The following is a 141,104-nucleotide window of genomic DNA, read 5'->3' on the forward strand; positions in this document are numbered from 1 at the left end:
ATACAAGGAAATAAATTTTAGATGTAACTCTTTCCTACAAATTCTAGAATACTTAGGTGATAATTTAATCCCATTTGATAATTTACACTTTCTACTAATGACAACCTCCCTTCCTTTTTAAAGGTCAAAATATGTTCCTACATCCACTTGTCCAATGGAATGTAGTTGGAAAATATCCTATAAATACCATATCAAACCATAAATTACTCAACTACATTAAAAAAATGTAATTCTTGATTTTTTTTCATTTTTATATTGTCAAAATCATCATTTTCCAAAGTAATAAAAATATAATATTATTGAACCATTGCCCATCTTGTCAATATCATAATTACTACATTTCAATATAACATAAACATAGCATTAGTGAACTCTTGTCAATATCATAATTACTACATTTCAATATAACATAAACATAGCATTAGTGAACTATCATTTATCATACAAAGGAAAAAGTATAGCAAAAGAGGGATGTAACATAAGTCCTCACTTATTACCAAGTCCATAAATGAACACATGGGTTGTTCTATCATTCCACCAAACAATAAATCCTCAGTCACCTAAGGGTTAACACCATGAAGATGCTTCATTACTAGGTTCCTCCAACCTCCTTCAAATTATCCCATATTTCAATGTTATTTCTCCATCTATCATAGTTAGAAGTGATGCAAGAGCATCCTGGGTTGCCTTGCTATCTTGCTCATCTTTGTTCATTATGCTTGTTACTATCGAGTTCCAATGGTTGCCAAGCTATAGTTGCTACCAATTTTAGTGTTGGTCAAGTTGTTTAGTGTTGACTAAGTAATTTAGTGTTGGCCAAGTTTTTCAATATTGGCTGAGATGTTCAGTGTTGATTGAGTTCTTTGGTGGTTGAGTGAACCTAATGTTTGTTGATGCTCAGTTTCTTTTTTGACAGAGTTTGGTTGTGGTTGGTTCCTTGTGTGAGTTGACTTATGTATTTAATTTGGGTTGTGAATTTAATGTAAGGATCTTGTCTTGGGATGTGTGTAGACCATTTTGAGGTTGGCCTTCTATTTATGTAATGATCTATAATCTTCTATAAGTTATTTTTGCAAGTATAAATAGGGGTGTCTAGGCTTAGGTTAGGCATGTAGAGAGAGTCTAGATAGAGGGCGAAGTCAAGGGGGATAGAAGAGTTAGAATAAAGTATCTGTGAAAAATTCTAAGTTTGGAATTTCATAAATCTTGTTGGTCGTAACTTGGAAGGCCTCATAGTCAGTCATGTATGTAGACAATTTGATTAATTAATAAAGTGTTTGATGTTCCTTCTCTCCTTGGTATTATTTTCAGTGTTGTTTGTTTTTCATTATGTTTACTCTATAGGGTGATTGGACTATTAGGTGTGCCCTTGGCCCTAATTTTCTATTCATACCTATGTCAATAAGGCCCCACATAACTCCTTTCTCCCCTATCTTTATTGAAAAAGGACATATTTACCCACAATATAAGATTCAAAGTCATAAACAAACACCAAATAAATTATAAGAAAAAAAATCACCAAAATTGAAGCCAAAATAATAAGTGGTCGTGATGAATAGGTAATGAGGTGTTGCCTTAATTGTTCATACTTTCATTATTAGTAATTATATGTACATCAATAGGAAATGAATCATTCAACCCCTGCATACATTATTGACTAAAAGAAACACCTTGGTTGACAAAAAAATCTGCCACTACATTCCCTTCCATTAGGATGTGGGTGATGCAGCACTCGTAAAAAGTTTGGAAATTACAAAAGCAATAAAATATTATATTGTAGATTGTCCAACTAGGACAACATGGTTCCCTTTATGAAAATTGATAACATTCAACAAATCTCCCTCAATCCAAACTCTCCTACACCCCTCGGACACAAGTACTTCACAAGTTTCATACCAATGTAGGGAACTCTCACTTCAACAAAGTTATCATTTTTATTTTTCCATTAAAAAATTTCAACACATCAAACCTAGAAACTATGCAAACATATTTATCACATTTAATTTCCTTGTTTAAAATATAATTGTGCATTAATTACAATCATTGCTTTCAATTATTATTAAATTAGTTCTTAATGAGTTTAGATTTGGAAAAAATTATTATCCCCTTATGTATATTTTACATTATGTTTTACTTTTTAAAGGAAATTTATTTTTTCCGCCATTAAGAATAAAAAATAGGCAAGAGCCTACAACACATCGGCAAATTGTGAGCCTCTCATCAAGGAGGTCTTGGGTCTGAATAATACTTGAGATTAACACATAATAATACTCAAGATTAACACATAACAATAATTACCTTAATAATAATAAAATGAATAATAAATAATCTAGGCTTTGGTAGATTATCTATCAAAAAAAAAGATAAGAATTTAAAAAAATAGAAAAGTAATGATATAATAATAATCTAGACTTCATAATTTATTTTAACTTAAATATTTAATAGTCAATTTAATAGTTATTTATTTATTGTTCAATATAGAACACTCTCAATTTTGTTTTTATTGAATCAAGGAAGAAATTTTATATAGATATAGCTAACCACTTTAGATGAGCAGAAGAATAATTGGTAACAATACCAACAATCTAATATAAGGAGCATCGAATAAGAAGAGTAAAAACAACATGAATATATATGAAAATAAAATATATATTTTTCAACAATAAGTATAAAGAAAAGAATCAAAATAATACAAAATAGAAAATTAATGATGCAATATTATTTTAATCTTTATAATTTATTTTGAATTAAAAATTTAATAATAAAATAATTTTATAAAATAATATAATAGAATAGTTTAGTTTTAGATTTTTAAAATAAACATTTCTAATTTCAAAAATAAGAATAAATATAAGAACCAAGTATTAATCACATCTATCAAAAGGGCAATAGGAGGGAAGGCAAGAGGGTACAATAGCATATAAACTCATAAAAATGATGCAAGTTAGTCATCACATAAACTCATAGAAATGATGTCAATTAGTGACCGCATAGGTATGAAGTAAAGGTGGGTTCATACTGATCCCTCCATGGCTTGAAAGATCACAAGATAATTACAAGTGTATTCCAAAAGTAGGAGCACTTTTGGATTATTATTACAAAGTTTTGGAAGTTTGTTGGATTAGGATCACTAAAACTTTTCACCTTTAAAACAACTTGACTGCATTCACCACATTATTCATCTCATATCTAGATTATGCATAACATATAACTCCAAATGATGTAATAAACCTAACTATGTATCACATCCATCAACATGAAAATGTAAACACATAACACAAAGATTTTTGTTACCCAAAAACCCTCCAAGGTGAAGGTAAAACTGGGGTGGTGATGACAACCACAAATATTCATTACTACAGAAACAAAGTTATCCTGTTAGGACATTAAATTTGATCACTTCTAATAATTTACCCTATGAGGGGTCTATCTTGTTACCTAGGAGCTTTACAAAGATTGCTAGGTCTACCTTGATTAAAGGATTTAACACTTATAATGAAGTAAGGACTATGTTAAGAGATTTACATAAGTCTCTTAGGACCACTCTGTTAAGAGGTTCACCTTGATTCACTTGCCAAAACGATTCAATACCAGATCCTTCGATTTGCACTAACAATGATGATTATGGATCTCCTATTTCCAATCTTTGATTTGATCTTCTATCTAATATATCTTTACTATGTTCTTCACTACTTCACAAGGTCGCTAAACTTTGTTACTTCACAACTTTGCTTACAGTTTCCAAAACCTAACTTCTTCACATTCATAATACTTTTCTTCCTTTCTCTTCACTTGAATGCACATTATATAAAATAAGGTTTGGATCTTCCTTTATAAAGACATTTGTAGAGTCTTCTAGAATATGATCAATGATCTATATGTCTCCATTTTTGCCTCTTCATCTGATTGGTTATCGCATATTCATAGGGATTGATGATCCACATCAAAATGTGTAACAGCCACTATAAAAAACTCTATGATCATTAAATTTTGTTTATGTGTTAGCTCAAAATGATTTACCTCAAAGTTTATCACCATTTCAAACACTTTTGTTCACACTATGTTACTTGACACATAATATCTCTGATGCTTTGTCATAATTGTTCTTCCTACTAATACTCGGCCTCAACTAACTCAACTCCTTCTATATGACTCAGCATCTATATGCCCTATTTACTCAACAATTATTAAACTTAGCTTATATAGGAATACTTAGCGACCAAAGACTTGCTCAGCTCAACATATACATGATTATTTACAATTCTTTACATGACTCAGCCTATATAGAGTGACTTGGTTGCAGTGATGACCAACCAACTCTACCTTGTATATGACTAAGTGTTTGACACTAATAGACAACAAAAATTAGAGAGATCAACAATCTCCCCCTTTGACATTAGTGGAAAAAACACTTTCTCATGATTACATCATTATAGTACAATTCAAAAATGATTGTACTCCCCCTATGCCTATGACTTGGTCCTTATAAGACTTACAACAAAACTTTCTTTTGCATTATACTCATATATACAATACATATTTTACATGACTCAAATAGTCTAATGTTGCTTGGCATACCTTTGTGATAACTTTTGTTCTATTGTTATTCATTTAATCTCTACATCTTTGATTGTATCATTTTTATCCAATTCTATTCATCTTATCCCCCTTGAGTTCTTCATTCATTTCTTTCTTATCCCCCTTGATTTTGTCACTTATGCCTACTGTTGGGGTTGGGAGGATGGAATAAAACCATATTTGTCAATGGATAGTTTATGAGTTGGGATAATCATGGAAAGAGCATGATCCCATGTGGTTCTTATTGATTCCAAAACTTGTATTTTGATTTCCAAATTTCCAACGAAGTCAATTAAGCTATCAATAGTAGAAGGATTATGATTTTTTTGAACTAGATCCTTTGTTGAAGCCAACTCTCCCTACATGACCTCCAAGTGAGGTATCAACATTAATTATATGGAGATAAGTTTGGCCCTCATTTTGTTATCTATTGTGTGTAGCTTAGATAACATCCCTTATGCAAATATTAATCTATTATAGTGCATGGAACTTGATCTAGCTGATTGAGAGATAGAGCTTCCTGATGTCTTTAAATCAACCTAAATCTTGTGAATGTTTGCTTGAAATTCATTTGTGAATTTGTATGCATCACAAAGAATATTGTACAAATCTTGTATTTTCTTCACAAGTTCTTCCAGATTTTGTACAAGTGTCAACAATTCAACCTTCCTTAAAGCAATTACAATAAAAACTTTTTCTAGTACCTTCATCTCAAACTTTTTCTCTAACTAGGCCATGAATTTCTCATTTTCTCCTATATCCTTAATGTTGACTTTCTCTACAATTTGCACTAAGAAATAATAGGGGCTTGTTCATAAATGTTTTGGATATCAAAACCATCAACAACTATATCTTTGATATCATGCAACACTATCCTTTGTTGTTGCTCCCTTCTCATCTCCTCTTGTCTTTTCTTTCTTGCCAAAATGTCTTGTAACATTACAGTTTGTTCAAATGTGATATTCTTCAAATCCTAATCAAGCAATTCAATAGTTTCATCCAAGATAACAGTTGTACCTGTAGAACTACTCTTCTTCTTCTTTCCTTTTCCCTTTTTAGGAGTTTTGTTTCGTAGTATAGTTAGGGCTAGAGTAGGTGAAGGGGTTTCACCACTCAGTCTAGTTTTGTGTCTCAATGCCAGAGACAACACTAGTAGCACTTGATGTGATTTGATCTATAGGGGCTTGCACCTATTGTACAAATGTAGGATCTAACATTTCTAAGGGTGGAGTGTGAGCTTGTACACTCAAATATTTCTTCTTATCATCTTCTTTTTCCTTCTCCTTTTCCTCTTGTAATATCTCTTTATTTCCCTCATCTAGAGGTCTTGAGACTTGTGCTTGTACCTAATCTATAGTAGATTGATCTACATCTGATTATTTTTCTTGCTTGGTTTTCTCATCTGAAGCCTTAGTTGCTTCCTTGTCCTTTTCTGGCTCCTCGATACTTGTTTGACTATCAACAAGAGGATTAACAATAGAAGCTCGTGTCTCTCCTATTTTGGGATAATCTTTTATTTTTTGCATCACATGAGTTTCAAGTGTGGTAGAATGAATAAAGGATACATTACCTTATTCTTGTAAGCTTGGTACACATATGTCATCTTCATCACTTTGTATATCTTCAATAGTTACTTCATTCTTTTAACTCTCCTATAAACCTCTTTTACCTTTCCCATTCTTATTAGTATCTTTTGTAGTTAGTCCAAAAATGACCTTCCACAGTAATTCATTTTGTTGTACAAAAGATTCAACTTTATTTTGTAATATCATGAATTCTCTATTTATAGGAACAAATATATTCCTGTATGTCTCCAAAAATGTTGTCTTCTACTTAGTTGTTAGCTCAAGCATGATTTTTTCTTTTCAATTATTGTTGCATGTTTGCACTTGGTATCAATTCTACTATAAAATTTAATAGGAATCTTGTTTCCTATCTCTATAGGTGTCAATTTGAACTTAGCCATCATCTCTAATATAGCTTCCTCTACCTTAGATTTATCAACAACACTTAATGTTCCATACTTTATAAATTTGAAACTTGTTAAGCCTATAGAGTTTTTGATGTTGTCACATACCTTGTCAATAGTGTTAGACTTTATATGCATAACAACTCAGCAGTGACCTGATTCATCATATTCAGTCCTCTCTACATCTTCTTCTTTGGTATCTTCTTGTGTTATCACTTTTCTTCTCTTTGTTTGACCTTTGGTGGCTAGCAATTTTATCTTTAGTCTACTTGTGCCACTTGAACCTTCACTTGGTTTAGTAATCTTTACAATAACCTTTTTTAATGGTGGTTCGATACTCCCTACTGTTGCTTTCTTGGTTCTAAGTCTTAGTGATGCAGGAGGAGAGAGGGGCTTAGATGTTACCTTCTTTACATTCTTCCTCATCGTAGGCACTATGACTTTGACTATTTTGGCCTTCTTTATTGGTGGGGTGATGTACGATATAAAAATATGCTTGAATAGGGTTTAGAATAATGCACATGAAAGAGACCCTAAACCCATATTTTTATACATACATATGAATTGTAAGGAGATTAGATGTAAATCTGGAAATGCTAATATTGAAATAAAGAAATAAAAGCACTTACCTCTGAAGAAGAATCTACTGAAAACCTTGTCAAATAGCCTCAAAAACTATAGATTTTTGCGTTCCTAAATTGAAACTGTGAGATCTACAAAACCCATAAATCTTTTTCTTTTCTTAGCCAGGTTGACCTTGACCTAAATATGGGGTAAGATCTTACCCCTTTATATTTGATCTTGACTTGCACTGCTCCAATGAAAATTATTTTTGCGGATCTCTAAAGTTTGATGAAAAGGGTACTCAAATCTGCACCAATATTCATTGTCCCTCACCTATATTTGCAAGAAAAAAGGGTTTTATTGTTTAGATGAGGGGTTTGCCTTGGTCAAACCTTAGTTTGGAATCAAACTTAATAGTGAAATTGAAATAGAGAATGCTAGCAAGTAGTAGAAATAAATCTAACAACAAAGCTATGATATTCAATAGATATGCAATTGTATTTGAAATGTAAACAAGTATATTGATATGAAAGCTTGGACTCAATAATGTAAATTAAAACCTCCATGATTGTATGTTTTAAATCCACCTTGAGGAAGAATGAATAGATCTTGAAGATGAACAAAGGATCTTGAAGGAAGATCACATCACCGTGATGCATAGATCTACGATTTGAATGATGAGTCTTAAATGCTTGAACCAAATCCCTTCAAAGGCTTGAGTGCGTGAGTCCTTGATCTTCAATGGAGAACTTGAATACTTGAATAGGTAATTGCTTGATCATTTGATTTGCTTGCTTGAATTCAATGGAAGGTGAATGCTTAATCATGACAAGTAGATATTTCACGTGAAAAGTGGATATGAAAATGAGAGAAGAAGGCTTCCTTTTATACTATTCTAGGGCATAAACTTCTAGAGAGACCTACATAGGAGAATCAAATTCCAATTAAGCCTTAACCCCTATAATTAGACCTAGATTTAATGCAATTTAAGGGTTTATCATTCTAAAACTTAAAATAGCTGACTTGGAAGCAGGAAAATAAACTTTTGAACCTCTCCCCAACATTTGGAAAAATTTCCAATGAAAATGGGGACCTGGGTCAAGGTTGAGGTCAACTTTGACCTAGGTTAGGGTTGAGGTTTTCCTTGACATAAATCAAGCTCAAGGTCAAACTTGACACAGGGGTTTAGGACCCCTAGAAAATGAGCCACAAGGGAGAAACAGTGCCCAAGGAGGCCCAAATAAAGCCTTAGATAGGCACAGAAGATGAGAAGGAGGTAGAAAATAGGGGACAACTTGATGAAGGCCCAAAACAACCCCTAAGTAGGGCTAAACATTCTTAACATGGAAGTGCTTCCATTTTAAGATGATACATGTGACAAGTGTTAGGGATTTTCCATGTTTCTCTACACTTTCTTCCTCTTCCTCTACATCACCTTTACTATCTTGATCCTCTCCAAGACCTTGTATAATCATATAATGACCTTTTCCTTTTATTTGTGTACCTAGTTTTCCTTCTAGGTCTTCAATCACTTTCTTCCTCTTCTTGTTAGTAGAATCAATTGTAATGTCAATTGTTATTGTTTCTTTTGTTTCTTCATACTTTCCATTTTCATATTAGGGTTTCAAAATTTTCTTTCTAGACAACTCAGTACAACTGATAATCAACACTTGATCAATCTTCAAATTTAAATATGCTTTCAATTGCCTTAAAAATTGCTTCATAGATTTCTTAAATAACTCAAGCTCTGAAATCTAAATGTAAGGCATATAAAATGCTTTCAATTTTTTGATATATACCTTCATTCATTCAAATTAGGGTTCTCATAAATGTTGAGTGCTCAGTTAGGTGGAATCCAGCTGTCTTGGTCATCATTACACTTTTAACTCAATCTCCATTATGCAACTCAGTCAATACCATTTAAGTCTACTTATACATCAGTTTGGTCATTATGGGTACTCAGTCTATAATACAATGCTTAGTCAATACAGATGATATTAATGATGCTCAACATCCAATAATGAAAATGATTCCATTATATCATTCTTTCAATACATCTATTCTAATGCATCTTGTCCTATGTAGATATGAACTTTGGCACAATTTATGTTAGGAACTTATGTAAGATAAGTCATTAAGTTTGTAGTTCATTACATACCTTTCTTGATCAGTTTAAGACAGTGTGATCACCTTCTCCATTAGATTGGGTGATCTTAACTTCATTTGTTCCACTGCTTCCAACTTCTACCTTTGTCTTCTAGTGATTCATCTCCTTCTTTGTTTGTTCAACATCCACTTTGCCTTTTCTCTTGTTGTGTTTATTGTTTAGTGTTGGTGTTCAGGTCTTGATATTCTTGCTCACATGTCCAACCTTGTGACAACTAAAACAAACTACATTTCCAATCAAACATTTCTTGTAATTGCCTCTAAAATGTGTTCTTATGCAATTTTCATGAAATATGGCCATACCTCCACAATAATGACAGCTATACCATGTACTGTAGTCCTAATTATAAGAGTTACCTTTCTTCGGTGCATTATCTTGGTTTTTGGTTGTCCAGTTAAACTTTGTTGTGATCTACATTCATGTGTTTTATGTCCATACTTTTCACAATGGTAGCAATATCCTTCAAATCTAGATGCAGCAGGTGTATTGGTTACCTTTGATCTACATTCATGTGCTTGATGATCTTGCTTCTTGTAATTAAAACAATTACTAGTAAACTTAGGTTTAGGGTTTTGCTTACCATTCTTACTTCTACAAATGTTTGATGTGTGTCCACGTTTACCACAATGGTAGCATGTAGGTTTTCCTTTTGAGTTTACATTCCTTTGCTCTCTGCTCTTGGATGACTCTCCTTCTTTTGTAGATGAATGGTGCTTGATATTCCCTAATCCAAAGGTGTCACTAGATGACCTTAGTGATCTCATTAGTTCTTCAAAATATCTTATTACTTCACTAGGCTTGTTCAATCTTTCCACTAGTTCCTTCTAAGATCTTAGCTCGTTCCTCAATTGATCACTTTGTCATCTCATATTTTCTATCTCCATGTCTTTCTTGTTTAGTTCTTGATTTGCAAGTATCAATTGAGTCTTCATATCTAGTTGAGTGTTTGCAAGCTTTTTTACATCAGATGACCTTTCTTCAAGTATAATATACATTTGTTTTTCATCTTCTTCAACTACTACTTTATCTTCTTCATCTTTCTTCTTTTATTCGGTCACTTCACATAGCCTTACTAACTGGATTTAATGTTCTCTTTTCAATCCTCTGACTTCTTCATTTAGAATATTGTTCTTTTCCAATAGATCTACAATAGGTGCATTACTTTCATAGGAATTTCCATTTTCAAGCAATCCGTGGGTATTAACTTCTTGATAAAGTGTGTGATTCTGTTGAAATAGATGTATCCTTTCTTTCCCTTAAGTATTTATTTACTTCCTCTCTTGTTGTTTCAAGTTGCTGCAGTATTAGCTAGATTTCAATGATTTGATTGTCAATAATCTTCCCCAATTTGTAAGCCTCCATCTCCAAGATCTCAACTCTAAAGTTGTTAGACTTCTTTCAAGAGAACTATGATCTGATACCAATTGTTAGAAGTTTATTGGGAAATTGAGATACTAAGAGGGGGGGTGAGTGAATCGGGATCACTAAAACTTTTCACAGTTAAAACAACCTGACTGCATTCACCACATTATCCATCTCATATCTAGATTATGCATAATACATAACTTCAAATGTTGTAATAAATATAACTATGTATCACATCCATCAACATGAAAATGTAAACACATAACAGAAAGATTTTGGTTACCCAGAAACCCTCCAAGGTGAAGGTAAAACTGGGGTGGGGATGACACCCACAAATCTTCACTACTTCAGTAATAAAGTTAGCCTTTTAGGACTACAAATTTGATCACTTCTATTGATCTACCCTATGAGGGGTCTACCCTATTAGGATATTTACAAAAAAAATTAGGTCTACCTTGATTAAAGTATTTAATGCTTACAATGAAGTAAGAAATCTATTAAGAGATTTACATAGGCATGTTAGGACCACTCTATTAAAAGATTTACCTTGATTCACTTGCCAAAATGATTCAATATTTGATCCTTTGGTCTACACTTACAATGTTGATTACACATCTCCTCTTCCAACCTCTAGTCTAATCTCTTATTTGATATATCTTTACTCTACTCTTCATTACTTTACTAGATTGCTAAACTTTGTTACTTCATGACTTTGCTTGCTACTTCCCAAACCTAACTCCTTCGCATTTACAATACTCTACTTCCTTTCTCTTTACTCACACACACACTATATAAAATAGGGTTTGGATCTTCCCTTATAAAGACATTTGTAGAGACTTCTAGAATAAGATCAATGATCTAGATGTCTTACTTTTTGCCTCTTCATTTGATTGGTTGTATTATCTTCATAGGAATCAATGGTCCATGCCAAAGCACATAACAACCACTATAACAAACTCTATGATCATTAAAAGTTGTTAATATGTTAGCTCAAAATGATTTACCTCAAAGTTTGTACTATTTTAGGCACTTTTGTTCACATTGTGTTACTCGACACATACTATCTTTGATGCTTGTTCGTAACTATTCTTCCTACTGATACTTGACCTCAACTAACTTAGCTCCTTATGTATGACTCGACATCTATATGCTATGTTTACTCAAAATTTACTAAACTTGTCTTATAAGAACATTCGGCAACCAAAGACTTGCTCGGCTCCTATAGAGTTTGACATATACATGATTATTTACAAGTCTTTACATGACTCGGCCTATATAGAGTGACTCAGTTGTAGTGATGACCGACCAACTTTTCCTTGTATATGACTAAGTGTTTGACACTGATAGACAACAAAACTTAGAGAGATCGACACAAAGTACATATTTTTAAGTGTTATGGGAGAATGGCTTCCCATTATGCACATAAACATAAATTTCCTCTTATGTTTTATGCATGTACGTTTGCCTAGAGAAAGAGATTGGATTAAGTGATATGTAGTAGAAGATAGAATTAGTACTTGGGAAAATGATTCTAAAGTTAGTTTGTAATGCCTTGAAGTCATTGGTGAGGGCAATGAGAAAGATACAAAGAAGGTGGAACTCCAGTCCTCTCCTTCATATATATATATATGGGTAAAAGCACAAACTTATGTCACCTTTTATAAAGAAACGTGATATCAGAATGTGACAGTTCAACATTAATGACAAAAAAATGATATTTGTGTTTAAAATATGAAGATGATGTAAACTAATGAAATGTGTACAATTGTATGAATTTTATGCCTATAATTTTTATAATTTTTTTGACTAAGAATTTGTTCATTTTATTTTATGTTGAAGTCCCTCTTTTAACTATAAAAAATATAGGATGTAGTTCCCGTCAAACAAGTATGTGCAAATCATCTTTTTTTGTTCTGATTTGAAAATGTTTTATAGATGACATGTATAGCTAGTGAACAAAAAAAGAAATAATTATTTTTGATGTATATTTTCTTTGTTATAAGTACTCAAGTTCGACCTTGTCAGAATCTAACAGTTTTTTCCTCCCGTCAAAACTTCCCTATCAAATCTATACCTTCTTGAAAAAAATTTACATATTCATGAAGAGGATTCTCTCCTCTAGTGATAAATATTATTATTATTTTTTTTTTATATGATTTACTATTTTTTTTCATTTTTTGAGAGAGCATCTTCTGAAATGTTGAAATATTGACTTATAATATTTTGAGATTAAAACATATTATAACTAATCAAAACACTCAAAAATTTATATAATGATGATATTGAATCTGAGATCTATAAAAGGGTATTTTTAGTTTTTGAAAAAAATTGAGTTTTGATAGAGAAATGAGATTTGACCAAAATAGGTTTTTGTATCACAAACAGTGACACAGATCTGTGCTTTTACCCATATATATATATATATATATATATATATATATATATATATATATATATATATATATATATATATATATATATATATATATATTCCTTCTCTTGCTCTTGAGGGGTAGCTAATTTTGATATTCCTAATTAGGCACGGTATTATAAATTGATAATGAGTCTCTAGCAACTATTATTTTGGATTTTTTTCCTTTCTCTAATGCAAATATATATATATATATATATATATATATATATATATTCCTTCTCTTGCTCTTGAGGGGTAGCTAATTTTGATATTCCTAATTAGGCACGGTATTATAAATTGATAATGAGTCTCTAGCAACTATTATTTTGGATTTTTTTCCTTTCTCTAATGCAAGATTATTTTTCATTACATTAGGAATTAAATAGGATTAGGGGATAGTAATATGATCATGTCTAATTTTTTTTGAGCTCACTAACTTTTTTATAAGTAGGGTAGATGGTTTTATGGTGGCTTGGGTTGTGATGTTACATATCGGTTCAGAGAAGGGTAGAAAAAGACTATTGGCATCTTGTACAAGGACTGGAATTCTTGGCTATAGAAGTACAATTCGTGTGGATTTATTTTTTCTTTGTAATTTTATTGTGCAATGTCGAAGGACCTCTACCCGACTTCATCTTTTCAGTGCCCCGAGTTGAGTTGTAAGATTGTAATGTTTCATAATCTATGGCTTTGACCTCTTGCTTATTTTAAAAAAAAACAAGTTAATATAAAATAAAAATTAATGATAATAATATGTTGTCTTCATCATTCATTTAAACTTATTTTAATAATAATAATATATAATAATATAATACACTAATTTACTTTTCTTTTATAAAGAATTTAAAGAACGCGCAAAATAGTATTAACGTATAAAAACAAGCAATGCTAGTGATTTGTATTTGTGTTTAGTTTAATTAAGTGGACTAGTTAAATAAAAATTTAATACTTATAGACCGATTCTTTTTTAAAAAAATTAATAGTTATAAGAGAAATATTGAATTAATTGTAATGATAAAATTAAACATTATTTAATCAATATTTCATTCATATTTAATATTTGATAAATATTTTCATATTTTTACATATGAAACTTTTAGATTAATTTTTATAAAGATTAAAAAGTTATCATTTTGAAAAAAGTATAGAATTAAAAATAATTTCTAATTTATAGAGTTACTATTATAACTTAGTTTTATTTTAGTGTATTAACTATTAGAAATTATTTAATTTGTTTAATATATTTTATATTTATATATGTGCACTCTAAAATATGGCCATAGTGCAAATTTGTTTCTATAAGGCTTCAAATATATGCACTAATCAAGATAAAGTAAATTAATTTTAATGATTTTAAAACTTACAATTTTAGCATATAAACATTAGAAATATTTAAAAAAAAATTGAAATACAAAATATTAATCACTAACTAAGGTGATTGCACCTAGGGAAAATACAATAATATTAACATATAAAATTTTAATTAAGTCGATAGGCTTATTCCTAGAAGACTGCTTGTCTGAATGTTCTAACTTCTCGACATTGTCAAACACTTGAGAAAATGAAAATACTACCATAAAATCATGAAAAGTGAGTGCAGGATTGTTGTTAGCAGTGCACACATAAATTTTGTGTTTTTATGATTTCATTTGCGCATGTGTTATAGAGAATTCCTTTGGCAAACCAACCGTTAGTGCAATCATAAATACCAAACAAGTTTGTATTGCCAAAAGTGATAAGATACGATGAAGCAAATGCTTTAGGGCCTATTTGGATCATGGATTTGAGCAGGAATTACAATTCAAAATTCTTTAAAAAAAGTAATCCACTATTTGGGTCGCAAAACAAGAATTGAAATTCAAGCAAATGTGGATTTGGTATCCCCATTTGACCCCCAAAACAAGAATTTTGTATCCCTCCAAAATACTTGTTATTTGGGATTCCCATTTTAAATCCCTTTTTTTTCAAAACATTCATCACCAGAATAGTTAAATGGTTATTCCCCATCTTTGATGTGGTGAAATCAACCATGGACTCCAACAATGTTGTGCAGTACTTTGTTTCTCTTGTCACAACAGGTCTTTTACAGGCTTGTAATGCCCTCTTCATGGCCATAATGATGAGTGAATCACGAGTTATGTTGGGCTCCTTCAACGCTCGGGAGAGCTTGTTGGAGGAGAAGGGAATCCCGACTACCACACCGCAGGAAAGGAGACACATCTTCTACTTATTGGCAAAATTCATAGAGACTTTGGTTCTGCATTGCATATTCTTCTCTAGCAAAAAAAAGCTAATGTAACCACAGTAATTGAAAAGTTGATTATATATAGCATAAGATTCGTGGTTGGATGACAATTCATCTGGCATGTCGTGTGAAAGAGAGTCCATCTTTTCAAGCTTGGGAATGCTTTCCATTTCCTGCACCAAGTGTATCAGAAATACCACCCCAACTCTTTCATTCCCTACTTCTATCTGATCATGATTAGCTGAGATGAGTTCCCACACATATAGCTATAATCCCTTACCCCAAATCATTAATGTCAGATGGTAAATACAATCTCCCAATGTTGTAGAATGGTAATGCCACAAAGAAAATATTAAGGACACTCCAAATTAAGGCATTCATCATATAAATTTTCCATACCAGTTCGCTCTCCAGTCATAGAACATACAGTAAGGAAAGCACACAAACTCAAAATTCTTAATTTGAACCAGATAGTCCCAATGTAAATCTAGAAATTGTAATCTAGATTTCAAGTTCCTAAATCCCAAATCAAGGGTTTCAGATTCCCATTCCCAATTGTATTCCAACAACCAAACAAACCCTTAACAAATGAATTGAAGTGGAGTAATCATAAAAGTGAAAAGTAATATTAGCATACATTCCATCCTGATGCTAAGATCAAGAATGTTGAGGGGACCACAAACTTCCTGTGAAATATCATGCCATTAAAAGTACGTAGTGATGTCCCAATATTTTAGCACCATACAAGTCACTAATGAAATTTTCCTTTAAATCCCACCATGCTTCATAAAGTGGTTTCTCTAAATCCTCATCATTGAGTCATTGTTAGTCATGAGTGAAACAACATAAATATGAGAAATCATCATTACAAACAATGTAGTTATTGTATAGTTACAGTTGAGAGTTTAAATTTTTTTAGAAGACTGATACAAATGATGCAAGAATATTTGCATTTTTATTGGAAGAAGTATCCGGAACTATGGGCATCACATGGTTCAATTATAATTGTTGGATAATTAAAAGATATATAAATTTAACCTAGTAGTTTTTGACAGCTTTATATATCATTTACAGTTTTTTTATGTTTACCTTGGCACTAAGATAAATCTGTTTCATAAATTAACTTCATTTGTAGAAACAACTTCCACGTATTTTAGTTATAAACATTGAATAATCAATAGGTAGATTGGGCAATGATTCAAACAGATTATCCATGGATAATTTTTTTTTCATTTGTTATAGTTCTCTTGTGTCACTCAATTTTCTTATGGATTATTATTGGACAAGAATTCACATTGATTCACAATCATGTATTAAAATTATGGAATGGGGGAGTAATATAAATTGTAAAATTAATTTATAATGAATATTATAAATGGTAAAGTATACAACAAAATAGAAGCTTTGATTTTTCCACTCATACATAATTTCTATAAAAAAAATCCACTTATGTATAATATTCAAAAAAACAAATAAAACTTTACAACAATGATGAAGCACTTATCATCTAATGTCTCATCTAGTTATCTAAATATTGTTACATATAATTTGAGTTGAGTAGAAAGATTTTCAATAGAATACCCTTCTTATATCATTGTATTTATTCATTTATTTTATAAAAATTATTTTAAAAAATCTTATTAGATTAATTTTGTCAATAAGATATTTATTATTGATAAATTATTTTAATTCAAATTTTTTTTTTAAAAAGTAATTAAATTCACATGCATTCTAAAATTCATTAAATTTATAAAAATGTGTCAATATACAATGTAATTCAAACATAGCAAGTCTATAGTTTGATGTTCATATAATATTTAATCAAGAATTTATTAATATTTGATAATTTAAAATTGTTAGAGTAATAAAGTATTTTCTGATTAATTAAATCATATTGATTTAAGTACTAAGTCATTTATTATCTTTAGTTTACTTAAGCTAAACTTTGGGCATATAATAATTAATTCTTTTATTAATTATTATCATGCAACCTAGGTTAGTTACCTGTTAGGGTTTTGATCTCCTTTTATAAGGATTGATCTCTTTGTAATTTATTTTTGATAATAGCAATCTCTCTTTTTGCTCATCAAGAATGTCTCGTCTATGGATCTAGGAATTCCAGCATCCATAGCTTTTGTTTCTCTCTTTTTGTGACAAGTATTTGCATGCAAGTGATTCTTAGGAGATGTGGGGTTGATCTTTTATCAACTTCAACATGGTATTAGAGCTCCAAATCTTCATGCCCCTATTCTGTTTATGAGAGGTTTGGCTTGGTTTTCAGATCTATGCTTTTTCTTTCAGAGGGTTTCATTTTTTAGAGCTATTTTATATTGAATCTGGGGGGCACTAATTTTTGGATCACTTTGAGACCAAACGGACATCACGGTTAGGCTCAAAATGCCCAAAATCCTCTATTTTCATATTAAATTTGTCCAATTTGGACACAGTTGGAATCTAAGGCAAAAAAATATTGCTTCCAGATTAGGCACATTTTTTTAGGTGGTGATTTTTGTTTTTTGCACGTAGATCAAGATTTTTTGACACAAAATTAAGATTTTTGGTACTGAAATTAAAATATTTTGGTGTGTAAATTGAGATTTTTAGCATGCATATCAAAATTTTTGGTATGCAAATCGAGACAGTTTTGGTATAAAACTAGCACTCTTCCTGAGGTAATTTTTGGTACTAGTGGACACATTTTCAAGATATTTGGCATGGATCCCAAGGTAATTAATTTTTTTGTCCTTCTAGTGATTTTTTTGACCTACGTATGTTTTTTGGCCATAACTTGCTCATCCGGACTCTATTTTTCACAAACAAAATATTTTCAAAAAGTTGGTTCTGAGCTTGTTCTAATGGTGCAATTTATTTGGACTTTTGATCTTGTTTGGTTGTCAGTTTATGTAATCAAAGTTAGAGGATCTATTTTACACTTTGAGAGACATATCTTAAGACATTCTATATACTATCAATAATTTATCAAATAGAAATAAACCAATTCAAACTTAGTGAATATAAGTTTTCTGATAAACAAAATTTTAAAAAAATCAACATAAACTAATTTTTCTAATACCATTTCCATTGTTGGTGTCAAGGATAATGTTCATTTCAAACAAGAAATGAACATGAAGAGAAACAATAACTAGATGCAAATTGGAAATAATTGGGATAAAATGTAAGTTTTCAACATTTAGTATGAATACTAATTAGAAGATCAAATTGTTTTTTTTGGAGGATTCCAGTAAAAATAGTTTTTGTTGACAAGTTTTCTATTGTGGTCTAGAATTCTTAGTAGTATCTAAGAGGGGTTGAAGTTGAGATGTTCTTCATAGGGTCTTTGATTTAGGATATGATAAAGATCAAGGAAAAACTAACTAAATAGGGGTGTTTTTTGATTTGTAAAAGGACACAAAATCTTTGTTTGGGTTTGATTCTTGGGGTTGTTGCTCTCCACTCCTTTTTATGTATCCACACTTATTGTCCCTTTGTGATAGGTTTGTTACAAATGGTTTATGCAAGGTGGTTTTCTAGTTTTGTAATATCTCTTATTCTAAAATATACTATATAAAATATCTACTTGTATCCAAGATAACTTCAAAAATCTTTGCATGTACGGTTCAGTGAGATACACTCTACGGGTGTTCCCCTAAAAAGAAATGAATCAAATTTATCACTCATAATTTCAACGCTATTGGGCAATTTTCCATCATTTGTATCATAAAGATGCCAATTGCAATGGTTTGGCGAACTCTTATTGATTATGTTTCTATTTCAATTTAAAAATATTTAATAATTTTTTTTGATAAAATATCATAAAGGTGTCTTAGTAAGTAATAATCACTTATCCATATTGATAAAAAAAATAGATATTATATTTGAATAAGATGTTGTAAAATTTTAAAAGCTTGATAAAATATTAGGTGGTAAGTATTCACACAAGTTACTATAAGAATTTTTGGAATAATTGCACAACTAGATCAATTTTATGTTGTATTGAACTTTATTTCCAACATCAACCTTTATATTAAATATTTTTATTTGTGTCATAGCAAATAGTCTATGTTCTTGAAGCTTTTTTGTCAATCATTTTCTCTAATTGAGCGATTTTGATTTAGAGTCTAAGTGATTTTAAATCATTCCAACACACATTACCAAAACATAATAAAAAATAGATGTTATATAATGCATAATACAAATAAAGTTTGTCTTCAATCTTTCATATATAACTCTTATTAGCAAATAGCTCAAACAAAACCTAGGTATCTTGGGTATAGTTTCGTAAATTCTATGAAGACATACTAAGAACCTCTATAATACACAAAGAACAAGGCATCTTAAGCCAAATTTTATAAATTTGAGATAAAACATATTTTGATTTATTTGTTCCATAAGTCTAGGTTGTCGATTTCATATCAGATGAATAATATGAAGAGAAAAAAGAGATAGAAAGGTGAAAAGATTGATAGCAATAAAAAATAGAGAGGGGAAAATTAGAAGAGAGTGTGCATATAAGGGAGATAAATATGAAGTCAAAGGCAATGAAGAAGGAAGTAGGAGGGAGAGAAATAGTAAGAGGAGAGAGGAGAGTAGAGAGCAAAGATATAAGAGATAGAATGACACAGATATATGAGGTTATAGATAATATACATAGATTAGATCAAAGAGAAATTGAGCAAATATATTATAGATAGTGAGAGGTGAATGGTTAAGAGAGGGGTAAGAAGAGATAGAGATAGGGAGGGGGAAATGAGTGTATGCATGTATAAGAAAGATATACAAGAAGGAATAGAGAGGTAGATAGAGAGAGTATGAATTATAAAGAGACATATGGATATAAAAATAGAGGTAGATAAAAATTCACAAATATACCACAACATAATCATTTGACATATGTTTTACTATTGGTATAATCACTTTGCCTATATACCTATGGAATCATTCAAAGTTGAGATTTAAAACTCAAGTATTGATCTTATTGATTCTAGGTCATTATTTGTCATGATTTTTGCTATTTCTATCAATTAAAGTATTCATCACACAAAATAGTGTGGTCTAGAGTGGGGGTTGAATTATTGATTTCAATAGATAGGTTTTCTATTTCATATAGGAAATAATAGTTAGTGGGATAGATAATTATAATGAGAGATAAGGAGAGAGTGAGGGGTTGCCTAGTGAGTACAATGAATAATATAAAGAAAAAGAGAGGTAGAGAGGTGAGAATATTGATAGAGATAAAAATATATAGGAAAAAATAGGGAGAGACAGTGTGTAGATTGATGGACCAAAATTCAATATCAAAGTGGAGGATGACTATAAAGGGAGAGATAAATAGGAGGGTAGTGGAAGGGATTGAGTTAGGAAGAGGAGATGAGGGATGTAAAGAGAAATAATGATAAAGATATATGAGGTGATAGATGGATATTGAATAGATAGATAGATAGAGTAGATCAAAGAGAGATAGAGAACTTAGGATATAGATACAAAGGAGCTAAAGCTAAAAAGAGGTAAGATGGAATAGGGATGTAGAGAGAGAAATGACTATCTATGTGCATGAATAAGAAAGGCATAAAGGTGGAGGTAGAGAAGTAGACATTGAGAGTTTATGAATAACTATTCAAGAATGTCATCAAAAGTATAAAATACTATCGGCTTAACCCTTGCACTATTCAAAGGAGAAAGCGATAGTAATAATTTTTGTCTCTAAATATAGATATCGTTATTAGTAATCTATCATATAAAAATTCCATTTTTAAGTTTAAACAAAAAATAAAAAACTTAGAAAAGTAATAAGAATCAGCTAACCATTAAACAATAAAATTCTTCTAAAATTCACAATAACAACCCAAATTGTTTTTTAATCTAAGATGACATGTAATATAATTTTTTAAACCTAAACCTCTATTTCAAAATTAGAGATTCTTTGCCACAAAAATATTGTCATAGATGAAAATGAATGAATTTGTTATATTTAGTCAATAGGCTTCTCCTATGAGGTTTCTTACAACCAGAAGTTGTCTAACATTGATAACAGTTGATGGAAAATGGTTTTTAGCTAAAATAAAATGGTTTTCAGATTATAGATGTCCCATGTGAAACCCTAGCATTTATTTTCTTATGTATTGTAATGCATAACATAAAAGTGAAATGGTGCAATTACTGCCATTCAATTTCAAACCTGCTTTGGATTTGAAAGCCCCTTTCACACACCATCTGTATTTAATGAGATTTGGTATAGATTTGGCATGTAAGTTGGATTGCAACTTGCAAAAGTTTAATTGTGCCATATCTTATTAATGACGTGAAGATCAAATCCATCTATTCAAATAATATATGTCATGGTGTAGAAAATACACCTCCCCTCCTTTCATTTTCTTTTATCCAATATCATTTAGAAATTGTGGATTTTCTGTTGCTAGAAAGAGTTTTTTATGCCATGGGAAGGCAATTGAAATAGGGCGTATGATAAATGAGTTTTTGGACTTTATTCATCAAGAAAATAAACTTCCATTATGAGCAAGGGTTGCTTTATATCATTGTTTTCTCTTCTATGGATCATGTACAGAGGGAAATCGATGGATTTGCAAAGGATCACTACATCTGAATGACTATCCTTGATGTCAGAAGTCATGCCACCAACAATATTTGTTAATGATGTACATATTAGTCAAGAAAGGATCAAAGATGATGAAGAGGAAGAGGAGTAGAACAATGTTGATTTTCTTTATCTTTCTCATGGCTTGGTCCCTATTCTAGGTCCATTTGGAGGCTCTTGCAGAACCATTTCATCTCTTCCATACTCATCTGTAGGCTCTTGCATAAGAAACCCTTCCCATGAATATCATGATGTTCCTCCTCTACCCTCAACATCAATTTATGGTCAGCCAATGCATTATCCCTATAGTTGCTTATGCTCCTATCTCTCCAATAAGATAAAGGTGAGAAAAATAGATGTGAATCACAACTAGTACATGAAATGGTTGGGCTTATATGTGACATTTCTCTACCTACAAATGGCTCAATATCTTTTTTTGTGCAAGACTAGTAGACATGTATGTCAAAATACATGATATAAAGTGTAGGAAATGCAATGCAAGTTTAAGTGCTATGACCACTTAAAATTCAATCACTTAATCCACTTTTATGTTATCTAATCTACTTGCATTCAAGATTCATAAATCAAGAAAGTAACAACACTGTAAAATTGTATTTGGTAACCCAAAAACCCTCCAAATAGAAGGTAAAACTAGTGTGGGGATGACACCCACAATGCTTCACTACTGCAATAATAAAGTTGGCCTATTAAGGCTTACAATTGATCATTTGTAGTGATCTACTTAGTTAAGAGTAAAAAGGATTGCTAGGTCCACCTTGTGAAAGGATTTATACAATATAATTAAGTACATGTATACACCTGTTAGGTTGAATCAGTGATTTGATCTCTGATATGCAACTATGATTGTATATGAAGATCCTTTGAATTAAAATGTTCACCTAACTATGATAGATGAGTCTTTATCTTTCCTAATGTTGCTTGTAGCCTTCTAAATATTATACTCTTCCATATTCGCTTGTAGACAATGTTCTTCAACTCATAGTATTACTTCTATATGTTATTTGGATTAAAAAATACCTTATATCCATCCAAATAATATCATCATAGATCAGCTACAACATAAATAGTTCCAAAAATAATTACCAAGTTAGCTCAGTGCCGTAACACGGGTCCAATGGCTTACTTGGGTGATACTAAAGACATTCATGCAACATTGTCACCTTGGCTAACTCTAGCACTTAGTTGATAGTGGATGCTTAGTTTATATTGATCACTTGGTAGATACTAATGACTTGGTTCACACTGCTCTGCTAGCTTAATTATCATCTTGGAACAAGAATACTTTGCTAACTTAGTTCACATTGGAGCTCGATAGATAATGTCAACTCAGTTGACACTACAACTTATGGGAACTATCAAATCAGTTGACACAACTTCATTCATACTAGGTTAACAATATTAGCTTGATTTATTCATGAGCTCGATTAACATTATTGTCTAGTATCTCGGTCACTACTGAAATCCAATAATGACAAAGTGTTTTGGCACTAATTGACAATATATCTTGCTATTAGATTAACAATCTCCCCCTTTGGCATTAGTGACGAAAGCCCTTATCATGCTCAAAATCTGAAAACAAAATTCCTTCAATCAAACTCCCCCTTTGAGTATGCTTTGTTCTATAGCTCAGTTTGCATTGAAGACTCTGCAACTCAATTTGAACTGAAAACTCTATTTTTGATTTTTTAAAATTGTTTTTGTATAACTTATGTTTACATATCTTTCTTTCGTACATAATTCCTTTATTCTATACATACTTTCCCTCTTTATATGCATATACTTTTCCCCTTTACATACTTTCCCCCTTGTTTTTGTTACAAATGCCAAAAAATTACAAGATTATGCCAAAATGAGAAAATCATGATGTACCTTCAAAATCAAAGACATAGTATTATCACAATTATCCTGAACCACCTTTAGAATGTGTAGATCAATCTGAAGCTCTGTTGATAACTCCAACATGTGATCTACCACTAAAAGGTTTGCATCCTTAACTAGTCTGTTTGCATGACCTATTCTTTTTTGCATAATGTCCATGTGGGGAAGCATCATACTCTGTATATCTACTAGGGTTGTCCTTATTATGGATTCTTCTCTTAGTAGCTTTGCTTGGAGATCTATCAAAAATCTAGATTTTGCAAAATGATTTGAACTAGAACTTAGGTTGAGTGTTAATTGACTGGCACTAGCCATCAAGTCCATATCAATCTTGACCATTTTATCTTTTATTTCCTTGGTAAAATTTGTTGTATCACTAAACTGTACAAACAAAGATACAAAATTATTCGCAACATTTTCTAATGCAGAAATAAAAGTAGACAATTCTACCTGATCTATGGATATTTTCTGTGCTACATTCTCTAGCACTTTATTCTCAAACTTCCTTTCAACTTTCTCAAGGAGTTTGTCCTGCCCATCTATATTCTCATTAAATCTATGTACAATATCAATCAATTGATTAATTATAGGGGATTTTTCATTTACCTCTATAGATAGAGTGTCCATAAATATTTCTTTGATGTCCTCTAAGACTTTTCTTTTATCTCATTCTACCCTTAGCATATGTTGTTTGGCCCTTTTCTTCCACAATTCTCCCAAAATATCCATTTGCTTAGCAAATAGATTGGATTGATCCCAATTTGGGATTACAATCTCTTCATCTAGATCTATGTCATCAACTATCTTCCCTTTGCCTTTGTTATTAACAGTTGATGGAGATGGGGTATTTTTTGCCTTTGTCAACTGAGTCCTTCTCCTGATGTAGCTCAGTTAGGTCTAAGGAGTAACTCGATTAGGACTAAAAACTTAGTTAGGCCTAAAGAGTGACTCCATTAGAACTAACACTTGGTTAAGTCTGAAACTTTCCTCTGTCCAAGTGCATCTGATATGTTGATATGGACTATCTTGTTTGGATGACTAGAATTGATGTAGAATATGAATTTGTTCACAACTCTACTGAACTCCTTACATGTTTATGTAGAGATGATTGAGTTACCCAATTCATTACCTTGGATGTCAATAACCTCACTATTTTCATTTGAATTTTTTAGAGATTTCCTCACCCATTGCTACTTCCTTTGATACCTAATCTCATCATCCTTTGCTTTCTTTTTGTCTTCAACTTTAGCTATATTCATTTAGTTTTTGCTAGATGACCAAGTTCCTTGCATACATAGCATATTTTGGTAGGATTCCTCTTTCTAAAACGAGTCTTCATGTAGTTAGCTCCAAAGTTTCCATACTCTCCACATAGATAACATATGCACCAACTATTGTAATCCCAACCAAATATTTCTTTAGCAAGTTGTTCAGTAGGATTCCAATTCTTGGTTTTGCACTCCAAGGATTTGTGACCTTCTTTGTTGCATGTGAAACATTTTCCTTCAAACTTAGTTTTCTATGTGCATTCATTAGCTCTATGACATTTTTTGTTATAATTGTAACATTTACCATTAAACTTTGACTTTTCATTACTCCAACATTTGTTTGATGTATGCCTTGAATTTCCACAATGATTTCATGTAGGTCTTTTATTGTTTTGAGCTCCTTATTGAGATTATTCTCCTTGTTCGTTATATCCCAATCCTTCTTTACCTTTGTGTCTATTTTGAGATAGCTCTGCTAATTGATCCATGTTATCTTGTGATCTCATCATTCTTTCATTGGTTTCTTTTTCTTCTCTAAGATCATTTATGAGTCTTTCATTTTTTGGTCTTAGATTGATGACTTCTTTATTTGTATTATTCAACTAATTTACCATATCTGCCTAATGTAGTAAAAGCTGGTGGATTTTATTGTCTTTTTCTTCTAACCCTATTTTGAGTAATCTTTTGTCTTCTTCTGACATATTTTTATCATTTTCAACTTGGTTCTTTTGTTCCATGACTTCACATATCCTGACTGAATGAATCTCTTATTCTCTTTTCAATTTTTTGACTTCTTCTTGTAGAATAAGGTTCCTTCCAAGTAGATCTCCTATAGTTGCATCTGCTTTGTCTAAACTTCTTTCTCTACAAATGTCTTCAATTCTTTCTTCCATGTAGAGATTTTCATTCATTTGTGCTGCTAATTCTTGTCCTCTTTTCAGGGATTGAGATTCTTTAGTTTCTTGATTTGTTCCATGGCCACATGTAGATCCAACTTTTTAATTTCAATGGCTCTCTAGCTTTTTTACCTCCATTATCTCTGATCCTTACTCTCAAGCTGCTAAACTTCTAATGAGAGAACACTACTCTAATACCAATTGTTGGAAATGTAATGCAAGCTAGGTGACTGGGGGGTGGGGGGGTGATTAGGAACTACTTAAACTTCAATCACTTAATCCACTTTGTTATGTTATTTAATCTACTTGCATGCAATAAACATAAAGCAAGAAAGTAACAACACCATAACATTGTATTTGGTAACCCAAAATCCCTCCAAATAGAAGGTAAAACTAAGGTGTGGATGACACCCACAATCCTTCACTATTGTAGTTTTAAAGTTGGTCTATTAAGGCTTGCAATTGATCACTTATAGTAATCTACTTGCTTAAGATTAATGAGGATTGCTAGATCCACCTTGTGAAAGGATTTATACAATATAATTAAGTATGTACTCTATTAGGAGTTTCTACAAAGGACTATCAGGTCCACCTTGTTAAAGGATTTAGGACTGATGCACTTGTTAGGATGAATCAGTGATTTGATCTTTGATATGCAACTATGATTATTGATGAAGATCTTTTGAAGTAAACTAATCACTTGACTGTGATATATGAGTCTCTATCTTTCATAATGTTGCTTGTAGCCTTCTAAATATTCTTCTCTTCCATATTCCCTAGTAGGCAATGCTCTCAAACTCATAGTATTACTTCTATATGTTATTTGGATAAATGAAATACCTTATATCCATTCAAATTATGTATCATCATAAGTTAGCTACAACATAAATAGCTCCAAAAATAATTACCAAGTTAGCTTAGTGCTATAACACAAGTTTGATGGCTTGCTCAGGTTAGACTGAAGACACTCGAGCAACACTATCACCTTGGCTAACTCTGACACTCGATTGATACTGGAAGCTTGGTTCATACTGATCACTCAGTAGACACCGCTGACTTGGCTTACACTGCTTTGCCAAGTTGATTATCATCTTGGAACAAGAAAACTTTGTTGACTCAGTTCACACAAGAGCTCGATAGATATTGTCAACTTGATTGACACTACAACTAAGTGGGAACTGTCAACTCAGTTGACACTACAACTTAGTTGACACAACTTCATTCATACTAGGTTAGCATTGTTAGCTTGATTCATTCATGAGCTTGGTTAACATTGTTGTTTGGTATCTTAGTCACTACTGACTGCCCATAATGACTAAGCATTTTGGCACTAATTGAAAATATGTCTTACCATTAATTAACAATAAATAAAGCTTAAAATACATGACTATATTTTTTTATTATAAAATTAAAGAATCATTCAAAGTGCATTACACTTCCTATAAAACAACACAAAGAGCACTAGAGATAGAACAACCTTAGAGTGGGAGCTACAAAAAAACAACTTTATGTGAAAGAAGCTAGAGATGCATGTGAAGATGGAGAATGTGCCCACCTTCCAAGCTATTGTTACAATTGGTACCCATTTCCTTGTTTGTGCTAGAATTAGCTAGGAAATCTACAATATGGTTAGGGATTATGCTAAAGTGATAGGAATAATATCTTCAATCTCATGCTAGATCGACATGATTTGAGCAACAATCTAATGTAGCTTCCATCGATCAATAGAAAAGCTTCTTATACAATCAAAGGCATCAACAAGAATTTGGGAGTTAGATTCAATAATGACTTTATGGTATCCCTGGCACAACACCCACAAAGAAATCGAGAGAATAGAAAAACCCTTAGTCTCATTGTTTGTAGCTTTGCCCAAGTCCAACAAAACTCAATATAAAATAATCCTAGCGTTGTCCCTACAAACAAGACTAAAACCATAATCCCCAAGGTTATTGGTGGTAGTACCATTAGTGCCAATTTATATTCAACCAAGAGGAGTGCACTTGTGATTTCTATGATTCTTTGAGAATTATCATGTTTATCCTTCTTTCTACCATTACCAAGAGAGGGAGGATTGGAATGAGCCAAACCAATTTATGTGATCTTGCTTTTAGATGGTGTCCGAGACAACATCGGATGAAGATCTCATGTAAGATTCTATTATTTTTCTCAAGCCAAGTTTTCCACATATGAAATTCAGGCCTAACCTCCATCCAATATACATAGCTTTGGAATTATAGCTTAATGCCCAACTCTTTCTTGGTACTATGAACCATCCATTTACAAGAGAAACATTATATATTTGTAGCATCTTTTCTCTCTTTTACACGTGTGTTCTGGGGAGAGAGGGAACATCAATTCTAATAGTTGTGGCTTGCTTCCAAAACCATAGTCTCCACATGGCATGCATATTATGCATTGACCAAAATAATTGATACCTATACATTATTTTCTTTTTGCACTTTTATTATGTGTCAATGGTTTCATCCAAGTTGCACTATAATTTTCATATGAAGTACTGGACCATCAAAAATAGTATACCTTACAACAAAATGAAAAACTAAGAACCGAATCAATAGTTGCACTTGGTCTATTGTGCCCACTATTTCAATGACATATGCTAACCTTACTTTAGCTATTCACAATTTTAGTGACTACCTATAGGAATTCATAATATATTAAATTTATATTTAGATGCTCTTTTTTTGTTTCATAGGTTACTTGAAAATGGTGCCTATGAGATATAAGATAAAGTTTTGTGTCAAGACTTTAATAGTTTAATATTTTGGATTCTCTTTAAGGTAAACAATTATTATAAGGGGAGGTCAATATTGGTTACAAATTCTTAGTTTAGAACTCTGTGCAAACACAAACATGATATTTAGTTATTCTAAATTTGACATTTAAATAGAGTAATTCATAGTTAATTATAATTGATAATTTTAAAATTAAGATTATATTAGTATAGAATATCTATAATCATTGCTATTTTACATATTTTATGCTATCATATTTTTTTCATTGTTAGTAATTTTTATTAAAAAAATTATATTATAGTTTCTTAAATAATTATAAAATCAAGGTAGATTATAAATGTTTATCCTACTTAAGAAAGAATCTTGTAAAGAATAATACTCTATTTTCATAAGCATTATGTATTATAACTTTGTGAACACATTATCCTTTTCCAAGTTATATATTATAAGGAACAACACTATAATAGTTCTAAAAAATATAAAATTAAACTAGTTAAATCTTATAGTTTTATAGAAATATAATTATAGTTCAACTTGTTAATTTTTTTTTGACAAAATGAATTAATAAAAAAATTATTTCTTTCAAATTAAAATATATTCTATTATATATATATATATATATATATATATATATATATATATATATATATATATATATATATATATATATATATATATATATATATATATATATATATATATATATTTACTAATCATGGGATAAAAATGCTATTATCATCAAGGATAATTAATAATGACTCTCCATTTACTGTACCATCTTCCCCTTTGATACACTTGTACTTTATTGGGACATATAGGCTATCTCAATATCACACAACTGATCTACATTAACATGCATATAAATCTTATCAATAATCCTTTACTCTTATCCACAAAATTCTCATGCTTTAATATTGTTCCAATCTCATGTTCTATTTGGAATGAATGCAAGTTACAAATAATAAAGAAATGAAATATAGTATCTTTATCATCATGCTCATTGTTACATGCTAAGTGTGCTTGACTTGAAGTAATACTGGATGGGTGACCTCATGGGAAATTTTGGATTCCATTCATTCTAGTGATAGATGGGTTCTCATGAGTCACTACTCATGAAACATGGGGCAACGAGTTTGACTGAAAAGCTACTTAGTTGAATATTGATAAGAATATCATAATTTGACTTGTGATGGAAAAATTGTGCTACTTATCGATTGATGAAGTTAAGTGATTTTCTAATGAATGGTTAATAAGAAACAACAAGTTTGTTAAAAGTTTTACAAATATGGTTGTAAGAAAAGTGGACTTAACAATTTAGAGTTTCGTCAGCTTTCGTCAGCTTTCGTCATTTAAAATTAGTGAATTACTCACATCTACTGGCATACTACCTTGCCTAATCTCTTCAAAACAAGGGCAATCTCTATAAAAACCCTCGTACAAAAACAATTTAATCTCTTGGAGCTTGTATGCAAATGTGAAGAACATGAAATACCTCCTATTGCTTGCAAAATTAGAGCCTGAGCTTTTAAATCAACAATTATGTTGGAACCGCCATGAATCCCAATGTCTTTTGCCAACAGTAAGAATGTTAAAACAGTCCAGGGGTTTCGACGTGGCTGAAGATGGATGTGGAGGGCATCGAGTTCGATCTGGTGCCAAGGCTGAACCATTGTGAGTATGTCATTGGCTAGTATAATATCATGGTATACATTTTGAAATGATATATCGATTCATCTTGTTTGTATAAAATTTGTGATACTTTTGTACCCAATCTGATTCGATGCCAAGGATTCCACGGATTCCAAGTGTGGATCCCCTTTTACCTGTATATCTATAAGAGATCGGGGAACAAATCTCAACTATCTGGTGTCCAACTTCCATTATTTGGAGGTGGTTTGTTGAAGCTAAGAACAATGGGAAGGCTTTATTCAAACGTGGAGAGGCAAAATCATACGTTGAGCAGATTGTATACATATGATTGAAGAGAGTAAAAATTACATTCAAATAATTGTGATATAATCTTTTGATGCATTTTACTATTTGATCTTAATAAATGTTTTAAACTATTTATATAGTACCAAGTGGTTTCCATATATACATTTTTCTTTTTTCTTTTAGTTTGATTTTCACTATAATTTAAAAATAAAATAAATGTGAACAGTAATACTATAGAATGATAATGTATTTTAGTTATAAACATTGTTTTATTATTTTATTATTATTCATAGTTTCACATTAAAGGTTGAAGAAGAAAAATATATAGATTTCTACAATATTTGTAAAATTAGGTATAGGTATAGATTTCCTCTATCAAAATGTATAGGTTTCCTCTATATATAGGTTTTCATTTTTCTTATGTAAACAATAATAATATAGAGAGATCGTGTAGTTTATTATAAGTATTTATTATTATTATTATTTTCTTTGCCACTCTTATTGCACTTACCATATTTTATTCAATTTCTCCGAAAACTATATTTGTTTCCACTAATGACAAGTAAATATTATTCAATAGTTAAAATACTTCTAAAGTTTTGTTAATTAATTATTAATTATTTATGTTAATAAAATTATATGATTGGTTGAATAGCTTTTGTGTTATAGGAGCCCTTTTCTTGAGGTTCTCCATATTTCAATTTATTCCAATTTATTCGGCTAAACTTAAATATAAGACTCAATCAAAATTTTGAATGAATTAATACATTTGAGTCTACCCACGTAAGAATATTTGCATACATACCAATTTTTCTTTGGTTTACATATCACTATAAAAATAATATTTAAAAAAATGTAAAAATTATTTGCATATATCCCAATCAAAATTTGTACAAATTATGTAGATTAAATACAATTTATTTATGGAAAATCTTTATGTTTCTATACAAAAGTTTTAGTCTTTTAGATTTTTCACTTTAATTTAATGTAAAAATGAGCAAATTTAAAAAATACATTGCTTCAATTAATCTTAGTTTATAATTATATCAATAAATATTTATTTTATTGACAATAATTACATTTCATTAACTATAAGTACAATTAACTATAGCTACAACAACAAGTACATGTCACTACCGGCACTTGTTTCATTTTATTTAACATATATCAATTCCATTTTATACCTTTGTTATCTTATCTTGTACTTATTAGAGTAATTGAAATTTATCTTTTTTCTATTAGAATAGTTGTGCCATTTTTAATTTACTGATTATTAAACATTACAGTTTTGAAAATTATAATCCATAATTGAAAGATTTTTATAATCATGAGTAAGTTTAGTTTGTCCGGTTTATATACTCAATTATTTTGTACATTATTTTATTATATTTTGATTTTATTCCATGTTATTGTAATAAAAACTTTAATTTTTCCATCATTTTGTTGCATTACATATTTCTTTTGTCATACAGTGCACTTCTTTTTTTGACACTACAAGTGAAAAATGTAAATTAAAATACTTTTATTATGTAATTATTTAAACCCAAACAAATGTAAAAACACATATGCCTTCTTTCTTCAAGATTATATTATTTTCTATCTATTTTTGTTTGAAAAAATGTTACTTTTGTACTTACTTTCTTGTAGGTTTCATTTGTCTTTACATATACAACATTTTCTAATATGTTAAAATTAATTGTAATAATACAATTGACCTTATATATATATATAAAACATTTTCTAATATGTTAAAATTAATTGTAATAATACAATTGACCTTATATATATATAAATTAATGATAATTTGAAATCTTTTAATTTTACAATCTTTTGATTTTTCCTTCTCTAATAAAACCTATAAAGGATATCCCAAGTGTATTAAGCTTCATTTAAGCTTTCCAGCTTGTTTCTGGACGGAGGTTTGGACAGTTTCCTTTGTTGACGGAAACAGCCTATGTTTCACGTCACACCTTACCAGTTTCCTTTGTTGACGGAAACAACCTATGTTTCAGGTCACACCTTACCTACGAAAAATTTGAAACTATATTACAAAACAAGACAACACAAGAAGAACGATCTCCTTAAGGGGACTTAAGGTGATCTCAACACTTTCTTGGCGTCCAATCAAAACGTACCCACTTCATTGAATTCAGTGTGAAGCATGCGTATGTAGAATTTGACCCGTATAAATTCATTTCGAGGACTTCCAAATACCGTACTTCCTCCATCAGATCTCTGGTGTCTGCATCTTCCCAAAGTTCACTTTCATGGTTTGGGGCAGATTCCCCTCTGATGTTGAAATCAACATAATCAACTGTAACCTTTTTGGCACAATCTGAGTGAATGTGCATTTGTAGGACCAAGAATTGTCTTAAAGTTTCCCGAGAATCTCTTTTTTGACAAGGGAAAAGGGCTCGGATTGGTTCATCTTTCCTAGAGGTACAATAATTTCCACATTTCTACCATTTTGGTTTTTTTTTTATAGGAGATTTTTGGTTGTTATTTATTGCAGTTTGGGGAAGTCCTGAAAGTCTGCTACGAAGAGTATTTGGGTGCCTCTGATGCTTTGAAGGTCTGTCTGCAAAGATTTTCAGGTCAATTTTCTATTTCAATTACCTAATCTGTCGTTTTTCTCTTGCATCTATTTGTTGTCAGAAAACTTGTTATTCCCTCTGAATTATGTATGCATTAGCTGTGGAGGTAATTATAATTTTATTTAGGCCTACATCAGTGCGACGAATATGTGGTTGTGAGTGTTTTTATGAATGCGTCTCAGTTGCATGTCTTGGACAATATATGGTTATTATTATTTAGACCTGTATACAAGGAAGGAAAATGTGGGCGTACTATATTTTAGGAATCCAGCTCATTTATTGCTGTTGGATGACCGGGGTAGTGGTGCATCTGGCTCCGCGGTACCTTTTTTTATTAGCTTCTAATGTGGGTATGTGGGTTTTAGCAGTTTTGTAAGGTTGCTCAAGGAGCGGACATACTTGTAGAGTATGCGGCCGGGGGAATAGCATGAATTATGCTAACAATCTACACAGAAGAAGAAAAAACTTTCATCCTAAAAAACAAGAATGGAAAAAATAAATTAGAATGGATCATGGATCATGAGAGGCAGTTGCGAAGGGCTGTCGTGTAAAACGACGCTGTCTGCTATTCAATTTTTTGGTTAAACAGAATGAAGCATTGTTCTTCCCGCTGATGTGGGAGTTGAATACTTTTCGAGTAGACCGGGCTGTGCTGATCAACAATGACTTCCTTAGAGCATGCCCGCCATCGTAGCAGGGAATTCTGCCAGAAATTATTGTTTTTGGAAGGATATAGGCTCTTTGAATCTTATGACTGGCTCAGATATTATCTTTTCTAGCTTTTGTAGTGCAAAATTTTCCATGTAACCTTGTTGTTCACGGTATGTAGCGTTCACGCTATTTTGTCCAGCATTATAGGCATTTGTTCTTAAAAAATGAACAGGAGAATTTTGAAACTCTATTATAATAGACATTCTTTTATATCTTTTGGAATTTTTCTAGTTATATGTCATTTAGAATAGCAGGTCGACTCTCCAAATAATTGAAGTAATGAATTACTGCTAGCCCGCATGTTTCCTAGGAACGTCTCCTTTTAGGTCTATAGACGGACTTTGCCAGCTGGAGAAGTTTCTAGCAAGGTTATAGGACATAAGAAAGTTTTGCAGATTGCCCTGCGTTAGAGGGCTCCAAGGTTAGATAAAGGGAAAAGACAACTGATATGACCTACACAGCCATATTGGCTGATATTTCGAAGATCACATGGGAGTTGCTTGTGTGCATGACCCTAGATGCGCTGAAGGGAATGATAGGCAGCAGCAAAGCTAATCCATGTCATTGTATAAGCAATGCATCCATTTATGCTCTAAAACATCAAGAAGCAACTTATGCTGGGTGACATATATGAGTCCAATCTGATGGTAGTTGACTCAAAGAGCTGTGGCCTGGATAAAACTTCCTGACTGTCTACTTTTTTTGCTTTCTGTTGTTCCATAGATAAGATAGTTATGCTGGTCATGAAAAAAAAAAAAATAGCTTATTGAGTTTTTGCTTATTATTAATCTCTTTACTTCGTGTTGAGTTGTTTGGCTGGGATAGGAACTTACACACGAGCTCAATTTGAATATGCCGCAAGTAGTTTGAGATATTCTATTTTACATTTCACTTTTAATAAAATATGAATCTTTTATTTAGCCAATTAAGTCTAATAAAGTGTAGTTAAGGTTTTCGAATATTAGATTTTCGGCTAAATAGTATATAAAGACAGGCTCAAGATAGAAGAAACATATACAGTGATAAAATACTGTGCAGCTGAGTTATGAACAGTTTGTAGTAGTTTCCTTCTTAGTCTTTCTAAGAGAATGAAAAGCCAATTTGAATTATGTAATTATCTATGTATTTTTAGGCTTTTGTTGTTTTAAAGTTCAACTTCTGTGTGATTGATGCAATGTTAAAGTATTATTTTTGTTATATAACATTAGTTTTGTATCTACACTTTCACTGTATGAGAATTGGCTGTTGAAAGATTTCTGAGTAATTTTTTAGGGGAATGAATGAATGAAAGATTTTTAATGACATCCACGAGGCCATAAGCCTAAGGGACCGCATAGAACTCCTAGTCAATCTGGTGTGATTTCTCCAACCTGTCTCTTTTGTTGTGAATCTGCATAAGTAAAATGGCTCCCTTGAGGAGTCTTGGTCCTTCGAAAAGGTCTTTTATGCTGTTTACTTTTAACGTTTCTTTGTGTTGGCTGCGAATGTCTTCGTATGCCATACAATCCTTCAAATAGTGCCACTCTGTTTCCACAACACCCTCGTTGCAAAATCTACAAATTTTGTCCTCCCATTCTTCCTTAGGGACCTTCCATCTACCAGTTTCAAATCTCAAACGATGTGAACCAGATCTCAATTGAGCGATTAGGATTCTTGCCTTTCCTTTGATCTCTGCTCCTAAATATTCTTTGTTGTCATGTTCACATGTGGGGTTAAATTCTTTGACATAATAGGCTTTTTTTCTACCTAACTGATTTGCTCACATGGCAGATCTGAATTTTCCTGCCACCCACTTTTTTATTTTAGAATTGTTTTCCGGGCATTCTTGGTAGTCAATGTTCCACTTATTGAACCATTTATCGTTTTGTTTCTTCCATGTCTTCTTTCAACGAGCCAGTTCTCTGTCAACCACCCTACTAGGCCAGCGATGTGCATCCATTTTATTCACCTTCTTTAGATAGCTCAGCAATCTAACAATTGCCGAGTCCTCCATCGGGAACATGCCCGCCTCCGCTAAAATAATCTCATATGGGACTGTGGATTTGATTATGAGATTAGTTGTAATGAAGTATTTCTGAATCCTTTCAATTTGTCACCACTTATGATTTGATACACTGCTCCCCCATACCTCGCTGCCATATAAAATAACTGGTATCACAAGCGACCCATAGGGGGTTTTCTTAGTCTTCTAGTCCCATAACTTTGCTGTCCTACACCTGTTTTGAAGAAGATAAGATGCTTTCCATCCCCCTTGTATCCTTTTTGATCTGCATGTTTCCCAACTGAGCCGGTAATGAAAATCTATCCTCAGGTATTTGTATTCTTCTACAATTTCTAGTGTTTTGTCATTAAATATGAAAGTGCATTGTTGTTTTCTCTTCCTCAAGGAGAAGACCATGATCTTGGTCTTTGAATTGTTGACCTCCATCCCAACCTCAGTGCAAAAGGTTTCTAAGTTCTTCAAATGTTCTCTCAGCCCTTGTGCTGTTTTAGCAATGAGAATGAGGTCATCAGCATATAAAAGCAATCTGATCACATAATCAGCCAGTTGAATTCCCTCTCCATTGGTTTATTTTAGCCACTCTTCTAACTTGTCAATATAGAGGCCAAACAATGTAGGTGACAACGGGCATCCCTGTTTGACCCCTATGTCACTGCCAAAGCATTCTGACATGCCCTCTTTGGTTCTGATTTTTGCTTTAACCTGTTCGTAAAGCTTATAAACAGCAGCTCTATATTCTGTTGGAACCTCTAATTCTTCCATCCTATTCCTTAACTTATCCCTAGGGACAGTGTCGAAAGCCTTCTTAAAGTCAACAAAGCAGCAAAAAGCCTCGTTCCCTTGCTTATCCCACTTTTTTTCTATGAGGAACCTTAGGGTAATGCAGTGATCAATGGTGGAGTGTTTTGGTCTGAAACCTACCTGTCCCATAGCTCTTTTCCCTTCTTTTTTTGCCCATCCACTGATTCTCTGTTCTACCATACTCCCGTAGAGTTTGCTTAGTAGTGGGTTTATCATGATGGTGCGGTAGTTGGAGGGGTTGTTGACATTCCCGCTCTTATGGAGAGGAATAACAACACTGGTGGTCCACTCCGTGGGAAAGCAGCCTTGCGTGACCATGTTAAAAATGTTCTTGATGTGTGGAGTCAATAGATCTGTCCCCCACTTTAGAAATTCAGCTTGCAGCCCATCAATATCTTGAGCTTTTCCACTTGCTAATCTCTTTATCCCTAGAGTAATGTCTTCATCTGAAAAAAGTTCATCCGAAGGGATGCATGTGATTTTCTAAAGGAAAGTCATGATTGGTTTTGGAGGAAACTTGTGGGGATGCATGTGATTTTCAAGATGTAAGAACTCACTTATAGCAAGAACCCAAGATTAGGCCAATGAATAACATAAGAGCAAGAGAGAAACAAGTTGTATGTTTCCTATTGGCATTCTTGCAATCTGATTTTTTGCTATTATAAGAAATTATATAATTTTAAATTAAGAAAAAAGCTAATAAATGCAAGGATAAAATTGTGAAATTAATATACGAAAAATGACAACAAAGAGTTATTGTTTCTTTCCTAAAAAAAATCTAGAAAAAAAACTTCAAAAAAATTCATCAAAATCTTAATAGAAAAAATTCATTAGAATCTTTAAAAAAATCATTAAAAGACTAAAGAATAGGGTTAAATGCTTACCTTAGATGCTTGAATCTCTTTTGTGGAAGCTATCTGACACTCACAAATGATCCCCTTTGAGAAAAAACCACCCGCCTTTTGAAATGCCAATAAAGGGCCTTTTAGGGTCACTCTTTTTAATGTGAAGTCACTTTTGTGACTTTTTTGTGTGGATGTACCGGGTTGCACCTAAATGCAAATAGGATGTGCACCATTTATTGTGGATGCACAACTTGCGCACCCAAAATACATCCACAGTGTGTGGTACATCCTATGCACATTTGAGTGCATTGATGCATGCACATCCGCATCGGAATGTTCAATTGAAGGTTCAACATGGATTTTTGAGGCTAAGGTAGACCATTTTTATCTCTCTCTGTCGCATTAGAAAGTACAAAATTTACTCTCCAAATGCCTTTGGGTGTCTAATGTAGCAGTAAGGGAAATCACTCTCCAAATTCTTTTGTGCGTTCCCAAGTCCCCCCACGACCACCTTTGCGTTAGCATCTCACCACCAGGGGTTTCTACAAGCAAAAGTTGCAGCTGCAGCAATTGTGATAAAAAGAGGGTTTACTAGCCACTATAAAGGTCATTGTCACACACACACACACACCATATGCTTATTTATGAATGCATGTACATGATTTTGTACTTCTTTAGTATCATGCTACTCACTTTAATTGTCTTTATGATATTTTTGATATTCGTGTTGCAATTTTGCTATGTTCAAGTATTTGGTATTATAATTTATTAGTTCTTATACTATTATACATCATTTCATAACTATCATTTCAAGTACTATATGTATTGTTGTGATGTGGAGCGTAATCAGACTCAGAGGCTTATTCGGCATGGTTTCCCTCCAGATTATTTCTACAAGACAGGGTCAAGGGGCAGCACTCCTGCAGGGTCCTGGAGCAGCGCCCCAGGTGCGCTCCCTGTCTCAGTGCAGGGTGGGGTCGAGGGGCGGAGTACATTGCTGCTACAGAGGCAGCCGAGGATATGATATGGCTTCAATTCTTCCTAGAAGAATTGGGACACCCTCAGAAGGATAATTATTTGTTTACAGATAGTCAGAGTGCCATTCATCTTGTAAAGAATTCAGTTTTGCATTTAAAGACAAAACACATACAGTTGCGGCACCATTTTATTCCGTCAATTTTGGATGATGGATAGTTAAAGTTGGAGAAGATATATACAAATGACAATCCAACAGATATGTTTACGAAGGTAGTGACAAGGGAGAAGCTGAACTCCTCTTCAACTTCGGTTGGTCTTCTCAACTAAACAGAATAAAAAAACAACAGAGTCCAGGGTGGTTTGATATTCCAGTGGGAGTTACCGGTTAAGTAGTGCTATGACCAGTCTCCAAGTGGGAGGTTATTGTTGTGGAGCCTGATTAGTCTCCAAGTGGGAGATTGTTGTGATGTGGAGCCTAATTAGACTCAGAGGTTTATTTGGCGCGGTTTCCCTCTAGATTATTTCTATGGGGGTTTGGGGGCAGCGCCCCCAAGATGGGGTCAAGGGGCAATGCCCCTGCAGGGTCTTGCCCTAGGTGCGCTCCTTGTCGCAGTATAGGATGGGGTCGAGGGGCAAGGCCCTCGCGGGGGTTTTCGAAGGCAGTGCTCCCCAAGCCAAAAATGCCCGTATATTGTAAAAGGCGCCTGCTACTATTTTTCTATTATTCTAGCCCTAAATTTGTAAGCGGCAAAAAACTTGTATAAAAAAAGCTTAGGGTTAGGGATTTTCATAATGTGTGATGCGAAAATTGGTTCTTGCGATGGTATTGAGCTGTAAGGGATTATAGATTGTAATCATTGGACAATAATAATATTGGACTTGCTGTTGGTGGACATAGCCCAGGGATTGAGTGAACCACATTAAATCTTGGTATCTTGTGTTCTCTTATGTGCGATCTATTATTTTCTGATATTGGTTATATTTGCATGTAACTGTTATTTTTGTCTGAGGTTAATCCTAACATGTATAGTGTATTACAACACCCCCAACTTGTTGCCCTCCCCCCATTGGCCCTCCATCGTCCCCTAATTTGAAGCCTTTTTTCTTGAAAACCTATCACAAAGTCTCGACGTCCCAACTTTCCCCAATGCCCCTGTTACACTATTTATTTGTAGGTTTACAATAATGTTCATTTCATAATTGTTAAGGAAGTTAGCAGTTGAGTGTAGAATCGTTTGACTTCAACTTAAATATATATATATATATATATATATATATGTATGTATGTATGTATGTATGTATGTATGTATGTATGTATGTATTCTAACATTTATAGTGCAGTATTGAAATTTGTTTTATCGGTTAAAACTTAATACTACGTGGCACTATCTATTAATACTATGTGGCACTATTAATTCAGGCGACCAACACTAGATAATATTATGGTCACTACCGATTATATATGTATCGGCAGACCATTAAATAAGTTGAAGCGCCATCTTTGATTCTATATCGGGTGGTGTCTTATGCATATCGGGGTTAATAAGTTAGTTGTATATGACACTAGTTATCATTAACTTAATGAACCGGTATGAATGTTGAGACATGAATGTATAGAGTCATGACTCTACTACGTCATATATATATATATATATATATATATATATATAGAATCTCCATTCTGCAGAGCATATCAGTTACAACTGGCAATACTGATCTGAGAGAAGGTTATTACAGTCTACAACAAGTATATTAAGTTTGTCAACATGAAAACACCAATCCAATATATTTTAGAATACATATCAAATACTTAGATAAGTCTACACCAAACACGATCCACTAAACTATACATAGTATCAGAGCCTAATTGGTAGAGAGACTATCAAAGGTACTGCAAATATGTCAAATAATGTGAGAGTAGAGGACAGACTCGAAGGTGTTGTAAATTTCTTTTCATGGAAAATCCGGATTACCACAATTCTTGAAGAACTAGAATTAGAATCATTCATTGAATTTGATAATCCAATTCTTGAAGATGAAACTGAAAAAATCACTTGGAGAAGGCGAAACAATAAAGCCAAGAAAATCATAATAGTTTTCGTAAAGGATCACGTTCTTCCTTCCATTTCAAATCTAAAGAAAGCCTTTGAAGTATTCACTGCAATAAAAAATGAATTTGAAATAAACAGCTCAAGTAGATTGATCACTTTGAAGAATCAATTGATGAATACTAAAATGAATAAGGGAGAATCAATCTCATCTTATTTTGGAAGGATCTCTGAAATTAAGAATCACTTAAATTCCATCGGAAACAAAGTAGAAGATCAAGAACTCTCTATATTAGCACTCAGAGGACTACCACTATCATGGGAAGCATTTATTCAAGTTGTCAGTAGACCTTCAATCCCTTCTTTTGACCAACTAAAAACTAACTGTACATTAGAAGAGTCAAGATTAATCTTTAGAGGTATTGTATCAAATCAAGAGGGTGAAAATCAAGCTCTTTTCTCAGCTCCCTATCATCAAGGAAAGAGAAGAAAATTTAAAGGAAAGAAACATGACTATAAGAAAAAGCATAAGGTCAACAATGCTAATCACTCTAAAGTTAAATGCTTGAAATGTGAGAAATTCGAATATATCTTCAGCAAATGTCTTGAAAGGGAAAGAATTTTAGCCTCATTAGCCGAAAGTAAGAAAGATGAAAGTCTAGTTTTCTACTTTGCTTTGTCAAGTGAGATAAATTCTAATGAAAGTGTGTGGATAATAGATAGTGGCGCTTCTCGACATATAACAAGATTTAGAGACAAATTTGAAACACTTGAAAATTACAGATATGAAGGAGTTACTATTGGAGACAACTCCACTCATCCAGTTAGAGGCATTGGGACCTGTTCTATTCAATCAAGGACTGGAGTTACACTAAAGTTGAAAGATGTTCTATTTGTACCTGGAATAAAAAGAAACCTAGTCTCAATCTTTGGATTAACGGATGCAGGTTTTCAAGTTACTTTCAACAAAAACAAAGTCTTGTACTAGCCTAAAAACACAAGTCTTAAAAATGCTATCACTATCGAGACTAGAGATGGGACCTTATATAAACTATGTAATATTCAAAACCAAGCTCTTAATCATGAAATAACAAATTCTAATGAAATATGGCATAGGAGACTTGGACATATTGGTTTCAGTTCACTACCTAAGATAGGCAAACCTTTCCCTACTAGTGAACAAAAGTCTAAATCAATTTTGGAACTAATTCATTCTGATCTATGTGGGCCCATGCCAACTCTCTCCCTAGGAGGTTACTCTTACTACATAATCTTCATCGATGATTACTCTAGGAAGACTTGGATTTTCTTTCTAAAAGTTAAGGAATCAAATGAAGTGTTATCAAAATTCAAAGAATTCAAAGAATTGGTAGAAAATCAAGTGTCAAAGAAAACTAAGACTCTAAGATCTGACAATGGGGGACAATATACTTCTGAAAATTTCAAAGCTTTTTGTACATTTGTTGGGATTAAGAGGGAGTATACAATACCTTATAATCCTCAACAGAATGGTGTAGCAGAAAGAAAAAATAGAACTATTGTTGAGGCAACTAAAGCTATGCTTCATGATCAAAACTTATATTTTTCATTCTGGGCAGAAGCTACTAATGCTGTTGTATACACTCAAAACAGATGTCCACACTCTATCCTAGAAAATATAACACCTGAAGAAGTCTTCACAGGGAATAAACCTAACTTAAGTCATCTCAGGATCTTTGGTTGTCCTATATATATACATATACCTAAAGAAAGAAGAACTAAGTTAGAACCTTCAAGAAAGAAAGGAATTTTTGTTGGGTATAGTGAAAACTCAAAAAGGACACAGAGTCTATGTTCTTGAACAAAGATCAATAGAAATAAGTAGAGATTTCATATTTGAGGAAAACACTGCTCTAAAACTATCCATAAGCACAAATGATGAGCCTTCAACAGACTTAGATAAAAGTCCACAATTTGAAATTCAGAGGGAGAATATATCAGAAGAAATGAGTTTAGTACTAGATACAAAAAATAGAAACATCTCTAATACCAAAAAGAGACCATTGTGGGCAAGGAAAATGGTTGAAGAAAATAATATTGAACCAAATGAAATTACTAAGGAAGTCAAGAAAACCACAAACAAATCATATTATACTGCACTAGTAACTGAGCTCACTAAATCTGAACCTACATCTATTGAAGAAGCTCTAACTTGTCAAACATGGAAAGATGCTATGGTTGAAGAGTATCAATCAATACTTCAAAATGATGTCTGGGACATTGTACCTAGACCTCAAGCCAAATCTGTTGTTTCTTCTAAATGGTTATATAAAATCAAATATGTAGCGGATGAGAGCATTGAGAAACATATAGCGAGGTTTGTTGCCCTAGGTTTTTCATACAAAGTAGGTATTGATTATGAAGAAACTTTTGCCCCTGTTGCTCGTTTTACTTCAGTCAGAACAATTCTTGCCTTAGTAGCAGCAAAAGGATGGAAGGTGCATCAAATGAATGTGAAAACTACATTCTTAAATGGAGTCATAAATGAAGAAGTTTATATTGAACAGCCTGAAGGTTTCGTGATAAAAAATGAAAATCTTTATGTATGTAAACTAAAGAAAGCATTGTGTGGCCTGAAACAAGCCCCTCGAGCTTGGTATGAAAGAATTGACAATTATCTCATCAAATTAGGATACTCTAAAAATGAAGCTGATCCTAACATCTATTTCAAGATATCTAATGGAGACATGATTATATTGGTTCTTTATGTTGATGATCTCTTAATAATAGGTGAAGATCATTTGATTGCTAAATGCAAACAAGACCTTGCTGCTGAATTTGACATGAAAGACTTTGGTTTACTACATTATTTTTTGGGCCTAGAAGTATGTCAAAAGGAGGATTACATATTCTTAAACCAAGGAAAATATACTTAGGATATTTTGAAGAGATTTGGGATGATGGACAGCAAGCCACTTTCAATTCCAATGGAAACTAATATACACAAGCTAAAAGAGGAAGCATCACATTCAAAATCTATTGATCCTACCCTCTACAGACAAATTATTGGATCTCCCATGTTTTTGGTTAACACCAGACCTGACATCTGCTACACTACGAATGTTCTGAGTCACTTTATGTGTGAACCTAAGAAAATACATATGATGGCAGCTAAACATGTTTTGAGCTATCTATGTGGCACTATTGGTTTTGGACTAAAGTACAGAAATGTTGAAATCAAACTTGAAGGCTACACAGATTCTGATTGGGCTGGTTGTTCCTTAAATCAAAAGAGTACGACCAAATGTAGCTTTAGTCTCGGATCAGCAATGGTGTCATAGTTTAGTAGAAAACAACCTACAGTTGCCTTGAGTTCTACTAAAGCAGAATATATGGCAGCTTCCATGGGAGCACGTGAAGTAGTTTGGTTAAGGAAGCTATTATTTAGATTATTTGGGAAGAAATTAGATTCCACTGTGATCCATTGTGACAATCAGAGTTGCATCAAACTTTCAGCAAATCCAGTGTTCCACAATCGGTCAAAGCACATTGAGACTCCTTACCACTACATTAAAGACATGGTTGACAGGAATGTGATCAAGCTGATTTATGTAAACACAAATGATCAAAATGCTGACATTTTCACTAAAACTCTTGCAAGAGTGAAAATAGAGTATTTTAGATCTAAACTTGGTATGACAAATATGTAATTACATTTTTTGTAAATTTTATTCATGAATATTATATTAAATTATTGTTTGCAAACTTGTTAAATGAAAGATGACGATCTTTCATATTCTTTATTAAAGGTCTCTATTATAATAAGGTGACGATCTTATCAATAGATGATCAATCTTAAATACCAAAAGTATTGAAAGTTAGTGGTGTCATTGTTATATGTCGGATTTTGCCGGACACATTGATATCCATCATGATCATAGGTCGGGTTTTGTCTAGACATCATGAAAATTATTGGTGTCATTGTTATAAGCCGGATTCTGCCGGACACATTGATATCCATAATGATTATAGGCCGGATTTTGGCTGGACATCATGAAAATTATTGGTGTCATTGTTATATGTTGGATTTTGCCGAATACATTGATATCCATCATGATTATAGGCCGGATTTTGTTCAGACATCATGAAAATTATTGCTGTCATTGTTATATGCCGGATTTTGCCGGACACATTGATAGCCATCATGATTATAGGCCGAATTTTGTCTGGACATCATGAAAATTATTGGTGTCATTGTTATATGCCGGATTCTGCCGGACACATTGATATCCATCATGTTTATAGGCTGGATTTTGTCCGGACATCATGAAAATAATTTATTATGGTTATTCAGACCGGTTTTTTACTGGATATCATATTTCATCTGATATAATCAAGTCTACTCAATTGCATACAGAAGTTTCAATCCCTCATTGCTAAAGAGGGAGGGTTAAGGAAGTTAGTAGTTGAGTGTTGAATCGTCTGACTTAAACATTTATAGTGCAGTATTGAAATCTGTTTTATCTGTTAATACTACGTGGCACTATCTGTTAATACTACATGGCAGTATTAATTCAGGCAACCAACACTAGATAATATTATGGTCACTACCGATTATATATGTATCAGCAGACCATTAAATAAGTTGAAGCACCATCTTTGATTCTATATCGGGTGGTTTCTTATGCATATCGGGATTAATATGTTAGTTGTATATGACACCGGTTATCATTAACTTAATGAACCAGTATGAATGTTGAGAGATGAACGTATAGAGTCATGACTCTATTATGTCATGTATCAATATCTATATATATATATATATATATATATATATATATATATATATATATGTATATTAGTATAATTTCCATTCTGCAGATCGTATCAATTACAACTGGCAATACTGATCTGAGAGAAGGTTATTACAGTCTACAGCAAGTATATTAAGGTTGTCAACAGGAAGACCAGTCCAATATATTTCAGAATACATATCAAATACTTTGATAAGTCTACACCAAACACGATCCACTAAACTCTACAATAATATGATGACTGCAATTTGCATTTCTCAGTGTAAAGGCATGTTAGAGTTTGGTTCAACATCAATGTTTTAGCTATGCAGCAACTGTACAAGTTTTGTGGCAACATTTGGCTATATTTCCAAGCTCACTGGTTATAGGGATGTTAATGATATGAACCACAACAAAGTCCACTGCATATTTCTCACTGCTTTTTTTTTGCGATGTTCCCTTGCACATGCTACTAGGATACACATTTCATCTAGCATTGAGTTTTGCACTGCAGCGTGACCAAGACAAACCACTCCAAAGGCTGCAACTCACTATTTAAACAGTGGTCAATACAATATGAAGGAAGTTAGCATTAATCTTGGCTCTGAGTTATTTATTGTTCCAGTTTGCATATAAATTAGTGAGTTCAGAAGCAGAATAGGAGATTTGTATTTTATTATCATGCAAGAATTCTGTACCTTGCCCATAGTTGTGTCCATGCAATTTTGAAGGCCAAGGCCTCATGTTGTAAGTTGTAATTTATGGCTGTGAATCAATATATTCTATTTTTGTTCTTCAATATATCAGACATGTTTTGTTGATGGTGTTTCTATATTTGGCTGTATGTTTGAACTTTGAACAACTCATAATTGGACTCTTTGCCTATTCTTGCATTAGTTGGCTCAGATTGGAATATTCAATGTGGTTGCATTGGTGACACTGTCATTGGGAATAATTTTTCATATAGGAATAGATAGGTTGCTGATGATGATGGGCTTTTAAGATCTTAAGCCCATTCTCCTCTTCTCTACAAGCAATCTAACTTGGGTTCTATAACAAACACTAACCCTAGCCTTTTGATTTAAATTTAATAGTTTATATTTCTGGTGTGAGTAGTTCTTTTCTTATCCTTATTTGATTTGGTCACATGAGAAACTTACATGGTTGAATAAATCCTTTTCTGGGCTCCTTAATTGCTCTGTTGGGTATTGGTGCAACAAAATTATAGATGCCCTATAAGTGCTTAAATGGTTTTGTAAGGTTTGACAGACTTTAGTGCATTCATATTGTTAAAAGAAAGATGCCTTTCGTTTTGGTCGATTGGTTAAACATGTTTGTTTGGCTTAAATGGTGAAATACTAAAACCACTTTTTTCTGTATTCTAGTTTCTCCAGTTTGGCTCTGTTTGGGTTATTGGCATTCTTTTGAGGGTCTGGGGAGTATTGTCAATAATTTAACCACTGACCTGTACATACTAATATGTATAGCCTGATTACATATATTGCAGTGTAATATCTTGTGACTAGAACCTTCTGCACGAATATGGCCGTGCGAGCAATTAAGTTTGAGCATAGAAACGAATGATTTTTTCTCTAATAATATTGTTAATCATTATTCTGACTTTGAAAATGATTATGCTGTCTTTGCTTTCTAATCGTTCTTTAATACGCCTGATAGTTTCCTCATTTTCATTGAATTGTAGGAACTGAAAGGAAACAATCTTCTGTCAAAAATGAGACAGCAGCATGGTCCTAACTACTCGCGAAGGTCACATGGAGTTAAGCTACTGCGATATCATATGCATGACTGGATTATGATCATGGGTCTCTTGGTTTTTGGAATCATTCTGAATGTTATACATCCATTTTACCGCTTTGTTGGGAAAGATATGATGACAGATCTTAGGTATCCTTTGAAAAGCAATACTGTTCCTCTTTGGTCTGTCCCGGTATGCATTCAGATACCGAATCTTGAGTCAATTTTTTTTTAAGATTCCCTTTCCAAATGATCCGATTCCTTTTTATAATTTCAAATGCATATGGACTTACAAGCTGAGTGAAATGTTTACAACTTTACATAGAAAATGATGTTTTAATTAATATGCATTTAATGCTCTTTTCTATCTTTAAATAATATGTATGAGGTTGTCTAATGATTTCCTGACCAAAGGAGAATTCTCTAATACAATGAACAGGTATATGCAGTGTTACTACCAATTCTCATCTTTTTCATATACTATATTCGCAAGCAAAATCTTAATGATTTTCACCACGCAGTATTGGGTAATGTTTCTATTACATATATGTTCCTTTTCTTTGTAAACTTGACAGGTATTAATTGCTATTAATTTTAAAGCTTCTTTAGTTATCTTTTGCTATGGTTTAAGATGTAGGAGTTGTCAGAGGCTCTTTATGAATAAATTAAATGTTTAAATTTGTTCAGGTCTGCTCTTTTCTATATTCATAACTGGAGTCCTTACTGAGTCCATAAAAGACGCAGTTGGTCGACCTCGACCTGATTTCTTCTGGCGTTGCTTTCCTGATGGAATTGAAGTAAGAAGCCTTATAAATCTTTCTCCCTCAATTTATTATACAATTTGCAAAGATGATTAGCACCATGGTGCATCAGGTCCTTTGATTGTTTTCTTGAATTGATTATGCAAACTTACCTTTGATTGGGGCTTATGTCAGAAATATGACAACGTTACAACTAATGTGATTTGCCATGGCGATCCAGCAGTCATAAAGGAAGGACATAAGAGCTTTCCTAGTGGACATACATCATGTAAGTAGGGAGTGCTATACTTCTCACACTTTGCCTACCCCAGATCTCATTCACAGGAATGAGTACAAATCCACATTCTTTGAGTTTATAAACACTCAAGTGTACCTTAAATTCTTAAACATCAAATCAATTGATTATTGCTGAGATGGCTCATTTGCTATTTTTGAGAATTTTTTTAAAATGGTTTTTATAAAGATATTGCATTTTTTTTTTGGAGAATTCAATTCATTTTAGAATTTAGAAATTAATATTCTAGCTATTATTTGTTCTGTGTGCTTGCCTATAAATGTACATTGTAAAGGCATTCGCTTGCTGTCTTGTTTTGAATGTATATGACTTAATTCTCATGATGGTTCATGTACAGTCAGGAAATGTTTGTGAAATGATACTAGTTCAATTTTATAACCAAATGATTTGAACAAGGCTTTTGGATTTGCCTGCTTCCTTCCATTAAAAGACTCGTTGTTTGAGACTTACAAATTTTAAGCTTGTTTATTTTTGTACCATTCACCTGTTATAATGGTTACACATTTAGGTACAAGGTTTTGATTCTATTTCAGAAATATGGCATTTTGTTTTATTATTTTTTGCTCACTATATTTACACTCCTCTAGCTCCTGTTCTTTACACTGCAAAAAATTATGCTTGTCACTAATTGAGGTTTTGACTAATGTTCTGTTTCAGCCAGTAAGGAAACTGATAAATGCAACGCCTTTATTACTAACTGCTGTTAAAGAAGTTTTCCAATTACAAATATGCTCAATCCATGAATTAGAAAAATATTTTCCAAAACCTAGATGTATAATCTTATTATTTTTATTCAGCCATTAAGCTCATAGGCTGTGATCCAAGTTTCAGGTCTGATTCAATTTATAGCAGCAAATACATAGGCTGTCGAATGCCCAGAAATACAGGAACAGAAAGTATATGAAATCGACACATCAAATCAAGCCTGTGGATGGCATATTATAACAACTAACAATTTTCTCACATACCCGGAAACTGATTTTGGCTACAAGTGTGAAACAATATCTGGACCAGAAAACTAGGGTTTCAATAATGACTCCAATTCTCTAAAATCTTCACTACTTACTACAACAATTAATATCCTAGGTTGCATGGGTACGTGTACCCACACTCCTGGAATGCATACCCATGCACCCAAGTGGGAAAAGATGTACCCCAAGTACTGGGTACTCAGTGGAGAGTGTCATAGCTAGGAACCTTGATTAAGATTTCTCATTTTTGTTTCGGTTTTTTTATGTTATCAAGCTTAATTCAATATGTAATCAGTTTGAAACTTTGAGACAATTCTGATTAACAGTAAATTTTTATCACTGTTCGTGCAAAAGTTTATCATTTGCAATAAGTCATTGTCATATGATTTATGATCTTCTTGTTCTTAATTAAATTCTGCCTTCTCTGTTATGTATCTAAATGTTTATCATTTATTATAATTTATTATTACAAACATATTACAAATCTGAAACTGGAAACAATACATTACATCCACAAACTTTATTGTTGTTCTTGTTTTGAAAAACTGTTGTCATGACTCATATTCTCGGATTTTTTATAAATATTAAATTATAGTAAAAAAAAGTTTGGTGCAGCCAAGTAACCCCCATCCCCTATTTTGAAAAATTACCCATACCCGTACCAGTACCAATACCAGTACCCTAAGTAACCAGGTACCCCGTCCCCATGCAATCTTGCTGAGTGGATATATCTGTCTTTGTCGAACTTAGGCATTACCAATCATGTCAAGAAGCTGTCCAAACTCTAGGTGCTTAGCTCTCAAATTCACATGCCCCTCCTCAGGGTGGTACAACCAGCCAAGGAGAATATACAACCAGCATTGTTGGTGGAAATCCTTCGTCCTTGTAGTATTCATAATAAATCCTTCTTCAATATTAACTGAAAATGAAAAAATACAAATTGAAATCTATACAAAAAAAACCCCAGCATAGGTCTTGAGTGAAACCACCTGCAAATCCATCAGGAAAGATCTTTAACTTTTGCAGTGGATGTCCTTCGTGAAGGTTATTGTCCTCACAAAGCCCTTGGGAGACGTCCACCCAACCAACAATTTCTGTTCATCAATCCCTTAAAACATCAAATCTCAAAATTAGCGCCAAAATCTTCTCTCCAATTCCTATGTCTACCTTGGGAACTAAATGTTCCTTCCTGATGTGTCCCACATTGGACACCCCATTTTCAAGAAAACATTACATTACCTCTAAAATAGCTTCTTATGTCTCTTTAGTGTTCATTTAAGTCATGTTTCAATATTTTAATAATGCTAAGTTAAATATTTTTTTGAACTTGATAACAATAGCATTAATAAAATAAAATAATAAACTCTGATTGAAATTATCATCGAATCAACATTAAATGCAAATACTGACTATACCAAAGTGAAATCGGTGCCAACTGACCAAGTGGGTGCCATGGCACTTACTAAAATAGCAAAACATGTCAAATGCCCCAAAATGCTCCAAAAGTGTCAATAGGAATCTCCTGACGTTTTGAGCTCAAAAAAACCCCTAGAAATGCCAAGGAGATTGGACTGTAGAGTCTCCAAGATCTGAGGAGTTGCCTTACTAGACTATATTTGTGTATGGGAACTCAAGGAATAGGCTAACAATCACTAATCACCAACTGCTTAGCTAGGGGACATAAGAGCCATATGGATCATGGATTATGTAATTCACCACCTTCTGTCTCAATCTTTATTACTTCTGAAATTGCCTTGTTTTGTGAAATATGTAGGGGGAAATCCAAGATTCACCTCCCAATGTAGGCCCGATTAAACACAAAAGGAAGGGTGAATTAGTTGGACTTACTTCTCCCTTGCCTCCACCTTAAGAGAGTTTTAGGCAAGTAGATATGCAAATATAAATCTGAATTCAAGAAAATGAAATGTGTATTGAAATGGAGAAGGAAGGAAAACTCACCTTGTGAAATACAAATCTGTAAATGGGCTGTCAAACGATCTCTTAAATTGCTGATCCGTGGAATTTGGATTGAAAATGATGAGATCTACAAAACCCAGAAATCGTGTGACTGTTTGGCACAATCAACTTTTGTTAGTAGGGACAACTTTAGGCAGCAGGGAAGAAATATAACCTTGATCAGTAGTGTCTGATCTCGAAACAAATTTCAGATCTCTGAAGATTGACGAAAAGGGTATCCATTTCTGCAACCTGTTCTTCCTTCCAATATTTGCAACTTGCAAAATAAAGGGTTTTTGTTTGTTGTTGTTGAGGGAGGGGGTTGCCTCAGTCAAACCCCAATTTAAGAATTATCCTTGAAATGAGATAGAAAATAGAGAATGGTAGCATGTAGTGGAAGTAGATCCAACATGAAGTAATGTAAATCCATGAAATCCATGAATATGCTCTTGAGCATAGTTGGCATAATCGCCGAATAATCGGCGAGTTTCTACTAATCGTCGAGTTTTTGGGACTGGCGAGTTTTTCCCAAAGTTAATCGCAAGAAAAAATTGCCGAGTTTTTGTGAAAAAATCGCCGACTAATCACCGAGTTTTTGCAAAAAATCGGCGAGTTTTTCAGAAAAACTCTTTTAAATTTTTTTTTTTGTTTTTTCTTAAATTTAAATTTTTAAATTTTTTTTTTGTTAAAAACAAAAGGCAAAAAGCCTATATATATTATGTAAGATAGAGAGTTACAATATGCTAGTAGAGCTAGGAAGAGGAAAATGTGATTGTAATGATGTTTTTACTTCTAGTTTGACACAAATTATTTACTATTATGCTTCCCGCCATCAGCGTTCAGCATGAGAATGTGATTTTGTACCCACTATGCATTTATATATATCTAAACTCCTGCTTCTTTCTTTTGTGTTCTCTATAATGAACTCATTAGATGCATCTTCTCATTGAAATTTGCAAAAAAATGTATTTTGAATTAAATTTTAGCAGTTTTTTTAGGTTCCCGAGTTTTCCCGAGTTTTTTTTTTAAATGGCCGAGTTTTTCTCGATTAAACTTTTGGGGGGCTCGGTGAGTTTTTGGATTTGGCGAGTTTTCCAACTATGCTCTTGAGTATAAAAATGTGCATGAAATTTGTCTTAGGAATGAATGTAGATGTTGGAGAGACATAAATAAGATGCAATGAAGGATCTTGAATGTATGAAGGGAGATTTTGAATGTTGAAAATTCTATATCTTGTATAAACTCCTTCAATTGCTTGAATGCTTGAATCCTTGATCTTCAATGGAGAACTTGCTTGAATGCCTTGAATTCTCGAAGAGTGCTTGAGGGCTTGAGAATTTGAGAGCTTGAGCATGCAAATAATGGGATGCTTGGATGCTTGTGGATACAAAATGAGGCAAATGGATGGGTTTATAAAGAGTTCAAAATAAACTTTCTCCCACAAATTGACTGTAGTTAGAAGTTTGCATCCCGGATAACCCCAGTCTTGGGACTTGAGAAGGGGGACCCAAAATAGGTCCCAAAAAGGGATGCACTGTGTCCCTGATTGGACCAACAGGGATGCACTGCTTCCTTGATTGTGCTGGGACACACTGTCTAACCCTCAAGATTCCCTCCAGGTCCCAAAATAGGTCTTGATCTTGGGAAATTAGATACAGTTTTTTTATAAAAGTCTGTTACGGTGCGAAAAATAGATTCCAAGTGATTAGATGTAGGCAAGGGAGGACCCAAGTGGATAGATCCTACCTCGAGTTTTATGCCATGAGATGGGAATACCAAGGAGGATCATTAAATCCTACCTTGATTCTATCTAGGAGGGATGAGAAGAGATCGAATCACATTAAATGGGTGCTAAACCATCATTAAATTGAGGTGTTTCCAATTTAAGACGGTACATGAAGCAGTTCCACTTTCTATGCCATTGAAAGAAACATCTAAGTGCTTGCATCTTGTTTGGTTAAAAACTATCATCATTACGTCTTGTTCCCTATCTATAAAAAACCTTCATTTTGTGAAGAGTATATTTAGTGGAGAGTATAGGATCTTATTTGGAAGCTATCTATGCTGATTTTATGCTTTCTTAGAAGAGCATGAAAGGGATTAGGTGCATAATTGAATAACCTCCGTGTTATTGGGGTGTCAAAAATGTGATACATCTTAGTCAATACATGTGATGCAATGTCTCTTCTTGGAATATTCTTGATTTCTGCCCTAAAGCAACAATTCTAATGTAAGACGAGAATTACAATATATTGATAAGTATTATTTTTTCAAAACTGAAGATATTTCATTATAATATTCAACATATAATTCAAAGAGTAATTTAGAAGATGAAACTTATCTTTATTTTCTGCATTAACTCTTTTTCAGTCTTGGCAAAGCTCAATAAAACTCAGATCCATTAATCTTAGCATCATTAATTTTAGGATCAATGAATCATGGTATACAAATAATATAGATATACAAATAATGAGATAAGTATTTTGCTATATCTAGAGTATTGTCCTTATTACTTTTGTTGTCAATCTCTTATTTGAAATTCTTTATATATATTGTAAGAGTTATTTGCCCTTATATATATTGTAAGAGTTATTTGCCCTGATCTTTTCCTTCGAGAATGTTCGTGTAGAAAAAAGAGGGAGTGACATTTCATTAGAGGCAACCTTGAAAGAGAGGGAGCAAATAGAGGATATGATTCAGTCAACCTTCTGTGATCTAGGTCATATCGATTCAAAGGGAGTAAACTATGTTGAGATAAACTATGTTGAGATGGAGTCTTCAGTGATCAATAAATTGTAGCAGTCAAGACGATTGTGATTCATGAATATACCTCGTGACTGTGTGATTTTAATGAGTCTGCCCCCTGATATATGATGACGTTCTTATGTGATGCATAATATAGGATTAATCAAAAGATCTAACAAATACCTTTGCATGAACAAAGGAAATTTGAGTTGTGAGACATTAATGAAGCAAATAAGAATTCATTTGAACCATCTACGAGTGTCTCTTTGATGAATGAAACTCGACGTATGAGTTGTAGATTCATTCATGTGGCACAATCATACTCAATCAAGATATTGGCGTATTGTGGATGAGTTTGAGAAAATGGAAGGAAATGTTTGCTTCTACTGTTAAGCTAAATGAATGTTTGGACCTTCAATGGATAAAAGGAGCAAGTTGGAACTTAGAAAGGAGTTGTCATTTGATACAAAATTGTTCAATAATATAAGAATGAGTGGAAATTTTACATTGTGGGGGGAATAATAGTCAATGTTCCATTCCGACTTGAACCTTATTTAGAGGGGAGATGTTCCATTCTCAAATAATCTAAAAAGACAGTTTTTGAATCTTCATGTGCAGGTAAGTATTCTTATCTTTTACATTTATCTACTCTTTGTAGTCTCTCTCTTATTTGTAATTCTATACATACTATAAGGGTTATTTGTCTTGATCTTTTCCTTTATGTTTGGGGATATTCTTACATGAAAAGAAGGTTGGTACTTTACATATGCTACCTTATATCGTGCAGACTCAATCTAATGATAGTAGCTTAAAACACCCTGATGATCAAGATAGATAAAATGAGGCTCTTGAAGCAAACATCCTTGATGATTGAGATTATGAGATTCTTCTACATTAAGAGGGAGTATGAGACTTTTTCCAAAGCAATACTCCAATTTTTGTAATAATTAGGTAGTATTCAAGTTGGTGAAGAGTTGAGTGTATCATGCTTGAACCAAACACACCAAGATTCACCATCACTATATTCAACAATTGGTGGACTGTGAAAGCTTTTCTCTTCATTTCTACACTCTCCAAACCAATTTGTTAATTCAATGACAAAACATTTTGGTCTTATTTTTTCAAAATTTAGGACAAGCTTGGTGTTCTTAGTGGTTTAGTTTAACATAATAATAAATTGTATAGGCAAACTTGATTGTAATAAGTTTGTTGTAACTTTTATCAATTTTTAGTATGTAACTACTTTCAAAATAAATGTTAAAACATATTACATGATTAATAATTATTAAGTTAAACACGCATGTATATATGTAAATATAATAATGTTCACACACACACACACGCACACACATATATATATATATAAATATGTATGTATGTATGTATATTGGTCAACTTAATAACTATTAATCATGTGATGTGTCGATATTGAGTATTTACTAATCAAAATTGAGTATATACACTGCTGTGTGTATCAATTATATGTAATTGATAGTGATTATCGATCTATACATCTTCATCAAGGGTCCGTTTGGTTCCTCGAAGATGATAGGAATTGGCTTTTTCAAAATCTGGATTTGAAAATTTTTGCGTTTGTTTCAAAATTGGCAAAATGGAATTAGCATACTGGACTTCCAATTTTGCCTCAAAACCAGGTTTTACAACTTCCTACTAGCAAGTAGGAATTGAAAATCAAAACCTAGTTATGATTTTTAAGGAGTGTAAAAACAATAGATTCGACTACTTTTGAAATTTTCTTTCAACTCCAAGTTTACGCATAAAAATGTGTCTTCACACGCATCTTCCGAGTGAAACAAATGGTTCAAGTAAAACCCCAAAAATCGGAATGAAGATTTACAAAACCTTGATTTGGTTAAACCAAGGTTTGCAGAGATCTCGATTTTTACAATTCCATGAACCAAATGGACCCTAAAAGTATTGACTTGCATTATGGTCATCGACCTGGCATTCATCATCGATAATAATTGTTGACTATTCATTAAACATTACAGAAACAATAAGATCATGTTATGAATCAATATCAATGTTAAAGCATAGATTGTATGTGGGACACACGTTATGTAGAGACATTTTGCATCTTCAATAAAAGTATCGACTTGCATCATGGTCATCGATTTGGCATTCACCATCGATAATAATTGTTGACCCTTCATTAAACATTACAACAACAATAAGATTGTGTTATGAATCGGTATCAATATTAATGCACACACTGTATATGGGTCATGTCTTATGTAGAGACATGTCCCTAATTCATGTAGGGACATGCCTCTACAGGAGCCATGTCTCCTCATATATATATATATATATATATATATATATATATATATATATTGATCAGCGGTGTATCTTGGAACATACATAAAACAAATAGTGTAATTACAAGATACAACAACAAGATAAATCATACCTCCTCAAGTTGGCACAAAATTATCATGCTTACTCAGAGAAATCTGTTCTCTCATCATAGTTCTGCAATATTGTATTGATACCAGTATTGCAATCTTTGTTAACAAAAAATAAATCATGTTGAGCCATTATTCCAGTTACACTCAATATACAATTGAAATAAATTTCCTACAATCTAAATCTGATTAAAACTTAACATGGTATTAGAGCCAACCTACGAAAGATATATAACATATTCATAAGAGGTCATCTAAATTGGCTTTATAGTTCATTAAATATACAATTTAGTGAATGGTGTCAGAATTGAAGATTGACTTGAAGGAGCAACAAGCTTCGTGTCTTGGAAATTTAGAATAATGCTTGCCCTAAAAGAACACAAGTAAGAATAATTTCTGGAAAAATAAACTTCTATACGCAGTGAAGATAGTAAGAAACATCAATGGATGAAAAACAGTAACAAAGCCATGAAGATATTAGTTGATGCTGTAAATGATCATATAGTTCCAATTATATAAAAATTAGATATTGTACACCTAAGTCACAAGGTTCGAATTCGAATTCGAGTTCGTCGATCATAAAATTCGAATGAAATCCGGCAAGGGTAAAAGTTCGGGAAAAAATTCGACAGTAAAATTTAGTTATATATATTTACATATTTTTAAATATTACTAATATATCCACAGAGTTGTTAAAATAGTTGAACATTGTTAAATAGTTTAACTAAATAACTCAATATCAGTTTAAAATTAAATAATATTATATTAAATTACAGTATTATGTTAAAATTCATAAAATTCAGATGACATTCGGAAAGAGTTGAAATTCGCTGAAATTCAAATCAAAAGGATGAAATTCGGCGAATCCTGTGACTTAGTTGTACACTACATTTTCACAACCTTAGAAAATATGTATAAGATAAACAATACAAGTAGAGTTCTTACCTTGAAATAAATCAATCATGTCAAGGTGAACAAGGGAGAAACTACTACCTTATACTTCATGAGAATAACAGAGTTAAGAGATCAATTATCCACTATCAGCCACACAATTGACGATAAGGAATAAACAATGCTGGCTCTCACCAAACTTCCTACAGCTTGGGAATCATTTATACAAGGAATAAATGCTTGATTTGAACTTCCTAAGTTCATTCTAATGAAAATCAATTGCATTCAAGAAGAGTCGAGGCTTATTACTAGAGGAATTGGGTTAAACTCTCAAAATGGAGATATTGAAGTTCTAAACTCCCATGCTCATAAGAAAGAGAAGAAAGGTAACTTCAAGAGGAAGAAAGGAAAGGATTCAAGTGGAAAGCACTCATTCAAGAGAAAGAGGGACTCATTTAAAGTACAATGCTTTAGATGTGACAAATTTGGTCATCTTGTAATGAAGTGTCCACATAGGTCTAAACCTCAAGCTTCCATAGCTGAAGTTAATAGAGTTAGCTCGGATAAGGACTTTGAAAGACGCGTTTTATTTAGCCCTTTCAACTCAAGTAACTACCAGCCTAAATACTTGGGTTGTACACAGTGGAACATCTTGTCACATAACATGATTCAGAGAATACTTAGATAGTCTTGTGGAAGATTCAAATGAGAAGTCACCATTGGGGATAATTCTAACTATCTTGCAAAAGGAATCAGAATTTGCACTACACAATTAGAATCAGGCATCTCTCTCCGACTGACAAACGTATTATTTCTACCAAGTATCAAATGTAATCTGGTATCCATTTCAGACCTTGAAGACAAAGGATATTGGATTACCTTCATGGATGGTGAAGTTCTAGCTTGGTCCGAGAATTCAAACATTAAGAAAGCTCACACTATAGGGGGTTCAACACAAATGTTTATACAAACATTGCAATTCTCCTTTTGAAGCATTAATTCATGAATTCTCCAGTACATGTGAGAATTGGCATAGAAGATTAGGGCATCTTCACTTTTGTGTTCTACCTTCGATGGAGAAAATGGTAACAAGTTTACCTAAACTTAAACAAGAACATGAAGGAACTCACAAAGGGTGTGCTTTGGGAAAGAACACCAAAGGCTTCTTTCATACTAATGAAAATAGATCTAAAGATGTAGTAGAACTTGTTCATTCAGATTTATGTGGACCAATGATAGTAACCTCTTTAGGAGGTTTTTGGTAATATTTTATTGTAGATGACTTTTTTAGGAAAATGTAGATACATGTTTTTGAAATGTAAAGAGTTTGATGAAGTCATTATGAGGTTTAAGGAATTCAAGGCTCTAGTAGAAATTTGTTAGGTGAAAGAATCAAAATTCTAAGATTAGATAATGGGGGAAATACATCTCTGATAACTTCAAAGCCTTCTATAATAATGTGGGATTAAGAGGGAGCTTACTCTTCCTTACAACCCTCAACAAAATGGGGTAGCAAAAAGTAAGAATAGGACAATCATAGAAGCAGCTAAAGCCATGTTGCGTGACCAAAATCTTAATACCTCTCTTTGGGTTGAAGCTGTGTGTGTAAGATGCAGTGACTTGCAAAACAACACTTCAATAGAACATTGCATCATTAGGGTTAGTACAGCAAAATCAATTAAGAAATAACATAAAATCTCTAATTGCCCTATTGCTTTTTATCTAAGGAAGAGTAAATATGATCTTAATTGCCCTCAAGGTTAAGATCCTAATCAAGGACAATGCACTTCTAGAATGAGAGATTCATAATAAATGAGCTAATTCAATGCTATGATTCATTGATTCCATTATTGAAATTGAAATGTTATCTAATTATGAAGCAATTAAGCAAATGCGCAAAATTGAGCTAAAAATTCAACAATATAACAATGCATCTAAGAATGAAGGGCCATTTGAGCTTCAAATCCATTCCATTCGTAGAAATGCGGATCAAATGAGTGGTTAAGATTCAAAGTTAATGAGTGATTGAGATTCAATGTGGAGTGATTCATGTGATGTATGCTCATTGGTCCAGTTAACTTCTTGTCTCCTTGTCCCTTTTGTGATATGTATTTTAGAGGCATTTATTAATTCTCTTTATTTAATTAACTTAGCCAAGTGTATTTAATCTTTTGGTGTAATTTAATTGGCTAAGTAATTAATGTTTGCTTTTGGATTAACTGATGAGAATTGATTATTTGATTGATGAATAATTGATGATTTTTGATGAATTATGTCAGTAATTGAATCAACATAATTGAAGTTGATTTGAATGAATTATGTCAGTATTAGGGTCGACATAACATCAATTGATTTGAATGAATTATGTCAGTAGTAGGGTCGACATAATTGAAAGGATATCTTGATTTTATAGCAAATAAGGTTCCTAGTTGATCAATCCATTTTAGGGTGATTACAAAAGCTGCTAGTACTGCTGTCTATAATCAAAATATATGTCTTCACTTACATTTGGATAACAAAACCCTTGAAGAAGCATTCGCAAAAGTAAAACTTGATATGAGCCACTTGAGAATCTTTGGTTGGTAACGTTTACATTCGTGTACCCAAAGAAAAAAGATCCAAATTAGAACTCTCAAGGAAAAGGGAATATTTGTTGGCTATATTGAAACATCTAAAGCCTATAGGATTTACATCCCTAGATGAAAATTAAATGAACTAAGCAAATTTGTAACCTTTGAAGAAAATGGTGCATTCAAAAGATCCAAAGACACTCATGAAATGAACATCAAAGATCAAGAATATCCTCAAAATATGGAAGAAGATCACACTTATGAGATTCAAAGGGAGACACTTGAACAGATGGAAGACAATAATCAAAATGAACTTGTGGACTCTATTGATAAAAGCCTAGAAACACTACGGTAAATTGCAAAAGATCTCTATGGGCAAGAAAGATGATTCAAGAGGCTGAAAGTTATGTAGCTCCAAAAGAAACCTTTAGGGAAAGCAAAAAACTCATAGATACTCCATCTATGTCGCCCTTATGAGTGAAATTATCAATTCATAACCTTCTAATGTCAAGAAAGATCTTAAACATCAAGTTTGGAAAGATGCTATAATAAAAGAATCTAAATCTATTCTTAAGAACTATGTTTGGGACATTGTACCTAGACCAAAATATAAATCAATGGTTATATCTAAATGGCTCCTCAAAATCAAACATGCTGCAGACTAAAGTTTTGAAAAATATAAAGCAAGATTTGTTGCCATAGTTTTTTCTCAAAAAGAAGGAATTGATAATGAAGAATCTTTTGCTCTAGTTGCTCAATATAACTTCGTCAAGGTTGTGATTGCTATTGCTGCATCAAAGGGATGGAAGATTCATCAAATGGATGTGAAGACTACTTTTCTTAATGGTATAATAGAAGAGGAAGTCTACTTGGAGCAACCTGAAGGATTTATGATCCATGATAATGGTTGCCATCTTGCTAATTAACGAAGGCTCTACATGCTCTTAAACATGCTCCTCAAGCTTGGTATGAAAGGATAGACAACCATCTTTCAAGATTAGGGTTCTCCAAAAATAGCGTAGATTTGAACCTTCAAGGTAATAATGGTGACATGTTGATTCTCATGCTTTATGTTGATGAATTACTAATTACGAGAGGAGACCACTTCATCACCAAGTGTAAACAAGATCTAGCATTTGAATTTGACATGAAGGACTTGGGTCTTCTACACTGTTTTCTTGGTTTAGAAGCATGGCATCAAGATGATGGTATTAACCTAAATCAAGGAAAATACACTATTGATATTTTGAAAAGGTTCAGAATGATGGATTGCAAACCAATGTCTACATCCATGGAGACAAATTTATAGAAGTTAAAAGTAGTAGTAGTTAACTCAGAACTAACAAATTTCACTCTCTACCAATAGATGATCGGGGCCTTGATGTACTTTGTTAACTCCAGACTAGACATTTATTATGCAACACCTAGTTAGTTCATATGTAAACAAAGACAATTACACCTAGTTGCAGTAAAACACATTCTGAGATATTTGTGTGGCATTATTGGATATGGCTTAAGATATGATAATAATGACTTAAATCTACATGGATATGACTAAGATTGGCCAGGAAGCATAGTTGATCGTAAAAGCACCTCAAGATGTTGCTTTAGTTTAGGGTTAGCCATGATCTCTTGGTTTAGTAGGAAACAATCTTTAGTAACACAAAGTTCCACAGAAGTCAAATATATTGCAGCATCTATGGGAGCCCCAGAAGTCGTATGGTTAAGAAAACTTCTTGTAGTATTGTTTGGACAATCCTTGCCCCCCACTCTGATTCACTGTGATAACCAAAGTTGTATAAAGTTTTCATTAAATCCAGTATTCCATGACAGATGAAAGCATATTGAAATTCCTTGCCATTATGTTAGAGACACAGAGAGAAATGCTATCCAGTTGAGTTACATTACCACAAATGAACAAAAAACAAACTTTCTCACCAAGCTTCTCTTAGAACAAAGGTGGCCTTAGAGGTAAGCTTGGTATGATAAAAATGTAATATTATTTAAAATTGAGTTACAACAATATTAATATACTCTAAAGCTAGTTAATTTGTAAGGTCTTTTGTCATGTGTGTAATTCATGACTCAGTGGGCCTCTTAGTGAACATCAGTGAAAGTTGACAACTGTTCAATAATGAACACTTGTATTTTGATTGTTATTTTAAGGTATTGAAGTTACAATAACCAAATCTTACTATCATGATGGATATCACATGAATTGTTATTCATGGATATATCATGATAATTGATATCTCTTATGTTAATTGAGTGGTGAATATAGTGAGAATTGATATTTATGGATAACCACAATGAGCTATTTTACTGAGATATTTTGTGGTGGATATTATGTAATGTAATATTCGTGGATATGCCATGAGCAGATATCCTTATGGTAGGCATCATAAGGCATGATGTTGGTGAACATACCATAATGGATATTGTGAGTATGGTGAATATCACGTGACATGATATTCGTGGACATGTCATTACTTCCGACACTGTAAAGTAACATTATTTATGGTGGATATAATGAGACCTGATATCTATGGATAAGTCATAACTCTTGATATCATATTCAAATGATATTTCTGAAACTCTTGAGTGAATCTATTATATTTACATCTGGATAGTAATCATCTTTTCTAGCTAAGATGGAGTGATAATGATTGTAGCTTCACTCAAATTAGTCCAGTCGATAAAATCAAATGCATAGGTGAGCTATTGGTCTTGATAAATTGATATCTATCATTCTTCTATATTCTGATCAATATAAGTGTTAAAAATATTACATGATTAAAAATTATAAAGTTAAACACTCATGTATGTATTTATATATATATATATATATTTATAATAAAGTTCACATATTATATATATATGTGTGTGTGTGTGTGTGTGTCTATTGCTCAACTTAATAACTATTAGTCACTTGATGTGTTGATATTAAGTATTGATATATCAAAATTGAGTATATACATTGTTATGTGTATTAATTATATGTAATCGATAGTGATTATCGATCTGTGCATCTTCATTAAAATTATCGACCTGCATTATGGCCATTGACTTGGTATTCACCGTAGATAATAATTGTTGACTGTTCATTAAACATAACAACAATAAGATTGTGTTATGAATTAGTGTCAATGTTAAAGCACAAATTGTATATGGGACATGTCTCACGTAGAGACGTGTCCCAAAATGAACTATCTTCATGTAGGGACATGCCTCTATGAGAGGCGTGTTTCCTTATAACAATTTATATATTGATTAGTGACATATCACGAAACGTACAAGAAAACAAATAGTGCAATTACAAGGTACAACAACAAGATAAATTATACCTCCCCAAGTTAGCAGAAAATTATCATACCTACGCAGACAAATTGTTGCTCTCATCAGAGCTTTGCAATATTGTATTGATAGGAAGATTAGAATCTTTGTAAATCAAGAATAAATCATATTGAGCCATTATTCTAGTTACACTATCATTGGATTGAGATCACTACACAATTTGAAATACAATTAAAATTTTCCTACAATCTAAATCTGATTGAAACTTAACAATTTCGGCAAGCATTCATGATCTCAAGTCTTCAAGGAGCAAGAAGAATCATTCAATTTTTCAAGCATTGAAGGCATTCCAGCCCACCATATCCTTTATCGTAGCTAGGTTGTTATTTCCTTTTAGATTTTAAGGGATTCATGCTATTGCATCAACACTTGTGATCACATTTAAGGAGCATTTCATCATCAAAGAATAAGACACTTCTATTTTCAGATCTAGCCTCTCATGTACATTAGTACATTTTCCTTTCAAGCATATTTCATTTCTATTTTAAGGTTGATTACTAAACTGGGGTTTGATTGAGGAAAACCCCTTTCCATACAACATTTTCTCTCTTTTCTGTGTGTAGTAATAAGTGGTTGTAACATACCATTTTTCATATACTAGAAAAAGAAAGTAATTCTAGAGATAAATCTATCATTCATAACTAAATGACATAAGGCAGTTATATCCGTTACAACTGATTTCAATGTACAAGGAAAGTAAATAGCAGTTAAGAAACAATCCTTTTCTAGCTATATGAAAAGAAACTAATATAACTTCCATAATTACTTCTAGCATAATCATTTGATATTGCAATGATGATAACTAAATACACTTCAAGGGATACCATGGAAGTAAGATAAGAAAACATACACAAGTGTTGGTAGCTGATAATGTGTTGTGCAAGCCTCGACATTTGGTGAAGAGGAGAAGTATTAGCATAGGCTACTTCTAGCATAATCATTTGATACTGCAATGATGATAACTAAATACACTTCAAGGGATACCATGGAAGTAAGATAAGAAAACATACACAAGTGTTGGTAGCTGATAATGTGTTGTGCAAGCCTCGACAGTTGGTGAAGAGGAGAAGTATTAGCATAGGCTTAACCTCCCAACCACAGACCTTAACTTATCCCCACACAATCTCATATGAGAAAGGCCCTCCCTACCCTGGGGTTATGCTTGGAGCATTTTGGTGTTAGAGTGTCGGCTAAGCAACAGACAAGGCTGGGGATTTAGATGGGCAAATGATCACTTGCAGAAAGCATGCCTCTAATCTACCTTGGCCAAGGATTTAGGTGGGCAAATGAATAGCCTAATCACCATTGCTTGACTTGACAACTGAATATACTTTGGACAACAATGAGCTGACTTGGTCTAGGCAGTTTTAAATGTTCATACACTTCCGTTACCGATATTTAATTTGTTCTTGCAAGGATACCTCTCCTCTTCACCCATTTATGCTTGACTTTGCCGGTCTTGGGTGCATCTTGGGAGATTTTCTGGTATCTATGTACTTAGTTTATCAATCATAATTTATTTACACCAATCTGATTCTTATCTCAACTGGGATATGGATAATACCACTGTATAAGTTAGATATATGCCTTGTGAATTATAAATGAACCATCTCTATGTATAACATACATGATTATGCATTTTACAAGTATTTGCTCAACAATTACAATGGAGTCATTTCGAACCTAACTATATGGGTCTATACTAGCACCCGATATGCATGAATAAAAGAACTATAATACGATGGAAACAGTTTTGATGTTTTCCAGGATTCGATTTACTCCTGAGCCATAGTTACGATTAGTATGCTTATCAATGATCGTGGATACATATTACCATAGCATTCATTCAAATGATGGTTAAGACCAATTTTTGTAGACTGACCACACAACTTCAACATGTGAATGAGCCTCTTATACTGCTGACAATGACGCGACTGATATTGCAATTGTGGTATCGTGATATGAAATTGGAATGATATTAAGTCTCCAAAAGGAGTTGTAAAAATAAATATGGAAGAACTCTTGCTTAGAGCAATCATATGCGAAGAAAATGGATTCACCGAGAGCTTTTCCTTTGCAACTGGGAGTGTAATAATACCTCCCGCACGCTCCATCGGGTACAAGGAAGAAGTGTCGAGCAAGGCTAAATCATCGGTTACAAGAAACTCCTAAAATCATTTTAAAATTTAAAAAGAGTAAGGCTGATATAAAGGTGGCATTTGCTCAAAGACATGGAGCCAAGATAAAGACTTAAAGATTATATTTCTCAAGGTTAAATAACAAAATTATATATATATATATATATATATATATATTGGCATCATGCTATTTGATTTCACCTATAATTGTACACACACACACACACACACACACACACACACACACACACACATATACATACACACATGTAGGTGCAAATTATAGATGTTAGCAAAATAACACGATGTCATTATATATATATATATATATATATATATATATATATAGTTACATCTGACGACCACTACATGGTCTCAAAATAAAAAGAAGGTAATAGTTTCTCTTGTTTTAAGAATTGACCGGGTAGCTCATGACTGTCCAAGGTATATTCTGTTGCCTAGCCGTTAAATCCTTCACGAAGATAGTTAGAATCCATACTTGATGGTTTGATAATGGACTTAATTGGTGCCCCATTCCTTAAATCCCGTTTAGCAATGCTTCCCCCCTTTGGTTGCTCTTGCATCCAAACAATATTTCCACGATAATAACATATTTCTCAAATATAACCAAAAGTGTTTCATAATTATCATAATGGCTAACTACCAATACCATTGACAACTTATTTTTGTAACTTCAAAATAAAATAATAATTATTCTGAATTATCTTGTAACTAACAATTAACAAGTCATTTTTATGAGAATCAAACAATCAACCAAAACTATCCATTTTCCATGATCGTATCATTCAACTGATTTTAATTGACTAACTACCAGTCACATGAAATGTATTCGGTTACATGATTATTTTAAGAGACAAAAATTTGGGATGTAACAGCAGTGCCTATATGGAGAGAGATTTGGGTTGATTAGGAGGTTGGGTATAGTTTGCAACTAAATTTGTTGGAAAGTGCAAGAAATATGGTGAGTGAATCGCCACATTCTTGGGACTATGGTGACCAAGATGCCATTGTCCTCCATCTCAGCTTCAAATTTGGTCTATAGGTGTGTACATTCTCTCTTTTCTGTTGTTGATATTTGAATTAGCCTATTGATTCCCAATTATTCCTGCGCATATAGAGAAACTCATCTTTTATCCTCATTCACCCATAGATCTTGCATTTCTAAATCACATTGTACACATTCAACCATCCATTTATATTGAAGGAATGTTGCATTCACTCAATGTTTGAGCCTTTTTGAGCCTAGTGGATCATCTTCTTCCTATTATAAGGAAATAGGTAGGCATAAGTTTCCTAATTTGTTTAAAGATCCTAGTGAACATCTGTTTTCTTTTATTATAATGATAAAGTCCCTCCCTTGAGGATACTAAATAGATATACACTTACAACATTGAATAAAAGATTGTCCTTTTGAATAGACATGTATTTATCATTTCATAAGGAGTTGTTTAGTGTGATCAAGGTTTCTATTGAGACAACATTGAGGCCATTGTTTATGGGATCATGCCTAACAAGCTCACCACACTCAACTTGAACAAAAATTACAGTGTAACCTTGACAAGTTTTTGTTGGGCATGAAGGGAATCCAGTTTCTAGGTTAGATTATTGATAGGGATGGAGTGTGCTAGGATTGTCAAAGAGATTTGCGTCTTCCTTGGTTGAGTGCTTTTCTATCACAAGCTAGGAATCTCCCACAATGCATGATTCTTGAAGCAAGTGTCAAGGGAGGTGTTTAGGCAAAATTCATTTAGATTGGGGCATAATAACATGCTTTACTGAGTAAGGGAATCGGTTTTGCTTATTGCCAATTGTCATATACTTCAAAGTTTAAAGCCGTTTGAGATTGAGTAGATGCTTTTGTTTACATACATGGTGATATCCTCATTAATAGGCATATAGTTGTCTATAATAGTTAAAATTCATCCAACACAGTCCTTAGATATCCAATGCATTTTCTATAGCTCCTTGCCAAGTCAATCATCAACAAAGGATTATATTCCATTGTTAATGCCAAATAAAATCCCCATGAATTACTTTGAATGCACTTAATATCAAAACCATAGTTTAAAAGCTCTCCAAGAACTTTACAAAACTTTGCAAAATCTTGACTCTTTGAGTTAGCTGAGTCAAGTCAGTCAAACTCCCTTGCTGAGCTTGGCCAAGTCTTAGAGAGTACTCATCTGATTCCTATTCCAAGACTCTTTTAGGCTCGAACTCTCAAGTCTTGAGCTGAGACTCTTCTATCTGACACTTGACATAATAGTGACTCTTTTAAGAGTGAAATTTTGAATTATTTAGGTCCTTTATTGCTGTTATTCACCCATTCCAACCAATTAAGCATCAATATAGGAAGAGTATGATTTGAGAAAATAATTTGTATGAATTCAAAGTTGATCAGTTTATCAAACAAAAGCAACAAAGTTGGATGCAATGGAGTAAAACAAAGACACTTTTGAAAAAACAATTTATCATCATTTTGAAGTTGAATTACCTTCCAGTTCAAGGCCTGGAAATTTAAGTTACGTCGGAAGGGGAAAGACGAAGATGTAGGTTGTATTTTTTTTTCCATTTTGACATACTATCATATATAAAGTTAAACAGTTATAATGCTGTAATACATTTATTATTTATAATTTTGTTCTGTTACAATGTATTTTGACTTTGAAAATATATAATTTCAAATTTTGAGAATTTATGGATCATATGACATGGAATTTTTGAATATAACAATTTGGTAGTCAAAATAGACTTCTATGTTTGCTAAATGAATTAGTGTTTTAATTTTTTTTTGTATTTTTGAAGTTCATTTTGCTGAGTTTTTCATTGAGCCCGTGCCAAGTCTGAAGTCTTGAGTCAAAATTTTGGGCTGTCGAGTTGAATCTGAGTCTAAGCTTGAAATCTGTAATCAAGACAATCCACATCCGGGTTTTTCAAGCTATAATCAAAACAATTCACACCAAAGTGTGGGCATGACTCTGTTTATGATGTGGCTGATAAGTTCTCCAAGATGGTAATTTAGATCATACGTGCAATTTTATTTGACTTATCAAAAATATTTTAACTTATCTCAATGAGTTTTGCACGGTGATAAAACACAACACTTAATTGCTGAAACTTATTGCCTATGAATTGACGACAAGTGCAGTAAAAATCACACACGACAACATAATAAGATCAAACGTCAAACAAAAGCCCATTTTGTATTTTTTGAATTATATATTGTTGTTTGAGCCAACAAAAAACACACCTTACAAAGGTTTTGAAAGGGGATTTGCAAGGATTTAGATCAATTTTTAGTGGATTTGAAGCAAATTTAAAGTGGCTATTGAAGCAAAATCATTTGTAGGTAAGTTTTCAAATTTCTTTTTCTATTTAAAAAAAATCATTTTATCTTCTCTTTGTTACGTCTAGATTTACAAAAATTCTATAATAACATTTTATAAGCACTTCAAATTCTTGAGAGTGTAATGAACAAGATTTAACACCAATTTTTATCATTTTTTTCCTAAGTTGCTGGTTTGGATCCTGGTTCGAATGCAGGTTTGACATTCGGGTTCAGAATTCGCGCAAATTTGTTTTGGGCTGGGTTCGGATTTGTTTTGGGCTCGTTCGTACAAAATTTTATTTTTAATATATATATATGTAAAAATATGCTGCAACAAATAAGTTCATACACCACTATGCTAATATAAAACAATTTAGCAAAAAACACCACCATATGAATGTTTCGGTTCAAAAACTTTAAAACAGCAATGTCAACATTACTAATCAGTAATCAGCAATCAGCCATAGACTCATATGTGATCAAATATCAATGTATTATAAAAAATTATCAAATAATTCTTCATTAGTAGGCAGTTGCTGATTAGAAGCACAATTAGTGCCACTAGCATCAGCAGTGCCAGCCGTAGCCTTAGGATCAGCTCCATCATTACTATGTATCTCAAGATCACCATCTTCAATCGGAAGTGCATCAAAGTGGACTTCCAACTTTGGAGCCTCTTGTTCGACATCCCATTGTTTTGCTTCCCCCTTTTTGAAGGTATTCTTTTTGTGAGTTGTGAGCCTCAAGTTTGGATTCACAAACACCAAGTTATCTGCTTTCTTGGAGTTTAGTCGGTTGCGTTTTATTGAGTGAGGAGTATGTGCTCTAGTTCCTCTCAGATGATTATGAACTAGCAACCTATCAAAATTTGCAAATTTACCAACAACAAACTAGAAATTAGAGTTTTGATTATTTACCAACAAGAAACTAGAAATTAGAATCTTAAGATTAAAGAACTTACTTGTGATAAAGTTTTGATGGCAATGGGATGCAAGTGTTGGTATCTTTGTCCATAGAAGTACCACCATTTATGAGCATTCATTAGTAGGCAGTTGCTGATTAGAAGCACAATTAGTGCCACTAGCATCAGCAGTGCCAGCCGTAGCCTTAGGATCAGCTCCATCATTACTATGTATCTCAGGATCACCATCTTCAATCGGAAGTGCATCAAAGTGGACTTCCAACTTTGGAGCCTCTTGTTCGACATCCCATTGTTTTGCTTCCCCCTTTTTGAAGGTATTCTCTTTGTGAGTTGTGAGCCTCAAGTTTGGATTCACAAACACCAAGTTATTTGCTTTCTTGGAGTTTAGTCGGTTGCGTTTTATTGAGTGAGGAGTATGTGCTCTAGTTCCTCTCAGATGATTATGAACTAGCGACCTATCAAAATTTGCAAATTTACCAACAACAAACTAGAAATTAGAGTTTTGATTATTTACCAACAAGAAACTAGAAATTAGAATCTTAAGATTAAAGAACTTACTTGTGATAAAATTTTGATGGCAATGGGATGCAAGTGTTGGTATCTTTGTCCATAGAAGTACCACCATTTATGAGCATCAACATTGTTTTTGTCTTCAAGAGCTTCAAAAACCACAATCATCGGTGCTCACGAAACTCATAAATTCAGACCTCACTGGAGGTCGTAGGTGCTTAAGAAAGAGTTTTTGAAGGGCTGCCTTGTACCTTTGAGCAACTTCAGGATATTTGTATGGGGCAACCCTAGTGGTACTCCCCTTGAGGACTGATTGGCTATAGAACTTGGGGCTCAATCCAAAGGCAAGTAGATGCAAAGGGGCAGTCATTTTGTTCCATCTCTCTACCATGATTAATATAGCTCCTTAAAGAACATTTCATTAGGATCTTATTCTTTCTCATTTATAATATTTCTAATGTCCTCAACCATTGAGTCAATGCCATCATATACCTCACCAAAGCAAAGCCTATCCATGTCAGTGTATCGGATCGTGCTCAATATAGGTTCAATGATCTTCGAAAGGTACTTAGCACGATCCCACCAAGACTCATCTAGTATCAATCCCCTTATGGAAGCTACCTTGGCACTATTAGATGGTCTCCATATGCTCCAATTAGCATTGGTTACCATTCTAGTCAATGCAGCTTTAACCTTGCCAAGGTGTCTCGAAACAATAGTGTTGAAGGCAAAGCGGGTCTCAACAACCTATTTTAAAATCAAAATAATAATAGATTAAAAATTTGAAAAAATAGAAAGTTTACTAAAGTGACTAGATTTCTAAAACATGTTTAGATTTCAAACAATTAAACTTACCTTCAAGAGCTCCAATTGCGAGAAGTGTCTGAATATGGCTTGCATCATATGGTGGTTCATGACAAACATTTGGATCTCTTGTGCCTCTTCATACATTTTTTTATCCGCTCAATCTTAGTGCCAACTTTTTGCAGCATAAGGTTGAGTGAGTGCACAACACAGGATGTCCAAAAAATGTGTTCATACCACTCCTCAACTAATAAGCCGGCAGCCCTACAATTCTTCACACTGTTGGTTATTACTTGAACAACATTCTGAGGGCCAACTTGCTTGATAGCTTGGATGAGAATGTTTGCAATGAAAGGACCATCCTTTACTTCTCCTTCACAATCAACAACTTTCAGAAACATTGCACCTCTTGTAGACATTGCAATAACAATCACCAAAGGACAGTTCCTTGCATCTTTCCATCCATTCGATACTATTGTCACACCTGTTTTGACCTATGATTCCTTGATGGGCAGTATGACATTCTCTACACGGGCCACCTCATCATCCAATAAAGTGGTGCACATCTTCTCATAAGCAGGGCCCTTGAACCCGTTTGGAGCCTCATTATACTGCCCTCACCATGTATAGACGCATTTGGCTATGGCTTGATCAACAGTGTCCCTAGTTTCATTTTGGAATGACGATTCAAAGGGTCTCACTACTCTCTTGCTCATTGGGAGTGGTAGTTGAAGACATAGATGAGGTTTTTCCTTTCATTAGAGGCTTACCACTTTCCAACGGATGTGAACAATTTGCCCTCCCAACAACTTCCTTTGCTTGCTTTTGTTCTTGAATGTATTTGTTTACGATGTGATTTGGAAGGAAGGTTGTAGGTAGCACTCTATTTACTCTTGGCTTCCCAGTGCAAAATTTGATGCCTTTTTGAGGAATAAAGCACGAATGTGCTTTTACTCTACTATAAGAGCTACTAAATTTCTCTTTACAGTGGCTACAAATTCACACATAGCCTCCTCCACCTAGCATTGGTCAAATCATTTGCACATGTTTCCAAAGTGGGGAACATCTGTTGATTTTGAAGTGGGGATTATTGGCAACCAAAGCACTTACAACCATGATAGAATCTACAAACAAACAAAACAAGTTACAACTATGAAAAAAGATTCGAGAAAATAAACCAAAACAAATCATCATATGATTTTGTAAAAATGCAAAACAAACAACTTTCAGTAATACACAGGCTATAGTAGATCAAAATGCATCCACAATCACAAATTAAATTTTTAATTTTTAATATATATGCTTCATTTGTAGTTGTTTAGATTTTGAAATATTAAATACTAATATTAATATTCATATTGCCATCTCATATAATAATAAATGTGATAATATAATAGTAAATTTAAAAAAATTCAAAAAACTAATAGAAATACATAAAAAATCCTTAAAAACTATTAAATTAAAAAAAATACCTCAAATATACTGGCATTCGAACGCTAGCAAAGAGGAATGGTGTTTGAATGTTGGTGGTCGAATGGTGTTGGTGCTTGAATGGTGCTGGTGTTTGAACAACCTCCCTCGAAATGAGGGACACAATCAAAGCCACCTACAAGAAGAAAGACTCAATCGCTCAAAGCCAAAACAAAGTTGTAAGAAATCGCTCCAAGCCTAACAATCCAAACCGAAATGATTTTGTTTTGTAGTTGCACGCCAAAACGAAGTTGTAGTTGCACAAGCCCAACGTAAATGATACAACATAAAAATGGCGTAAATTGATATAAATATTAAAATGAAGCCTTTTAGGTTGAAACCAAGCCAAAAAAACACTATATTAAACCGTTGACAAGTCAACATTTATATGGCGTTTTCGATTTTTTTTTTTTTGAAGTCGAACACATTCCCCCTGGGCCCAGTTTTTGGTTTCAATTCGGTTAAAATTCATTTAAAGTTGACTAGGGTTCAAATATGCGAATCCATAGGGAATTTTCCAGTCAAATGATGAATTTGAAATGATTTCGAACTACATCTGAATGTGGATGAATCAAATGTTGAATTTCAAGAATTTCGAGTGAATACAGTAACTTAGTATTTTTCTCAAGAATCTCGTCTTTTCATAAAAAAATTGAGACCCTAACACATTTTTCTTGTTTTTAAGTTGTTTTTCAACTATGTTTAAAATAATTTAAAATAATTAAGTTAGTTCTCTTTTTTTTCAATTAAAATATAATGTATTAATTTGTGATTTCAATTTTTATGTGGAGGTTGAAATTTGATTGAAATGACAAATAGAGATTCTTCCACAATTGCGTTAGCTTCTGGGCTTGTGAGTGCCTTAATGTAATGTCCCCTTTTTTGGGACATTAGAAATGTTAAAGGCGTATTATATATAATATTAAAATTGACTTGGAGAGCGTGGACTCAAAATATAAAAGGTCAATTTAATGTTATAGAGTGGGCAAAAAGGACAAGGGGAGATAAGACGAAAAGCCAGGAGGGAAGTCGAAGAGTCACAACTATGGGAATAAAAGGAGAAGAGACTCTTTCATTTGGATATGCTTGGTTTATTATTCAGATTTTAGTTTCTCTCTTGCAAGAGTATTTGGAAAGCTTTAGCGTTCAGCTAGTATGAGCCGGCAGACAGTGGACGCAAACCCATTGTCCTTGGAGACACCACATTAGGTGTCTCGCATGTGTTAACAAGTTTTTTTCTTAAGTTTTCCAATTTGACTGTAAAGCTGCTGTATTTAGGATTGGATTTTTCAACGTTGGTTATTGTATTGCTGTTGTATAATGCAATAACATGTTTGAAAGAATTTAATGAGAGTTTATTGGTTTGATTCTGTTCGTATGTAATTTACTTTCATATGCTGGTATTCTGAATATTATTTTGGAAAGAACGGGTTATTATGTTGTGGAGAATCTTCTGGTTTTTTTGTTCTATCGTATTACACCTACATATTTTTAAGTTTTGAATGTATTTTGGGTAAGAACGAGTAAATCTCCGGTTTGGGATATTTCAGTGGTATTAGAGCCTCGAACCTGCCATGCTGTTGCATACAGTCAGAGGTTTGATCAAAGTTTAGTTGTGGAGTTACAAATGGAGTAATGGTGCTCAAGTTGGTTATGAGCTTGGAGTAAATTCTAAAATGGGAACTAATCAAATTATCAATATTATCAGTTAATCTTGGGAGATAACATTTTTTTTAATGCAAGTTTTATCAGGATTACAAAGGATTTGATGGAATAGCGTTGAAATTTTAATCATTTGGAGAAACTTCACATGCGGTGTCGATTTCGAGAAAGAAGAGATTTCTTTTCAGAGAGGGGTACCATTGGAGTTACTAAGCGGGAAGAAGGAAGTTGGTTATTGAAGAGAGTAGTTGTACAAGTCATAGCAGTAGTAGACGTGTGTTTTTGGTGGACAAGAGAATGATCAGTTCATAGATGAAACAAGGTAAACTTGGCATGAACTTAGCTTTCCATTCTCACGGGTTATTTCAGCACAGATGGGTTTTCCCTAGCATTATTCATAGTAGAGATTGACGTGGAGACTAGAAGCTGCAGTGGCATCAAACCCACATCCCATAATAGTCACACAGTACAAATTTCCCTTAGAGCAGAGGTGACGGGCAGTAGAGAATAACATGAACGTTTTATACGAACTGGCGTGGCAGTAGGGAAGTTCAAAAGGATAGCAGTGGTCTTTCACGGTAACTTCCAGATCAACTCCTCTCCAACTGTTGGCAGTCTTTGGTGAGAAATCAGTCTAAATGTAATCACGTCATCCACCAGCATACATAATTTATTGGACAATTTCCTATTCTTGCTAGTCTTTCTACTCTAAATGAAGATCGACTCGTTCTCATGAAACCCAAGAAAAAATCGTGCTTTGAAACTGAACTAAGTTTCCCTCTTCACTCATAACTATTGTAGGAAGACAATTAGGAGAAACTTCGGGTAGTCTATAGGTAGCATCAAGGGTATGACAGTTGAATATATCAAAACACACAAAACATTGGGAGCAATTGCTCTGGCCATTAGGAGTATTGGAACGAACAGGTGACTTCGTACTCCACGTGGAATCATAATTTTAGGGAGGAGTTAGGCCATTCACGATAACTAGGATAAGTCTATATTTTTAATTGTCGGAAGCTCCTCTATGCTATCCGAATCTCATAGATTTGGATTAATGAAAAGATGGGAGTGCGTTGAAATAACGCACAGGGATGTAACCGATGGGAGCTTGAAGGACAGGGGAAATATTGACAAGACATGGCAGCTTGAATTCGATAAATTACCGTTAGTTTGGCCGCTGGTATGATAGTCGAATAGCATTTGAACTATTGGGTACATCTGGCAGGCACTCGATCATGAAGTGTTGTATTGAAGTATGCACGACCAAGAGAGGAAGGAGAGAAACACTTGTTTAGGTGTCAAATGATAGAAATTGCTGTTATCCCCAGCCTTAGAAAATAACTTGTATTAACGCCTCTGAATTATAATGACAAGCTTCATGAGTGTGCATCGAGTAGTTTCTCTAATAGACAAGATGAAGATGATGTATTTGTCAAATGAATAAAGGAATAATATGATAATCAACATCTTATATTCTAAGAGTAGCAGGAGCATTGGAAAACTACACCAAAAGAAATTTATATGAGAATAGTTAAACATCTGAAAGTAACGACACCTACACAGAAGCCATATAAAGCATGCATGAGGGGAGCACATAGAAAGGAAAATATGCCCAATCAGTAGTATAACAGATACGTTGTAGTCAGGATGAGACAAGTGGTTTGCAGTCCAGTATAGACAAGGAGTGAAGATGTGTGTAGCAGAAGTAGTAAGCTACATACTTGCAAAGCCATATCGGGACATTCCTAAACAAGACAATGGAGTTTACGGTAGAAGTCTGAGGAGAAGAACACCAAATTTGGAGCATTTACAAGACCAAGTTACGGCTGTCTTAATTACTAAGTATTGGTGATGTAGAGATGTATCTTTGAGTAGAAACAATATTTAATACACTCCAAAGTTCAGTATTGATGACATTGAGAAGATAATTCCTTATAATGTTTCATCAACTCGAGCTACTGTTAACTGTGACTCAAGTATTGATTTAATTTACAAATATTGTGCTAAGTTACCTAGTGACCAACAGGTACTATTCACCACGACTAGAATTTACTTCTAAGGCTCTTGAGGGGATGAATAATTTGCATTTTTGTATTTTGAGATTGCGACCAAGTGCTCCATTTCATGAGGTTGTGAGTCAACCTAGTGTCAAATAGAAAACAAAGCAATTCGTATGCTTAGAGGCATGCAAAAGGTTACGCGAAGTTGATGCCCTTGATGAGCATCTTATTCCTGTTATTGAAATTGGACCCGAGGAGGAAATAGTAAGCTTAAAGAACAAATGTTCTAGAGGTACAGGCCACCTCCAAAAGGAGCATAAGTGGTTATTGACTAGACAAAGGGACTCTTAGATTATGTGGAAAATATTGCCCGGTTTCCAGTTATGCATCACAGTTGAAAGTTGTGTGTATTGTAGGGAGGTATATTAAAGGAGAACATATCTTCAAAAACCAAAGTATCAAACTTTCTAGTAGCTCAATGGACACTGTTGCAGGTGTTGATGGTAATCTTATAGTAAAACCTAATGAAGGGACTATCGAAGCAATTGATAATGACATGGATAAAAGCTCCTTAAATTAGTTTAATTCTTCAAGATTGCGTGCATTAATTATTGGTCAATTTTACAAGTAGGTGTGTGGTAAAGGTAACTTGTGGAGAGATGGAGTGGTTCCTAATGTCTTAGCTCATCTAGAAGGAACCAAAAATATAACTTTAGAAGGTTTCTATCACTCTCTTGTGGGAGCTAATGACATTGCTAGACCTTGGTATGGTTCAAATTCAATTCTTGACAAGTGGGTACCCCAATCAGCAGATATAAGAATTGAAATACTCAACATTTACAAAGAGTATCAAAGACTTCCTACCCAGATTCAGAATGATTTATCATGTAGTGATTACATGGAGCTTCATCTAGAGCAGCAAAATAAGATGGATATGGCAAAAAGAAAGTACTTTGAATTGGTTCAAGATCTCCTTGAAAAAGACCAGTGCAAAAATTTGTATGAAGAATTTCCAGCATGACAAAATCATTTAATAGAGGGTCTTGGAAAAGAAGAACAATCAACTACTATTGATTTGCAGCCTCCTTGTGATCACGTGGAAGATGTTACACAGGGAGCAAGTTTCTATGTTGCTAATTTGGAGGTTAGCTTTGACAAGCAGGTTGATGAGATCGGTTGCCCACAAGGTAATTGTAGATTGGAATCCCTGAATGATGAACCATATATTTCCTATACCCATGACATGAACTTAGAGGACCAATCTAAGATGACACTGCAAGACGATAAACTGCTTCAAAAGGACAATAATGAAATGCATACCTTAAAGAATCAGTTGAAGGTTAGTAATGACATGGTTGTGGCATTGTTGGTACGTTATCACAACACTCACAAGATGGTGGAAGATCTCTATAGAAAGGTTCAAAAGGGAGTGGAAGCAGATTGGCTTGTTTCTGATTTGTAAGTGATCAAAACAACTCTTGAAACTATGAAATCAGATTATTTATATTTGATTTTCGACAGGGATAACATTCTTAAGGTTGCTGAAATACATGTTGATCAGCTGAAAAAGGAAAGGAATGGGATTATGGAGCTCAATAGGGAGCTTAAGTATACTCAAGAGGCATTGGATGAAACTCGATTTTCTCTTCAGGAAGCAGAAAATCAGATCGGGGTCACGAATCACTCTCAGGAACATGAGGGTAAGGTGAGGCAAGAGTTTTTCAAAGAAGTCATTGTTGAGCTTGATAGTGTTCAACAAACTTATGACTTGGACAGTTGTACCAAAAGACCAAGCACCAAAGTTTTAGATCACATTCAACTTATCGACAACCTCGTGTTTGAAGTAGATGCTGATTGGATTTCCGATAATCCCTTTTTTGAGATAAACGAGGACTCTCCTTTTGATTATTATGAAGAAGATGATTTTGATTTCAGGATATGGAATCTTGATACGATTCCTAGCAATGAATATGGGTCACAGGATGGAAGTGGTGAATTGACTACGGTTTTTCGTTATTGGATCATTCCTAGTAGGATTCCCGATTTCACACCATACAAGAGTTGGTTGGATTACATTCATCAGCCTTTGGATAGATTTTGGTGGAGTATTGATGGGAGTTATGTTTTAATCTCAAGGAACGGGTTTTCAGCTTCATTCTTATTCATAGTACCTATGTACCTAGAGGTTCTCTAGTTTGATGATGGTAGTACGATATTTGATGCGCCCAGGGTGTTACTTTCAGTTTTTGAGCGGCTTGTTTATTACATCATCTATTTATGGGTTATGCATAGTTCATCAATACATTGCTACCTTATCATATTGGCTGGTTATGACAACAGGGTTTGGGATCCGGGTGTTGACAATATACATCTATGGCTTATTGAGGGGTTGGTTATAATTCTACTCAGTTTGAGACCAGATTCGAGGATAGTCAAAGTTGTACAGTCTACAGGTACAGTGGAATCTTATAGATTTATATGGGATCTAGGAATCCGGTTGATGGATGGGTTGCAAAGTGACACCTTGCTTCGTAGTGTGGCTGGAATTGTTTTTTGATTGGGCTTTAGGGCTGCCTGCAGATTTGTATGGGATCTTGGTACTGATTGCTTGAGGACAAGCAATTTTAAGGAGGGGAGATTTGTAATGTCCCCCTTTCTGGGACATTAGAAATGTTAAAGGCGTATTATATATACTATTAAAATTGACTTGGAGAGCGTGGACTCAAAATATAAAAGGTCAATTTAATGTTATAAAGTGGGCAAAAAGGACAAGGGGAGATAAGACGAACAGCCAGGAGGGAAGTCCAAGAGTCACAGTTATGGGGATAAAAGGAGAAGAGACTTTTTCATTTGGATATGCTTGATTTATTATTCAGATTTCCATTTCTCTCTTGCAAGAGTATTTGGAAAGCTTCAACTTTCAGCTAGTATGATGACGTAGCCCTTTGTGTCGGCAGATAGTAGACGCAAACCCATTGTCCTTGGAGACGTCACATCAGGTGTCTCACATGTGCTTACAGGGTCTTTTCTTAAGTTTTCCAATTTGACTGTAAAGCTGTTGTATTTAGGATTGGATTTTTGAACTCTGGTTATTGTATTGCTGTTGTATAATGCAATAACATGTTTGAAGGAATTTAATGAGAGTTTACTGGTTTGATTTTGTTCGTATGTAATGTATTTTCATACGTTGGTATTTTGAATATTATTTTGGAAAGAATGGGTTATTATCTTGTGGAGAATCTTCTGGTTTTTTTGTTGCATCGTATTACATTTGCATATTTTTAAGTTCTGAATGTATGCTGGGTAAGAACGAGTAAATATCCGGTTTGGGATATTTCACTCAATAGATGCATGCCCCTCTAGATATGCAGGGACACATCCTAAAGGGGCTAGAGATATAGCTTGGAAGTATGCCTTTGAAGGACGGAAACCTAATTTGGTAATTTGTATTGAGTATAAGAAACTAATTAATAGAGGCATATACTGCTTGAACTACCACCTTGTCGACAGCACAAAGCATGCAACGAGGTTTTGTGAGAAGATCACAAAATAAATGAAAAGAGAAATGAATGCCTTGTTTACTGGCCAAGAAGAGAAAATATTGCGAATTGAAAAGGCAAAACTAGTCATGAGGGTGGGCATTATTGAATCACAAAGTCTTTCACTCAACTTTGATGAAGAAGAAACAACACTTGAGGGCATAGCGGGTTCTCTTTGGGTACACTTATCTACAAATCTAACATCCCTTGGGCTATCACTTTTTGCTTCTTCTAGTACAACATCACCATCAACACAACAGTTGTCTTCTATAGATAGATTTTTTGTGCACAAAAATAAACCATCATTGGAATGAATTAGGTGGAAGAGGGATGTGCATTGGCAGGTGGACATTGCTTGTGCCGACTTTTTGTACTTAAACAACATTCCTTTCAATGTTAGAGAAAGTCCATATTGGCTAAAGTTGGTTAGCAAAATGACTAGCATGGAACGGCTACAAGACACCTCCTGCAAACTTCGATGGGAGGTTGGTTCACTTGTTTTAGTTTAAAAATGTTTTAAGTTAGTTTTGAATCTCGATAGCTTATGTTAAATGCTGATTTTTAGAGTGTAGACTAAATTTACGATCCTTTATATCTATGACAGTTACTTATTTTTTGTTTAATATAAGTTATTTTTTAAATCAAAATTGTGTGCTTAAAACAATGTTAATTTTGTTTCATACTTGTAGGTTGCTCACACATGCAATTTCTAGGGCAAAAGAAGTGGTGGATGGATGTACGAATACCAAAAATCAGACCATTAATTTTTTGGTTTCTCAGAAGGAAATCCGTGGAGCCTCTAACAAGGTGCAAACTATTGAAACTTTGGCTCTAAAGTTAGAGCAAGTTATAATGGAGGTGGGAATGTGATGCAAATCATAACCGATAATGCAGTCACATAAGGCAATGGATAGGATCCTCGAAGACAAAGATAGTACACTTTTTTAGACTCCTTGTGCAACGTATGTCCTTGGCCTTCTTTTGTAGGACAAAAAAAAACTATATTGGGTGAGACCGGTTGTAGAAGATGCAAGAAAAATAAAAAATACATCTACAATCGCCCTTGGGTTCTTTGCTCGATGAGAGAATGCACCCAAGGGATGGAGTTGGTAAGAGTAGGAGTCACAAGGTTTGCACTGATTTTCTTAATGTTGCAAAGGTATTCTTACTTCTTTAATCTTTGGGAGTTGAGCATGGTTACACTCAAGTTATTTGAAGAAGCTTGATGGTGAAAGTATTGAATATTTAATTTTTGTGTATTCAAGTCTTTCATTTATAATTTGTAACTTTAATGATCAATTTTTTTGTACTTCTCAATTGTAGGTGATAGAGCCCTTGTTTAGAGTTCTCCACTTGATTGATGGGCATTAAACCCCAATGGGATATCTCTATGAGGCTATGGATAGGGCCAAGGAGGCTATTGAAATATTTTACAAGGTGGACAACCTCAAATTCGACCCCATATGACAAATTATTAATAGGTGGAAATATTACTCTTCCAACTCATTCATGTTGCAGGTACTTCCTGAATTGTTGTTTTGTATTTGCATTACCCTACTCGGATTCTGAATGAGAGGTCAAGAAGGGCTTCAGTAGATGTATACAAAGGATGATACTTGAGGTTGAGGTGAGAGACCTCATTTATTCCGAGTTGTACGAGAATGCAAGAGGCAAACTAATTTCTTCAGGCATGGCAAAAGGAGGAAGAAACACTATTAACTCTTGGCATAATATTTGGAGTTTTGGAGTCTTTTAGATGCATGATAAGTAGATGAAAATTAAAATATTTTTCACATTGCTTTCTAATTCTTTGATATTTTATTTCGTAGATGCTTGGCAGCAAAATTGGGGGTGGAAATGTCCCAAATTTGCAAAGACTTGGCCTCTGACTTTTATGCTAGCCTTGTAGTTCATTTAGTTGTGAGTACAATTGGAGCTTGTTCAAGGCCATCTACATGAAGAAGAGAACTAATTTGTGCGGAAACACCTCAATGACTTTCTATTTGTGCAATATAACCTTTAGCTGCACACAATGAAGGTAGAGAAAACACCAATTGGTCCACTTGGTTTGGATGGCATTGATTCTTATTGTGATTGGACATCATAGAAGCAACTTGCATTATTTATAGAGGATGAGATCTACAATTTGAAGAGGTAGCTACAAAGGAGGGTGGATTCTCAATGAGATTGGATGACATTGAGGAGGATGAGGAGGTGGAGGACAATGAGGAGTCAATGCCAGAGCCAACACTAGCTACATTTAGGATGGAGATCGAGTCACAACCAGCTGTGCAGAGGGAGGAGGCACAACAACATCAAAGTTCTAGGACTAGATCTCCTACCCCTCATGTAGTTTTTACTGGAGTTGCAGGGAAGGTGAAGAGGAAGATGTAGACTATTTTGATGTTGTATTTACTTATAGTTTTAGAAAGATAATTTGCTATTTTAATTATGCTTTAGACTATCAGGTTGCTAGCCGTCAACATTCCACATGGGGGTGCCATTCTGAATCCCAGTTATATTTAAATATATGAAGACTTAGCTTTCTTCTTTTGTTTACTCATTTACCGACTAATTAGATTCATCTCCTTGTTGAATTTTGCAAAAAATGTATTTCTAGTTAAATTTAAGCGTTTTTTTAAGTTGCTAATTTTTTTGCCAATAAGTTGTCGAGTAGTATCTGGTTTTTTGCCCTTTTTGGACCTTGGCGATAAGTTGTTTAGTTTTTCAACTATGTATTGGACACCCTTAGGAAGAGCTTCTCCTTAGAGAGCATCGATGATATCTTTTAGAATGTGATTGAAATTTGTATTTCAACAAGGGCAATAGCTTTTTGAATATCTTTTGGTCCATTCTTTGGTCCACGATGTTCAAATTGATTGTCATTAATATTAAACAAAATACTTTGAGGGAAATTGTAGTCAATCCTTATTGGAGAATACTTTTGGATAACTTTTATGGTAATGCTAGAAATCAAAAGCACAAGTATATTTGCATCCAATGTGCATGATAGACATAGCCATAAAATATTCAAGTCATTTGGCAATATTATTAATCCTTCGGAAGTTATATATCGTTGAACAATGTGGTTGTAGCTATAGCTGACTTTCTATTAGTGATGGCAGTTTGAAGTAAATAATAGAGAGGGATACAAAACGGGGATGTTAGTGATATCGGCAAAGTCAAAAAATGATAAGAATACTTATTATAAAATGAAAGATATGATGAACTTGGGACTATATAAGATAGAAGGTTGAACAATGTTTAATGATTTTGATGCTTATTCCATTTCTGGGTGGACCACCTTTTGTTTGGCACACAATTGGCCAAGTTAATATAGATATTATCGCCCGAGTTCTTTCAGTGATATAGAGGAGCAATCTTATTAATGGAGTGACCTTTTAACTTTAAAGGCAGCATTAATTAACAAAGGATGTCTCCCTTGAATAAGACACCTCTCTTCGTAAGACCATGCAATGGTATTTATAGAAGATGAATCGAAAATAAAACGAGTCTAGCAATGAAGATTATTTGAATTTAAGAAGATATATAATCAGACTGATTTGACAAAAAATAGAAGCATTTTTTAAAAAGGGCAATCAATATAAATAATTTGTTAAAAAAAGTGATGCCTTATGATAAGGTCACATCTCTACTCAAAGAGATGTCTCTAATCATGAAGAGGCATGAAGATAGGTAGATATAGAGGGTGTTAATAAAATGGGAGAAGTGTGTGTGGGGAGATTAAAAGATTATATTATATCATATGGAAGAGAGAGAGAGAGAGAGAGAGAGAGAGAGAGGAATTACTCAAAGAGAGACAACACTTGAGGGTAGAGAGAGAGAGAGAGAGAGAGAGAGAGAGAGAGAGAGAGAGAGAGAGAGAGTTAGGAATTACTCAAAGAGAGACAACACTTGAGGGTAGAGAGAGAGAGAGAGAGAGAGAGAGAGAGAGAGAGAGAATTTAACAGACGTGCCATGTATAAATCAGATTTATTAATTAGCAGATGTCAGTAGCATGTGGAATGAACCATACAATGATTAATTGATTCATAGTGAACATAACATTCTCGATATGAGAAATGAAATATCTTCAGAAAAAAGTGAGGATGGTGTGATTTGATGAGCTAATGATAGATCCCACTTGAACAACACACAAGCTTGAATGATATATCCCAATGAAGATATTTGATTAGATTGGGTTGGTTAGAAGTTTACAACAAGGTTGTCTATTTTTAAATGTGGAAAAATATGTTGCTAAATGAAACTGTATATTTTTCGAAGATATAAAAAGAGCATTGCTTGAGAGATAAACTGCGTGCTTTGAACAAGAGTTATATCATTAATACACCAGCAGATACAAGTATATGAAGAACAGATCTTAAGGAATATATTTGCAGATTTTGTGAAGGATTGTGAGAAGTGTTTGATTGAATTTAAAGGAAAACATTATAGCAGATTTATGGGTGATATTGTAGTAGATTTGTAAATAGACTTCTTGCAGAATTTTGAGTGGCTGGTACCTATTATTTCTAGTAGAGATTGGTATCTCTTGGTAAGTTGGTTGGTAGCTGTGGGTGTTGGTGCCAACAAACTGAGGTAATTGGTGTCTCGTATGGATTGGTGCCCACTAAGTTGTAAGAAGATTTTATATATAGGCAGTATTTTGTCATGTTTTTTCCCGCAAGGGTTTCCATGTAAATATTGTGTTCCTTCTGTGTCACATAATTGTTGCATTTTATGTTGTTGAGTTTGCGCTTTCTTAATCTTTCCCAGAAAATTCAATACATTAGCATGCATCCAGTATCTTAGGATTCGCTCTGAGTCCATTGTAATAAAATCTATCGAGGATTGGACAAAGCAAAATGACCCCCAGAGGACCACCCCAAAATCATGAACACAGAAACGAAAAGTGTATTAAGTTCTGATATTGTTATTTAGTTTGTTTCGCTTGTGTTTACAAGGGGCTTGCTATACTGTTTAATCTAATTTTAATGGTAGACTGTGAAAACACATTGAAGCTACTGGAGGAATAATATTCGCATTTAAATTCTGTGAGAACTATTCTGTTATCCAATATCTTGATGTTGAAACAGTTTCCTCAATTTAAACACATAAATTGAATTGTTCTAATTAGAAGAATATAAATATAACACATTCCATTTTTTCTGTATGAATTATTGTAGTTTGAAACTGCTACTTCAAATCCTGTCTTGCTTTTGGAATCATTATTTGAAACTATAAGTTCTTTCCTAGAGTTAAATGGGTGAAAATTAAATTTTTAGTATGCTTCGGCTACTGATTTTGTAATTAATTAATTTCTTTTTTTTACATTTGCTGTTTCCTCATGGTGTTTAGTTTGAAAGTACTACTTAAAGTGCGTTCTTGCTTAATAGATTCATTGTGAAAACATGGGATACTTTCCTGGAGTTAACTGGGTGATTTCTTTGTAAAATTTGGTTCTGCTTTTGGATTTCTTGTTAAATACACCAATTTAATATTTCTTGGCATTTTATTTCATATTGCAGGGTCATTTGCAGGTTTAGGATTTTTATCATGGTACCTTGCTGGAAAAATTAATTTGTTTGACAGAAAAGGTCATGCCTCCAAACTCTGCATCATTTTCCTTCCACTATTAGCAGCTGCCCTGGTTGGTGTGTCAAGAGTAGATGATTACTGGCATCACTGGCAAGATGTGTTTGCAGGAGGTCTTTTAGGTTGGCATTCTTTGTCTTGGCCATCATATAATTTATTTGTCATGTATTCTTAGACATTTTTTTTCCAAACCTTGCATTATATAATATATATTCTTTGAAATCACTTGCTTCTCAGGCATGGTTGTTGCAACACTATGTTATCGGCAGTTCTTTCCAGCACCATATGAATCAAATGGTGAGGTTCCTTTCTGTCTATTTTTATTTGGGTACACATTCTCATTATCTATTTTGTCGTTAGCATGTCAAAGCACATGCTTACTTTAAGGGAATTAAAAATGTATTCCAGGATTTTCTTTACTGTTATTGCTTGTAAGAAAAATGTTCATTATGATATTAATGCACATCAGTATGTAAGACTTGCTCAACTGCTTATGAGATGATTAGTACAACGTAGGACGGAGCAGCAAATGCTTAAAAACTACAGTCGATAAATAGAATAAATATACAAGCCTTCTGAAACAGAATGTGATAGCTTGATAGTAGATACACTTGCAATTTTTTAATCTTTTTCAATGAATATTACCATAAGTCCAGGCCCCAACTCTGTCAAAGTTTAATAGTTTATGGGGCTTAGAAATTTGACGGACAGTCACTGGCATCTCCAGAAACCATTGTCATTATGGACCTTTAAAATTTTCTTATGTGCTGATGACAGTCAATCAAATGTGATGTCATGGATGTTGTAAGTGGATTTACTTTGGGGGGGGGGCGTGTGTGTTGGGGGGTGAATCAGAGCGAGTAAATTAATTTCAAACGTAAGACTTTACAACTTTAGAAACTGCTGTGTTCCACAAACAAGGAATGATGAATTGTTTACGCATATATACTACTTGACTAAAAATGAAGGTAATCATCCAATCCATCATGACCAAACTTAGAACAACTTACACTAAGCAATTTTGAATAGTGAATGTACTTGAAATACAATATAGGAAGATGATGATGCAAAACATGTGCTGATACAACATGACAGTCTGTTTGAACGTGTAATTTTAAAACTATCTGAAAGTATTAGAGGCGCATAAATAAGTAGAACATCATGATATGATGGCACATGAGTCAAAAGGAAGAATCACATAACACATAAATCTTGTGCTGAGTGGGAAACCCTCAAAACCATATGGTTTTCTCATAGGGAAAAAACCACTCCGTTGAAACCTGTCATCTTTATTGAGCAACAACTTTTCACTTTACAATAGCAGCTTCAACTGCTTAGGGCTTCAACCCTTTACATCATTCTGCAGCTACAACCGCAAAGGAGCTACAACTCTTCCTTTTTACAATGTATCTTTCACAGATTACATATACATAAATGCATGCTTAAGAATTCATACACCTACAAATAGATAACCTTGTTATTTTCCTTTCAAATCAGAACACATACTCTGTATACCAGAAAGTACAAATGTGCCTTTCACTATTTCATCTCTTCTCTATTTGACACACACTCATGCTCCCTCATATAGTGATGTATTTTAGGTTATTACAATCACTGCTCATGTACAGTTACATCAACTTGTAACTGTTATAGGTTTGAATAATTGATCAGTTCAACTGTAAGTCCAGAAAAATGTCAAGTACGGTTGTTATAAAAAAACTGAACCGTAGAAACAAACCTCTGTTCAGGTAATGAACAAAACATAAGCCATTATCAATTCTGCAATGATTTTGCATATTTCAGATTGAGAAACTGAATGTCAAGAACCTGTCAACTGCAACTGTTCATTTTGTCCATACAGTTTTAGGTAAACCAAGCACCTGTTTTTCATATAAATTGACACAAGATTTCGCAATGTGTCTTGCATAATTTCAGCTCTTAAAAAACGAACTTTTATGCCTTCAACTTTTTCATCAATTTCCTTTCTTCATAAGTATTGACAGTTATAAAAGAAAACTTTCTTTTACTAGTTATAAAACGATCTTTTTAAACTGTCAAATTTGTTTCATGTTTTTATCACATTTTAAAACAAACTTTATGCTCTGTTTCAATAAGAATGATTGTATCATAAATCCAAAACTGAAAACTCTTTCAAATCTTTCAATAGAGACGATGAAGACATCTTCACATTTTGGTTGAGAACAAAAAGGAATTTTCTTTCTAATTCATTTTAAAGATTGTAAAGAACTTTTCACTTTTCTCAAACCTTCTTTCAAACTCACAGGTGAAATTCCTTTTTGTCCAAAAATACGAAAAGACATATTTTTCCTGCAGCTTGTATTAGAAAAGAAACCTTGTGCATACCTGATATGTATGAAGAAACACAAATACCTCTGTTAATGTTGTCATTTAGTAGATTAAAAGAACAACCCTCTCTTTGATGAAGCTTTTCACTTTCTTCAGAAGTTTTACTCAAGCCAACACAAATTTCACAAACACAAGAAAATTTATCTTGCATTAGGACTGTGATATGAAGCAGCCGTAGAATATGAGAAACAAACAAAACTTCTGTGAAAATTTGTCACAAGAAAAACTTAACCAAACTGCTGCAAAAATGGCATCATTAGAATCAGACCGTCTTATTGATGTACATACGAAAAACCCATAATATGTTCTGCATCAGAAAACTTCAAAGATTTACAAGCTCATATTCATGGTGGCATCAGTATGGATTTGAAGAAACAGAATAAAAACATCAAAAACATCGTTTACGCATTCTTTTCAAGAATGCCCTTAACCAATTTTAATGATATTTGACATCCACCATACATCTTTGCCAGGTGGCTTTGTGATGGTCATGTTTCAAAAGCATTGTTCTATCCCAAGTTTAAACTTCTAACCCAAGTTCAAACTCACAGTTATTATGAGGTAGAAGTATTAAATGAAACAAATAACCACAACATTATTTCAGTTGTCAAAGATCACAATATTTTGTCTGGTGTAAAAGATGTCAATAAAATAAAACAAGTCAGTTGACTTTTTCAAACTTCCACTGCATGTTGCCACCTTGACATTAATAAACTGATTGTGTATTATTTTAACACAAATTTGCATCAAGGACAAACATTTAACAAACTCCCCCATTGTCCTTGACGGCAAAATCATTTGCTTTAATTCATACATCACAAAATGAGCAAATATAAATGGATGTTTCAGAACTGATAATCACACATCCAAATAAGTATATAAAAATGATTTGAACATATATGTATTTGCATACATGATAAACATAAACATTCATTTACATTGAAAATAGTGAATTATGATGTATAAATGAATTGCCAACCATGTATAACGGAAATACTATGAAATGCCAAGTACACCTGTGCATTACTACCTGTACCTGTACATTCTGATATAACATGTAACCATATAGCACTGTTAAAAACCATCAATGCACTGTCAAAACCTGTAACCAAGAATAGCATTGTCAATCCACTGATCACTAAACACACTGATATCCACTGAAACAACTAAGACCACTGAACACACAACTGAAACTGAAACTGAAACTGAATCACTGATCTGATTTGGAAACTGATTCAAATAGCAAAGCAATGCAAATTCTTTTCTCCCCTATTTTGCATCAAGGAAAATCAACAAGAATGATTAGTGAGAAACGATTTAACAGCAGCAGATTGTGAACCGTCATTGACAAATAGCACCATAGAATAAAAAACTGAGATGAACAGGGGCAATATCATCATAATGCACTGTTATAACCAACATGTAACCAAGTTCACTACATAACCACTTTAAGAGAATCTAAATCTAGGATTAAGAACCTAGATAGGACAATGAAATCTAGCTTCCCCATTTTGAATACTGAAATTTCAAATCAGGCAAGAAAGATGACTCCCAACTAATTATACAAAAAATGTTGACTGAATATCAAAGTCTGAAGTCAAGGTGATTACCGCAACCATAATCTGTGAACAACCAAAGTAATCACTGTGTCCCAATGATATCCAAGATAATCACTCTTTTGGAACCAATGTTGTAGGATAGAGAAAATAGCCAGTAGGACTCTCTCATAAAGAATGTGAGTTGAGTGCTTGAAGAGCATTATGAACATCAACCACAAGTAAGTGATAATTGATACATGGATCAATGTGATCACATGCAAAAATGTAAGCACCATATGAGTATCAAAACCACAAAATAGTGAATCAACCAGAAGAATATCTGTCAATCCTATCACCAAAACATCTAGTGCCAATCAAAAGTAAAGTACATAAGCACATGGAACCATATAATTGTCAGCATAAACCTGTCTGCCCATCAAATATCATGTACTAAGAGTCAAATCCATCAACAATATATGTGATAGCAGGAATCAGTGTACCAACACCTAAAGCAACAATAACCGATGCACATATGCCTTTGGATCAATATGATAATATATGTCAACAATAACATCATAAAGTTTTGGAAAAAAATGTTATATACATCTGCCACAGAGTTGTCCTAATGCTGAAAATCAATGTTGAATACATACCATAATCAGAACTGGAGCTAAACTGAATTTTCTTCTGATTATCTTCTAATCACATTATACTACTTTTTCTAAGAAGAACTTCTGGCATAATTTGTGTACATTGGTTTGTGTTATTCTACGGACATTGTTTTACACATAGTTCAAGATCAGACTCGCAATGCAATATTTCATATAAAGTCTTAGACCTTATGTATGGATGATCTGAAATGCCAATCATTTTCAATTATATGATCTATCTCCATTAAATATGCTCTTTATCCTTTGTCTCAAAGTTAACACTATCTTCACATAATTCAGTTTCATTTTGCCACTACTGTTCATAGTCATATATTAATGAGACAAAGATTGAACCATATAATAGTATGAGCTATTTTTATCCATAGTGACTTTTCAGGCAAAATGGTGAGACAAGACTACTTGCTAATGATATGATGACTCCTTTAAGCAATGATTATCAAATCTTTAACAGATCAATGAACCTGTGTAACCATTAATGAATCAGTCAACATAACATCGGAAGACTTCCATATCTTGTATAACCACCATTTGGATATGTCAATGTGATAATACTGTAACTTGTAGCTTGCTCATATAAAATATTGCCTTTCATATTGTACCAAGTGTTAAAGTATAGCTTCAGTCGAATTGAAGCACATAACAGATTATGAATTGGTAATATATATATATATATATATATACACACAATCAAATGTTTATATATAATATATATCTATTACCTATTATCATCATTATATATATATATATATATATATATATATATATTCATAATAATAATCAAATCATATTTCCTTAAAGTTATCGGGCAGCATGTTATCTGCGATCAAGTAGCAGTATGTAGTCTGCAACCACTAACTAAGGATTAACTACGTGTGTTTAGTTATAAGAAATATGGATTACATCCACATAGGGACATGACCCTACGTGGTCATAGCGTGGCCATAGGCCACGTAGAGTTATGTCTTTACGAGAACTTAACTTATTCTCTCATATGAAAAGGCTGACGCTTCTGGGAGAAAGTGAAATAACAAAAACACAATCTCAAGTATCCGCAGCAGCGATCAGACCTTAATTTGGAAGATTTCTAAGTTTGTTGTTATCAGTCTATATACAGATTTAAGTCTGATATTAAATCAGACATTTATTATTCTGATCATATCTGACATACTACTAAGTATTGATAGTAAATCTGATATACATAGTTTATTCTATCAGAGGTCCTAATTACTTTCACATGGTATCAGAGCCTAACTGATAGACTAAAACATTCAGTTCAATTACATCTCAGATTCATTAAATTATCTCAAATTGGCAACTATGGTGAATCTTGTAAGACTAGAAGATAGACTTAAGGTGCCTCCAACTTTGCATCATGGAAAACATGAATAATGATTATCCTTCGAGAAATGGAATGAGAAGGATACATAGAAGAAAATAAGTCAAACACCTGAAAGTGATCCTGACAAAACGACTTGGAGAAGACATAATAATAAAGCTATGAAGATTATTATAGATTGCATCAAAGATCATATACTCCCATCATTATCAAGTCTCGAAACAGCATATGAGATGTTCACCACTGTTAAAAATACATTCGAAATTAATAATACCAATAGACTGCTAACATTGAAGCAACAACTTCTATACATCAAAATGAACAATGGAGAGTCTATTACATCATATTTTTTAAGAATTGCAGAATTAAAAGATCAACTTGCCATCATTGGAAATCAAGTCGATAATAAAGAACTGTACTTAATTGCTCTAAAAGGTTTACCTTTATCTTGGGAAACCTTTATCGGTGGATTGAGCTCTCAACTTGAACTACCAAATTTTGAGCAAGTAAAAGATGAATGCACTCGAGGAGTTGAGACTAATCTCAAGAGGAATCAGTACATATCAAGAGGGAGAAATTCAAGCTCTGCAAACTAATTCGAACAACAAGGGAAAGAAGGGTCAATTCAAGTGGAAAAGAGGAAAATGAAACCAATCATACAAGAAAAGAGATTGGTCCAAAGTACATTGTTACAAATGTGATAAATTTGGTCACACTTACAAAGTCTGCCCAGAACGAAAGAAAATTCAAGCTGCACTAGCAAAAGTCAAGGATGAAAATTTAGCATTCTATTTAGCCCTCTCAAGTGAACTAAACTCCAACAAAAATACATGGATAATAGACAGTGGGGCATCTCGTCATATAACAGGATTTTTAGACAAATTCAAAATATTTGAAGATTACTCTAAAAAAGTAACTATTGTGGATAATTCTACATATCCAGTAAAAGGAATTGGATCTCGTTCTATAGAACTAAAAACAAGAATCACTATTCAGCTAAAGAATGTATTATTTGTACCTAACATAAAAATTATTTGTACTTGACATAAAAAGAAACTTAGTTTCAATATCTGGCTTTGTAAATCAAGGGTATCGCATTGCATTTCAAGAAGATAAAGTTTTATCCTAGCCCAAGAACTCCAACATCAAGAATGCTATCACCATTGGACTTAGAGATGGAAGCCTGTGTAATCTTTGTAACCATCAAAATCTAGTCTTGAATCATGAAATTACAAAATCTAATGAAATCAGGCATAGAAGGCTAGGCCATCTTCATTTTCATGCCTTGCCATCTATAGAAAAATTGTAATAGGCTTACCTAGCCTCAAAGCTGATCATGCTGGAATAAGTAAAGGATGCGCCTTAGGAAGAAACACCAAAGGATCTTTTCCCAAAAGTGAACATAAATCCAAAACAATACTTGAACTTATTCATACTAACATGTGTGGTCCTATGTCAGTCCCTTCTCTAAATGGGTGTCTTTACTATGCAATTTTCATAGATGATTTCTCTAGAAAACTTGGATTTACTTCTTAAAAATTAAGGAGTCAAGTGAAGTATTATCTAAATTCAAAGAATTCAAGGCTCTAGTTGAAAATCAATTTGGGAAGAAAATCAGAACCCTAAGATCTGATAATGGGGGTGAATTCATTTATGAAAACTTCAAAGAATTTTGCACCTTTGTTGGGATTAATAGGGAGTTTTCTATGTCATATAATCCTCAACAAAATGAAGTTGTAGAAAGGAACAATAGATCTATCATAGAATCAGCCAAAACCATGATGCATGACCAAAATATTTACATATCATTTTGGGCTGAAGCTTCCAACATCGCAGTTTACATTCAAAATAGATGTCCTCACTCAATCTTAGAGAACATAACTCCTAAAGAAGTTTACTATAAATAAACAAGACTTAAGTCATTTAAGAACATTTGGATGTCCTGTATATATTCACATTCCCAAAGAAAAGAGAACTAAACTAGAACCATCTGGAAAGAAAGGTATATTTGTAGATACAATGAATCTTTCAAAGGCTATAGAGTTTATGTCCCTGGGTAGAGAACCATTGAAATTAGTAGAGATGTAAAATTTGAAAAGACGTTGTCTTTAACCTCTCTAAAAACATTGACGAATCAAACACAGAATCAACTAGCGAATTAGATGAGTATCCCATAGATGAGAATCAAAGGGAGAATAGTTTTGAAGGAAATGGACCACCTTGCCCTATCAGAGGAAACATTGAAAATCCTAACAATAAAAAGAGTCCACTTTGGGCAAGAAAGATGATCGAGGAAAATCAAGTAGAACCTGATGAAGTCTTTAGAGAAAACAAAAGAATAAGAAGCCACATGCTATGTTGCACTAGTATTTGAACTCATAAAAACAGAACCTTCAAGTGTTGAAGAAGCATTATCATGTCAACCTTGGTAAGATGCAATGATTGAAGAATATCAATCCATATAAATAAATGATGTATCAGACCTAAAGATAAATTGGTGGTCTCCTCCAAGTGGTTATTCAAAATCAAACATGCACCAGATGGTAGTATTGAAAAACTCCAACCCAGATTTATAGCTTGTGGATTTTCACAAAAGGAAGGACTAGATTATGAAGAAACCTTTGCTCCAGTTGCTCGTTACACATCTGTTAGAACTATCATAGCCATTGCAGCATTCAAAGGGTGGAAGATACACCAAATGGACAGTAAAACTACATTTCTAAACGGTGTAATTGAAGAAGTATAGATACAATAACCAGAAGGATTTGTCACCCATGACAAAAATTCCTATTTATGTAAATTGAAGAAAGCACTATATGGTCTAAAACAAGCCCTCAGGGCATGGTACAAAAGAATAGACAGTTATCTTTCAAAATTAGGATACTCCAAAAATGCGCATTCTTTTCAAGAATGCCCTTAACCAATTTTAATGATATTTGACATCCACCATACATCTTTGCCAAGTGGCTTTATGATAGCCATGTTTCAAAAGCATTGTTCTAACCCAAGTTCAAACTCACAGTTATTGTGAGGTAGAAGTATTAAATGAAACAAATAACCACAACATTATCTCAGTTGTCAAAGATCACAATATTATGTCTGGTGTCAAAAATGTCAATAAAATTAAACAAGTCCATTGACTCTTTCAAACTGCCACTGCATATTGCCACCTTGACATTAATAAACTGACTCTAATATTTTAACACAAATTTGCATCAAGGACAAACATTTAACAATGGATGCCTTTGTCATTATGTGAAGGTTCATATATGAAACTTAAAGATGAAAATGCTGAGTTATAATTGCATGCTGCAACCTAGAATTTGGTAAATTTTGAACTTTGTGATTGCTATATAACTAAGTTGCTAGTTTGGGTTCAGGTTCGAAGACTGGTTTGCTAGCATGGCAAAATTCTGGAATGGGGTTTGGGTTCGATATTACAAAAGTATGTAAAAATTATATATATGTATGCATGTATATAGATACATATGTATGTAGCCTAGAATTATGAATTAAGATTAGAATGCCACATAGTATGACAGAATCAACAAAAGACACTATAAACTTCTAAAATTAGCATGATATCAACATCAACATATTAAAATAATAATATTGAGTTCAAGTATCATTGTTTTGACTTTCAAGAATTGAAACTTTATCATAAGTTCCAATCATCTAATGAATTATCTAAATCTTCATGATGATCTTCTTCTTCTTCATAAAAGGCATTAGTTGATTCATACAGTGCCAATGCCAATGGGATCAGCTGCACCAACAACATTCTTGCTTTTTAAGTCCTCTAATGCTTATTACTTTTTACTGGACAAGAATAATTGACATCCTACTTGAAAGTTTTTGTAGAAGTAGCTTGCAACTCCCTTCACTTATTGAAGACATTGTTTTATTGTGATATTGCTATCTGGATTTAACTGTGTGATTTTGAGTCAAACTCATTGACTCATGTTTCATGAGTAGATTCAACATGAATCCATCTTCATAATAATAAATATGAATCCATGAATCCATCTCCTACTTATCGACATTGTTTTATGTTTAAAATATGATTTATCACTATATAGAGGGTAATTAATCGATCAGGGGTCGTTATCAGCAATTGGATATAAAAGTATCTTGAGTGGAAGAAATCTTGAGGGCTAATTTAATTTGATGTGATAAATATCGGAACTTCAGCAAATTTTGTTTACTAATGTTAAAGATCTTATTCAAATTTTGTAATAATTGTTTTCCGCATTAAATATAGAATGTTTTCTGTGGAACTGTATGTGGTTCGCAGCTCGTGTACCTAGGTCTGCCCTGGTTTGACCTAGGTTCAGCCTGGATGAACTAGCCTACCTAGTTTCAAACCGTGGTCAAACCCACTGGCAAATCAGAGCAGGACTACAAACTGGTTTGAACTTCGCCTGGTCTATATAACATTGTTTTGCATTGCAACAAGGCTGATGAGCCAAATTGTGTGTCAAAGAAAAGAAGAACCCTATATAGGATGGATCAAGAGATAGGGATTGCTTCTTTTGTCAATTTTATTGTTGTTGCTTCTCATCTTTGAACCTCAATTAGTTTCTTTACTCTCTAGCTAATTGTTTTCAGATGCTTGATAGTTTTGTGATTGTTGATTATATCTTTACAATTGGTCCTTCTAAATTATTTGTTTCAAAATGCTTTTAATGATGGTGATTCGTGTTTATGTCTTTGAAACTGTTTCTTTTTAATTTAAAAAAAAAAAAACTTTAGATGGATGAAATGTAGAAAAATAGGGTCAAGCCAAAAAATGTAAACTAGGAATCCTTTCCAAACTCTTTCATTGGGTAACAATCAATTAGGCCCAACCTCAACCCGTTAGTAGAGCTGGGTTCTATGGTTGATTATTTCCTTTTGAATGTTGACTAGCTAATGATTTAATGTGAAAATGCAAGAACAAGGTAAAAGGGATGTAAAATTAACAATAAGCGGCATAAACAATGAGATACAAAACAAAAGTCGACTTAGAAGTACATATCTAGAAATGAGGTGCAAAGAGGAATTTGTGTTTGAAATTTGGGCCCAAAATAAGACTATGAAGTCAAGTGCCATAGTCTAGACTAGTGTTAGAAGCCTCAGACTCGACAAATAAAAAAACCTAAGAAATTCAAAGATTTTTAAGGATTTAAAGCTTTTTTCATGCATAATTTAGTCAATTAACATCAACGGTACAATAATTGAGATAAACAAAAGCTACTTTGTACACTTGCACAAGTTTACATCGATCACAAAAGTATCAATGGGAATTTCTGGAGGAAATAAGTTAAACTAAAATTATAGATGGTATAGTTTATTTATTATCATCATGTTGAGCATTGTGTTCATGTTCAAGATTGTTCGTGTTACCTCCCTTGAAGTGGACTATAGGGTTGCTCCCTCGAAGGCGTAATGTTATCAAGTGTTTACAAAAACATTCATATTATATTCTTCTACTATGCAAGTTATTTCAGAAATATTGTCCTTAATGCATTGCTTTCAAATTTCATAGTGCTGTTTAAAAATTTTAATACCCGGTTCTAGGACATTGTGATTACAGTCTATGATATGACATTGCTTTTTTGCATTTTTTTTGGTGAAATCCTTTTTTTAATCTGCTTTATAGGCAAATTGTTGTGTTTTATACCTGCTACATGCAAGACACCTTTTACTACTCCATATTGATTGCCTTATTGGGAATCACTGTTACAAATTTCTGGAACTCGATATTGCACTGCAATTATAAATGCCAAAAAAAACATTAAAAAATTAAGTAATGTTAATTTTTAACTTTATGGCTTGGCCATGGAAGAGTCCTGGCTACAAGATTCTCTAAGTAGGAGAGTTCATGAACTCTGAGAGTTTTGTTCTACATGACTTTGATAGGACTTTTAGAGTCCTGTAATACTGGTCTAGACAAGTTTATTGGTGCAAATAGGTGTTTGATCTAGTTTTAGAAGCCTTCAAGTTGTTTTCCATCCAAATTTTAGGTCAAAATAAGCCTATGTAGCTAGATGCCACAATCTAGGATTTTCCTGCTAAATATTTTTTGGTAATCTATTTCTCATTCTACTCTATTCTTCTATGCCTTCAAACTTGGTCTTGAAGTTGTATTTGAATCTGGAAATGCACAAAAGAGGAAAATGGTTTTGATGTATTGGGGCTTGCCTATACCAAACCTCAGATAAGTGTTAACCTCCACTATATCTATGATTGATTAGAAAAGAGAGCTTACTCCTGGTTGGGTAGAGGCCAAATCTGAAATAAAAATCTGAATTGAAAGATTATACCAAACTAACAAGAATCAGAATGGGATCGGAATTGGCAAGGCTGAATGGAATCGTGAATCGACCATGAATCAGAATCGAATTGGCCATGAATCGGCAAATTAAAAAAACCCTTGAAATTTAGTGTGTTACTTATTTCATAAACCCTTTCTTGCTGATTCGATTCACCGATTCACAAAAAATCATTTGGCTTGAATCGAATCACTGAATCGTGTGAATCGCGTGAATCACCGCGATTCTCGGAATCATGGATTATACAATTGGATTGGCAAAGATGTTTATGCAATGCTCTTCAATTAAGCAATACAAGTGTTGGTGCAATAACATGATAAATCATGAAAATATACTTGAAGACAACTTGCAGCTTAATGCTCCTTTTACTCAAATGTGCTCTTGAATGAAGGAATTGAGTGCTTGAATGAAACTTGTGGATTTCAGAAGATAAAAGATGATCAAATGAATTGGAGATGATACCTTTGTATAGGGTTCTTAGGTTTTTTGACATTTAGGTCAACTTGCAATGGTCAAGTGCAAAAGTTGAGACCGAATTCCACAATGTCAAGGCTGCCAAGTTGATCCCGTCAAAATTGTGATGGAACAATGTTGATCATTGGAGTGGTGCTCTACAAACTTAACAAAATAGGCCCTTCTTTTGTAGGAATCAAGATATTAGAGCCTTGGTGTCAAATCTGGTCCTAATTTTAGATTGACAATGATTAAATGTGGAATATGATGTCTTGAAATGTAAAATAGAACAGGATCCAAATAAGCTTGAACTCATAGGAGCGGGTACACTAAAGCAAGAGTCCAAAAGGAGTCTGAGATTATTCGGGGCTATAATTACAATACAACAATGGCTATATTTTTAACAGTGTTACACGAGGACTCACAACCCCTCACAAACCGCAGAATACTCGTCCCCAAGACATCCCCACACCGGGTACTCACGTACCCAAGTACCCTCACCTTCGGGCATTTTGCAATCATGTTGTCACTAGAATGGGAACTTGGATTTCTATTTGACTTTTGATTTTTGAATGTTACTATGTTGAATGTTCATTGGTTCTAGTTCATGCTATAATTTTGCTATGTTCAAGTATTTTAATTTGGTATGTTCTATTGAAACATCATTTTATAACAAGCATTTCAAGTTCTATATGTATGCTATACAACACTCTCCCTGCCTCGTCCCTTGGCCATCCCCTGGCCATCCTGAAAATGAGGGCCCCTTTTGCCCCATCTTTCAATCCATCCCACAAACTTGCCCCAATGTCCCCCTGTCCCGATGTACCCTAGTATTGGTGTTAGATTGATTTTTAATAATTCTTGATTGCCATGCATTATAAACAGGCATTTCTTATCACCATTTGGAGCATATATTTTTGGTCAAAGCTGCCTCAAGTCTTCCTAACTAGTTATATGATAATGCCTCCTCACTCCTACACTAGATGGAAGAATAATATGTCATTCCTTACCTGCCCTTTTGAGAAAGTAGAGGTTTTTTATTCCTTTGACATGCTTCACATGCCTCAAAGAACAAAATTATACACTTTGTACATAGGAAGATGGCTAGTGTTCGTTTTCTTGCCAGTACCTTATTGGGATATGGCAAGAAAATTATTTGGTAAAATAAAAATCATTTTTTAGTAAAATTAGTAAAATGTAAGTCCTAATATATTTTTCAATTTTCTTAATTCTAGTCAACCAATTATTAGAATACGAGGAAAATAAACTATATTATTTAATTTTTATATTATTTTTCTAGGAAAAATTTCATAAGAAATTTTCAATTTCAATGGAAATTTCTAGGAGATGTAAAGACACTTTATTTTGAGTCACTTGACATTGGTTGACACTCCAATTTGTGGTGTCTCCAAGGAGGCAAGTATCTTGGAGATGACAACCAAGGATCAAGGTATGAGTCTCTTGTATAATGTCCTCTTCTACTCAGTGATCATTCAGGTGTTGATTAGTCTATTCTCTTGTGATCTTGGTAGGCTACTTCATAGATATAAGGAATGAGAGAGGCTAACACTATCAATAATTAATTGATGGGGAAATAAATAAATTTTTTTTAAGCCCATAAAGTAATATTATAAGGGAAAAGTCACTTTGGGTTATAAAATTAACCTATAAAAAATGAAGTTTCTTAAGTCATGAAATAAAGTAATAAAGTGACTTAATTAAAAAGGTATTAAAATATTAAGCAACTTCACTAGGAAGGCAAAATTAAAAATGACTATTTCTAAGTTACCATGGTACCTCCCCTCCACACTAGGAAAAGTTCGAACCGGTTTGTGGTTCTAGTCTGGTTCGGACTTGGTTTGGGTAGGGTACGATTTTTGCCCTGTGGGTTCAATCGGATTTGAACCCGGGCGAACCAACACCAAAAAGTTCGGACAGTTCAAACCTGCAGCAAACTGGGCCGGCCTCGTGGACAGTAAAAAAGTGCTTTTTTGGGCAGCAACGAAATTTTTTGTGGCGTCGACAACCCTAAAAGTTGTTATGAATTGCTTTTGGTGGCCTCTCATTGTCATTTAATGTTTCCAAACAAGTTATTTTGTCTCAAGGAAGAGCACATAAGTTTTTGAGTAAGCATACGGTTGTGCTAGGAAAGTTTGAATATTAATAGTTTTTCTGATTTTCATTCCATTAGTTGAACAATGAATGTGAAACAATGGTACTTGAACTTGATATTTATAATGTTTTGAATCTTTGATGTTGAAGTTGATTGAAGTATATGATAGTATGATAACTATGATTACAAGTTTAACTGTTTATGCCTATGGTGTTTTTTGTTGTTAAAATGTGTTTATGCTACTATGCTACATTCTAATTTTAACTTATGCTTCATAAATATGTGTATATATATAATTTTTACATATTTTTGCACTAACGAACCCAAACGAACCCAAACCCCTTCCGAAATTTTGACGAACTTGCGAATCAGTCTTCGAATTTTGAACTTGGAACTGAACCTGAACTGGCAACTTAGCTGTATTTTATCTATTAAGCCTTTAGTACTAGGATGAACTTTTTGGAGGAAGGAATTGTTTATTAAGAATCACATATTGTGATTTGAGGTCGAAAGGTGGTTTAGAAATATTTTTAAGGGGTTTCCTTCTTGAAGTATTATGATATGTTGATTTGCTACTTGATAATTTTTTCACTGTTTGACAGTAGCAGCCATATTTGAGGGCGAAAACCCTTGGATATTCGTAGGTTGGACAGAAACCCAACAAATCATTACAACAGTATATTTGATGTAACAACCATGCATGTATTGTATCAAATCATTATCAATAGATTTGTGTTTGTAATCGCTTATTTCCTTTGCATGTTTAGTCTGCATGTTATTTTGCAATGAAATGAAGCAATACGCGGCAAAAATTGAAAATCCAAATCAAATTTGAAACAATATCATAGTTCAAGATATTTCAGTGGTATCAGAGCACAATGACCCTGCTAGCTTGTAAGGATTTTTAGTTGCATGTCAAGATATTCAGTTGCTTGCCAGGTTTTTCAGTTGCATGTCAGATTTTGTACTTGCATGTGTGTCAGATGTAATTGCATGGCAGTTTGGTGAATACCCAGATGATTGCATGTTAGTTTAGGAGAAGTTTGTAAAGAGGGTTACCATTGCATGTTATTTTCAAGAAGGCCTGGTTAGTGGATTTGTGTTGCATAATAGTTTGGTGGATACCCAGATGGTTGAATGTTACTTAAATCACAGTTTAATGAAGCGGCTTTGTTTTATATGCCATTTTCAATTATGCAAATTTTTGAATTTCATTACATGATAGTTCTAATCAGATCTGAAAGGCAAGTGTTCTTTGCATGTTAGTATTTTATTCATGTGTGTTAGTGAATGAACTCAGAGGTATATTGCTAGGAATAGAGGAAACAGATTCAGTATCTATTTTGAACATCTACAACAAGGGTATAAATGGTTACATAAATGACTAAAATTACAAATGGGAAATTGTTACCTAAATTGCTTCTTGCCTCACCAGCTAAAGAAAGGGATAGAAAAATGGTGAAAGTCCACAAAGAAGTGATCAACATATGGAGAAAACCCATTTGTTACCTAAATTGCTTCTTGCCTCACCAGCTAAAGAAAGAGAGAAAAATAGTGAAAGTCCACAAAGAAGTGATCAACATATGAAAAAAACTTGTGAATGGTATTAATGACTTCTTTTAAGCAGCTCAAAAATATCAATTGCATATGTCATTTTATTGTTAGAGAAATTGCTTTTGGAAGTGTTAAATTTCCCAAATTTGCTGCAAATGTATTAAGCATTGCCTTATTAGGTACGTGTGTTCCAAATGCAACATCCTTTTAGATTTATATATAGAGAGAATAGGCCATGAATAGACATGTCCCTTCATGGGACATGTCTATTCATTAATTAGATAATTAATAATAATAACAAATTTAATCGCGCGCACACACACACACATGTATGTATGTATGTATATTATATTAAATTTTTCTCATTTGAGTTTTTAACAATGACCTTATATCTCAATATAAAGAACACACACATGCGCGCACACACACATATAAATTATATCTCATATATATTTATATATAGGTTTATTCGACTGAAGCTATCAAACATCAACACTTCATCTTAGCTTAGAAGGATAAACAAATAAGGATAAATATTACTTCAACGTAATATTACAAATAACAATTTTAAAGATATCTCATTTGATAGCTTAGACTGTTTTCACCATTTGATACTGCATTCGATATCATGAGTATTGGTCTCCCAGAATATCAAGATATGATTTTCACCAAGTACCCAAATAAGTTTTGATATCATATTTGATATCAAGAGTATTGGCCTCTTAGAATATCAATGATATTCACCAAGTACTCAAAAGGTTTTGAATCTTGATATCACATCTGATATCAAGAGTATTGGCCTCCCAGAAGTTGAGATGCAAGACATTCACCATATACTCAATTTGTTTGATTTCATAAAACTGTTTTTCAAATCATGAAGGATCGGTCAGAAATCAGAATCTGCGGCCAACTCTTCCAGCTGTTAGGAGCTTCCTGTAGCCATCGATTACTTAGCTGGCTTTATTATTTCAAACACACAAACACTTAGAAAAGAAAACTGACTCAACTGAAAATGAAATTAACTCTATCCTAAGTGGCTATAATTGGAGAGCTTATACAAACAGTGCTCCATTTATGCCACCACACTGTAGGACTTCATTAGAAACACAGAAATTTTAATCCTACTAACAAACAATGCTAAAACATTACATCAACTTCCCTCATAGTTTTTGCAATTTCCTGTAGTGTCATCTTTGTTATATCTTCCTATCGCACAATTCTGAAGTATTGTTTCATCTTTGTTTGTTCCTGTAGTATATTTCAACATGTTAGTTCCTGTAGCATAATCTGTTTGGTCTGCTCCTGCAGCAATAATGACAAACACGTTGAAGTCACTGGTGATGAGTTTATAGATCATCCCAATGCTGAGAATTCATTTGAAGTAGAAGCCAAATGTTCACTTCAGCCATATGAGGGTTTAAGCAAAGATGATTGTAGAAGAGAGATAAACATGACTTATCTTGATGTTAAGCATGAGATTGATATGGATTCTTTAGATGAACACAATGCATTTTCTAGTTTGTTAGTTGCTTCCAATGATGACACAATTCTTACACATGAAAGAAATCAGAACATGGTATCCAAACTGCAAGTGTTAAGAATGAAGTTTCCAATAAAGAGGTGCTTCTAAAACTTAACGACATGACACAGATGCACAACAACTGTGCTGATTGTTATAAAAAAATGATATATCTCTTCATTCTCAAGTTGTACTAGCCCATGATCATGGAGAAAACGATGTGATTGAGTCAAGTAATGCTGGCATTTAAGTTTTGAAAGATGATCATGAGTTGTTGGTTGATGATGCATCCTCCAAGAGGATAGAATTTTTTCACCTTGGAACAATAAAACTAAATCAGTCCCAAATTATGTTCGACAGTTGGATTGAGAAGGCAAAGGAAGCTGATTTGATAGGCCAACAGGTCAATTTTCCCCTGCAACAAACTACTCTTATTGGTGGACATAATGATTCTATGGGAGTTATTTTTAGGGGGCCAGCCACTCATGAATTGACTTTGGGTGTTGGTGATGGAATCTACATTCCAAATTTGATATTGGCACCTAGTTCTTGTGATGGTACAACTGCATATTGGTTGAAGCTTGAGTCAAATGACATGGGTTGTTTAGTGACAAGTGACTGTCCTACACAGCTGTTCACTACATTTTCAGAATTGTTCGAGTCTACATCAGATTTATGCATTGGAATGAGCAGGGACACGATTACGTGACGGGAAATCCTCATGAGATGAGTCTTCTACTTTTGCCTTGGTATGATGACATCATTACCATCCTATTTGTTGCTGTTTTCAGATATATCAACAATATGTGGTGGCCTCATTTGTTCATTTTTGAATATGTTGAGAGTTGCTTATCACATCCTTTGGTTGGTCTACATGTATGGTTGGATGATTGGTCATGATTCCTTTGTATTAGACTACTACATCTCATATAGTAGGTTCTATGTTTGGGATTTAGGTATTGACCAGCTGGGTCAGTAAGAACAGAGTGCTCGTTTCCTAGATAAAGCATTGGCAACTACATTTTTTCTTGCCCTTTACATACTCAACATCAAAGTTGTAAACTTGGAGCTTGCTTACCCACTTCTGATGCCGGTCATTTAGGTCCTTTCATTCCAGAAAGTACTTGAGACTGTTGTGATTGGTTTGGACCACAAATTTGGATCCCACTAGATATTGACTATACCTGACTAGTGGATGCATAATCACTAGCATCTCCTTATTATATGTGGAAGACAATATCTGAGGATCTCTGAGTTTCTTGCTTTCAAATGCAATAGGGTGCTTGTTTCGCATCATAACTGCACCAATACCCTGTCCCAATGCATCACACTTGACAACAAATGGCTATGTGAAGTTGGGTAGTGCCAATATTGGATATGTGCATCATTAGTCCACCAGAGCACAGCTCCTTCTTAGTAAGATTAGTGAAGGGCGATGCCAACTGTGAGAACCCTTGCACACACCTCTTGTAGTAACAACACAAATCCAAGGACCCTCTCAATTCAGATATTTTCTTTGGAGGGGGCTAATCTAGAATTGCTTGAATTTTCTTTTGGTGTATTTTATCATCATCAACTCCAGTCACATGCCCAAGGTAGAGAATCTCTGTCATCCCGAATTCAGATTTGGAGGCAAGACTACATTCAGATTTGGAGGCAAGACTCTCTCCATGATACCCAAGACTACATCAAAACGCTGTATACAAGATATCATTAAAAAACCAGAACAAACTTATGCAATTGCTCATGAAAAATGTGATTCGTGCAAGACTGAAATGTTGCTGGTGCAATTGTGAGTCCAAATGGCATGACAAGGAACTCAAAGTGCCTTGTAGTGACAATTGAAAGCACTCTTCTGCATATCTTTTTCCTAGACATTTATCTGATGATAGCATGAGCGAAGATCGACTTTAGAAAAATATACAGCCCCGTGTAGCTCATCCAAAGCTCATTGATCCTGGGAATGGGTACCCATTTTTAATGGGCTTTTCATTCAAGGCCCTGTAGTCTATGCACATGCACAATGTTCCATCCTTCTTCACCAATACAACTGAAAAAGCAAAATGGCTGGAGCTATGATGTATGTGTCCCATTTTCAGTAACTCCTTAGATTGTCTTTTCAATTTCCTCCATGGTAATAACTGGCTTTGCACCCTCCTCAAGCTTACTAACATGCTAAAATCCATGATCAGGTGGACGACCAGGAGGAATATCTCCAAACTGCACTATGCTTATCCAATACTATCTGGATATCTATGTGATACTCTTGGCTCATTTCTAACCGAAGAATTTGTAAATTTCAAACGTACAAATAGCTCACACATTGATGACAATTAGTCAGTGGAATCTTTATCATAATCTGAATATGCAAGCTTTTGTCTCCAGTTTAAAACATACCAGAATATCGAACCCTTTTCTATCAACAATAGTATTGTATGTTTTTGATGGATTTCCAGAACTCACTACCTGTTGAATGGATTGACCTTGGCTCAAGCTGTATGATATTTCTCCTAGCTGTAGTGTATTGAATAGCTTTCCCAGAATACTGGAAAGACGAAAATGCTGGTATTGAACCACACAGGTACAATACAAGAAGTCAATTTGGACAGCAGGTGGAAGGAATTGGAAACAACCTAGTTGAAGCAGAGATGGGAGAAAGAATGTGAAGCCTGCCTAGGGACATGAACAACCAACATAATGATTTCCTACCAATTTTTGCCCAACAACAGCAGCAAATGTTGCAACAATTCTAGGACAAAATAATCACAGCTATGGGACAACTGAGACTTCATGGTACACAATCAAGAAGGTGTAGTAGTCAACACAATAGAAGTGAAGCTGGACATAGGAACCAAGACAGAGCAATTCCCATTGTAGTGAGGACAGTCTATATGAGGTCTAAGCATCCATTAAGTCCCACCTCTTTACCCCTTTAGATTGAAAGCGAACCATTTCTAGAGGTTTAGGAAGAAGAGACAAATTATAGATGATATTATGATGGCTCAAGATGAATGCATTCAATTTCTAATTGATGAAAGACAACTAATGAACTAAAATCAGTTCATGAACCAGCATAAGGACAACGCTAGAAACTGTCTGGAAAGGTTGGACATGAGACCTCAAGGTCAAGTTAGACAAGGCATTTAGCCTGTGGAGTACAAGAAAAACACATTTGACAAGAATGGGGGAGTGTGGATTATGATATGCAATAAATGTAAACATGCATGCGAGCATGAATATATTATGGCTCAAATGAGGTCACATTATTCATCCCAACATCACGGCAATAGTCTTACGGCACACAAACCCTGTAAGCAGCAGTCTGGACGTAGCTCCATGTCTGCAGTAATCTGTTGACTCATTTCAGAAGGTAGCGTAGTTATCATCTGGGATTCACGATTTGAGACTGGCAAGGAAATATCTTGCAGCAAGTGTTTACTACATATTCAGATCAAGCATCAGCTCCAGGAGCAGATTATACCGCAGAAGTATTTTTGGGTCTGATCTATAACAGAAGTTATCAAATCTGTAGGCCCGGGCTCATGCAGTAAAATGGTTATGCTTTGCATCCATTATTTGAAATAAAAACATTAATTGGAATCTCTGGTTGAGAATCATATACTAGTTTGATTATTTTGGTGCTCTTATTGTATGAAATAAATTTGCATTCAGTCTCATGGAAAACTCATGAAAAAATTGCCTTTTTGGTTTTAACTGGGACTTTTGCCTGCTATTGACAAAAATCTCAAGAATATTTCACTGTGCAACACACGTTTGTACATTTTGCATTATAAAATGACATTTTTGCCAACTATTGACTTAACTTGGATTTAACAGTTGGAGGGCTGTAGCATGCCAATTTCACCTATGGTGGTCCCTTTATGATAAACAAGCTGTTCAATTTGTGAAACAAGATAATCCTTGATTGTGGCTTTGACTGGTAAGATGCAGAGATTTGCAACTCGGGTTATTTTGAATTTTCTAATGATCAGATTTATCCTTGACCTATTACTTGCTTAGACTTATAGTTTGACGTGGGTTTGGGGGAACATCAAAATGGTGCTGAGGGGTAGCACCCCGTGTCGGGGTTGTAGGGTCAAGGGATAGCACTCCTTGCAGGGATCTAGATGAAGCACACAGACCTTTCATGATGGATAACAGTTTTATGTATTTTTTTAAAATCCTAGATGGGCGTGTCATAAACCAAACAAGCATTGAAATTGTTACATTATAAACAATTAACGAAAAAGGCAATGTCTCTAGGTTGAGACTCGCCTAGACTCTGTGACTGGGGGAATCCACCAGATGTTGCAGCTGAGTCTCAGACATCCTTGCTCCAGAGGTACTTTCATTAACTGGAAGTGTCCTAGCCAACACAACATATTTATGCAATTTTGCTAGACACCATGCTCATCATGCATGGCCACTAGAGAACACTCGTCACTAAATGCAAATAATTCTATGCTGCGATGTCTAGAGAGCCAATGTTTCTCAATCTTACATGTTTTATTTGGATCAATGTCCAAGTTGTTAGGACTACATGGGTATGTTATGTCAGTAAGGTGAATTTTTTTTTGAGGGCTGGGTATGTTTTGGTATATCCATATTAAAAGCATTTAAATATCATAAAATATGTTGTAGTCTAAAAAAGAATATTTGAGTTCAAAATGCCGCATATTATGTGTATGCTAAAGAAAATAACCACAAATATTTTGTTTTGATGGGGGTGGTCCATGAAACTGTTTTAGCTACCCGAACGGGAGCTGGAACCTTCGGCTGAACCTCTTCAGGTAAGGGCCAAGGATTGAGGGGTATCCACTCCACTAAATTTTCCCAGGGCACGATCTCTGCCTCATCCCTTATTTCGATGTTTGAGTCTTATACTCAGCAAGACTTGATCCATGGTTGGCTCATTAAGAACGTTTTAACCTCACCAGTGGACCAAGGGTCCATTGACACATCATTACAACAAATATTAGCAATACAGTTTCCTAATTCAATATCAAACTTGAATTTCAGGAATTGTTTGTATCCTTTGTTTAATATTAAAATAATACAATTACTATTCAGTACCATATTGGCCTTTACCTTTGCCACCTTTTAATAAGTTTCTACGGTAAATGACTTGCCTTGTGCATGACCATGTAAAACCAAAACTATTTTTTCTTTTAAAAAAACAATTGTAAGCCATGTGTTCTGTTGTCACAGAACAGGAAACATTGTAAATTCAAACAATGAAAATTGGAAAAAAAAAAAAAAAGAAATAAAAAGAGAGGTAAGTACAATTAATGAGAAAATTAAACGTGGATTATCTTCCTTGACATGCTTATGCTAGCAGCAAAGAAGACATGTGGGCTTCTTTACAATACAAGAAGGAAAACTAAAAACATAATCTCATCTTCAATTTGCCCATTCTTTCTGGTTTATGTTGAATTTCTAAAAATCAGGGTTTCTCTTGTTTGGAATTTCCTTGGAGTCACCTTGACACAGGAATGCTTCCAATTGAATCGTTTTGATATGCACAGGAATGATTCCATTTGAATTGGAATGAAAAATAGTCCACGCAATCTGAAATTATAGATGAATGGGTTCCCATTTCAATTCTGAAACAAATTGTGCCTGATATCATTTAGATTTTCAGTTAATTCTGTAGCTTAGACATGTTAATCAAGAATTTTCTCTATAACAATTGGTGATACAAAACAAAGTACGTGCTAAAAGTGATCTTGTAGCTAAAACTATGTTAAAAAAATTTTGTTGGATAAAACAAATTGCATTAGAATGTAAATTAATTTATTGCAGGCTCTGAAGTTTCTAATAGGGACCTTCCATTATTTGCTTACATGTTATATTGATTTGTAGCAAACTGCTGAAACTAGAAATTTTGAATTAATTTCATGCTTTAGCCTAATATTTTTTTTCCCTTTGGCTTTCTTGCTGAAGATTCATTAATGCACATAAACACCTAAAATATTGCTAGAATATATTGTCAGTTGGACACTTAGGTAATTAATAGCTGAGTTTGAACTAAATGCGATATATTCCTTGAGATTAAATTCTTCTATAGCAAATATGTTAGTGTAGGTTCCTACAAAATAATACAAATTTCTTTCAGGTAAGAAACTTTAAGAAGTCGTAGATTTTCAGACATTTGTCAATGCATGTGCTAGTGATGATCATGGTATTGAAAATGTGACACGCTTTACCATAGTCAGCCACAGGTCTTAAAGTGTTTTGATATAATAGTTCAATTCTAGCTGGATATTGATCTGACTAATTATGAATATGGTCTAGCTCATTTCTAAAATCTAAAACACTGTTTACAGGCATTGACCCCTATGATTACATTCAGTTCCAAATTGTCACTGATACACCTGCACAGGACGTGGAATGTAGTGGTAGGCATCTTAATGCACAACAGGGCATCCAGAATCCATATTTTACAATGAATGGAGAACAGAGAGAAGGAAGTATAAACATGTCAACCAGGGAAAATGAACAATTTTTTGATATTGAAAATGGGAGGAGTCTGAGTTCTAATGTTGAATACAAAGGAGATGTACTGAATGTTGAGAGAGAGGCGGCCGTGGGTAGATCTTCTACAGGGAGAGGATTGTACACAGAGAGGCGGCCTAGTATGTAGCAAATGAAGATTGATCTCACTACATAAATCCTCTTCAGGTAACTGCAAATCATGCATGACTTTTGACAGATTGAAGTTGACTTGCAATATCCCAGGGCTCGGAGGATCCCAGTGTAAATTATCTTTTACAGTGCTTAATCTATGTATGAGTTTTCCAAGAAGTTACTGGATCACACTGCCTAATGTTTATTGAAATATAGGTAATGTAGAATGTATTCACCAGTTAAAGTTGGTAAATCATTTTATCAACCCAAATGCAATTTAGTTGGAAACACAGGGCAGCTTATCTATATTACTACTTGCGGTTGAAGAGTTAACCCTGTAATACTGTTGCTAAACATGGTTTGCAATATGCATGCATGTAAAAGAGTTCTAGTTGTGTTCATGATCGAAATGACTGATTGCAGATTTCTAATGATGTTTGATTTGACTTTTTCAGTTTCTGGGAATCCACCTCAAAAACAGATTGTTCTTTCGTTTATTCTATAAAAATTAAAGTGATGCCTGTGTGCTAGTTAATTTCTTTAACTGGGGTTCTTCATCACCATCTCAAATACAACACTCGCAGTCTTGAACAACTTCGATTTCCAATTGCATAAATCTTAGCATTAGGGGTTCTTTACGTTTATACTCTGAGATGGTTCAATATACTCTTCACCACCACATGTAGACTTGATTTATCTGTATCAAATTTAGAATTACACTTTGCTACAAACAAGAAGGCGTAAACATCTGTGCAGACAACCTCATCTGCATGAATGCATACATCTATTTGTGAATTTTGTATTACCACAGCTGAGGATAGTACTATATGCATATAGTTTACTTAGCAAATAAGAGTAGTGATAATGTCAATTTATTTTAGGGTACAATTTCGTAAGAGACCACTAGTCCTATTTCAAACGCGACGACTGGTACAAAGCAAACAAGGGTGGTTACCGGTAAACTACTCCATGATAAGATATTAAGTGAGGTCTATTAGTTTTTTTAGATAAAGCGATTTATTGGCTATTGTCTGTGATTGACGTAGTGTATATAAGATAAAGCAACTGTTTTAAGTTGTTTTCTTACAAATGTTGGCTTTTTTCCATTAATGTTTATTTGTGATCCCATCTCAGGTTGCTTACAAGCTGATGTATCATAAGTGAGAATTTACATTAGAAGGAATTTCAAGAGTTGAATGTTTGAATTTGTATTTATAGTTCTTGTTCAATTACTTTCTTCCCATCAATATATTACTCTATATACATCCTTATGTTAGCCATGCAGAAAAGACAGCATATATATATAAACTTTGCTTCATAGCTATTAATTATTTAACTAATTTATTTTTGACAAAACAAAGCAATTATTTGAAAAAGACATTGCATGGAGAGTAAGCTAAGGTGGTGTTTGATATAAGTATAATATTATTATGTGTGTCATTGTTTTTAGTTTAATTATAATTATGATGCATGCCATATTTTTTATTAGTTTATTTTTAAAATGGATGATAAATATGAAGAAGAAATTTTGGAGAAGTTAAGGAAGAAATTGGATGATAAATATGAAATTAAATATCTAATGAGTAAGACTTCTTTTTAGGAAATATTCTTTGAGAATGGTTGGAGAAATCTTTGAACATATAGAAATGTTCAATATGTTGGTGATTTACTTCACAATAGTTCGGGGTGAAGATGATAAATATGAAATTAAATATCTAATGAATAAGACCTCTTTTTAGGAAATATTCTTTGAGAATGGTTGGAGAAATCTTTGAACATATAGAAATGTTCAATATGTTGGTGATTTACTTCACAATAGTTCGGGGTGAAGATGAATGAAGAGGGAAGGTGTGTAATACTCGTCCTTTGCTATCATTGTAGACTTACCCTAGTTGTTAAAGTTCTATATGACTCTTCTATAAATGTGTTAACTCTTATTTGATATGTGAAATGTAATACTTTGGTATGTTTAGTAATTGATTATGTCAAGTTGTAACAATTTAATACTTACGGTGATGATGGTTCAATTGCTCATAGTTAGTTAATGAAATTACTTTTAGGATGATGTCATATGATGTGTCTTAGAAAGATGTTTATTATATCCTCATTTTGATGAGATGTTCATGTTAGAATATGATGTTATTTATATTTAAGATTTAGTATTATACTTATCCGATACTTGCATCAGTATGGTGTGTGTGTGTGTGTGTGTGTGTGTGTCCGTTTTACATTTATGTTTAACATGTCTGATAGGGAGGGAGTCGTAGTCACTTGCTAGTTAGGATCTACACGATATACCACTCCTCGTCATTGTCTGTTTAGCTTAGATATATATGCACATGTACATGCTTGTCTTTTATACAAGTTTATAGATACCGAACATCAAGTTCTTGAATTGCCAAGATGAGTGCACCCTAATGCAATAACTCGGTGGTAAGCATTGAGAGATAATGTTCAGGTTCAATCTCAACCATAGCCTAATTACTTGTTCTAAGGTGGACTTGTATCTGATTGTCTACCCTTTTCAAATCCATGAGTTTATCTTTGCTTGTGTTGTTTGATTTTTGAGTTTTAGTCAATGATTTGTAATGTTGCTTTTATGTGATCTGACTATGTGATTTAGTTGGTAAATGATTTAATTATAATATTTGGGTTAATCATATAATATTGAGAATTATTAAATATTATTCGATTAAAAAAATTAAATATGAGAATATTTATTAATTGAAAACTAATTAAATGTGTTTTAATTTTAAAGACTTAATTTGGGAGTGTAATTTGGAAAATTGGTTAAAGAGAAATTAGAAATATGATGATCTACTTGGTTAAGAGTAATAAGAATTACTAGATCCACCTTGTGAAAGGATTTATAGAATACAATTAAGTGCGTACTTTGTTAGGAGTTTCTACAAAGGACTGTTAGGTCCACCTTATTGAAGGATTTATGATTGATGCATCTGTTATGGTGAATCAGTGAATTGATCGTTGATATTCAACTCTAATTGTTGATGAAGATCCTTCGAAGTAAGCTGATCACTTGATTGTGATAGATAAGTCTTTGCCTTTCCTTATGCTGCTTCTAGCCTTCTAAATATTCTACTCTTTCGTATTCGCTTGTAGACAATGTTCTTCAAGTCATAGTATTTCTTCTATATATCATTTGGATAAACAAAATGCCTTATATCCATCCTAATAATTCCATTATAGGTTGGCTACAACATAAATAGATCCAAAACAATAATCAAGTTGGCTCACTGCTGTAACTTGGGTCCAATGGCTTACTTGGGCGATACTGCAGAATCTCGGGCAACACTGTCACCTTGGCTAACTCTGGCACCCAGTTGATACTGGATGCTCGGTTCATATTGATCACTTGGCAATCATTGTTGGCTCAGTTCACACAACTCTGTCTGCTTGGTTATCATCTTGAAACAAGAATACTCTGCTGACTTGGTTTACACTAGAGCTCAGTAGATATTGTCAACTCGGTTGACACTACAACTCGGTGGGAATTGTCAACTTGGTTGACTCAACTTCATTCATACTACGTTAACAATGTTAGCTTGATTCATTCACGAGCTTGGTTCACACCGTTGTCTGATAGCTCGATCACTATTGACTTCACATAATGACTAAGTGTTTTGGCACTAATTGACAATATGTCTTCCCATTAGATTAACAATCTCTGCCTTTGGCATTAGTGAAAAAACACTTATCATTCTCAAAATCTAAAATCTAAATTCTTTAGTCAAATTCCCCCTTTGAGTATGCCCTGTTTTGTAGCAGTGAAGACTTTGCAACTCGGTTTGAACTGAAAATTTCATTTTTGATTTTTCAAAATTGTTTTTGTATGTCTACTTTTACATATCATGTTGCTGTACATATTTCATTTATTCTATACATACTTTACCCCTTTATATGCATATTATTTTTCCCTTACACACTCTACCCCTTGTTTTTGTTACAAATGCCAAAAAAAATTCAAGGTTATGCCAAACTGAGAAAGAAAATCATGATGTACTTTCTAAATCAAAGATAGTGTCTTATCCCAGTTATCTTGAAGCACCTTTAGTATGTGTAGATCAATTTGAAGCTCTGTTGATAACTCCAACGTGTGATCTGCCACTGAAAGGTTTGTGTCCCGAACTAATGTCTTTGTATGATCTATTCTTTTCTACATAATATCCATGTGGGAAAGCATCATACTTTGTATATCTACTAATGTTTCCCTTATTCTGGCTTCTTCTCTAAATAGATTTGCTTGAATATCTGTCAAAAATCTAGTTTTTGCAAAATGATTTGAACTAGAGCTTGGGTTTACTGCCAATTGATTTGCACTATCCTACAAGTCCATATCAATCTTGACCGGTTTATCTTTTATTTCCTTGGTGAAATTGGTGGTCTCACTCAACTTTACAAATAGAGACAACATTATTCACAATATTGTCTAAAGCATAAATCAAAGTAGACAATTCTACCTGATCTATGGCTATTTTCTGTGCTATATTCTTCAACACTTTATTCTCAAACTTCCTTATATCAGATTCTTAATTTTAGGGCCCCATTAATGCTCCATACTTGGGTAGATGAAAGAGGCTCAATTTGGTCTTCAAACCTTGAATGCATCTTGAAGCTTGACTAATACTAACTGACCATACTTGATTGAGTCAATGACTCGGTTGAGTCTGTCCTTGCTCGATTAGATCTAAGGAGTAACGTGGTTAGGATTAACAGTTGGTTAGGCCTAAGGAGTGACTTGATTAGAACTAACAATTCGATCAAGTTTGAGACTTTCCTCTGTCCAAGTGCATCTGATATGTTGATTTGGACTATCTTGCTTGGATGACTGGAATTGATGTAGAATATGAATTTGTTTACAGCTCCAGTCGTCTCCTTGCATGCTTATGCAAAGATGATTGAGTCACCCAATTCAATACCTTGGGTATCAATAACCTCATTGTTTTCACTTGAATTCTTTGGAGATTTCCTCACCCATTGCTGCTTCATTTGAGCCCTGATGTTATTAGCCTTTGATTTATTTTCATCTTCAACTATAGCTCTATTCACATAGTTCTTTTCTAGATGACCAAGTTCCTTGCATATATAACATCTTTTGGTAGGATTCTTTTTTCTAAACTGAGTCCTCATGCAGTTAGCTCCAATGTGTCCATATTCTCCACATAGATAACATTTGCACCAAGTGTTGTAATCCTAACCAAAGATTGCTTTAGCAAGTTGTTTAGTAAGATTCTAATTCTTGGTTATACACTTTGAGGATTTGTGACCTTGTTTGATGCATGTGAAACATTTCCCTTCAAACTTAGTTTTCTATGTGCATTTACTAGCCTATGTCCATGTTTGTTACAACTGTACCATTTACCATTAAACTTTGAAATTCCATTGCTCCAACATTTGTTTGATGTATGCCTTGTCTTTCCACAATGATTACATGTAGGTCTTTTACTATTTTGAGCTCTTTGCTATGATGATTCTCCTTGTTCAGTGTAGCCTAATACTGTCTTTCCCTTTTGTCTATTTTGAGATAGCTCAACTAACTGATCCATGCTATCGTGTGATCTCATCATTCTTTCATTAATTTCTTTTTCTGTTCTAAGATCATTTATGAGTCTTTCTTTTTTTGTCCTTAGATTGATGACTTCTTGATTTGTACTATTCAACTGATTTACCATATCTGCCTGTTGTAGTGAGAGATGGTGGATTTCATTGTCCTTTTCTTCTAACCTAGTGTGAGTAATTTTCTGCCTTCTTCTACCATATTTTTATCATTTTTAGCTTGATTCTTCTATTCCATGACTTCACATATCCTGATTGAATGAATCTTGTGTTCTCTTTTCAATTTTCTAACTTCTTGTAGAATATGGTTCCTTCCAAGTGGATTTTTTATAGCTGCATTTGCTTCATCTGAGCTTCTCTCTCCACAAATATCTTCAATTCTTTCTTCCATGTATAGATTGTCATTCATTTGTGTTGCCAATTGTTTTCTTCTTTTCAAGGATTGAGAGAGTTGATTCTTCATTTTCTTGATTTGTTCTATGGCCACATGTAGATCCTACTTTTCATTTTCAATGGCTTTCTCTAGCTTGTATGCTAAAACTTCTGATAAGAGAACCTTGCTTTGAGACTAATTGTTAGAAATGTAATGCAAGCTAGGTGACTGAGAAGGGGGAGGGGGTGAATTAGGAACCACTTAAAAATTCATTCACTTAATCCACTTTTTAAAGTTAATTAATCTACTTGCACGCATGAAACATAAAACAAGAAAGTAGCAACACCATGACACAATATTTGGTAACCTAGAACCCTTCAATTAGAAGCTAAAACTAGGGTGAGGATGACACTCACAATGCTTTACTACTGTAGTAATAAAGTTGGCCTGTTACGGCTTACAATTGATCACTTCTGGTGATCTACTCAGTTAAGAGTAATAAGGTCTGCTAGGTCCACCTTGTGAAAGGATTTATACAATATAATTAAGTATGTACTCTATTAGGAGTTTCTGCAAAGGACACCCTATTAAAGGATTTAGGATTGATGCACCTGTTAGGATGAATCAGTGAATTGATCTTTGATATGCAACTATGATTGTTGTTGAAGGTCCTTCAAAGTAAACTGATCACCTGATTGTGATAGACGAGTCTCTACCTTATGTTGCTTGTAGCCTTTTAAATATTTTGCTTTTCCATATTCGCTTGTAAACAATGTTCTTCAACTCATAGTATTTCTTCTATATATCATTTAGATAAATAAAATATCTTATATCCATCCAAATAATTTCATTATAGGTTGGCTATAACATAAATAGTTCCAAAATAAGAATCAAGTCGGCTTAGTGTTGTAACTCGGGCCTAATGGCTCACTCAAGTGATATTGTAGATACTCAGGAAACATTGTCACCTTGGCTAACTCTGACACTCGGTTGATACCGAATGCTTGGTTCATATTGATCACTTGACAAACACTGTTGGCTTGGTTCACATTGCTTTGTCTGCTTGGTTATCATCTTGAAATAAGAATACTCTACTGACTTGGTTTACATTGGAGCTCAATGGATACTATCAACTTGGTTGACACTACAACTCTGTGGGAATTGTCAACTCAGTTGACATTGCAACTCGATTGACTTAGTTTCATTCATACTTGGTTAACATTGTTAGCTTGATTCATTCATGAGCTCAGTTAACATTGTTATCTAGTAGTTTGGTCACTACTGACTTCCCATAATGACTAAGTATTTTGACACTAGTTGACAATATGTCTTGCCATTAGATTAACAATTTAATTAATTAGAAATTAATTAAATGTGTTTTAGTTTAAAAGATTTAATATAAAAGTCTAAATTAAGATATTGGATAAAAAGGGATTTAATTATTAGAGTTCATATAGTGTTATTGTAATTCTTTAGTTAATAATTAAATTAGAGTTACATTTAAATAATCAACTTTAATTATTATTATTAATTCAAATAATAAAATTATGCTTTTTATAACACTTGAACAATTTAATAAATTAGAAAAAAAGAATTAAAATAATATTTTAATTAAATAATTCTTTGAGTGTGCATGAAAAAGATTAAACAATTAATATTTTTAATAAAGTTGGTAGCTTTTAAAATATTGGAGAACATAAACCCTAGTTAGGGTTATGGTTCTTTATTAGAGGGTTTGTAATTCATTTGGGGGACACAGGTTTTGGGGAGCAAATTTTGGAATGGAAGCAAAAGAATTATTGGAAGGTTTGAGGGTTTTGGATTTTCACCAAATCTTTCCGATTAGTAGCAACATATTAAGGCAGGGTTTGAAAACCATGGTAGTAAATTTGTTTTAAAAAATCTATATTCTTCATGTCCTTTTATGATGGTTATTTGATTGGATGTCATGATGTATTTTATAATTCAAATTGAGATTTATTTTATGATATTTCTTATGATGAGCATTGATAAGAACTTGGATTTTGATAACTAATGTTATTTTCGAGTTTTCTTTTAAGAAACAAAATTCAATCAGTATTACTTTTGTAGTATGGGACATAATTGTGGTTTGTGGTTTGTGGTATTTTAGGTGCATGTCTATGAGAGTGGCTTGTGATGGGGGTCGAGACCCAAAGTGGCTGTCAGCGTAACTCATTGTAAGTTGTGTAATAAGTGATAACATAATAATTACAAATCTTACCTCACCATGCCTTGAGATAAATTAAAAAGATAAGTTAGAGATTTTATCTCATCCATGCCTTGAATTCTTGTATAGGCTAAGGATGAGATTGTGATGATACTCTGAGAGATATGACTAGTTTCCTCGTCTTCATGAGAGGGTATTTTGGTTTTGCATAGAGTCACTAATGGGCTAGGGTCTTGAGAGATTGCCAAAATAACCTCAAATTTGGCTCATGTGATGACAATCCATAGTATGTAGCTTGAGTCTCCTTCGTGTTTTCTTTATATTTACCTCTTGTGGTGTACTTGTTGGATGTTTCTTTTGATGGTCTATTTATTGTGAGTTGTTACTTATTGATTATATGTCATTTACTGTTGACAATTGAATTTTATTGATGAGTATCACTTATTCATTGGTGGTGTTTTATTTTTGGTGATTTACTTTCAATAGTGACAAGTGGTTATCTATTGTTGAATAGAAAGAAAAAGGGAATGGATTGAAAGGATGATATGAGGGGGAATATAAGACCCATCCTTAACCCAAATTTCCAAAAGGAAAGATCCAAATTGATCAATCACAAGGACGTGATCAATATACAAATGAATCAATCAATGGAGAATATGAAGAAAGGAGGAAATCCCATAATCCACAATAGAAAGTGTGTGCTTGAAATCTAGAATGAATAGAAGACAAATACTAACCTTAAAATAGGGCGAATCTGGAAAATGTTGATTTTTGATGTCTGTGCACAGTTTCGAGGAATTTCGCAACCTATTTTGGACTGAAAATGTTGAGACGATGAAAACCCATAAATATTGTCCTTTTGAAGGTAGGTCAACCTAGATCCTGTAGTGCCTGCCCCTAGTTCGCATTTTGATATCATTGTTGAACTCTTTTAGGACTAGTTTTATGTTGATGGTTAGCAACATTGTTTTGAGATTATCAGATATTCTGCTATGGATTCAGCTTATTATGTGATGAGATTACTTAGACTCTACATTTCATGTATGAATGATGATTATTTCTAGTGTTCGCAATTATTGATGATGATCATTACATTGCTTCCAGTTATTAATGATGATTAGTAAGATGAATTATTATCATATGTGTTTTATTATGGATACTTACCCCATACTTGCATGTGTATGGTGTGCGTGTTTGCTTTTGTATGGCATGTCTGATGTGGTTAAGGAAGGGAGTCGTAGTCACCTGCTAGTCGGGATCTACACGATGCACCACTTCCTGCCATTGCCTATTTAGTTTAGTATACATTGTGCTTGTACATGCATGCTTTTCATGTAGGTTGCAGGTACCGGGTATCGACTTCCCTGAATTGCCAGGATGAGCGTACCTTAGAGAGGGGAGATAAATTCTCAAGTCCAAATCCCAACCCCTTAAGCCATTTGTTCTAATTGAAAAATTAGGACAAGTATCTGAGTTGAGTAGCCTCCGAATATGTCGGATGACATAATTCGTGATATTAACCCTTGGTTTGATTTTGTATGTATTTTGGCTATGATGGATTTTCGTATTTTTACCTTATGAGTCTTTGATGTATTTTCTATTAATTAAGCCTAATTAAAAGATTTAATTAATGGTTTAATTTAATGAAAAATTAATATGATATTTTAATATTTATTTTATTTAATTAATTGGGAAATTAATTAAATAAAATAATTAAATTTGAAAATAAAAGTTAAAAGTTTAAATTTGGAATGTGACAATATTTATTTTAATAATAATAATATATTTGGAGTTCATTTTTAAATGAATGTTTAAATAATATTATTATTAAAGCTAATAAATATTTTAGCAATTAAGTTTTGGAAAATGAAATTTAAAAGTGGAAAATATATTTAAAATTATTAAAAGATTCTAAATCCCATGTGATTAAAATATAAATATATTAAGATTGCAAAATGGAATTATAAAAGTTAGTGCATGAGATTTAATAAATAAATAAATTAAATTGAAAAGAGTAAATTAAATATTATATTAATTAATGTGTATTATTTTAATATTTGCTCACATAGAAGTTGGCAAATTCTCGAGAGTTGTCATGTAGACAACACTGGAGTTTGCACTCTAAGTTTGCATAAGTTGTCTACACTTAGGAGTTAGCGTTTTTATTTGAGCACATGGTGTCTACAACCTTAAGACTTATCTAGAAGGTTGGAGAAGGCCCAAGCTTGGTTGTCATGCTTATCTTCTAGTTGTCTCTAGAGACACTCTAGATGCATCTTAGAGACCTTTAAATAGAGGCTCTCCTAGTGTGTTTGGACAAGCTTTATGGAAGCTTTATGGAAGCTTTATGGAAGCCTTATAGAAGCTTAATGGAAGGGAAGTAGAAGCTGAATGGAAGCTGCAAATTACAAGCTCATTTTCTTCTTCATATGCTCATATGTTCCTACATGCTACTATGCTCCTTCTAGCATTTCTGGTCACTTGGAGGATTCGATTGGCTTGGATCTTGAAGGAATCGCGGATGATGGAAAAGAAAGGGATTTTCTATGGACTTCTGAGGCATGGCGGATTAGCATCAGTGTCCAGGTGCACTCGTGATATTCACATATTTTCTTTGCACCATTTCTCTTCTTGTCTTCATCATGTTGTTATATGTGTCTGATTATATTCCATGAATGAATTTGCAATTGAATTGGAATCTAGATATGTATTTATTCGGTTGAGAAGGAAACATTAGAAAACCCTAGATCCAATTAAAGAGACAATAGATCTAAACGGGTTTGGGTTCGAATTAGAATTAAATTGAGAAAGGTGATTTCAAATTTATAGTTAAACCCATTGGATGAATTAATGGATATGTTTAGAAAACAATTATTTAAAGGGAACAATTCTTGCTTAAGCCTTTAAATTTGAGTATATATTTCCCTTTATAAATCTGCATATAAATAATTATATATATATTTTAAATGCAGTAATAATTGATAGCAAATTTTATATATATATATATATATATATACATACATGTACGTATATACATATATATATATATATATATACATATATACATATATGTATATATATTTGTGTAAAGTCGAAATGGAAAACTTTATTTACAAAATCTGAATTTCGCATATGGCAAAACGTTGTTTGGAAATGTTTTTAAAAAAATATATTTATTGGGGTGACCGGGCTTTACCCCGACCGCACCCCCCATCCTTATTAACCCGGCTGCGATACGTGGCAGGACTGCGAGGATCGCAGAGTACCTGCGCGATCACAGTGTACCTGCGATCCGCGGGGTACCTGCGACCCATAGGTCTCGCACGAGTACGTGCCGGCGAATTAAAAATATTGCCATCGTTTTGGGTTTGAAACATTTAAACATTCCTTAATTTATGTTATTTCATGGGTTGTGTAATATATATATATATTGACATTCAACAATTATTATATATGTATTATATTTATTATAAATGAAATTTTAATATTAACAAAATTAATCATCTTATAATATTTTAAGTCTCATGATATAAACTTAATGGTTTAATATAATTTAAATGAGAAAGATAGGAGAATTGAATGGAAATTTGAGAAAACTATATATTATTCTTCTAGAGATATTAACGTTTATTTGATATTCATTGAATGAACGATGAATCTGATATAAGTGTTGAGATTATTAATGGGATTATTATTTATTAATAATTGTTAAGGTTAGTAATTATTAATGAATGATAAGTAAAGCTAGTACAAGTATTAAGTAATTCAATTGATAAGTTATAACAATTGATTTAGGTCAAGGCGGGATTATCAGCTTAAATGACCCAATCTATATTTAGGTTTTCATTAAGATGTTATTATTATTTATAATGTAGAATATGGAAATACTAGTCACCTTTAATACAATTCGTTATTCATGATTAACAAGTTACTGTTAATTTGGACGTCAATAATTTTGGCGAGTCTAATTAATTATCAATTAATTCGATTAGATTATTTAATGATTAAAGTTTTGTAAAGACATTAGTTTTTGAATTTGAAGTATAATTGATTTTAATCAATTAATGAGATGTCAATATAATTAAATGTGATAGAGATTTAACTAGGAAATGATTATCATAAATACAAAATCGTTAAGAAAGACGAATGTAGTTATTATGGATAGGATTTCCAAAATAACTTGTTAATATTATTAAAATATTAATATTTGTGTATTGGATTGAAGTTGACTTTTTACGTACAAACTATTGTTAGTCAACTGATAATCATTGGGTTGATGGTATGGTTGTGCAATTATTAATTAGATCAATTTAACTAGAGTTAATTGGATTTGATTAATAATTATGTTTTAGAGATTTAATTGATACGATTCTTTTAACGAGGTTGTAAAATATTGATATCAAAATTGATAAGTTTTATGACTTGAATTATGACCTATGACTTGAATTATGAATTATGACCTCTGTTGCTCATAGTATGCTAGGTTCCACCCCATTTTCTAGTCCTACATGTCCATATCCTCTCACATATCTTCTCCTACTAATCAAAAACTTATCTTACCTAAATTTATTTATGCTAATGTGATTGCTAAATCTAAATGTAGAAATAAACATAATAAAAAACTCATAAATATTTCATTTTTCATGTATCGTCGTTATCATGACCACTCTACTAATAATTGTCAAGCTTTCCTTTTTAAGATTCAAAAACTAGTTAATAATGGGGCTATTCACATATCTCCTTATAACAAGCTCTCTTTTTCTACTAATTTATTTAAATAATATTTAAGTCCCTATTATGTTGTTGGAAATATGGTCAATTAAATGTCTTGATGGTTGTCATTTATGGGAACATATATTCAACCTTTCATTTATGCATTTAAAGAAAGAAAGTTGTCTAAGTATTAGATAGTTTGCAACAATTCAAAGAATAGATCTTAAGAGTATGGCAAAAGTGTAGAGAGTTAGCTTATGCACAACTAACGAAAGGTTTGTGACACTATCATGATGAAATGTACTAGTGCATATGTGTGTACGGATAGGATGGTGCAAGTTATATAAAGATTGATAGTGTGGGCATTTCACAGTGTAGAACTGAGCATGACAGCAAACAAAATTGTATGGCTTTAGTAATTATTTTGGTTATAAAATAATCACTAAGTTATGTTGAGCCAACTATGTGGATATTATTCCATAAGTTATTTTATATTATGTCAAGCATATGAAGACATGAAGGTCGACAATGCAAAGTTTTGTGATTGTGCAAGGTATAAGTAGCACATACAATGAGGAAGGTATAAGTAGTGCATATTATTGTGATAACTATCTATGAGCCTTATGTGATGCACAATCTGATGTAAGATCAAAGCAAGTGCAAGTTACAGTAGCAAAGCAAGTATTGTATGTATACCTATCTTCTGAAGGAATTAAATTGTATAATTGCATGTTAGGGAAGTTATCTCTTCTTTGCATACATTGTAATTGTTTTATCAACTCCAATGGGGTTTTAGAAATTCCTAATAAGTTGAGGCTTCTAACAAGGACGCAAGACACTATATGTACTTCATAGACTCCTAAAGAGGTCAATATCCTTAATAGGATCCTATTGTTTAGTGAATCATCTAGTGGGTATCATCCCCACCGAGGTTTTCCCTTGGCCAAGGTTTCCCTACTTAACAAATAATGGTGTTATGAGTTCTCTATGTGTATGGTTATATTTACTATGCAACATTGTTTATTTACTTTCATATGCAAGTTATAAAGTAATTAACAATATTCAGTTGTGGGCAAAAGTTTGTAAAATACTAATTCACCCCCCTCCCCTCTAAGTATTATCTATTTCCAACAATTGGTATTAAAACCTAATTACTTCAAAGAGGCTTAATAGTGTAAGTAAGATCCTAGTGAATATGGAATAGTTGAAGAAGAATCTTGAAGAAGCCCTTGAACAGATTGATCTTCTTACTGAAGAGAGGGATAACTTGAAAGATAGATATAAAGATGCAAAATTTTACATTGGCAAACTGAATGATCAAATTAATAATCTTAAATTTGGAAAAAAAATTTGCATAGATCAGCAATAATGATGATACATAAAATCTGAATAAAGAGAATGAGATCTTGAAACATGAGTTGAAAATTAGTAAACTAAAGTTGAGTCTTAAGATTAATGGCAATAAGAGTGAACTTGATCTAAAATCTAAGAATGCGGACCTTAGATTCTAGTTGAGTCAAGTGATATCTAGATTAGATTCTATTAAGATAGAGCATGAAGAGTTGGAAAAATACAACATCATTGTGAAAAGAGAGTTGACACAAGCAAAATAATAGTTAAAGAAACTTTACACAATTTTTGAGAAAATTGATGAACAAATATTTCGTCAAAGACCTTCTTATGAAAGGACAAGCCTTGGATGTCTTCTTAGAGAGAAATCAAAAAAGAAAGATGAGATTAGGATAGAACTAGATTCTATAATAGAAATCCCTAAAGAAAAGTTCAAGTGATCTGATGAAGTTGAGAGAATCAAATTGATAGAGAAATTTGATGAACCTAGAACAACAGAGGAAGTTGAAGAACCTAACCAAGATGATTTATCTAATGAGGCAAGACATGAATTCAAAGGTAAATGCTATATATGTAATAAAGTTGGACATATAAAGAAAGAGTGAATAAGTAAGTCTTTTAAACCTATTACTAATTTCTATTGTTATAATTGTCATGGTTATGGACATAAGTCAATAGAATGTAAGAAACCTAAGTTTATTGATGATAATAAGAATAGTTGAATGTTTAGGAATACTAACCCTATAGGTAATGAAAGGAGTAAATTTTAGAGTAGATCTAACGATGAAGAGAAACCTAATGGTTAGAAAAAGTAGTTTGTTTTTTATAAATGTAACAATCCTAGACACATTGTAAGAAATTGCAGAGCACCTAAAAATTAGAATGGAAACAATTAGAGGAGAAATGCACTCGTATGTCAATTATGTAATAACTTTGGACACACAACAAGATTTTGTAGAATGGACAAAGGGAACTTTAATAGGAACCCTAATCACAAAAGTAACGATAATAGGAATGATAGAAGGAATGAAAGTGGAAGTAAAAAAAATAAAAAAGAAGCATTCAAGGAATATGTTGAGGAATTCAAAGAGGGATTTGTGAAGGCTTGTAATCCAGAGAGTTCACATATAGTATTGGAAGAGCAATTATTTGATGCACATCATGGAAAGTTGAAGTCATAGATTGTTTGTGGCTCAACTGTCTAAATTAAGCCATTACAGAAGCAGCAGTTGGTCTAAACTAATGTTAGAGAGTGAGTTAGAGATTGTGTAGTTAATAGAAGGTAAAAGACATAGAAAGGAAGCTATGGTTTAGTGCACAAGTATTGACATGATCGCAGTAAGTAGGAATCATAAATACAAGTTCACTAGTAGATAGAGACAATATTCAAAGTTTGTGGTAGATATGCATTTAATTTGTAGTGCAATTTGAAATGATTTAACAATGCAAGTGAGATTTAGTGTACCATTTGTTCATGCAAAGTGTCTTGAGAGAATTGAAGAATGATTTGATAGCTATTGAAGTGAAAAGTAAAGTTTGTAAAGTCAAAAGTTCTAGAAGCCCTAAATCTCAAAATTAGGTATTTCACAAAGTATTGAATCTAGTTTATTGCAGTATTTACAGTTATAGATCAATGGCTAGTCAGAGAGTGTATGATGTTAATGACAGACCAATGTATGAGTTCAAGAAACACCCATTTGTTTCTTTATTAGATGATCCAATAGGTGCATTTTCACAAGTTCTAGAAAATGTGTTACAATTAGAAGATATAAGGAGTTCTATACATCATAAGATTGAGAGCATAAGAGATGATGAAATTCACAAGGACTTAGGAGTCATGTGCAATAATAACTTATACCTGAAGTCTAAATATGCACACCTTGAAGATTTGAATTTAGTGAAGTATATATTATACATGAAAATCAATAATCATGAGTGGACCTGAATTATTTTGAGCAAAATACATGATGATATATTCTGGTTGGGTGATGTGTAGATTGTCATTGAAAATGACCTAATTCACGAGGTCACAAGTTTAAGAAATGAAGGTTGTAATCCTGTCAATGAAATAAATGTCAAGAAAATGGTGGAGATAAACCTGAAAACCAAGTTTGATGGAAGGAATATAAAGGTTGCACCTATTTCGGATAAAGGATTCAAATTGTTGACTAAAATCTTAGGGTACAAGTTAAACCATGGATCAATGGTTAACACTGTGCTAGTTGGATTTTTTCATGCAAATATGTTATGTTTGTTGAAAGAAGGAAAGTAAACTTGCTCAATATTATCAAATTGCAACTATTGGATAATATTGCAAAGATAAAGAAAATGAAGAGCACAGTGGTTAGATTTGTGTCCTTATTGACTCATTTGTTCTTTTATGTTACAAAGAAGTTTCTTGCAATAATCAATTGTGATAGCATTGAGTACACAATGAAGATGATAACTCAATGCTACAAATCCAAACTTGAAAATGTTAGAAACATTTATATTGATAGAATGATGAAGAGCTTTCAGTCTAAGATGAAACTAAGGTATAGAATACCTCCCTCTATGGTGGAAAAATATAAAGATGATTTATGCTTCATGGTCGAGACTGACAACACCTGCATAGAAGTAGTGATACCTAGAGTGAAGTTCATTGAGCCTATGGGCTATGAGATGAGTGCAAAATTGATAGAAGGGTATGCACAAATCATACTCGAATCTGAGTAGGACATAGAATGTCCTAGATGGGGAACATATGATGAAAGGTTAAGGATAGTAGAACCTAAGCTCCATACCAAAGAGAGCAAGAAGAAAGTAGAAAAAGAGATAGATTCCATCCTCAAGGAATCTAGTAAGATTTCAATGAGCTAAAGGGAATTACGTTGGAAATGAAGGTCACTGAGCAGTCTAAAGTGTTAGAAACAACACCTATTGTAGTAATAGGACCCTCAAAAGGAGTAACAGTAGAACAACCATGTGCACAAACTCCTATTGCGCCATATGTAGTAGTTTTGCAAATGTAACCAATTAGATCTAGCTACGAATAATCAAGGAGTTAGCTAGAGGTGCAAGTACCTTTTGCATAGAGGAAGTCAAAAAGATTGGTGAAGGTTAAGTAAGAACCCTCACCTCAAGTAAAGAAAAGAGTAAAGAAGACCACTAGTAGAACTGGTAAGAGACGAAAAACCATGCAAGTGAGTAGTTGTAAAAGTTCAGAAGATGATATTGAAGATAAATTTGGTGAACAAGATGCACAGGAAGCTAAGACAACTATAGGAAAAAAAGGCATGGAAACCAAAGGTAGAGAATATGAACATGTAGATTATAAATGATAAAAAAATTGTTCAATTAAATAAATTTTATAGCATGTATGGTAGTATGGATAGGAGCCAATTAGAGAATACCACCATAAGAAACATGATTTTGAGAAATAAGAGATTTGAAAGTATTCAGAATAAAATTCATGAAAACCTATAAAATAGGTTGATTAATAGAAAGAGAAGAGTAGAAGAAGAAGATTTGAACATGAGGATCACATCCATAAATAAGTTATGTGATGTTGGATCAAAAGAAGAATTTGAGAAAAAAATTGAAGGGTATTAAGATCTTGCTAAGGAACAAAAGAAGAGCAATTCTTTTGGTGGGAGGCAATTATGAGGAGGTTAGGAAAGAAACATAGGAGGCTATAGTAAAGTATATGTCCTTGGTGCCTAAGGAGAGTGCACAAGCAAAGGCTAATAGTCCAATGTATGTGGAAGTCCATACACCTTTTAGGGAAGAGGAAGAAATAGAGGAGACATAGCAAGCACTATCACCACCTCACATTGTTATGAGTATTGAATCCATGCAAGTGGATAGTACATGCATAACTATGGATGCAAAGGAGAACCCTTTTACAAGGTATGGAGAAAATATTGTTGCCAATATTAGCAACAACACTACTTATACCAGTATTGATGATGAAGAAGAAGAGAAAAAGAAGAAGGAAGAACAAGAAAAGAGGGAACGAGAAGTAGAAGAGAAGAAAAGGAAAGAAGTGGACGAAAAGAATAGGAAAAGAAGAAGAAAGAAGATGTGAAGAAAGAGGCTAAGGAAAAGATGAAAGTAGAGGAATAGAAGATTAAGGCTATTGTGCCTTCAAAAGTACCAGCAACTAGAACATCAGCAATGGTATCCATCCCTTCTGATGATGAAGATCAAAAAGAACTAATGGGCACCCTAAGCAAGTTATTTGAGAAGAATAAAATTGTTAAGTCTTTGGAGAAGACTCTTGTTGATGTCTTGGAGCACATTCATAAGACAGTTTCACAACTGTAGAAAATTTAGACTTGTAAGCCAAGGAAAAAGAGTTGGTGAAGACATTTGATGGGGAATTTACAATGTTAGTTGAAATAGCAATAATGCAAGCATAGAAAAATCATGATGCGGCCCTATTCAACAAAGTGTGTACCAATCTACATAATGATTTAAAGGCACTTGATGGAAACATCAAGGAACCGAGAAAATTTATTGTTGAAAGTAAGAAGTTGTATGGACAGTGTGCAAATTCTTACACTTACCTATTAGATTTTGATGCAAAGATCAAAGGCCATACGAGTGAGCTTCAGACACTTACTACAAGATTGCAGCAACCTGAGATCAAAATTGAAGATTCTGAGAATGACATTGAGAAGATCCACAATGTTGATAGAAGCATTAAATATGACAAGGAGAAGGTAATAAGAAGATTCTCTATTGTCAGAGAATATCTAGCACCTAAAATTGTAATTTTGTATAGGAAATTGGAGGAATGTCTTTCAACAAATAATTCCTATGAAAATTTTCCCTATATTGACTCGAGCATAGTTGAAGTGGCATCTTATGTACTTTGCACACTCCTTAATATATCAAATATAGTCAAAGGAAACTAGAAGAAAGACTTTGATAGATTGAAGATTGATTTTGTAGATTATATATCTAAAATGATGAGCTGATCAACAATAGGCAACAAGTTTTGTGATACAGTTTTGGCACCTTTGCCCTTGATGTTAAAGGGGGAGTATTATGTAAAGGAAAATATGTGTATATGTAAATGTATATGTAAGGGGGAGTATTATGTAAAGCAAAATTTTATACATGTAAATGTATATGTAAGGGGGAGCTTATGTATGTATCAATGTAAAGGAGTGATAAAGAATGTAATGATCCATCAAAACATGAATAAAATTGTAATGTTTTGAAGGCAATTTTTGTGTAGTTACTTTTATTTGTTTTTTTATGTATGACATCATTTTGGGACTTAGCCAATTTTCTCAAATGTTTCCATCAACACCATAAGGGGAGATTGTTGGAAATATGGTTAGTTAGATGTCTTGATGGTTATCATTTATGGCAACATACATTTAGCATTTCATTTATGCATTTAAAGATAGAAAATTGTCTAAGTATTAGACAGTTTACAATAGTTTAGAGAATAGATCTCAAGAGTATGGACAATGTGCAAAGTGTTATCTGATGCGCAGTTGAGGAAAGGTTTGTGATACTATCATGATGTTGTGTACCAAAGTACATGTGTGTATAGATAATACAGTGCAAGTTATATAAAGATTAAAAGTGCAAGCATTTAATAATGCAGAATAGAGCATGGCAACAAACAGACTTGTACGGCTTTAGGAATTATTTTGGTTACAAAATAATTGCTAAGTTATGTTGAGCTAACTATAGGGATATTATTCCATGAGTTATTCTATATTATGTCAAGTGCATGGAGACATGAAGGCTGATAATGTAGAGTTTTGTAATTGTGAAAGAGTTAAGTAAAGATCTTAGCTTTTGTAGATAATGACGAAGTTGCATGATTATATGTGACATGTGAACTATTGTGAGAACTATCTGTGATCCTTGTGTGATTTGAAATCTAATGTAAGATCAGAGCAAGTGCAAGTTACAAAAACAAAGAAAGTATTGTATGTATACCTATCTTGTGAAGGAATTAAATTGTATAATTGCATGTTAAGGCAATGGGCTCTTCTTGCATACATTGTAATTGTTCTACCAGCTCTTCTTGCATACATTGTAATTGTTCTACCAACTCCTAATAGGTTTGAGGCTTTTAACAAGGCCTAGTCCTCTAATAAGGACTCAAGACACTATATATACTTCATAGATTCCCAATAGGGTCAATATCCTTAACAGGATCTTATTGTTTAAGGAACCATCTATTGGGTATCATCCCCACCAAGGTTTTCCCTTGACCAAGGTTTTCCTAGTTAACAAATAATGGTTTTATGAGTTCTCTATGTGTATGGTTATATTTATTGTTCATCATTGTTGGTATACTTTCATACATAAGTTATAAAGTAATTAACAATATTCAGTTATTGGCAAAATTTTGTAGAAAACTAATTCACCCCCAAACCACCCCCCAGTATTATCTATTTCTAACATATGTTTCTCCACTCCATGTAATATTGTTGGGCTTTGTTCTAAGGGCTCATTATTATACATGGTTTGGTTTGTGAGTAGCATAATAGGTTTTTTAATCTTCTCTTTTCCTATACTTGGGGGGGCAAGGGAATTATTTCCTTTCTTTTCACTTTCTCGTGAATCCACTATTTCCTTTGGTTGAGTGTTATTTTGTTTATCATGTCACATCCAATTTTAAATTATTACCAAGCAGGTTTTCATGGTAGATAGATCAATTATCTTGGAGACTCATAATAGTGTTTCCTCTTTTCAAGGATTTTTTTTTCACTTCTTGCATGATGTATCTGCATTCTATCCTTCCATGACCTCATCGGAGTTGTAATCTATTTGGTTTGGACTGGGTGTTTCTTGTGGCTACTATTATGATGTTGAAATTAATTTATCCTTCTTCATCACTTCCTTAAGATGCTAAAATAAAAAATTATTTTTCCATCTTATCCTTTTCATAGGTTTTATTTATCAAGAACACCATATAGAGTACACTAGCATAACACAACTTGTTAGTGCCAACTACTCTCTCTTTATACGGTTAGAAATGATTGAAAAGATCATGAGGTAGATTGTTGGAAATGATCACATGGAACTGGTAAAGAATGTTCTCAATCATTGTTTTGTCATTGATGTCAAACTTGCTACTTGCAGGAATGACAATTGCTTTAGTGATCCAAATACTATCAATTGGTTGATTGACAAGGAGGAGGCAATCATTAAAGATGTAACTAGAACACCTAGAGAAAGGTCAAAGTTATGTTATTGTAATGAAGTACAAGGATCAGCTAAGCCATTGATGAAAAAGTGTACTGATGACATACTCTAAGACACAGAGAATGGGCACACTGAAACATATCAAAGAGAGGAAGTCGAGCAAGCTATTAAGTGCCGAATAGATTCCTAGTTGAAGCCGAGCAAGTTCAACTTCAAGTGCCGAGTAAAATCAAGTGCCGAGCAGAATCAAGTGCTGAGAAAATACAAGTGCTGAGCAGAATCAAGTGCCGAGCAAATACAAGTGCCGAGCAAATACAAGTGCCGAGCAAATACAAGTGCCGAGTAAAATCAAGTGCCGAGCAAATACAACTGCTGAGTAAAATCAAGTGCCGAGTAGAATCAAGTGTCAAGAAGATACAAGTGTCGAGTAACACAGAGATGCTGAGCATCAGTAAACCAATAGTGCTGAGTTGCTGCATTATTTTGAAAATCAAAGATTCGCCAGATCTAAGCTGACAAGGTGGTTATCTGATGTAACAGGCTCGTTGATGCTGAAACTTCCTCATTCATGGCTACTAAATGTAACCAGAGACACCTCAAATCAAATTCACAAGACCCCAAAACTTCTTGCTGTCTTCTGGATAGACTCGTACTCAAGGAGGTATAACTTTTGAACCAGACAAAATATCCTCAATCACTCCAGTGAGAATGGGTGTAACTAGTTTTTCAAAAACATACTAAAATCTTAGGAAGATCCAACGGTGCATTAGGGAGATATGGCCCCCGCATTGAGGATCTATTTTCTGAGACAATGCCATTTTTTTGTCATCCATTTGGAACATAACCGCCCAACTTTGCTTTGATATTAATCAGGTTCTTCCTCAAACCAACTTGTCCAACCTTCGTTCCATCATCCTAATCAGAACTGATAGAAATAGCAGAATATAACATAACTGAATCATTTCACCAAAATCGAAATCAAGAACCATCTATTAAACAACTCACAAGGAAACTATGAACCCAAATTTGCACGAAAATAGAAAGAAGATATACTACAAAAACTACAATTTATTAAGGCCCGAAAAACATTGAAATATAACTTGCATTTAGAACATGCATGGCTCTCTGGCTGTAGGCCAGAGAGCCAACTCTCCTTCCTTTTCTTTTATTTTTGCACTTTGCTCTCTCTTCTTCCTATATCTTGCAGCTTCCCTTCTATCTCTATTTATAGATTCAATTACATTCGTATCTCTATAAAAAGATATTAGAGTAGGTTATAAAACTAAAAATCGTCCCTCTACCAACCTATTACAATGCAATTCTAGGCACTTTGCCCATTTCTTGACATGGTCCCCTAAAATTCCAAATGACTTAATTATTACAATATTATGAACCTCCCATAATTGTTTAATGGTTGAGATGCTCCCGCATCATTATCTAGAAGTCTGTGAATTAAATAGAAGATAAGAGTGATGAGCTGGTGGCACAGAACACCATGTAGAACATTTTTGGAGAATACAACTGGAGTCTAGATGAAGTTTCTAGATAAGAGCAAGATATAGGGTAGATACATTGTATTCTACCTAATTCATTTGAAACCCTAAAGTTGGAGAGGGAGAATCAAGTGGCAAAAGCAATCGTGATTTCTATTTAAGGAGTAATAAGGCTATGAAGCAAAGAGTGAGAGGAGGTCAAGCATGAAAGCATAAGTGTTGAAGGAGGTGCTAAAGAGAAAGAAAGCACATTTACTTTGCTTCAACAGATGACCACAAATATGGATGCATTGGTATGATGAGTAAGAAGACTCAAGGAGATGAGGCTTGAGATGTCAAGCTGTAAGAACTGAAGTGATTGAAAGCCAAGCAAAAGGACTGAACTGAAGAGTGATCTGAAATTTGCAAAGTATGTTGTAAGTTGTATCAGATCAACAATCCATTATTGTTACTCTCTAGCAATTGTAATAGATAGTTTAAATCCTATGGACTTAGGTTGGTTTAATAGCCATGTAATAAATCCTTTAATAGGATGACATTCCAAGTGAATGTTCTAAAGTCCTTTGATCAAGCCCATTCCTAACAGTATGGTGAAATCCTCTAACAAGGTCACATTTAACAGTGTGTTGTAAGCCTTTAACAGGGTAGGCTTTTAACAGGGCATCACTTTAGAAGAGTGAAAATCAAGTAGCATGTTACTGGTGGTTTTTTCCAAATTGGGTTTCCATGTAAATCACTGTGTCATGTGTTGATCTTGCATGTTTTATTGCTGCATATTGATTTACTATAATTTGCTAAGATGATTGATTTAAGCTTGGATGGATGAAAAGTTTATGGGCTCATTATAAGTAGTGAAAAAGTATTATTAGGGCATTTGGACCTTGGATAACTGATTCACCCCCCCCCTCCCCCCCTCTCAATTATTCTAAAAGAATTCTAACATATACATGTCTTGGATTGGTTAACTAGCATGCTACATGCACTTGTTAGACCATTTGACCTATCCAAGTGCATACATTAACCATTCTCATAATATAGGAGTACTATATCATGAGAGTGTAAAGTAAATTTTTGGATTAAATATCAGGAACACAAACCCACTAGACCATTCAATTAACCCCCCCCCCACCCACCCCCCCCCCCCCCCCCCCCCCCCCCCCCGCCCCCGCCCCCCCCCCTCCCTCGCTCCACAAGGCCCCTCTTTCTTTTCTTTATGGGATTGACTGTTGGGAACACAAACCCTCGAGACTATTCAATCCTATCCCCTTTGGTGTGATTCACAATAAGAAATACACAACTTTTTGGGAAAGTTTATCACACACCCTTCTCTCTCTTTAGTTCTTTTTAATGAAATGTCTCTTATTGAAGAAGACTTGAGTTTTTTAAAGGCAAATATAGATTCTGAGTATGGCTTGGAGTAGTTTAGCCTTTTTGGCTTGGTATGATTTTTGGGTAATCTTAAAATCTATGCATTGTTCCTAGCTTGATGATTTTTTGTCTCCTAAGTTATGATAAGACCATCTTTTTCTTTTGATCTACTATAATGTGACTTTGAGGCAACTCATAGTCCTACTAAAGTAGGGGCTAAATGTGTAATCTTAAAATGGGTGCACTTGCATTTTAAGACCTTTTAGCACCCTTTTCCATAATTACTCTCTTGGGCCAAGGATGGACCTATGCTCAATGTTTATTTTTCTCTTCTCTTCTTCCATTTCACTCTTATTTATTATCTCTCTCTTTCTGGCATGGTCTTCTAGGTATTATCTCACTACCCTTTTGACCATATCAGTCTATTCTCTTTCTACCCTTCCCTAGTAGTTTATGTAGCCTATCTAACCTGTCCTCTAGGAATAGGTTGACCTAGGTCAACCTAGTCAAGTTGACTTAGTCCCTAGTGGTTGTGGGGTTCGAGGCCTGAAAGTCCTCAAGCTTTCCAATTAGTTAATTATACTCCTCGATTGGCCTTAGTTGTTTTCCCACCCAAAACATACTATACAAGGAGGCTTGGGGACTTCATTTTTAGATCTCATCTCATCTCATTCATGACATCTCATCCTTAAGGAATTTAAGCATTCAAGACAAGGACTTCAAGCATTCAAGCAAGTAAGCAAGCTTTCTTCATGCATTCAAGGATTCTTTGTGAGCTTTTCATCTTCAAGATCTAGCTTATTATTGTCCATCAAAGGAGGAGATCTACATTGAAGCATTTATTATCTTCTTCATTCATGTTGATTTATGTCCATGGCTCCATGATGTGGTTATGGTAGATCCATTGAAATTGTCGAGATTTCCTATGTCCTTCATACTAAACTCAAGATCTATAATACAACACATTTACATACATTCAAGCAAGGTGAACCTTAATATTTATCTTATTTTGTAGTCATTTACATTTACATTTCTCAATTTCGATTAATTCCTTAAACTAGGGCTTGACCAAGGAAAACCCTCATCAAACCCCAACTCCCAAACCTTTCTTTTGTGTGGTTATTTTCATGTAGACAAAAAAAATGATTACAAATCTAGAACCTACAATTTGCAAGCTTTCTAGATATGTCATTTTTGGAGTCATGGTCTATGTCAACCTAGTTGTAGGACATCCTTCCAAGTCAACCTAGTCCTTAAGTGGTGCAGAGCACCAAGGCATTTTGTGAATTGTTTTTTTCTCACCTAATCATGCTAGGATAGATGAATATAGGCTAAATATTCATGGTTGTAATAAAAGAACCCAAATTTGTAAGCCTAACTCACTATTGGTACATTATAAACCAAAGTTGACATTTTGGAAAGATAAGGGCATTTTTTATTTTTGTCATGATCTAGCACAATATTAGGTTTTCCTTGTTGTTTTTCATTTTTTAGGATGTTTTGGGACCTTTACCAGGTCACAAAAGTCAAAATAGATTTTTAAAAATGTAAAAGTTGCACTTTTGTGCAAAAATTGAAAAGTTGCTTAATTATGCAACTTTATTGGAAAAGAGTTGTAATCATTTGAATAGTGGTTATAACCATTGGAGGAGAGAAGAAAAGCATAAATACCTCATTTTTGAGGTGTCTTGGGGCATATGATACGGATTGGAAAGATTGGCAATTAAGAAAATTCAGTTATCAGAGCAATTTTACTAGTTTTTTACGAATTGGGAAGTTAGATAAAATTTCTAAATGAGTAGGATTTTTTTTTTTCATATGTCATTTTCCTTTGGTTTCATATCTTTATGATCAATACTTTTCAAGTCACATCCAACTTTGTGATCTCCATGGATGGTTTTCAATGGTCTCTTGGGAAATGGAAATTAGATGGACCCTTTCAAAGATTCTAGAGTTTCAAGGTTGTATCTTTTGTTTTTCTATTCTTCCTAACCAACCCTAGGTCAAGTACCTATGTGGAGTTGACATTGTAAGCAAGCAAATTGTGTTGTAATAGGAGAAGGAGATCAATTGTAAGGGTGAATGCTTGGAATTGAGTTCAAATAAGGTGAGGGGACATTCTTGGGTTATTGGTTTGATTTTATGACCCCATTTCCTTGTAGTTTCTTTGTAAACTAAGTCCAATTGGAGTTATTAGGATTGTGTTGCATTGTGAAGAAAGGGAAGTGTTGGAGTGGAGTTGAAACCTATGACTTGGGACTGTGACATAACTTTGAAAAAGGTTTTTGAAAATTTGATTTATTTTAATTTTTATTGGGATTTTTGGAAGTTTAAGCCCAAAAAACTCTTGAGGAGACCTAATTGGGTTACTAGGTGAAATTGGGGTTGGTGTATTTGGGGATTGCAGGGATCATTGATTCATTTTGTGTTGTCTAGCCATCCTAAGCCTATTCTGATCCTTGGAACCATTTGGGGCAATCCAATTGTATGATTTTCTCATTTTGCCTAGTTGAGGGCAAGGATCACTAAAACCAAATTTTGGATGAATGTTGTTCCAAGTCCTTGGGTGTATGATGGAGTTGTTGACCTTGTTTGCTAAATCATTAAGGAAAATTATACTTGTTGAAACCTTGTGCCAAGGTTGGAGACTGATACTTTGTTGGGTTGGTGGTAGATAGGGTATAGTCCATTCCACCTTTCAGGTTGTGCTCTCTACATCAGGTAGTATCAGAGCATAGAAGATATGGAGTTTGACAATATGTCAAGGAAAGAAGAGGAGGAGGAGGTTCCCTCGAGGGTCACCAATGTGGAATCAGCCAGGCTCTTAAGGGACCACATGATAAACACAAAGAAAATGGAAGGAGAGATTGCCAAGTTGAAAGAGAAAGGAAAGAGGGTAATTTTTGAAGACTCAAAGATGAAGAGGGTAAAGATAATTGAAGGTAGGAGATACCTGAAGATTAGAGGCCACTCCTAGAATCCCTTCAGAGGGTAGGGAAGAGAGACAATAAGGAAGATTTACCTATTTTGACAAGTAAAATGGACCTTGATGGTGTTGTTGACTGGACAAAAGCCTTAGATAATTACTTTGGTTGTGAAGAGACCCCTGATGATTAGAGCTTAAAGATTGCGAAGTTGAAGATGAAGGGGTCTTCCCTTAGTTGGTAAAATTACTTACAGAATGAGAGGCTAGATAAGAGTCATATGAGCAGTTGGAAGAGAATGGTTGCAGAAGTGAAGAGATAATTTGTACTAGAGAACTATCATGTCATGGTGCACAAGAAGTTGTAGAACTTTAGGCAAAAAGACCTTGATGTGGTTGCCTATATAGAGGAGTTTCAAAAAGTGACATTGAAGTCCAAGGTGATTGAAAGTGAGCTTCAAAACTTGGCATGATATCTCAATGGGCTAAAATATAATATTCAAGATGAAGCAAATTTATTTGAACCTAATAGTGTTCATAAGTGCTACTAGTTAGCACTCAAGGTAGAGGAGAGGTTGAAAAGAAAAAGTGATTAGCAAGGTAAGAATAGGGGAGGAATTTTTAGGGGTAGGGGAAGGTTTGTGTACAGGGGTATTTCATTTAAGCCCCAAGAAGAGATAGGTGGGTTAGGACAAGAAGCTAATGTAGAAATAAAGGAGGCTTTAGAGAAAGAAGGCCTAATGGAAGAGGAAGATTCAGTGGTAGAAGTTCAGATGTCTTCATAGGCAGATGTTTTAACTAAAACCAAGTGGGTCACCAATCTTTTAGGTGTCCAAAGAATATAGGGTATGTTAGCCATACAAGTGAAAGAAGGATTAATTTTTTGTAGGATGAAGAAGCACAAAGCACTAGTTCACATGCCAAAACTATAGATCCAGAGTAAGGAGCATGTCTCATGCTCAAAACCACACTCTTGAAGGCACCAACTGAGATGGAACCATCACAAAGAAGGTCATTATTTAGAACCACATGTAAGGTTAGTGGTAAAGCTTGTAAAGTTATTGTTGATTTAGGATCCGCGATCAGAAGTTTCAAATTTGAAAGTTCTTAAGCTTAAATACATCTTCCTCTACACATTTCAAGATCAGACTTTCATATTTTATTTTATTTCAAATATTTACCCTATATTTTCATCTTAATTGGTTTGATTATCTTTACATAGAATCTAGATTCACATTATCATACTAAGAGCCTAAGGGAGCATATATATTTGTATTGCATTCCTCTTTACAACCCAGATTTAGTATTAGCATCCTTCTCTCTTTGGATCCTAGCTAATCTAATTTGGATCATAAGTGGAATCATACTTGGAAATCTCCCTCTTTCCCTTGCACACATATTTTTAATGGCTTGGTGCATTGTAAACTGGAGGCCTACGTCCTATTAGAGCTTCCATGTTACCACTAAATAATTTGTACTACATTCTATGATTTAGTGCATATTTTGTGAAACTAGCTATTATTATAATGAAAATATTTTAGAGTTATGAATGATGTTTGATTCCCTTTGAACAAGATTCAACAATGTATCTATTCTTATTTCAGCTTGTTTTGAGGTTTCTTAACACTTCTCTAGCTCATATGTCTCTTTGATAGGAACTGTGAATAGTTTCAAAACTTAAAGAAGATTTTCCAAGTGATCACATGTTACATATAAAGGAATGACAGTATAGAACTCAATAATTTCTAAAGTATAAACAAAAATCTTAAGGCATGTTATCCATAAAGTTACTTTCTTGTCATTTTGTTCAAAGAATTCCATAGATTATTTATTTCAAATGTAGAGTAAACCACATGAAGGACAATATGAAGTAAGGAAATGAATCGTGCATGGTAGATCAACTTAAGAAACTTGTTTCTTCCTGTGAATTAAGTAGACAACTATGAGATCAATTATTCCTACCTTCAATTTTCTTCTTCTCTACTATTTTACCTTCCTACATGAAAACTAAAATAGAAATGATGATGTCAGTACCCCTAAATATTTTATTTTCATTCAACTCTATATTTAATCAAGAATTCATTTTCTCCCCTTGAATTTTGTGTGCTTCCTTTCATTTCCATTACATTTGACTTTCATTTAAGAATTGCTTACTCCATGTAAGTGCATAAATATTTCCAATACCCTATCCAAATATTATCTAGTGTTAAAATGTTTATATTATTTCCTTCTATAGTGAACGACATAATTGTTTCACCTTTTCTTCAAAGGTGGTAGCCAATAAGTAGGAATATGAAACATACAATTCCTTTAGATGGAGAATCAAATTGTTGATTGATTCCTTCTTTGTTGGCTTGAACAAAGATTAAATTAAATTATTTTTCATACTAAAGAGTACTCCACTCATTAGTTAATAGTTATGCTCCAAATACAACTCAAGGTAGAATCATATATATGGTTTGAGCATCTCACTAGTCCTAAAATGAATAATTATAATGATATTTCAAATTATCATTGAATAAAAAATAAAAAATTAAATACATACATTATTATGTATTTACTTGAATTCTATTGTATGTGTATACTTTTATCTATTTATATTTATGTGTGTGCTTGGTAGTTCATATTGTGTACATGTGCACATACATACATACACACATTCTTTATTTGTGTACTTACATAATGTATGTCTTGAATCATCTATTTAATTTCAAAAGAAGAAATCATGGATTTGAATGGTTTGATGTTAACTTACATGTTTCAATTTCTCATTAATAACTTAATTATAAGTTTTGAAACAATAAAATTAACCAAGAGGAAGATCAACCCTAATGACTCAACTAATATCTAGGGCTTGATAGTCTCAGTGCCTAGACCTTGGCGTATAATACAAGGAAATAAATTTTAGATGTAACTCTTACCTACAAATTCTAGAATACTTAGGTGATAGTTTAATCCCATTTGATAATTTACACTTTCTACTAATGACAACCTCCCTTCCTTTTTAAAGGTAAAATTATGTTCCTGCATCCACTTGTCCAATGGAATGTACTTGGAAAATATCTTATAAATATCATATCATATACATAAATACATATCAAACCATAAATTACTCAACTACATTAAAAAAATGTAATTCTTGATTTTTTTCATTTTTATATTGTCAAAATCATCATTTTCCAAATTAATAAAAATATAATATTATTGAACCATTGCCCATCTTGTCAATATCATAATTACTACATTTCAATATAACATAAGCATAGCATTAGTGAACCATCATTTATCATACAAAGGAAAAAGTATACCAAAAGAGGGATGTAACATAAGTCCTCACTTATTACCAAGTCCATAAATGAACACATGGGTTGTTCTATCATTCCACCAAACAATAAATCCTTAGTCACCTAAGGGTTGACACCATGAAGATGCTTCATTACTAGGTTCCTCCAACCTCTTTCAAATTATCCCATATTTCAATGTTATTGATGCAAGAGCATCCTGGGTTGCCTTGCTATCTTGCTCATCTTTGTTCATTATGCTTGTTACTATCGAGTTCCAATGGTTGCCAAGCTACAATTGCTACCGAGTTTAGTGTTGGTCAAGTTGTTTAGTGTTGATTGAGTTGTTCAGTGTTGGCCAAGTTTTTCAATATATGCTGAGATGTTCAATGTTGATTGAGTGCTTTGGTGGTCGAGTGAACCTAATGTTTGTTGATGCTCAGTTTCTTTTTTTACAGAGTTTTTTTGTGGTTGGTTCCTACTGTGAGTTGACTTATGTATTTAATTTGGGTTGTGAATTTAATGTAAGGATCTTGTCTTCGGATGTGTGTAGACCATTTTGAGGTTGGCCTTCTATTTATGTAATGATCTATAATCTTCTATAAGTTGTTTTTGCAAGTATAAATAGGGGTGTCTAGGCTTAGGTTAGGCATGCGAAGAGAGTCTAGATAGAGGGTGAAGTCAAGGGGGATAGAAGAGTTAGAATAAAGTATTTGTGAAAAATTCTAAGTCTAGAATTTCATAAATCTTGTTAGTCGTAACCTAGAAGGCCTCATAGTCAGTCATGTATGCAGACAATTTAATTAATTAATAAAGTATTTGATGTTCCTTCTCTCCTTGGTATTGTTTTCAGTGTTGTTTGTTTTTCATTATGTTTACTCTATAGGGTGATTGGACTATTAGGTGTGCCCTTGGCCCTAATTTTCTATTCATACCTATGTCAATAAGGCCCCACATAACTCTCTTCTCCCCTATCTTTATTGCAAAAGGACATACTTACCCACAATATAAGATTCAAAGTCATAAACAAACACCAAATAAATTATAAGAAAAAAAATCACCAAAATTGAAGCCAAAATAATA

The 141,104-nt window shown here is 33.5% G+C and overlaps 1 protein-coding gene and 1 long non-coding RNA gene across 5 annotated transcripts; both read left to right on the forward strand.

Annotated features, from left to right (window-relative positions):
- The first annotated feature begins 32,535 nt into the window (after window positions 1–32,535).
- Window positions 32,536–110,031, forward strand: LOC149579533 (lipid phosphate phosphatase 2-like). 3 transcript variants are annotated; one of them, XM_089833670.1, is made up of 9 exons: window positions 32,536–33,083; window positions 33,157–33,238; window positions 47,098–47,343; window positions 47,590–47,677; window positions 47,838–47,947; window positions 48,086–48,179; window positions 85,042–85,230; window positions 85,346–85,405; window positions 109,300–110,031. In XM_089833670.1, the coding sequence occupies exons 3-9, from the start codon at window positions 47,128–47,130 to the stop codon at window positions 109,614–109,616; spliced, it is 1,074 nt and encodes a 357-aa protein (XP_089689796.1). In that variant the 5' UTR covers window positions 32,536–33,083; window positions 33,157–33,238; window positions 47,098–47,127; the 3' UTR covers window positions 109,617–110,031. The 3 variants fall into 3 exon arrangements, with proteins under 3 accessions (XP_089689796.1, XP_089689801.1, XP_089689808.1); XM_089833675.1 differs by having other exon boundaries at window positions 32,717–32,960; XM_089833682.1 differs by lacking the exons at window positions 32,536–33,083; window positions 33,157–33,238 and adding an exon at window positions 33,414–34,059.
- A 981-nt stretch (window positions 110,032–111,012) lies between these two features.
- On the forward strand, window positions 111,013–118,183 carry LOC149579534 (uncharacterized). 2 transcript variants are annotated; one of them, XR_016365337.1, is made up of 3 exons: window positions 111,013–111,448; window positions 112,575–112,624; window positions 112,808–113,353. It is a non-coding gene; the product is annotated as an uncharacterized LOC149579534 (long non-coding RNA). The 2 variants fall into 2 exon arrangements; XR_016365339.1 differs by lacking the exons at window positions 112,575–112,624; window positions 112,808–113,353 and adding an exon at window positions 117,679–118,183.
- Window positions 118,184–141,104: the final 22,921 nt, after the last annotated feature.

The sequence above is a fragment of the Cupressus sempervirens genome, chromosome 1 (assembly GCF_028749045.1).
Source record: "Cupressus sempervirens isolate cs-2001-9-10 chromosome 1, ASM2874904v1, whole genome shotgun sequence".
In the NCBI taxonomy this organism is placed as follows: Eukaryota; Viridiplantae; Streptophyta; class Pinopsida; order Cupressales; family Cupressaceae; genus Cupressus; species Cupressus sempervirens.

Excerpts from the sequence above, each read along its gene's own strand:
- LOC149579533 (XM_089833670.1), top strand. The coding sequence starts at position 47,128 with ATGAGACAGCAGCATGGTCCTAACTACTCGCGAAGGTCACATGGAGTT. Across the intron at positions 47,344-47,589 it reads TTCCTCTTTGGTCTGTCCCG|GTATATGCAGTGTTACTACC; the intron begins GTATGCATTCAG and ends TACAATGAACAG. Across the intron at positions 48,180-85,041 it reads TCCTAGTGGACATACATCAT|GGTCATTTGCAGGTTTAGGA; the intron begins GTAAGTAGGGAG and ends TTCATATTGCAG.